This window comes from Python bivittatus, unplaced genomic scaffold (assembly GCF_059951505.1).
Source record: "Python bivittatus isolate LINGU-HERP-01145 unplaced genomic scaffold, Pbiv_v1 ctg000050_np1212, whole genome shotgun sequence".
Lineage (NCBI taxonomy): Eukaryota > Metazoa > Chordata > Lepidosauria > Squamata > Pythonidae > Python > Python bivittatus.
In genome coordinates this window covers 2,093,025-2,237,203 of record NW_028277033.1, presented here as the reverse complement: position 1 = coordinate 2,237,203, position 144,179 = coordinate 2,093,025, and the positions used below count along the sequence as shown (strand labels likewise).

The 144,179-nt window shown below is 40.7% G+C and overlaps 2 protein-coding genes and 2 long non-coding RNA genes across 7 annotated transcripts; 2 read left to right on the top strand and 2 right to left on the bottom strand.

Moving 5' to 3' along the window:
* Nucleotides 1–78,036: 78,036 nt before the first annotated feature.
* LOC148216913 (uncharacterized) lies at nt 78,037–96,870 on the top strand. The gene is made up of 3 exons (XR_015793546.1): nt 78,037–78,566; nt 80,167–80,571; nt 94,001–96,870. It is a non-coding gene; the product is annotated as an uncharacterized LOC148216913 (long non-coding RNA).
* On the bottom strand, nt 80,858–110,413 carry LOC148216912 (uncharacterized). Its single transcript, XR_015793545.1, has 2 exons — nt 108,620–110,413; nt 80,858–82,178 (listed from the first exon to the last, which is right to left on the bottom strand). It is a non-coding gene; the product is annotated as an uncharacterized LOC148216912 (long non-coding RNA).
* Nucleotides 97,816–119,226, top strand: COMTD1 (catechol-O-methyltransferase domain containing 1). Of its 3 annotated transcripts, XM_088128905.1 has the most exons (8): nt 97,819–98,149; nt 99,161–99,300; nt 102,729–102,834; nt 104,840–104,958; nt 106,723–106,777; nt 110,410–110,543; nt 112,198–112,303; nt 114,591–119,226. In XM_088128905.1, exons 1-8 carry the CDS (start codon nt 98,065–98,067, stop codon nt 114,827–114,829), a joined length of 984 nt encoding a protein of 327 aa, XP_087985031.1. In that variant the 5' UTR covers nt 97,819–98,064; the 3' UTR covers nt 114,830–119,226. The 3 variants fall into 3 exon arrangements, with proteins under 3 accessions (XP_087985048.1, XP_087985031.1, XP_087985039.1); XM_088128922.1 differs by lacking the exon at nt 112,198–112,303 and having other exon boundaries at nt 97,816–98,149; XM_088128913.1 differs by lacking the exon at nt 114,591–119,226 and having other exon boundaries at nt 97,831–98,149; nt 112,198–112,353.
* Nucleotides 119,227–121,595: 2,369 nt separating this feature from the next.
* VDAC2 (voltage dependent anion channel 2) lies at nt 121,596–137,645 on the bottom strand. Of its 2 annotated transcripts, XM_007439925.4 has the most exons (10): nt 137,488–137,622; nt 136,214–136,275; nt 133,800–133,871; nt 131,635–131,684; nt 130,320–130,472; nt 130,187–130,239; nt 129,101–129,328; nt 127,270–127,420; nt 124,418–124,475; nt 121,596–122,150 (listed from the first exon to the last, which is right to left on the bottom strand). In XM_007439925.4, exons 2-10 carry the CDS (start codon nt 136,248–136,250, stop codon nt 122,059–122,061), a joined length of 894 nt encoding a protein of 297 aa, XP_007439987.1. In that variant the 5' UTR covers nt 136,251–136,275; nt 137,488–137,622; the 3' UTR covers nt 121,596–122,058. The 2 variants fall into 2 exon arrangements, with proteins under 2 accessions (XP_007439987.1, XP_087985058.1); XM_088128932.1 differs by lacking the exon at nt 136,214–136,275 and having other exon boundaries at nt 137,488–137,645.
* Between the last annotated feature and the right edge of the window lie 6,534 nt (nt 137,646–144,179).

Genomic DNA, 144,179 nt, shown 5'->3' with positions numbered 1-144,179 from the left:
TCACAACACATGTAAAAAAGGGGGGCAGGGTTTCAATCACATGGTTGTGACTGCCATCTTGATTTTTTTGACCCAGCCTCTGCAGATGCTTCTGCTGAAAGTACCATAACATTTAACTTACCTTGAAGCATTCTGCATCAGTGTCAAGGGCTTGGCTTGATTCCTTCCCAGTCTAAGATTTTTGCAAGGTCTCTAGAAGATAAAAATGGACACCGTAGATGAAATGCATTGCTCTAATTCATTGTTGGCTTGTTTAAAACTTCAAGCAGTCTTACCTTGGATTTAGGCATCCGTCACTTTGTTTTTGCTAATGATTGATGAGGTTCCCAGATCAAAACCTTCAAGTGAGTCACCCAAGCAGAACGCTCAAGTCTTCAGAAAATACATTAAAAGCCAAGCCAGTGGAAATGGGACTGAGATTCCCCATTAACTGTCTTTTTTTCAGACCTGGGAGGGAAACAGACTAAACACCAAGACTTTTCTAGCAAATAAACATATTTCGGGGGGGGGGGTGTTTAAGGCAACAAAGATAAATGAGAATAGCAGCACTACGAGAGTTAAACACAGCAAAGAACAAAAGAGAAGCAAATAAATTTGATGTCCTTCGATGGAGGGGGGGCATTTGATGGAGAAAATACAGCGCATCGGGCACCAAAGATTGGGGAGGTGTGAGATCTGTCTTCTGTTGGTGCTGGAATGGCCCTTTCAGGAAAGATCCTTGCAAATGCTACTATACAAACAAGGCCCCCAGTCTAGGGCCATTTGCTGCATTAAGTCCCAAGAGGTGGATCCAAAGGGAAGATCTCCTGCTCAAGTTCCAGTTAAATAACCCTGGAGCTCATTTAAACAAGCCTGACCTGGAAACCTTTATCTAACGCTGCTCTGCTTTAGAGCCTGTCGGTATAAAGATGGGCCCTTTCACTTTTTATCCCACGGTGTGCACAGGCTGATTGCTGGCTGCCACTCCTAGAACAGTGAGTTCAGGACTCGGAGGAGGCATCACGCCTGGACTAGCTGGAGTCTCACTCAAGTCTTCCTCTTTCTTAGCATAAGGCCTTCATTTCTCTAGGCCAATTGCTGCCTCCCAGGGTGTCGGGACAATAGGTAAAACAAAGTCAAGGTGGCCGCGATGGAAAGACCCCCTGCTTCATATGTGCTATCCTGTGGACGTGCTCCTGCTACCCTCCTCTCCTTATCATCCACTTGCTGGAATTAGATCAGTGCACTTGAGAAAGAGGGGAAGATGCATACCAGTCATTAGACAGTGATAGAGGAAGGGGGATGTTCATGGTGCAGATTTGCTTGCTGGCCCATTCTCAGCAACAATGGCAGAGGCCTTCCAGGGACCCCCTCTTTACCCCCTGCTGGTTCACCTCCACTTTCTACTTCGTACATTTCTGCTGCAGAGTCCCCTGCTCTTTCTTCTCCCTCCCATCCTAAACTGGGATGCTGCCCAGCTGATCACCTTGCCGTTAAACTCTCTTTCGGACATCTTCCCTGCTCAGATTTTTGTTGCTGCCACTCAACATTAAGTTGCACATCAAGATATTGGTTTTGTAGGAACCAGCCTTTAATTTTAGATAAATATTAATCCATTGCCATGCCTCAGGGACTGGGGAGAATGGATTGGGCAGAAGGTGGTTGGTGCGATATCTTGAAAAAAACTCAGCTGAATGACAACCCACCAGTAACTCAAGCGCTGCAGGATTGAATCACCCTTCCAAGAGCAATTCCTGGCTTTGGTGAAGCTGGATATTAAGAATAACAAAATAGATCCTTCTACGGTTTATGTGACAAAAAGTGCACAGTGATCCATCTTTGGATCTCAATAGCACACTGTGAATGTGTTTCTGTGGGGCTGACTGACGTATTTGGGGAAGTTCAATGTGGGAGTCTGAAGATAAAGGTGATACAGTTGAAAAAAAATGATAATATTTTTCAACACTCTAATGCACAAAAGTTTGTTCAGAAAATGCAAGAATAAAATGTTCGAGGGTTCTTGTAAATTGGGATAATGTTTTCCCTGGGAAATGTGAGATGTTGTTTTTAAAAAATGAGGCTCATCAAACATATTTCACATCCATAATCGCTAGATTTGGCCCAATAAGCAAGTCAGCTTAACAGGCCCATCAGATACGAAGAATGAAGTTTCTATCTACTCCTCTCAACACAGCAAAGCATATTCATCTTTTGAAAAGTAAAGGCTCCCTTGAGCCAGGCTCCATTCCTGTTGCCTTCATGGAGACATTCACGTAGTTTTCTCAGGAGCAACACGGAACTGCTACGCCTTTGCTTTCTTCCAGGATATTTTTTAACTTCCCAGTCTAGCTGTAACCTTAGAAGGGAATTCTGGGTGGTCTCCCACCCACTTCTAACCAGATTTTACCTTGCTTAGCTTTTATAGGGGAATCAGTCAAGGATACTGCTCATATGGAAAACTGGCTTATGGAGTTAAAGTGCTTTTTTCACATCCCTACCTTATTCTTATCATTAAATCCATCAAAAGCATTTTAAATTAACATATTGGAGTAAGAACCAGACATATCTAGGGTGCTGGGAGTTCCCAACTACTCTATCCTGATATAGCTCAATGATTTCCTCTGGAGTACATGGTAAGTTTGTACCATGCTTGGTAGTTAAATATACCAAATCATAATTTTTGTTCTTCTGTAACTATATTTGCTCTAGACCAATTTTTATAGTAGCCCATTTCTAGCTCTGGTTAGCTCTTTAAAATTCAAATGTAGGCCTGTTGAAAAAGTGGGTCCAGCTACCAAGTTAAGTAAGGTGATCCATAGGGCACCATGATGGGCATGACTCTATAAGCACAATATCTGTAGGAGCAGTAATGTAAATAAAAATTAATTTTCAATATCTTTGAAATGGCTGGAATCTTGCAGGCTTGGCAAGGCTCATAAGATTTCAGTGTTGTTGCCAGAAATCAGAGACCAGACAAAAATGTCCAAATCCTGTGAGATTTAGCATCTGTGCAAGATACGAGCCACTTCTATTTTTCTGTTGCTACTTGCGTCATCCCACTGCATGACGATGCCATTTAATGCCTGAAAAGATTGATGACTTTTACAATAACATCTGACTTCAGTTAGAACATTTATATTAGAATGAGTTTGTTAAATAGAACAAACCGGTTGGTTTTTTTATTTGGGATTCTTTCTATCACTGTTGCTTTCCCTCGAACTTCCATTTTCCCAAATATACTGCTTTTAATCACCGAACATTTGTCTTACCGTGGACTTTCCATTTAAAATCCTCTCCTTGTGCAGGACTCCGGGTTGATGAGTTTCCCCTTCTATGAAAGTGCTTGCACAATTGTGCATTTCTGGTCTGTGGCAAGAATCTTTGTAGAGAGTAAAAGGGATGACCTTGCCGAAGAGAGAAGAGATCCAGCCACAAGCAACCAGAAACAAAACATGGCTTCAGTCCAAAATAAGAAGGAGCGCATAAACATCTCAGACAAACACCCCCTAAGTCACATGAGTATAAGAAAGGGAGGAGATAAAGCATAATCAGAGGTCCAAGATTCCTTTCAACAGTTCATTTTAATAAAAGTAGTTTTTGACTTCTGTGGAGTTTGTTTCTGATTTGGTCTCCATCGTGGGGCTGACATCGTTCTCTGAATCCATTTTTTTTTTTTAACCAGGTTGTCAGTCCCAGCCCAAGAACGACAACGATGCAGTCCAGTCCAGTATAGTTCCTTTATTAGCTTGCACCTAATGGACAGAATCTCGCCAGACTAAACCTATGCTAAAGCAACTAGTGGCTATACCCTGTGAGACTCTAGGGAGGGGCCAGCCTCATCCTCTTCGTCTTCCCACAGCCCTGCTGCGGGCTGAGGAAGTGCTTGCTCAGGAATGCTCCCCCTCCCTCCTGACAACCTCGATCCTCCATTCCAGTATCCTCCTCGCACATGCCTTCCTCTACACAAGTAGGTTTATCAAAACACTCAGGAACTCTTCAATTCTGGTTAAAGCAGGGGCAACTCGGTAGTCTCTTCAGGTATAACTAGCTTGCGGTAATACCCTAGGAGTAATCCTAGGGGTAGGAAAAAAGAGGTCTTCCACTACTTGTAACAGTCATTCAAGTTACTCCACACACAGTTTGGTAATCATTTCCTTCAGACTTATACAGGGGTATCTGCAGGGTATACTGTAGTCAAAAAAGTGAAGATATATAATGAATATATATATAGTGAAGATATATAATATCTCGCCCTAATCTATCTAACTAGGATGATTACATATCTTAATCATATTGCTGAGTTTGACTTAAGTATTATTTGCATATCCACAATATATTTAGGAACAAAAGGAGGAAAAAAATGCTTTTTAAATGGGTCAGGAATGTTTTGGAGACCTCCTTTAGGAACTCTTCATACTTCTAGCTCTGCTTAACTAAGTCTGAAACTCCTCTCCCCCCACTGATCCCTGAATCGAAAATGTTGCTCTCATTGCATTTCCTAAAATGCTGTTGGAAAAATGACTCACAGCCACTAGATTGTGGCAAGTGGCTTGCAATCCAGCTATTGCCCTACTGTTTTTTTAAAAAATGTCTTAAGGATACTTTGCAAGTAAGCAAAATTATTGCTAGAGAGAAGAAGGTGATGAAAACCATGTTCTGCACACACAGAGAAGCGGGGTGGGTGGGGTGAGACAGATATGAACAACACAAGCAATTAAGCCTAGATCACATATTACACATTTGAGTTAACAATGTTTTCTGGGCCTCTAAAGGTTGGAAGCTCTGTTGGTATTTGACCCATAGTCACCACAATAATTCAATCATTCTCTTATGAATTTATTAGGAGTAGCTTTAATACGCCCCTTTCTTCCCAAGTGGATTCAGTGAAGGCAGAAACTCCTGGCAGTTTAAGATTATTGCTTTTGAATGCCAGGTGCTTCCTGTTTCTTCCTAATAGAAAAACTCCTGGTTGGCTTTTCTCTTCTTTCCTTCCCCCCATTCACATGTAGTTTATTCAAGGATGAGTAACCTTCTCCCACATTTAAACCACTTGGCAAAATGGAAGAGATGTATACCTTTCAGCCATCTGTGCTCCTGACAACAATACCCTGGTGTCTCTTCTCTGGATTGATAGTATCCTGAGGGCAAAAGAAAATAATGTTTATGATATAAGCAGGCAAAGAGCCTTTTGAAGTGGCTGCTTAGAAACGGCTTGGAGGTAGAAGATAAAAGTTGAGGAAGTCCTCGGTGTTATTTACGAACATGGATGGGAAGGAGGAAAACCCAGACCATGAGTGAGATGGGTTTGGACCCACGTTGCATCAGCTACCACAGAAAGCACCACGATAGACAGTTTTGATTGCACTTGCTTTCCTTATATGCTTCTAAATCCAGTATCCCCAAATTATTTCAGGTGAATCATTTACATCCAAACCTGCGACAACAGCTGCAACTGAGAGGCTCTCCAATTTGGGGGGGGGCATTCTTTGCACCATGCAGCGGTTCTGTCTCTTTCACTTTAGTTATTACTATGGTTATTGGTTTTATTCATTTATTTACTTAAATTTATTGGCCGCCCAACTCCACGTTTGTTCCATGTTAAGGTGAATGGAACCAAAAAAAGCATTGGCAAATCATACAAAGTTAACTTATGGAAAAGACTGCTCTTCCCTTGCAACACCTGAACCAATTCCATAAATGACCATTTCCATGAAGGACGTTGCATCCAGAAGGAGGAATTCCATGAATGAAATTGTGGAATTCCATGAAACAAGGAGGTCAATCGTGCAATGAAAGTCTCATCTAGAAGCACCTAAGAGTCATGATGGAGAAGCTGATTCAAATAGGAATGTCCTCTAATTTCTTATATGTGCAGACTTCTAGAGGATTCATGGTTTTTCTGAGCTCTTTAACTGAAACTGTTGTAAGGGGTTAGTTATGGATGTGCCTCAAAGGAGACATCTTAATAAAATTAATTTGAACAGCAGACTCCTTACAGCAAGGAAACTAATATAATTAACATTGCTGAATTTATTAAAGAATGTTAACACTTTTGAAAAGTAACATTTGGAACAACAACAAAAATCCTCAAGGGTTTACTCTAATGTTCTAATGTCTTAATTTTCATTGACCAGAACACAAGAAGGCCAGACCAGTTTTATTTCTTAATGTTCAGAAATGTTTAGATTTAAACTTTCTCCTTTATATTGGAATATCCCTCTTGCTGTTTTAGTTGCAGAGATTGGCAGCCTGGTATCATCTTAAGTTTTGGGATTCCAGCTACTCCACACCGTTGTAATGTGCTACGAAGGCTGTGTTTATGGGAGTTCCAAAAATCTGAAGTTGCCTGTTCTTGTCTCCTTGTTTGGGAACAGCACGTTATGACAGTAGTGGAAGTTTCACTTGCAACCTGGCTGAAAAAAGAAAGAAGGAAAGAAATAAAAATGACTAACATATTTTCAGCAAAGGGAGGGAGATCTAATTGTTTGGGTAACAATACACACTTGACTTCCACAGATGCTTACAAAGGATTTCCCAATGAGAGAAAGGGTAAATTACGCAAACTGTTGCAAAGAGAATTATCCTCTTCTATACAATCAGGAATCCTTTGTGTAGAGGAAACTCAATGAACACCATCCAACAATTCCAAGAGATTACTGGTAGATATTGAAAACTTTATTTTAGCAACATAGGCATCTCACACTATTTCTGTCAATCACTCAGATCTTACTTAAGATACTTAAGACCCTCCTTGTTACTGGACAGATGACAAAAGGCAAAGGGAATCCCTTGAGCAGTCTTTGAGATGAACCTTGATGGAACAGAAAATGGGACTTCAGACTTTTCTTCCCTCCAATTCTCTTTTATGAGCCATGCTGGATTACCTCAGTTTGCTTGCTTGCTTACCCCAACATCATAAATTATGTCATGATTATTCATTGAAGTCTGGTAGCCATCCATCTGATGAAGATGTTCTCTTCCATGGTGGTTCCATGACCAGAATTTTATCAGAAAGAATGTTCTCAGGAATTCTCTATCCCTTTGTAATTGGCTTGGAACCTCATATCTTGATATAGTCTTGCACAGGCATACTTTTCAGGTTATTTCTCCGGCACAATTTTTTAACCCTTTATTTCTGACAATTCACTTATAACAAGACCCTCTCATGAAAGGTATCACTTGACTTTGCTACTGGCCCTTCTTGGAGTTCACTTGCTATAGAAAGGACATTCCCTCTCACCCACTATGCATTTCATGAATGTGTGCAGGGTTTGGGGAACTATACAGTTGAGCACCGCTGTATTTGTTTGAGAAGTATTTATCCAGTGAGAGAGATGGATCTGCAGAGAGCACAATAGGGCAGCATCTGTCATCAAATGTGGGTGTTCTCAATGTATAAAACTTTTTCACAAACATCCACCAAACCATTAGGAATACTAGTGGTTCTGCACAAAGCTAATCCTGTCTGTTTATTCCTTCAACATGTTGGAATATTCATATCTATTCTCCTCTTGTTGGATATATTTTATATGTCGATGAAGATCCTCAGTCATCCAGGTGGAATTATTTGGAGGTTAAGTCATGGCAACTGGACTTCTTTTCTTTTGGACAAGCAGCAAAACGTATCAAACCAAAAGAAAAGAAGTCCAGTTGCCATGACTCAACCTGCAGGTATATTTTATAGCATGTTGTCAGCAACATGGCTGGCATGGTGGCTCAATTACTTGAATGTTGTAAGTTGTAGTAGAAGATCCCCAGATTCTCTGTCATGTGTAGGATTTCCATGACAGTCATGTAAAGCTTCCTTGGCTGACCCATTTATATGTAAGCATGCCTCAAATGTTTAAAGTTCAGAAGACACCGATCCAATCACAGCTGCTAAATACCTAGACTTCCATGAATGGCCACAATGATGGAGAAATGATGAAGTGCACTCTACTTTTTTGTATTTGCTTCCCAACATTGGACACAAGGATATAAAAAAAGAGGTGGGTGTCATGACATCACAAAATATGTTTTGTCACTTGTCTCCCCTGAAGATGCCTATGTTTATGTAACACATATAAGACTTCACAATTTGTTATGTTGGACCCAGTAACAAACGTAAAACATAAATCCTGTTTTACACACAAAATTAATATTTACAGGCACCTGTAGTGTATGTATGTGTGTGGTAGATATTTACTCACATAATTTTGGCCTATAAACTCTACCAGCTGCATTGGTTTTTGCTGTCCCTGGATCAGGTTGAAGCTTTGAGTGGTCCACCTTCGCTCCTTCTTCTTGCCTTGGTAGGACTCTGTGACTGATCAATCTTTGAAAGGCTGTGCCACATAGGAAAGTGAGGCACACATGGTTCCTTTAGAAGTTCCTCCTACATACGTTCATGCATAGCCACACTGCACGGCTGTTTCTTCACCACTGCATTTCTTTGTAGGAAGAAGTGTAGGTACAAGCCTTGCTACATTCTGAAGATGAGATGTTTCAAAGCAGCTGCTGGTGGCATCTTTGCTATTGTCTTTGAGACAGGTAGGAAGTGAACTCTTCCTTGGCCTTGCCCCAATCCTTCATTGTACCCTGGTTTTGAAACACTCATCAACAGAGCCCTCTGGTTTACATTGGAGAGTCTATATGGGGAATATCAGTGATCTAACAATGGGAGAAGATGTGAGTCTAATTTTCCTTTCACCATGGGAGAACCATATCCTATACATGGAGAATATCAGTTGCCTTTATAAGAAGAGAAGGTGGGTCTAGTTATATTGCAGTGGGAGATCAATCTGTTGTGGGTAAGAAAATAACTTAATTTTATAGAGACGGAAAGGGTAAGGTTTAAATTTTTTTTTTAAGTGGAATTAACTTATTTTAGTGAATGGATCTTGATTGGACTCTGATTTTCCACAACTCTTTTTTGACAGGCATTTGACGAATAGCTATGTCTCCATGGCATCCCTTTTACCATGAAGTCCTTGATGCTTCTTCAGAATTCCAGACATGTCCTTGGACTCCAAAGGGTTGCCCACCCTTCTCTTGCTCCTCCCAGGTAACATTTGATTTTCTTTTTCTCTGCCTGTCTCAGGGGGCAGGTCTCTTCTGGGCACATTCAACCGATGGCCATTTCATCAATCTTCTTCCTGTTGCTGGAAGCATGATAGTTTTGCAGCCACTCAAGAGCAATGTGGCCTGATACCCTCAAAGAGGGCTAATAAAATGGTAAACATGGTCAAGAGGAAAGAAGGAGTGTAAAGGAAGTTTGTGCTAAGTAGCAGTGCAATTAGTGCTATTTGATTTGGGTTGCCTTGTTTATTTGTGCTGAAGAAGACTGCAATCCTATTATCCTCTTAACTGGAATAAGCTTCATTGAACTCACTGGGTTTTAAATTTGAATGTATGGGTTGCACTGGGCAAATAGCAATTTATTAAAACACTCTGTATGGAAATGATGCTTCCACAGATGGTTTTACATTGCCCTCTAAAAAAAGAGGGTGTCCTTTGGAAGAATCCACTTATATCTTACATGCATGGTGCTGTAGACAGCTGAGCTGCTTGCTTAATTCTCCATAATTTGATAGAAATCAGTCACATTGAATCCAGCGGGTGTCACTTCTGAATGGGGATGCAGACAAGCAGTTTTTTCAATGGATGCCTCCACTTAGGCACTTGGGTGCAATGAGCATGACCACCCAAGCCCTATATTTGTGGTGGACATGCCTTAAGTCCTTGGCGCTGTAACTGTGCCCCATCAAAACTGGAATATGGCTTCTGAAATGTTTTCTATAATTGGCTGAAAAAGGTTCTTTAACCCCACTGTAAATTCATTATTTTGATCACTCTCAAGACTTTTTTTTCAGAGCTGAAGAGAGAAAACAGCTGTCCTGAAGGAGGGAATAACCCCCACCCCACCCCCCAAAAAGCTGCAGTCTGCCAATATGTGGCACATGGAATCAAGCATGTCTCTACTTCTGATTCTGAAATGCTGGCGATGTGATACTGTCCATCCAGCTAGGTTAATTCTGGGAATCTAAGCAGGGTTGGACTTGAAGAGTACTTGGATGAGGCGACATTAGGAAATCTCACAGCTATAGACCAGACTGGGAAATAGGGAGAAAAATCCCCAAAAAAGTCAGTGGGAAGACACTTTGGTATGGTTACCAAGAAAACTACATGGATGTGTCCATTAAACCATCAGGAATCAAGGTCACCTTCATGGAGATATGACCTACCTTACACATCTCCCCCTCCCTAGCTATGTTGATAAAGTCAACATACCTAACTATGGTTAAGTAAAGAGTCTCCAGTGCTGCTCAGAAGCAATCATTTTTGTACAGAAACAGGACTCCCTCCATTTTGCCTTCTGACTGTTGTAGCAATTCTAGAGGAGGGAAAGTCTTGTGTGCTATGGCAAATACAATATCATATAAAATCAATCTGTCAGGCTCCAGGAGACTATTAAGTAGCATTATTTTATAGCCTGTAGATAGCTGGCCTTCTGTTAATAAATCTGACAGGTGTTTGAATGTTTTGCATGAAGGCTCAACGGTGTGATCTTTTTTCAGTCTCAAGACCCAGATTGGACCTTGTGGATTGAGATGTGGCTGAAATGTTCGTATTGATCTGTTTAGGGACGCTTTGTCAGGTCTTCTCAAACGCTGTTACTGTTGTGGAGAAAAGTATGTGTGGATAGATGGAAGGGAGCAGACTGCTTTTATCTGTATTTGCATGCCTCTTCATTAAGAGCTGTGTGCAACTCAGAAGGATAAGGCAGAAAGAGGAAGAAGGCCACCAAAGATGGAATCAGTGCTTGTGTGGATTTCAGGCTTAGTACCTGGATAGGAGCACCCTCAGAGTTAGCAATGGAGTCCATGGAATTCAGTAAAAAAAAGTCAAAATGGCTACAATGGCACGTTCAAAGGTCTGCATGTACATGAAAAACAGGTGAAGCTTCAGTCACACCATTGCAGCCACCACACCAATGCATGACTTTTTCGATGACAGCCTGCAGGCAGCCCTGCAGTTTAGATCCCCCAGCCGATTGAGAAGGTGGGGGAAGGTTTCACTGTTAGGCATGCTGGCACTGCTAGTCAGGCCCTTGTGGGAAGGAAGCGGAGGCATCTGCAGGGGAGGTCGGAAAGTCAAGAAGGCAATGAAACATATGTAAAAAGGGGGCAGGACTTTGACTGCACAGTCGCAGCTACCATCTTGACTTTTTGGACCCCCCTGGATAGATGCCCCTGGAAGGAAGCTTTGCCCATCTACTAGAAAGATGGGGACATATTTGCCACATATTCTTGAACATTTTCACTTCCTATAAAATAAACTTTGAGAAAGATTTTGTTTTTTTCAGGATGGGAGAGAGACGGGGAGGGCATGTTTGAGACCACAAACCAAGGAGAGTAGTTCTTGCAAGACACACACACACCCCACTTATATCTCTGGACTAACTCTTTGCAGCTTTTACTGGGCCTATTTTTTAGCTGTGTTAATATGAATGCTATATAGATGGTGCCATTTTTATTATATTTAAAATAATGAGGTTGTGCATTTATGAGAAAAACTCAAAGGGCAACAACTGTAGTGCTGGGTTTTTCAGTGTGTGCTCCTGAATGTATTTTGGGGACCCTTGGTAGCTTTATAAAAAACATCACTCACACATATAATTAGCTGTCAATGTCTTGTTCTTAATCTCTGGACAGTTTGGAAGAGGAGAATGCTTCTGAGACCGTACAGAGTTCCTTTTCCTTGCAACTGAATTTTTTTTAACCTCAAGAAGGAAACAGTACTGCATTTCTAATGTTGGTACCCGTTATAAATGTCTATACCACTCAGCAACACTGCTGACCAGCTGGTCTTCCTAAGTCTTACACAAACCTTACTCTCTGTCTTTTCTGGTGCATTTTTCACTTCTCTAACTTTAGTTCGATTTCATTTTACTGAGATCGGCCCAGATCCCACCCCTGATTTGTTTCTTCCAACCGGGTTTTAATTACCTGGACCAGTTGAGGAGACCACATCTCTGCCCTGGCCTTATGTAATTCATGGGAAATGAAAGGCTGGAGGGAAGTCAGCCCAACCTTTGGTTCAGGTGTTTGAAAACATCTCCAGAATCAGCAAGCAAAGCATGAAAACAAAAATACGAAGCCCAAAATAGCAGGTCTGTCGTGTTGTACCAGCTGCACTTCCGACAGGAGGGCCATTTTAATCTGGTCCTTCTTCCTGTGTGACAAGATCTTTGTTCTTTTTATAGCTTCATTAACCTCCTCCAAACAGTTGCTATTGAACTCCTCTTCCATGCTTGCCAAGATCCTGGGAAAAATTAGCTTCACCCACCAGTTGATTTGTTTATGTATATAAGAGACCATCTTCCTTTTCTGTTGTTGGATCCTGTTCTCTTTCTTTGATTTTCAATTTGTAAGCGCACCCCCCCCCCAATCATCGAGAAATTGGGCCACTTTAGAAATATGAATTGTAATTAAACAAAAATACATACGCACTCAAAATGCATGGATGGATTTAATATCAGAACCCATTTGGCCCTCAAAAAATGCACCTTGGGGGCCCAGGTGCACTTCTCTTTCCTTTCTTTTCCAGGCTGCACATGTCTCTTCGTCTCAAAATATTTGCTGCCTCCTCTCCTCTCCCACCTTGCACAGGAAAAAAAAAAAAACCGGAGTTTCTTCCACCCCTAAGAAGTCATACACATCTGCCATGTTACCCAGATAGCCTAACAGCAATTTTTAATTGCAAATGTGATATGATCCAACATATTTAAATTGTGATATTTTTAAAAATGATAACCTTTCAAGAATGTACAAAACAATGCCCCATGGATGATCTTTTTAATCCAGACTCATTTTCAAACAACTTTTTAAAAGTATCTGGTTTTAACAACAAAAAGAGTTCAACCCACCCTTACCCATTTTGTGTCATCCAGCAAGCAAGCTAAGAATTTGAAATACTTTATTTCTGACTGAAGAATTGTTCAAAGTCACCTACAGATTTTACATGGAAAAGGAAAACTTATTCTTTTGTTCTGTACAGCTTGATGGGAGAGAACCATTTTACACCTTTGCCTTTTAGTAGAAATTATCAAGACTATAAAATGCTTCGTGCATTTTTTTTTTCCAGAAGGAAGCGTGCCAGATCCGATACATTTGCTGGCATCAGTCTTACTGTGTTGCTGCCCTGATATTTTATGTGAATGTGGGTGTGTCTGTGTGTGTTTGTGTGTGTAAAGTCCATATTTCCTTACCATCTGTGAGAAGCTTTGCTCACATATAACTGGGAATAGGGCACTGGGGAGGGACTATCTAATGTATAGATCTGTATAAACCTTCTGGATTCTAGTATTATGTGAAAAAAAAGTTTCAGATAAATATGGCTGTACGTAAAGTCTAGTCACTGTTGGTGAAAGCTTTTGGAAAGAGTGAGAAGTGTTTCTTTTAATGATTTATCAAGGAATGTTTCAAAAAAAAGGCAAAAAAAATTTCCCATTAGAATGTGAGCACTTTGATGTAAGAAGCATTATTCTTGGTTAATGATTTCGTTACAGATCCTCTTCTGTGAGGTTCCGTAGCACAATAAGATTGCCATTCGAGCTACCTGATCCTGAGCAGGGGGGGGGGAAACAAGGGTGGGGGCTTAAAGAAATCAAGATGGTGCCCTTCTTTGTGTGCATCTCACATGACACACACAAAAGAAGGGGCGGAGCTTCAGCTGGGCATTTGCGGCTGTCATCTTGACCTTTCTGCCCACTCATCCTCTGTGGACAGCTGCGTGCCTCAAATCGCTGTGCTGGGAAGAAGACCATCCAGAGCAGAATGAAAGAAGAATGAAATAAGCCAAAGAATGAGGCAAAATGGGAGGTTTTGGAGAACCCTTAAGCCCATCGAAAGCATTGCTTTTGCGCAAAAGATTAAAATAGCGAAAAGTTTGGTAAAGCCCAAAGAAATATTCTCCCCACACATTTTGTCTAATTTCTAAACTGATGCAGGGATAGCCACTGAAATCAGCAAGCTTTGGGAAATGTTAGAATATCCATAAATGTTGGCTCTGACATTCCTTAGCCCCCTCCATTGCATTTCTCTTTGGGCTCAGTGAATATTCAATTGGAGGATCTGATTCCAAGGTGATTCTATTAAAGCTCCAAACACTAATTCAAACTGTCAGTGTCCTCGAACTGATTTGGATTATTTGGGACGTTTATGCGAGAGAGAAATGGCTTTTTCCTAATCCAAATCAAATTGACCCAAATCAATGATTCAATTCAAACATCCAAATCAAATCAGTTCAACTTTCCATATCAATTCAAAGTATCCAATCAAATTGGATTGTTTTATCCAAAGCAAAGCAATGATCTGAGCCAGATTTTGCATGACATGCCCAGACTTAAATTCTATATCCTGCTAAGAAAACTTGCAGATCCTTTCCAGTCCCTCAGGTATTCAGATCCAGGCCCCCTGCTAATGGCCTCACTTGCAGCCACTACTGAAAAAATACCAGAAGTGACTGCAGTGAATGAAAAATATCTATTTGCAACCAGGATTTGCTGTTCTGCTGTTCTCCCACACAGTTTTTTCCCTAGTTCAACCAGGGTGCCTTTCTCATTCACTACCACACAATGAACTTAGTGTGACTCTGCCTCTCCTGCACTTATGGGTATTGTTGTTGTGTTATCTGCTGCTGAGACTCCTGGCGAAACCTCTTGACTTCCAGCCCTGCCCAGGGAGAGGCGCCACCATGATTATCTCACCTGGCTTGGGATTGTGGGAGTGAATGCATTTCACAGGTCTTGCTGATTGGGTGGGCACTTGGCAGCTAGGTGAAAGAAAGATTTAGGGGCTGGCCTGCTTAAAAGAAAAGATAATCTTCCCTTGCACCCAGTCTCAGAGGTGACCACTGCCAAACATGTACTTCACACTCACTTGGTGTGCATCAAGCAGCAGAAAAGGAGGTTGGGCTTATTCTGTGCCATGAACACCGTAATTCCCAGTGAAATGGGTTATGCTGTGGTGCAGCTCGTTATCTGAGCCCCAAATCAGGTATTACAAGGCAAAATTGCAATAAGGACATAGATCCACCCAGCCAGTCCAATTTAGGAATGTGAAGATAAATAGGAGGGCAAAGTAAAGGGCCCTTGATTTGAAGGAACACCCATGGGAGGAGCACCCTTGTTGTCTCTCTGTCTTTCACTCACAGCTTCTTTGCTCCTTCGGTCATGTTGCTACTCCGGTACCAGGAGACACAGGTTCAACAAACTTAGCAACGGAGACTGATGCCCCCCCTCCACCATATTCAGTAGGAGGGCAGTCCTTAGACAACAACTGTCAGCAAAATACCAATGAAAAGGGAAGGTTTTTATAAGGAGGTGAAGCGGTGTGAGAACATTGGTTGATCCTTCTTGAAAACTGCTGAATGTTGCCTTGGTGGTACTCCACATGCACTTATGGCTGGAATAGGAGGACACAAAACATCATCTCTTTTACCAAAGTGAACTGGCATGAATACATCAGTTGAGGTCCATGGGAACCTGGCCTAGGCATAATAATTTGGAATAGAGAGGACATATATTTTAACATATGGCAAAATTGCAGCTTTCCCTTTTCTCTCTTCCTGGCCACATGCTATCAAGATGTGATCAAGGTACCTTCTGGTCAGCAGTCTCCAAACAAATTATAGCTTGAGGTTTTGAGGTTCCTGCTCGTTGCTGACATGTTACTCCATCAATCACTTCATTTTTGGCCCAAATTGTCAGAGTGCCCAGAGACTTTATGGTTCACTGTCTTTTACAAATCCCTTGCAAGTATTTTCTTAAATTTCTGTGGCCAAATTGTACCCCCAAAAGTGTTTAATCAATATTGATTTGAAGCATGTAAGAAGTCAAATGAAGTTTTCCATCAAACTGACATTGTGTTCTGTAATTATTTCTGATAATAATTTTTGCTTTGGAGGCTGTCTCCAGCTGTGCTAATTTTATGGACAGCCTTGGTTTATGAGTCTCCACTAGAGATCTGCCTTGGCATACATGAGCAGGAATTCCAGAGCTATCCTACACATTTCTTTGGCTTCCTCCTCTTCTCCTGTCCCCTCCCTTTTTTTTGAAAGGCTATTATTAAACCTTTGGTTTTGTGGCTGTGAACCATCATTTGATTTAGAGGATTAAAATTACAAGAGGAATGTTGAGAATAACAATTGGATCATACAGCTGTGATGCAACCTGGTAGTTTATGAGTATCAGTTTCCCTGGTCACACACTGGCCAATGCTGCCAACGTGATTGATGTTGCCACCACCCAGTTAGAGAGGTAGGAAATACTAGGAAGTGAGCACATGCAGAAATATATCCTAGCAAACATCCTCGGTTGATTGGGGGAATGCAGAAAGAGGTTCTCTTGGATGACCTGACTTCCAGAGAAGGAGAAGAATGGCTTGTCTTTAAAAACCCAACATCTTACAAAGGAAGAATAAAGATAGCTCGAAGAAGAAAGCCAAAACTTGCAAGCCATCAGGATAAGGAGTGCTGAAAGAAAGACTGTTAGGATGCAAAGGAAAGAAAGAAAGAAAGTGAAAAAAATAGAGGAAGCTTTGCAACAGATATATAAGGCAATAGAATGCTCAGAAGAACAAGAATGAGAGCAAAAAGTCACTTGGTTAAACCAAACTAGGTAAAACCCACAGTAACTGACAAAGCATGATTCACTCATCCAAGCCGCTTTCTTTCATTGGTCTCATGTGGTTTGTAAAGGAAGATTCCCCTCGCATTTCAAAAACTGGATGCCTACTTAGTAGGTTAGAGGTGCAAGTCCAATGGCGCTGCCTCTTCAGCACCTCATGATCTCCTGACCGCAAAAGAGCAGTTGTGTGTAGATAGGGAGTTAAGGGTTTCATCTGTGCCTGCTCTTTTTCCATCTTTTGGGCTGTTCTTTGCTTTATGAGACTTCTAATCTGAGGCCGCTTTGTTTGGCTTTCTTCTCAGGCCCACGTGCAGAGAGCACAAGCTTTTGAACCTGAAGATAGGTGCATGGCTTTTCCTATCCCTATCATAAATTTCCTGTAACAAAATCTCCTCTCTCTTAGTCATAAACCCAGCTTCACTAACCCTTCCTCAGATTAGACACCCACTTCAATATCCAGCAGGCAATAGGCATGAAAGCTATTGGCATAGGGGGCAATTCTGTATAAAAACCCTTCTTCCAGTCAGTCTGCCCTGGGCGGAGGCAAGTAAAAGGAGTTCAGGAGTTCAGGTTAGCATGGAAAACTCACTGGTTTAGGGGAGTATCAGGGAAGAATTAATGAGGAGGGGTTGTGGGTAGAAGAAATCCAATGAGAGCAACTGTATAAATGCTTAGCAGATACAGAAGATCTATGCATGCTGTGAATGTTACAAATAAATCTTTACTCCAAGCCAGACCTCTGGCATCTGTCTTCATAGCTGAACACTGCAATGCCCCCTGAATTCAATACACCTTGTAAAACTTTAGACCTCTACCACAACGCACATTCTTCCCCCACCCTTGGGGATGCATGCTAAGAACTTGGGGGGGAAAAAGAAAGGAAAGGAAAGGAAATATCCACACCTTGGATGATGTCTCTTCTACATGAATGTAGGGCTAGCATTTGAAAACAAGCTGCAGGTTGAACACAGAGATCCAAAATACTTTCAGTGAGGATGTTATTAAAGGAAGCTTGGAAGGGAAGGGAAGAAGCATGACTTTCCTTTTCCTTTGCATCTCACCAACTGATCCTGTTCTACTCTCTTTGCTTTCTCTTTCCCACTGCAAACATCAAAACAAGCATTTCTGAAAATGGAACTGATGTCTGATGAGTCAAAGCCCTTACAGATGGAGGGGAGGCCAGCTGGGCAGCAAGGCATGGACGTGCCACAGGTACTGTCAAGGTTTTGTTCAGTGCAACGACTTTGTGCGTTTGGGCCTTTCTTAGGTAATTTTCTACATCTGGGATTTGGAGAGTTGAAGCAGCTTACTTCAAACCAGAGCAAAGCTGGCTTTTCTCTTAGCAACTCTGCAGCTCCACCAAAGTTACAAGTGAGTGGTTTTCCCGCTAGCAAACATTCTTCCCACCAAAGAGCACTCTCTTGGCTCTTTATCCTAGTAACCATTAGTCTTCACCTTCACCTCCACCCCCACCCCCAGCTGAGCTTCTGTGTCCTTTTCCTGGTATCTGTAAAAAGCGTCTCGTTCTCCCCTGCCCCAGACTCTGTAGCCGTATGCGAGCCTGGTTACAGCTGTTGAGAAAAAGACATCCTGACATCAGAGCTTGCAAGAGGCTTTTCAAGGCAACAGTGGAATGGGGCTTTTGCTCCCAGGAAGTGTCCTCTCATAACAACCAACTATGGTGTAGCCCCTCTGTTAGATCCCCCTCCCTTAGCTTTTTTCCCCTTAAGCTGTAAAAATCCACCCATTCCTAATAAGGGTGTTGCTCCAATGACTTTACTGAGTCCGTAAGAAATAGAATTTTAGCCTAATGAGTATGTATTCATGTAAAAGAAGAGTGGACACAAATGGAGCAGTTTGACTACAAAAGTAAAACTTTTTGAATTCTCAGAAGTTGGTTTCCTTCCTTCCTTCTCATACAACAATCAGAAAGGATACATATAGGAGGTCAGAAGAAGGTCATGTTACCAAGAAAAAATACTACTCAACTCAGAATGAATTAAAGTAAGCAAACAATGCTAAAAATAACAAGTTGATGGAGGGGAGATATGGGACTACTTTTTAAATCCCTGATAGCCCTTCTATGTCTCAACATGAGATGGTCAACAACTCTAGCATCCCAGATGGCAGGGCATAGTGTGATGGTTGTTAAAACACAAGAAGGGAGATGCCACTTGAACAGTAGAGAAAACTTTCTAGGTGTAACAGCAATTTAACAGTGGAACCCGTAATCCAGAGGCTGGTAGTCTCTCCTTGATTGGATGTGTTCAAGCAGAGCTGGACAGCTATTTATCTGGAAGGCTTTAATTTAGATTCCTGCCGTGAGCAGAAGGTTGGATTTGAGGGACCTTTCAGTGCTAACAGGATTTTCATATATATCCTTTATTATCAAGAAATATTGGAAGAAGATTCTGAAAAAAAATCAATGATTATGAAATGCCGTAAGTTTTAGTGTTGGTTCTTTTGATAGAATCCTAGGTTTGGAAGGTATATTAGAGGACTTCTAGTCCAATCCTCACCCAGAGCAAGGACCCTCTGACCATCCCAGACAAATGGTTGTCCAAACTTTTCATGAGAACTTCCACTGATGGAGCACCCACAACTTTAGGAGGCAGGCTATTCCATTGCTTAGTGGCCCTCACAGTCAAGAAATTACTCCTTATTTCAAGTTTAGATCTCTTAGTATAAAGTTTCCATTCACTGGTTCTTGTCTTACCTTTGGGTGCTCTGGAGAATAAATCCACAACCTCTTCCCTGTGACATCCCTTCATGTATTGGAAGACTGCTATCATGTTTCCCCTTAGACTTCTCCTCTTTAGGCTACACATACCCAGTTCTTTTAACCATTCCCACAAGCCCCTCACAGTATGTGTTGCTCCTTATGCACTCTTTCCAGTTCCTCAACATCCTTTCTATATTCTATCAACCAAAGCTATTCCAGCACAGCATAGAGCAGAACTTCCCATGGACTCAGCATTATGCCTCTGTGATGCAGACCAAGAATGGCTTTGCTCTCTTGGCAGTTGCATCACGCTGCTGCCTCATGCTTCAGTTGTAGTCTACCAGGACACCCAGATCCTCACAAGTACTGCTACTGAGCCAGGTACTGCTTATCTTGTACCTGGGTAGCTGGTTTTTCTACACAAGTACAGAAACTTACATGCCTCGCCATTATACTGCATGTTGTTGGATAGGGCCCAAACTTCAAGTCCACCAAGGTCCTTTGAATCTTGAGCTTGTCTTCAGAGGTATTAGCAATCCCCCCACAGCTTTGTGTCATCTGCAAATTCGATAACCATCCTTTCTACCCCCTCATCTTAGTCATTTATAAAAATGTGGAAGAGCACTAGTCTCAGAACAAAACCCCAAGGTACCCCACTGCATATTTCCCTCCATGTAGACATAGATCCATTAAGGACCACATATTGGGTATGGTTATTCAGCTAACTGCAAATCCATCTGGTAATGTGGCCATCCATTTCACACTGTTTCATTTTATCAAGAAGGCAGCAACAATGAACTTTATCAATGCTGTACTGAAGCCTAGGTATTCCACATCTATAGCATTCCTTCATCTACTAATCTTTGTCAAATAAAGCAATATGATTTGTCTGACATGACCTATTTTTAAGAAATCCATGCTGGTTTCTAGTAATCACCTTGTTCCTTTCTAAGTGCTTGCAAATCATACTTGATTATCTCTTCTAGGATTTTCCAGGGGACTAAAAGATATGCTGGAGTTAGAATGTTATTTTCTTCCTATTATTTGGTTACAAATAAGCATTTGATGCTTATTTATTTTATTTATGCTTATCTTTCCATTATTTAAGGCATGCATCGATAAATAAAAAATAAACTAATTAAATCAGAATAAAAATTTAATCCAAAAAACAAAACCACCCAACTTAGCAACAACCTGTGCATCCATCAGAGCCCTGTCTTATTTATACAAAGCCTGTCTCCAGCTAATAGATGGTTAATAGGGAGGCAACTGGGTTGACTTCCCTAGGCAGGGAATTTCAGAACTACCATTGTGGACTTCTGCTATGTTCCCATCGATATTGCCTCAAGTGGGAAACAGAGAAATGTGATCTTTCATAAAGTGGTATCAGAATCTCCCAAATTTCTCAGAATTCTGGTGTGTTTGCAATGAAGAATATGATCTTTGAGATGCTCCTGTTCCAAGCTATGTGTGTTTTCTAGGTTATAATCCAGAAAAAACATTGGTAGCCTAGTGACAGCTGAAGTGTTTAAATGCTTCACAGAAGCAGCCCCACCTAGAACATGTAATAGTACAGTATGTGGACCTCCAGTTCTGAGGTCATGGGAACGTCCTCCAATGCCAGGTCTGAATCTGATCACTTCTGCAGCAATTGAGAAGTCCCTGTGACATCCAGGCAAACAATTTACAACAAAGGTAGGGTCAAAAGTATGATGACAGACTGAATGTAAAACTACTCTCATTTGATAGTTTCTGGAATGAACAAGATAGTATTAATGTCAAGCCTTGATTCTGTTTTCATTGTTCAAATAGATTTATCATTTGGCTTTGCTTTCTTTTGACAAGCGGCGGTTTTGCAGTTTCTTATTTAGTTTATACAATTATCATTTTACAGCTGTAAGTAAGATTTAGAGTTGCCTGATACAATTTGTGATCATTTTGAGTTATCTGTATCTTCTTACCAGCAGTATCCTCTAGATATACTCACTGTATGCTTAAGTGTATGTTTATGTTAATGGATTTCTATCAAAGAAAGGTTTAAGTATACTTAAATCCATTGATTTTAATGGGCTTAAATGGAACAAACTCTATTTGATGGTAACCATTAAGTATGTAATTCTATTAAACAGGAATCTAAAGAGGGACATCCATTTATTCTGTTTGGATTCTGTTGTTTTGTTTAAGGGGAGAAAACACAGCATTCGGTGCCATTACTCTTCTCAGATTTTCAGTCATGCTGTAAAAGATCACCCTCTGCTGGATACTAGGAAGAATACTGTGTGCCTCAAAATGTCTCAATATTTCCCCAAATGCTGCAGAAATAAAGTATGTCTGATCCAAGCAAGGGAATCAAGATTACTGTTTAAACCGCCTTCACTTAATTTGCTCAAGAGGATATTTATAAAAGCGTTGCCTTTGTAACATAAACACTGGACTGGTTTCTGTAAAATGTTAGGACTTAGCACCTTCTTATACTTTCACTATATTTGTGTCTACCAATTTTTGTAAAACAAAACAAAAACCTTTAAAACAAAGGCTATCGCAAGAGAACAACTTCAGAGGGACATTATTCACTGATAGTGCTTTTCACCAATTGCTACTTTTAAAACACAATTTTAGGTGTATTTATGTAGAAACAAGCTTTCCTGAGTTTAATGGAACTTATTCGCTAATAAAATATATTTATGAGAGCAACAGTAACCCCATGTGATGTTTAAGAGCCCACAAACTGCTGGGTGATTTATCAAGGATTTTGTTTCTAACGGCATCCATTGATTCTCTTCCGCTTGTCTTGAATCCTGTTGTCCAGCATAGACTCTCCAAGCACAGAGGTCCACTGGATATTATAGATTATAGAACTATTTTCCATGAATTTGTCTGGTCAATTTAAGGCATTCTAACCCAAGATCCGTCCACACATCCTGTAGCAATGAACATTCTGTTAATTCTTCTCACACAAAAGGCAGAAAAGGCAAAAATGCTCACAGCCTTAGGCGTTGTTCTTGTGTATTTCTAAGCTGCATAGTATGAGAGCCACAATGGATCATCTATACAGTCAAGCCATCCCAAGTGCTGCAAGTCATTGCATGTTTGGGTCCATAATAAAGCATCTCTCTCCACTCGTGCCCCTGGGGGATTCCTCTGGCTGCAACAGTCAAGTAGCAGTCATCACAACTTCTGAAGACGAGGACTGCCACCCCTGTCCAGAGGTTGGCAGGAGAAGCTCTTTAGAAAATGACTCTGCTGCCAGAGGCCTGTCTGCCTGCTATTCTGATTCCACGTTGTGCTTGGTCCCCATTCTCTCCACATTTAGAAAATCAGTGCTTTCCATTATTTTATATTCTGTGCTGTTTTTAAATTGGGTTAACCACCTTGAGTACTCACCAAAGTAGACAGGTGGCATATAAATCGAGTAAACAATTCAGCAGCAAATCTGGTCAGAGTTGTCCTCCACTGAGCTAATGTGACCACAGGATGTCTTCCCGGCTATAATCTTATAACTATGTTTTCCCAATCTGCCCCAGGCCTCCAGACTGGGAAGATGGGAAGACTCTATGCTGAATTGAACCCAACAATTCCCAAAGCGACCTCTGCTCCACTTGCCTGGCTGCCACACTGTATCAAGACCAGCCAATTGCTTAAGTGATCGAGGCTTTGTAAATGAATCCTACGTGCTCAAATTCAGATTACTAATAAATTAGTAAAGTCCATCTTTGACAGTATATTTAGAGCTAACTGAAACCTGTTTTTTCTTTGTTCTATCACACTTTGAGGATATAAATTCCCTCATCCTTACAAGAGGTATAATGTCTTTTGCCCTGAGAAAATACCAATACATTTGTTGTGCGGAAACACACTGTTTCTCAGAAGAGAAGATGCAGTCTCAGGTATGCTTCTAAAATAAACTTAGAATATAAAATTGTAGCTTTTTGTAGCCTTCAACAGTCCTGCAGTCCTGATCTTGGATTTTGGAAGAATATTCCACACAGGTCTATAAAATAATGAGGGCTGTTACATCTAAAGCAGGAATTATATAACAGAGAGTAAAAAATGTACATGCTAGGAATACAGCTTCACAAGTTTTAACATTGGCACCATAATGAATAAAACAAGGCCTTTGATACTACCCCCCCCCACCCCTTTTTGCAATACCATCAGGAATTCCTCTGGGCTTTCAAGTATTTCAACTATTTTTATATCTTTGGAACAAGAAATGAAAAACAAATGAGTTACAACTATTAGAGAACAGTGTAGTCTTCATTAAAGTTCCAAAACTACATATGGATTGTACAATCTCCAGTTATAAGCCAGAGTCTCATGTGGTTGAATTCCATTAAAAAAATCCTTACCGATAAAGATTGTGGTTCCAAGTAAAAGGATGGCAATGATGATGGCTATCCTTGACCATAACTTAATCGTTTTTTGTGTGCAAGGCTTTTTTTTTTATTATTTTTGGTGTTGAGAAATAGTCATTGGCAAAATGTCCATCTCTGATCTGGGCTGGAACAGCCTGGGAAGAAATTTACTTCTTCAACAAAAACAGGCCTAAAAGGAAGTATTTTTATAAATACTGGCTTTGCAACTTCTTTTAAAGTTGTGTCTTAGAAAAAAATTATTATAGCAAAGTAACGAATGAAAAAGAAGAGATTTAGAAGTATATGGCCATATTTTGAGGCAAATAACTTGTAATCCTCAACTAGGCTTACATACATGTACATCACTGAATTACTCAGTGTTGCCTTCTTTTTACCTGAAAGGGTGAACAGTCATAATTGAAAAATACTGCCTTGAAATGGATATCAGATGGTCCAAAAAGATATATTTACAGTAAGTCATGACTTAATTCTACATTTAATGACCAGTAAATAAGAATTAGACTTCTAATTGAATTTAATGCTGCTCCCACACTTCTAGTTTTAAGGACTGGCTCTAAATAAATCCTGTCTGTCTTTTGGAAAGGCCTTGCTTCCGGGTGCAACTACAGAAGCTAAAAAATGGACTAAAGATTCTGTCTAGTAAGATTCTGTCTCCATCAAAATAGGTTCCTCTTGGTAATGGCTTTTGTTAGCAACTAGCAAACGTTAGCATCGCACAAACATCCTTTTTTCAAAAGATGCCTGATGAGTTCTAAATCTTGCTCAGTTGACAACAAAAGGTGTACTTCAGAAACCAATGGTCTGATGTCTTATTTGTAAGCACTTATGCATCAGAAATATTGAAAGAAAATTTATATATCATTTAGTTCTGAACAGATCATCTTGAAAAACAAATACAAGCCATGTAATGAATTCTTGGCTGCATTAACTTCTGAACAATCATGGGACCTCCTAGCTGCATAAGCTGAGATGCTGAGCTAAATGTGCATGAAGGTGCATATAATTTCAGGGAATCATGGACTCTAAAATCAGACATTTTCTAATTTCCTTTAAAAATGGTCAAAAATACTTATGAAAATGTTTCAATATATCCCCGTTTGTACCAGAACAAGTTTCATAAAAAGCGGAATAGTTCCTTGCTTTCTCTCTGCAGGAATCCTCCAGAACATCTGTTGAACACTCAACCCAAGTGTTTTTCTTTCTTTCTCTTCCTAAGTTAATGGTTGACCTGCTCCCCTCTTCCGGCTTGGGCTGTTCAGCTGTAAAGCTAGCATCGTGACACCCTCATAATTCATCTGTAGACTTTTCAATTCAGCAGTTGGAGGCATAACTAATGTTACTTCTGGGAGGCTGGGAAAACAGGTGTGAGTAGGGCAGCGGCACCCTCTACAGATTGGAGAAGGAGAGATGGGGAAGATGAACCAAGCAAAGCATAAAGGTGATATCTGTCAAAACAAGTAGGGAAGCAATCTTATAAAAACTTATAGCAGGAGAAAACCATTGCTCATCAACCTGCATAGTTCTGCTAGAAAGAGTTTGGCGTGTACCATATACGCTTACTGAGAGGATGATATGCATACTCAAAGTACACTGGCAGAACAACTGGACTGACACATGTCACAGCAACAGAAAAGTCCTATATTCAGGAAGGAAGGAAGGAAGGAAGGAAGGAAGGAAGGAAGGAAGGAAGGAAGGAAGGAAGGAAGGAAGGAAGGAAGGAAGGAAGGAAGGAAGGAAGGAAGGAAGGAAGGAAGGAAGGAAGGAAGTTTGCAACAAGAGTTGTACATACAACTGCAAATTTTAACTTGGTGAGAAGACACAAAATCATGGCAATGTCACACAAGTAATCCATGGGACATACAATAAGCAGTCTTGGGACAGAACACAAAGAAAAGAAAGAAAGAAAGAAAGAAAGAAAGAAAGAAAGAAAGAAAGAAAGAAAGAAAGAAAGAAAGAAAGAAAGGAGCAAGTGAAGACAATGGCACCAGATCAGCAGAAAAAAAGCAGAAACATGAACATAAACCTAAGCGCAAGAGTTTGCTGAGATGCTACTTCCTCCATTGAAAAGCAAACACCAGTACACAGCAAAGTATCAAGTGTGTTGCCGACTCTCCGTGAAAGTTGTTGAGTGTGCAACTTGGTCTGCTAATCTACTGCTTTGCAATCCATCTTCAAATGCCAGCTGGCCCAAGCTTTTGAGAAAAGGCCAACGCATCTGCCTTGGAGCATATCTTGTTTCCAAAACTCATGGCTGCAAGGTACCAAGTAAGACAACTCAACCTGCCACGAAGGAGAAGGAACTGGTCAAGAAGATAATTTATAGCTAATGTAAACCTGCTCGACCGGGTTGCCAGCACACTGATACGCTTGCAAGCATGCCTGAGTGGCATATGATGCTAATGGATGTTAAAAGTAGTCCTCCATGATGAATGAGGATAATTAATTGAAGGATTATGCAACCCATTCAAAGGGCAGGTGATAGGGCATCACAAAGTTCAGATACACCAGCGAGGCATTCAGAACTGGGGCTGTTCATGCGCTCCATATCAAAGGAAAGCTTGTGATGCCCGTGTCTTCACCTTCTTTTTTGTGGACAAGAATAATTATAGCTAGAAGCAAAACATGTTGCTCTTTGGAATTTTATCCATTTAAATACAGTGGGACGCATATGCTCAGTTTCTTTTTCAAAAAGGCCACAGAGGGTGGTGTTTTCCTCCCAGCATGCCAAAAAATCATGCAGTTCATGCTGCACAAAAATGTGCATAGAAGCTGTCCTTCGGGGCATGACACCGCTGCTGTGATGTCGTCAAGGAATAATTAGGGAATAATTATTTTCAATAATTAACCATTACATGGGCCCAATCATGGGGCAAACTGGTTCTCCTATTTATCTCAGGAACAGAAGTGAGTGAAATTATAAGAGTATCTCCTTTTGCCACTTTTACAGATTTTACTCCAGGAAACTGAATGAATCAAATATATCAAACCATAAAGCACTTTTTACACCATGAACCTAATTTAAATATTCAAGAGGAAGAAAAGATGTGATTAAACTTTTAATACATAATGGGGATTGACCTCTGAAAGCCTCACAGTTTCTTCAAATTCTCATTCTCCACAGGAATGCAGGTTCAATCACCTCAAAGCCAGTTTCTAACTTTTAATTTTATTTTTTTGTTTGGCTCTTCTTCCATGAGTTCAGCTGCCATGCCTGGAAATGCTTTAATATCCTCACAGCAACCAGGTAAAATAGGTTTAGGCTGACAAAAAGTGGTGCCTACAGGGGTGATTAAAAAAAACCTCAGGATAGTAGCTGCAGCTGCATGATCAAATCATCACCTCTCTTCTATGTGTATCACGTATGTATTGCACATAACAAGTGAGAAGGGGCTTTGATCATGGCCACCATCTTGACATTTTTGACCATTCCTCATCATGTTTGCCCACAAAAGTGTCTGAATGGAATCTTTCCATTGGGCTTCACAGCTGGAGCTTTAAATGTTGTGAGATCCCAAATGCTATCTGGGGATTAGCTGGCATTTAAAGTGCTACAGCACTTCCAGAGAAACTTCTTTCTATCCCCCAATTCTGCAGATTCCATTTGAAAATGCATCCAGAAGTGTTCAGAACCTCACTGACTCTTGGCAGACCTCAAGATGGTATGAGCACAGCATGTTTCAATATTTGCAAGTCTACAAAGCTTGTAGGAAATAAATCACCCATCAGAACTCGCCCCTCCCGGCCAACTGCGTTGCACAAAGAACTATCAGCCCATCAGTGCTTGCTTGTCAGTCAGTCACACCTCAACACACCCCTTTTGATAAGAGAGTGTGAGAGACTGAATTGCTAGTGCATCTTCATTTCCCACCCAGAGGAATTCCCACTGGTTTCTAAGATCCTGTGGACATGGCTAACTTTCCCACATTCCTAGGAAGAATGATGAGGGGAGCTGAGTGCTGCAATTAAGGAATATGGGAGGATTATTCTCCTCACTGAAAACAAGTGAGGTGTGTTAACCCGATTGCTTCAGAATGTAGGTGAGGCTTCTATCAATAAATATTTCATAAATTAGAGGGCAAGTCAAAGGGTTCTAGAGGAACTTTTTCCCAGACAGTGGAGTCAAAACAGTCAAGGTGGAGGTTGTGGCATCACAATCAAAATCCTGCCCCTTTGTACATATGTGTAACAGAAACACACAATTGTGACAGCATGTTCTAAGCCCTACCTTTTATATGTGTGTCATCTTGACCATTTTCACACACACCACCAGCATAGCTGTCAGAAAAATCTCCTAGAAAATTGTGTGAGTATCTGGCTACCAATGCAAATAGTCCAAACCTGAGGAAAAAATAATGACCTCACTTGCCAGACTCCTGATCCAATTCAATGTCTTGTATTCCCCTTCCACACACTCAGATCAGCCCTGCCCCTGGATTTTGCTTCCTGCTCCACTTCACCTGGTTCCCAAGGTCTACTTAGGCCCTATAACAGACATTCCTAAACAAATATTTCTGATTCTCTCCAATTCCAGATCATCATCAGCAAAACCAAAGAATTTTGTACACAGAAACATGGTATTGTCTATATTTCCAATTTGATATCAGGACAGCTCAAAGCAAGTAATGGAAGCAAAAGTTGGACCTTGAAGAAGCAAGATAAAAAAACTATTAAAGCTTTTGAAAGTTGGTGTTGGAGAAGACTTCTTAGAACACTATGGACAGCCAAAAAAACAAAGGAATCACAGAGCAAATCAACTGAGAGTTCTAACTCGAGGCACAAATAACTCAAATTGTCATATTCTGGACACTTTATATGATGACACAGCTCCCTTGAGAAATTCATATCACTGGAAAAGGAACAAGAAGAAGGGGATGACCATCAGCAATGTGGATAGACTTGATTGTGATGGATGCACTGTTGGAAGATCTGAAGGACCAGGCTGGGGACAGATCATCCTGATGAAGTCTATCTATGTAGCTGCTAAGAGTCAACTCCAGCTTGATGGCCCATAATCAATCAGTCAATCAAAGCAACTACAATCTTTTAAAAAACTAAAACCATTGGAGTTTGATAAATAATTCAAAATGGCAAACATATTTTTCCTCTGGGCCAGATAGGTTCCTTTTATACACTACCAGATGATAGTTCATAAAAATAATAGTTAAATAACAAAATAAAATAATTCCTCACACAATGCATAATTAATACATAAAATTTATAGTCAGAATGGTATCAACTAGGTCAGTACTTCTCAAATTATCTGTGATAGAAGACCAGGTTTTTTAAATTTCCAATCTGTTATGGACCAATACTTTTGTAAAATATAATGAAAATGAAATATTACAAAAATGAAATTTAAAAAAACCAAAGACATACAAAATTCAAGCTCAATTTTTTTACTGTTAGATTCAACAGATATAAAACTACACTGATCGTGCACTTGGATGTTGTGACAGTGTCAAATTGCTATAAAAGTTTTATATCCACTTATTTTCAAATTCTGCATTTATTTTGTTGCAGACCAGTAACAAATAGTGCATTTGCAGACCACACCGTAAGTAGCACTGAACTAGATTAGATAGCTATGTGTTAAGAGATGAGATAATTTCGTGGAATTTAAGTTTAATTAGCAACCATAAACTAAGATAACCTAAGTGGAATGTTAATGTATACAGGGTGCCTCTATGCATGATGTCATGGGAGAACAATCTTCTTCAGGTCTCGTTCAGGAACTCCCTAGAGCAGTTGTTGGACATTGTTAGAAAAAATAATGCAAGACCAGGCAAAAAAATGTTTTAGAGAGACAGAAAATCTATAATAATAACTTGTTTTGAAGGCATTGTGAAGAATTAGTTTCACTTTATTCTATATACAGATGGATGCAGCCCTATGCAGATACATTCTATTATTTATACTACTCCTATTATTTAAAAAATGCTGAATTTGAAAAATTCAAGTTTGTTTGCTTGTTCATTGCTTGGGCTTTTGCTTCTAGCTTTGAAAATGACCACTAATATTTACATGCTACTATGATGAAATTCACAAGCATGATGGGCCTTTGTGCAAAGATGAGATTTGTCAAATTTCAGATGCACAGAATCACAGATTCAGGCTGTTTTCTAGATTGAAGCTTTTTTTTTTCATCACCCTACCCACACTTAAAAAAATCTTGCTTGATAAGATAGATTATGTTCAAATAACAACAAATCAATACTGATACTCATTTTTGGAGCTTATGGCAGTACTACCAAACAGCACCAAAATGATGAGATGTTTAAATTCAGCCCACTTTTTGTCATACAGAAGCTTAATTAACACAAAATCCTGCCACTCTCAATTTCTGAAAAATCGTCTAGTTTATTTGGTGGAATTCTTCAAGGAGATTTGTAGGTTTCTATACAAGAGTTTGGGTCAAAAAAGATGCACGAACTGTTAATCCAACATCTTACCAATTATTTACAGTACTCTAAAACCCAGAAAAGCTAAAGCCACTCTTCCCATATTATACACTGAAACCGTAGCAAAGTGACATTCAATTTTCATGTATACTCTCCAGCACAGTTTTCCGAATAGAAAAGAAAACCTTTAAAAATGTCTACATTTGGGAAGTAAATCTAACATTAAAATTCAAGCATGTTTTACAGCAGTTGTTGGCAGATAAAAATTACCTGCAGACAAGCATACAAAGTAACTCATAAGTAATGCTAACATTTTTAACGCAGAGCCAATATACTTAGAACAAAGCTAGAAGCTTGATTTTTCACAATCAAATGCATCTCTTTTATTAGAGATGATGATGATGAAGAGGAAGAGGAAGAGGAAGAGGATTTATAGCTGGTCAAGAATAGCCTTGTAGGCCTTGAAAGCCCGAGAAATCCTTTGTGGAACTTTTGAGCAGATCTCATTCATTTCAGCAGGGTTTCGATGAGACTGTTTCTATATGTTACAAAGATCATACTCATGAAAGGAAATACTCACTTGATTCCAGATAATTATTGCAAAAACAGAAATACACATTTGCTTGTGCAAAGACCTGCCAAATGCTCCAAGTTATCCCATTCTGCTGCAGTCCTGCCTACTCAAGAGGATCATCTGATTTTTGGAGGTACTGGAGGCTGTAGGGGGAAAAAAGGTGCCAGGAAATCCCCATTGCGCAAGGGAATTACTCTTGTCCAACTCTGGATCCAATCCTCTAATGCTTAATGTTGCTGATTTCTTCAGGCATAACTTTTCACACTTTCTCTGCATTTTAAAAAGGTACCTGAACTCAGTTCAAGTTACACCAGTCACCAAAGGATCTGATCTAGTTACGAGTTGTTTATAGAGTACAATTTAATATGTTGACATTAACCTTTAAGGCTCTAAAGATTTAAGACCTGGAGGGAACCACTTCTCCAGGGGTGTCCATGGGGCAATCAAAGCTCCACCCCTTTTAATGTGTGTCACATGTGCAATGCTGTTACAAAAGAGGCAGGACTTCAATTGCATGGACACCCCTACACCTCTCCCATTAGGAACCCATCTGACCATTAAAATCTGCAGGACAGCTTCTTTGAAGATGTTCTTCCTGTTGGATGTGGAGAAGTGGTCCTTCTCCTACATTGTTCCCAGGCTATGGAACATACTCTCTCCACTTTCTCAATTTTTAGAAAATCTATAAAGATGCTTCTCTTTATCTCCATAGTTAACTGATTTAGTGTTCATTTTATGTTTTCAAATTTTTGCACTGTTTTACAATTTTGTTAGCTGCCTTGAGTATTTCTTTACAGGGTTAGGTATAAATATTGCTATTACAGGAGCATCAAACGCCAGTAGTATTGGGGTGGGTGGAGCACCTCATGGTCTCTGTTTCCAAAGGCAGCCCAACCCATTTCTCATTGTGTCTGTCTGTTCTGCAACTCTCCTTCCACTGCTTCTCTAACAATCTCATTTATGAAGAGGCAACCAAGATACACGTGGAGAGGTTAATATGCAAACACCTTTATTAATGTCGGACTTTATGAAGAATCACGTTTCTCTCTTTCCCAGAACTGGGTAACTGGAGCAGTCCTGATTATTGCCTGTCCTAATATGATTTATTCAGCATTTCTGGCAGGTGAGATATTCTCACTTCTGGCCCACGTTTGGGCTTTGGAACATGAAACTTGCATTGGGATAGCTGGATATGCCCAGAGGTCTTGTGCAAGAGGGGACTGGGTGGGTAATGCAAGCCTGCATCAATTTTTCTCCCACCGTAGGGCCAACTCACAAGCAAAGGAATAGCCAAGGTCACTGAAAACTCTTATGCTGTACCGCCGTGGGGGTGTTTTTTTGGCATCGGTATCTCTCTTCAAAAGGCATAAAAAGCTTTTGAGAAAGGATGGGCAGGAGGTTTCACTCAGCAGAGAGAAGCGTGGCCTGTCACCAGCAAAACCCAGTACCTGGCATTTTGCGCCATCTGAACATGCATAGGGTAGGATCCCAATAGACCCATTTCTGTAATTCACTGAAGTGGAAACGTTCAGGAGCAAATGGAAAGCGGAGATCAATGGCTCCCCATGGCAATGTCACCAATTATGCCTTTTTATGGAATTAGAATGAATTTGCTATTTTGCCTTGGTCATGGTGGTTCTATCATTTAAGGCGATATCAGACATAGATGTACAGGAAATAAATTAATCACACTGGCTTTTGAAATTGAACATGGCAGGTAGATTAGTTCCAGAAATGCCTCCCACGCTGGGCTTTTAAGTAGATAGCGGGCAGCTGCCAGTTGCAAAAAACCTTCTTCAGTGCAGCTCATTTGGCACTCGATTGTGTAATGCCATTCTGCAGCAGCAAGGTCACAACCACACTATTTTTAGGAGAAGTATCTGGAAACAGATGATGAAAGCAGCATGACAGGCACATGTTCCTCTAAGTACACGTATGCATTTCTTCCACCCCATTGTTCTCTCTGGTCAAGAAGGTTTTTGAGGACCTTGGAAATGGAATGTATTTATTTATTTATTTTAAAAGATTTATACAACCACCCATATTGTAATAACAACCCTGGGTGGCATACAAAACCATAAAACAACAAAAACCCGCAAACCAGAACTAAAATCAGTAAAACCTCTATAAAGCTCTATAAAGCTCATAGCATATAGGGCAGCACTCTCCCATGTATGCACCATTGCTGGGGTCCAGCCCCATCCTACCCATGCTTTGGGAAGAGACAGCTCTTCAAGGCCTTCCAGAAGCCAAGAACAGTGGGAACCTGCTGGATCTCAGGAATAAACACCTGCACCACCTGTTGATTAGAGCTGATTACAAAACATGATTTTAGAGCACCAGGAACAATGTTTTTATCATCCTGCCTTCGACATGGAGAAAAATAACCAGGTTTTAACTTTTTTTCAATATCAGTTTTGCAGAAAAAACTCTATTGGTTTCAAGCGTGGGTCAGAAGAATTATGATGGTGGCCACTATCATGCAGTTGCAGCAACCATATTGACTTTTTTTACATCCCCTTCCCACCAGTTGCCCTTGAATGATCTTGTTTCGTAGAAAATACAAAGAGGTTATCCCCTTCCAGCATCATTACTCCTGCTTCTCAGTGCAACAAAGCGCCAAAGATGTTCCCACCCAATCATTTTTTTTTCACAATAAATGTGAATGTCTTCCTCACTTAACCTCACACTCTAGGCATCCCTCAAAGGTCCACTGCTATTTCAATGATACTCACCTTCCGGGCACTTAGAGCACCATCTTTTGTGTGGTGGAAAATGCTCCTCTAAAAGTGAACATTCCTGTCCAAGCAAGATGAAATTAATTTCCTCCCAATAATTCTTCTTGATGCATTTTCAGTATTAATATCTGGAGAATGCTGGATATCAAAATTGCACAAAATGCCAGAATATTTTCATGGAATATTTAATATTTGTATTTGCTAATCTATTTCAATACTAAATATGCAACACAGCTGATTATATTTATTGATGGAGATGGTATTTGCAGTACCCCTCTACATATATTTTATGAAATGAGCCCCACATTGAGCTTTACTCTCAAGAAAACAGGTATAGAAGCATGGACGTCTTACATAGAAGTCTGATGGAATTTGAGGGAGGGAGCATTCCAAATCCTCCCAGAATCACTTTGGGCAAGAAATGGGAATCAGTTCCTTCCCTTCCCTTCCCTTCCCTTCCCTTCCCTTCCCTTCCCTTCCCTTCCCTTCCCTTCCCTTCCCTTCCCTTCCCTTCCCTTCCCTGAATAATGCCTGCTCCCAAGACTGATATATTTTCCTCCATTCTGAAGGCAAGTCTAGAGAATGAGGCTTTTTTTTTTTTAATCCAGTAGCTTCAAAGCAAGATCCACCTGGATACACGACCTCATAATTTTTGTCCTTACTGCCATGGACGAGAACTTCTGCCCCTACTAAATGTCCAACCTCTGTAGTGCCTCCTTTCTACTTGTTGTTGAGTAGGAAGTCCAAAATATTTGATGGCCTCTGAGCTGGATTTGACAGCACAGTATCTGATACACTCGCAGTGAAGTATATTTCACAATCCTCATATAAGTTCATGCTATGTAATAAATAAATTTAAGAAACACCAACAAAGTATTTTAATTTCAGGAAGAATGTAAGGGCAATTTTTACACTTATTATTGGTTAAGGTTTGGATTACGACTAAGGAGACCAAGGTGCAGGTCCACCCTCATCCATGAAAACTCAGTAGATGACTTTGAGCCAGTCAAACTTGGCCCAACCTACCTCACAGGTTTTTTGTGGGGTGGGAAATTTGGAGGAGGGGTGTGATGTACTCTGCCTTGCGCTCCTGGACCCTCACAAACAATGAAACAAACAAAAGTTCAGTGAACTATTTTTATTCCAGTTTTTTTCTAAATTATATTCAAAATTTAGAAGTTAAAATCTGAATAGCAAAATTGGAGCTTATAATAGGCGAATCTGTTCCTTCCAGGCTTAAAAACTTGGGGAGTCACAAAGGATTGTATAAGCTGCTTGCAATTTTGCTAAACCTGCTGACAAGCCACAGTGAGTCCTTAACATCATAGTGGACATCATGATGAAAGTTTGAAATCTTTACTGACTAATGACCTATTTTTTCAAACACTCAGATCGGGAGTACCAATTTTATAAACAGAAGCTGCCTTTAATTTAAAATCTTGTCCGCTTCAACTATGTCAAAGAGCTATAGGATAAGGAGCAGATCTGAAGTTTGGAGAAAGTAGATCTTGGCCAGACATTTGCAATCCATTTTAAGTGGTTACAACTACACATTCTACCTCCATGATTACAGTTTAATGAAATATGGTTTTCTTCCCAAAGTACATATTTGCTGGCTGGTCTTAAGAAACATTAAGACTATACTTTCAGAAATAACATAATGTTATGTAAAGTGGAGTGTGTATTCCTTCAGCTTCACAAATCAGACCATAGATATGTTCTTCAGCAGGATAATGTTACTGTAACTGTGGGTATGGAAACCACCACTTCCAACTGTCTTATAAATCTTTAACAAGAACCATTGATAACTGATACGGAGAGTAATACTAGATACATCCAAAAGATAAAAGAGATTTTTGTCTTTATCAAACCTCACAGATAACATTGTCTTCTTTCCCAATCAATCCAACCATTTCTTTAAGTCTAAGGTAGGACGTATGGGTTGAGGAATGGCAGAGAGGACAACTGATATTATTCGACTTCTATTTTTAACTGGACTTATCACTGAATTTTCTGATTGTAAATAAGGCTCATAAAAATAAATCCCTTACAAACAGTAGATAATATTCTACAAAACCTTGAGGAAATACACTGCTGTGAAGCATTGTTCAGGAAGGAACTTGACTGCAGACCAATGGAATGTAGTTACAAAGTCAGTGTAAAATATAAAGAGCACTTTAAGTGAAAATATGTATTCTAGTTCTTTCCAATGTAGGCTCAACATTTCTGTCTGCTCTTGTTGGAAATGTAGTATCAGAGCTGCACATTTGATTATGTATAAGCAAAGCCTTTCAGTTTGGAGAGATACTTAAAAGATGATTTAGGGAATATCTGGACTGACTCTATTCTTTTCCTCATGTTTCAGTCTAAGCAATTGAACCAACCCTGGGTAAATGAAAGCCAAAATTGAAAGGAAGAAAGTACTGTGCTTTTTCTTGTGGTTGATGGATGGATGGAAAGATGGATGGAATATATTCTAATCTACCCAATATCTAAAGCTCTCTGGACAATTATGAAGTTACTAAACCTGTCTCTGATCATATTTAACAGATCAATTCTGGTTGAAGATGGTAGTCCTGGAGATACCTTGGCACCAAGCTACATAGGATTTTGTAGATCAAAACCAGCACTCCAAATTGCACTTAGAAGCCTATCAGTAGCCAATGGAGGGCCTTAAGCACAGGTGTAACACGCTGCATCCACTGAAGCTAGCAGTGGTCTTCAAAGAAATCTACATGTAGATGGCATTGCATTAGTACAGGCATGTGGTTATGAGAGCACAAGTTCCTGCTGCAAGGTCCTTACACCACAGAAAGAGCCACAATTGGCATAACAACCACACCTGGGCAAAGACCACTGCTTCCACCTGCCCGTCTAACAAAGTCCAGAAGGATCCCTAAGTTGTGGACTTTTTTATATACTATATATAATTTTTATTAAGGATTTTAATTACAATAGTAAAATATAATGAAGAAAGAAAGAAAGAAAGGGAGAGAGAGAGAGAGAGAGAAAGGTGCAAAGGAGAAGGAAAAAACAGAAAATAGAAAGAAAAGAAAAGAAAAGAAAAGAAAAGACTATAGTGAAGAGAGAGAAATGAAATATATAAAGAAGGGACTTCCACCCTTCATCACAACAAGTATAAACAATTTTTGAAACTCTTCACCCCCTCTTAGTTTATAGCCAATTATTTCTTCATCCCATATCCCATCTCTTATCTATAAACAAATCCATAAAGCATCATCATTTCAGTCCTAGTTCAGCAGAAAGTCCATTAAGGGTTACCAGAAATAACAATATATCTTATTTTAACTTTGATCAAACAAACCAACTTTATATTCATTCCTTTTACTTCTAAGAGTCTTAATCCTTAGTCCATTCAAATAAGTTGTAGAATTTGATTTCATTTCTTCTTTGCCCCTTCTCACAAGATTCTTCAAAGCTTTAACAAGCCTCTTTTGTAAATCCAATATAAAAGAATTATCCAGATCACTCTCATGATTTATTATTTGTATTCCTTTTTTGATTTTTAAAACATCAACCTGTTTCATTTCTGTGTCCAGTGACTTATCCTTTTCCCTGTAATTCTCATAGCCTGTCATTTGTAGATCCATTTTCGATGCCATCTCAGTCTTGTCAAATAAAACTTGTCCTTCATCTGCCATTTCTTCCATGACATCTTTCGGACACAGTCTATCCTTAGAAGCAAACATCACTATTGATATTGTTGATACTAACTTCTGATTCCATTTTTCAAAACTGTCCTTCAGTGTTTGCAATGTTAAAATGTTCTGTGCCATGTTATACGTCCCAGTTAATTAGCTGTTAATTAGGCTTGTGTATTTTTCTCCTTTAACTTTAGTTCCGTCTAGTGTCCAATTTTAAAATTGCTTTTCTTTATTTTGTCTTGCAGAAGTCCAAACAAATCTATTTCCCACAAGATGGATTCTTTATAATTAATTCCAAAATTTTATTCCAAGTTTATCTAGACCCTTAATCCATTTATAACTTTCTAGGTTCAGTCTTATTTAGTTCTTTGCTGTTTATTTCATTTTTTTAACATTCTTAAAGTTATGATCAAAATTTTATTTCATTAAGGATTGAAGGAAAACTCACCCAGCATTTTTAGACTTGTCAATCCAAAGGTGTCTAATAGCTTAAAAGTAGTTAAAAAGCAATTTTCAAATGTAATTAGATGTCAGGCCCAGCCCAAGAACAATGGTAAAACAGTCCAGTCAAGTATAGTTCCATTATTTGCTTATACCTTATAGACAGAATCTTGCCAAACTAAATCTATACTGCAGCAACTAGTAGATATACCCTGGAAGATTCTAGGGAGTGGCTATCCTGAACCTCATTCGCTTCCTATGCTCCCCTTGAGGACTACATTGTCTGTTATCTTCTTTCCCCTTCTGGAATGCACCCCCTCCCTCCTGATAGCCTTGATCTCCCACATCACTCTCCTCCTCACTGATACATTCCATCACATTAGAAAAGGAAGTATGTGAACTTAATGTCCTTTAAAAGGCACTGACTGTGGTTGTGAGCAAGATGGCTATTCCTGTCATCTTCCAGTGCTCAAAACCCACTGGGGACCACTGTCCTGAAGTCTCCTCATGAGGAGCAACTGTTTAGAGTTCATGTGGACAATCTCCCACCCTCACCTTGTCCAGAGAGGTTACAAAGAGCCGGTGAGTAGAAGAGCCTCACCGGCTCTTCGTTCTTTGTCACGGTCATTGGTTCTGCTTTTCGTGGAGCTGTCTTCACTCTGCCATTCTTCCTCCGGAAGTCCCCTAAGTTGTGGACTTTCTCAAGGCACTGCTTCCCACTCAAGACACAACACTGAAGGTAACCAAGTTCCTCCAGAGATAAATAGTAACTGTTTTGCTTAGGTTCAATTTCAGCCTATTTCATTCCATCCAGAGCCTAGCAGCCTCCAGACACCAAAACAAGATTTCCATGGCTAGTGGGGCTCATAAACTTGGGTATCTGATACTGATAATACTGATAATCCCCTAACCCCCAGAGGCTTCATGCAGATGTTAAATACAGTAATACAGGAAGAGGACTGAGGTGATTCTCTTCTCTTATAAAATCCTGAGCTGTCCAGGTCTACTCTCAGGACATGGAGACTCAAGTTGCTCAACACCAAAAGGCAAAGGCCCTCCAATACCACCTTAAAGAGCCAGGCTACGAGTTTGGGCAGAGGTTCTCCTGGGCAGCAGAGTGACTAGTACAAAAGTAGGATCCCTAGTTTTTCTCTAAGTCCTAACTTGACACACACACAAGCATCCATATCCTAACACTTAAGAGTAATGCCCCTGGTCCCTGGTCACTACTTGATCTAAGCTTTCTCTGTAGATCAAGACTCCTTGGTCTTGAGGTAAAGCATGCTGTAGGATCCCAAAGAGTGGATCTTTAAGAAGGCAACATCACTGTTTTCACAAGGCTTTGGTAATACATGTTGGGTCCTGCTACTAGATTGTGGATGAACATGGTCTAATTACAATGGCATTAATCATCAGCAACTTAAGGTCAAGATTTTTAAAATATAATTGTCTTGAGATTTAAAAATATCATATTTAACACTCCTTAAAAAACCTAGTTATTAGTTTATAATATTATAAATAACAATATAACTATATTATATAATACAATTCTCCAATACAAATGCCTCCAGGGTTTCAGAGGCTGCTAGGGCACTGGGACCAAACAATGTATTTGACAAGTGTTTTAACTATATATATTGCTGTTCAGCCTTTGTAGGAAAATTGTTTTCATTTTGTAAAAATGTCAGAAGTTTTAAAGGCATTGTTACTCAAGCGTCGATTAAGGGTAAGGACCGCATTATGAGCCCATGTTTTTTTAAAAGAAGAATTATGTTATGAGGCATTTGATTTCTCATGAGAGGAAAAATCCAATTGAAATCTTCTACCCAGAAGGTCCAGATAGGTCTAATCATCTTCACTGCTAGAAAGCTGGAGCCCAAGATGACCAGGATTCAGGACTGGGGCCACTGGGCCAGAAGAGGAGATGGTACCAAATTGCTTACCTCCCTTCCTCTGAAACAGCCTGCCTGATGCCCCCTGCTTTATCGCTCTCAGTGTGTCAAATTGCTTACATCCTCAACCCAGAGAAAGGGACTGGTGTATTCCCTGGGCATCATTTACCCTCCCACCAAACTTCACCAGCCAGTGGAGAAAATATCCACCATCTACTCTCCTTAATGTGGGCTGGGACTGGAATGGAGAGGAGACAAATTTTGACAGATGGCTAGACCAGTGGATGTAGCTACCTTGGGTTGTGCACTTGTGTAAAATCTGTTAACCCAGACCCATGATTGGGGGGGGGGGGGGAGACCTGTTTCTGATTGCTAAAGAGTTGGATTTCCTCTTTCTCCCACCTTCTCCTACCAGGGTGAGGTGGGGAGTGGGGTAGGGGGAAGAACTGCACAGGCCATCCCAGAAACATGTCATTCACCCAAAGCCTGGTCAAAGCTGCTGAAATCTGAGAAGCGGGATTGTCTTCAAATCAAGGGTGCAAAAGGGGCTTGAAGAGCAGTGGGGAGGGGGATACATACACACACAGAGCATCAACTTCTAGTCTTAAAGCATCACAATTAGGGAAATCAATGTCCTTCCACCCTCCTGCAAGAAGGATCAATCACCCAAGTTGTTCAAAACATAGACATCATCTGAAAAAGATCCCTTGCAGAAACCTATCCAGGGCAAGTAAGGTTCTGGACAGAGAAAGGATGATGTGGGTGTGCCTCTAAACAAACTCTGCTGTAAAGAGGTTCCAAGTGGCATAAAAATATATAATTTATTCAACATCTACAGAGATCCTAATTACCAAAATCAATAATCACCAGGGACAATAAAGTCAATGAATGACACACCTTAACAGAAATGGACCTTAATACAGTTTTTGGTTAACTTTTTTTCTATTCCTCTAGAGAATAGATTAGTCTAGGAACAGAGATTTCCTCTGTGTCAGCTTTTTACCTGGAAAAAACATTCTTGCAACTTCCAACTTTAATCAGAGGTTGGATCTCTCTTTCTCCCCCCACCCATCCTTCTTGGCAGCCACTTCCTCCTTTTCTCCTACAACCTTAAAAGGAACAAACGTGCTTCTCCCTGGACCAGGAGGGCTTTCTCTTCAGTCATGCCTTGAGTTGCACTGAGTTTCATTAAGCATCTGAGTGATTAGCCTGAGGGGTAGAAGAAGACTGTCCTTGGGTGCCCCACTGCACTGAGGGGGAAACATGTTTTCCATCCTCAATATTTATTAGCTCAGCCTTGACTGAGGGGAATCCCACAACTGGTTGCACTAGAATTTATGCTGAGAAGTAAAAACAAAAATGAATAAAATGCATTGAATGAAGCTCAGATCCTGGTGAGCTCCTGGACACACCAATGGGCAGTCATGGAATATTTGCTATTGCCTTCTGCATTGCTTTTTCACCTTTCCAGCCTAGAATCTCCTGGTAGTTTCCCATCTACATACTAACCAGAGCTTAACTTCTTCTTTAAAAAAAAAATTATAGGGAGGGAGGGAGGGCAGAAAAAGGAGTGAATAAGGAAGCAAGCAAACAAGTAAGCAGAAGGAGAAAAGGAAAAGAAAAAAAAAGAATACAGAAATTTAGTAATTCTAAGTGGACAAAGGAATTACCAAGATTGTACAGTTAGTGCTCAGTATATCATTGATGAGAAATTAATCATAAAAAATAAAGTATGTCAAATTATTTTAACAATCTGGGTAAGGATTTGAATCTCTGAGTTAAGTGCCAAAATCTTCACTATTTGTTGTTTAAGAATTGAAAAAAGAAGAAAGAGAAATGGGGGAAGAGGAGAAGGAGAAGGAGAAGGAGAAGGAGAAGGAGAAGGAGAAGGAGAAGGAGAAGGAGAAGGAGAAGGAGAAGGAGAAGGAGAAGGAGAAGGAGAAGGAGGAGAGACATTTATATAATGTTTTTAGTAGTTCTGCTTAACTTCTGAGCCTGGACAAGCTCAACTGGGCATTGCCAATCTGTATAAAATGAACACGGAATCAACAATCGCCTTGTACACTTTACAACTGGGATCTCCTCCACTGCCTGGTATGACAGTTTAATGCACAATGAACAGCTTAGGTGATAATCTGAGAAAGATGATCCCAGCCTGATCTCTGTACAAGCAGGACTATGGGAATCTATCTCCCTGTGATGGGCCAGTGAGGGGAAGGGGAAGAAAATCCCTGCATGAAAATGTCAGGAGCTTTTACAAGGTACACACTGAAAGCCATTACACAGCAGGAGTTAATAAATGTATGTAAAGAATAGTCCTGTGTGGCGGGGGGGGCGGGGGGGCTCACTCTGTGTGTGTGATTGCACACAGAGAAGGGATGGGGAAATTACAAAAACCAATTTCCTATTAAACATTTTCTGTCTTGAGTGCCAAGCCTGAGAGTGAGTATTTCTAGAAACACAACTACTAAGACTGCACTTTTCAGTGTCAGTAAATTCATTATTGCATTAACTAGGCCTAAATTATTAAACCTTAATGATGTGGGTTCTTTGAATGTGCTGGGCTTCATTTTCCCACACAGAATCAATGTTAAACATTACAGTATAAATTAAGTAATACTTTACCCAGGCATGCTGCTGCTTTGAATTGAGTTAGCCCAGGAAGATGTATATTTGCGACTTCAGGGTCTCTCCAGCCTTCTAGCAAAGATTGTATAGTTTATTGTAACAAATGAGGCGCAGACCTGTAATGGCTTAAGTAATGCATCCATTTTTGTCAGAGAAAACGTACGAGCGAGGACACTGCACTGCTTACAGCAACGAGGAGCAAACGGAGATCTCGTATTATAAACATAATTTCCATGGGAGCCTGGGGGTCCAGCACCCTTTCCAGACTGTAGAAGCGTGACATGTATCACAAAACGTTGGAGGGCAGTGAAATAAATAGAACTTCCATTCAGACCCAAAATGGAAAAGGGGTAATTTTAACAAGATTTGGCCTTAATCGTCTTTACATTTTAAAGAGTATTCCAAATTGTGAAAAGATGGCCTGAGAGACAAGAGAGTGGCTTCTTCCTTCATCATCTGCATTTACTGTACCAAGCAAAGCCAGTGGTAGTCAAGATGCTCAGTTCTCCACCAAGAAGAGAGACACCAAAACAGTGGGACTCCATCTGGGAATGGGAAGGTGAAGGTTGGTTACTGGAGTCTTGGCTGAACATGCAAGGGACTTGTTTTATTTTTAATAAAACTTAGCCATCCCATTGGTCCATTTCCACTGAATTGTCTATAGTCCTGACTGACCACAGTTCTCAAGGTCATTTCCAATCCTGCTCTTTAAGCTTCTTCACACTGTTGATGGCAAGGGCCTTCTATGTTGTGCTACCACTGAATTCTTGGCTTCTGCAGTAGGAAATAAGAAGTTGGTTTTCCCAGGGCTTCAATACCACTTATTTATTTAGAGAATATTTGCTCACACAGCATTCCCATGTGAATTGCAAGTGTCTTATATCATTTCAATGTTCCACCAATCTGGATGCTATTTATACCTATGGGGTTCCTGGATATGCTTCGATATAATTATATTTGTGTTGGGAAATAAGGTTCATAAGCCAAAGATTTTGACAAGATAGTGTAATAGTATGCATGTTTTCTAAACTATCAAAATTTTGACAAAACTAATTAATTACAACACAGCAGAATCTATGACTTAACCTGAAATGGGGTGAAGGAGACATGCCACATCATATAAGGTAATTTAGTACTTATGTGTGAGCTAGGGAGGAAAAAATATACCACAATAGATGTTCAGGTCCAGAACGTGGCAGCTATAGATTAGGGCCAGGAGTAAATAGGCCTTCCATCCCAACTCAGGGGACTATGCTGACAAGATCTTGGAAACATTGTAGGAGTGGTTTGTCCTTGCCCTTCTGGGATTGGTTTTCAACTTCCTAGTCCAGCGTACATCCATGCAATATTCTGATGGTCCAAATATTAGTCAGGTCTATCCCTATTTAGCTATTTAGATTGGCCAAGGTTGACTAGAGTATGTATGTGTATGCATGTATGTGTTATAACACCTGCCTGTCACTGACTCCCTACGGAGTTCTAGAAGTTTATACAAAGTCAAAACTATGAAACTCTGCATAAATGTATATTAAAAACTATAATAAACAATACACCCGCTTGACATTCCAAACATTTTCTGGACACCATTTTTGACACCATTCTAAAAACCAGCAGGGAAGATGCCACTGGAATTTCTGGGGATCAAATGTTCCATAGGAATGGAGCACATACAGGGAAACGATGTTCCTTAGATCCCCTCTCCAAATGTCACAGGGGGGTATCCTTAACAACCCTACTCAGGAAATGTAGGATAACCCTACATGGAATAGGGGTCCTACAGGTCTGTAACATGTACTATCTGAGTCTAGAATGATTTCATATGTAGCCGATCGTATAATAGGGGCTCACTAACACCAAATGTATAACTGTCAACAGATCTTCCCAGTGGAGACTGAGGCTGCTTGGAATTCCTTGTTGTTGGAGATTTGCCAGTTTTGGAAATGTGACCCATTGAGGCAAACAATTAAAACCTCTCCATCTGGAAGATTTTGAACTGTAATTATATTATTCTAATTACTGTAATTAATTACTCTAGTTTATAAGTTTTACATCTGCTATTGCATCTCTCAAACCTTTTGATAAAAACACAAGGTAACACAATGTATACACATCACAGAAATTGGTTTTCCAGATGCAGAAACAGAGGTTTCTTTGTTTTTTGTTTTAAATCTAAAACACTGTCCTAAAATCATCTCCCAGAGGAAGCGACTTGTGAGGGAAGAGTTGCCCTGAGCCAGCATTTAACTGAGGAAGGAGGCAGGGCATCTGCCGGGGGGTCTGAAAGGTCAAGGTGAGAACCAGGACTGTGCCACTGAAGACCTACCCCATTTTTACATGTACTACATATACAATGCATGTAAAAAGGGTGGGGTTTCGATTGCGACTTCCATCTTTGCCCCCCTCCCCCACAGACACCCCTGGAAACAGTAATTACTTCATCTCCAGGTTCAAACAAGGCAAACATTTAGGGAGGAATTAACACTTCAAATCGGCACCTGCCACCTGGTCTCTTACTGGCTGAAAGGAATTTTGCTAAAGAAGTGCAGGCCTGTATTTCCAAACGCTTCTAGGAGATCATTCTAACCAAGTTTGCATGCCAGTTTAATAAGCTCATAAGCCAATGCCAGTATAACTCACCTCAAGAGCAAATTCCTAAGGAAACTGAATGTCGGAGCACCGTGAAGCAAAATCTAGTTAGCAATACTGCTTATAGTTAGAAAAGCAAACAAGAAATACGAAACTGGATTTCCATTTAAATAGCGTACTTGTTCTGGAATTACTAGTATTTACCTATTTCCTCCTGGGTTTCATTCCTGACTCGAGAGGTCTTAAATCTATAGACCCTTGTGCAACATTATTTTAATACAGCAATTCAGGTACATAGTTTAGCTGAAAGTTCAGAGCGAGCCATTTCCCCAAAGGAATATGATTTCTATTCACACAGCTTTAAGTATACAGAATGTTATTCCCAGTGAGATAATAATAAGCCCCCTTTTTTGACCTACTTGGTTGAGTCTTTTGCTGGCTGAGAGAAAGTGGGACTTCTCATTTCCATAATTCTCAGATAAAGCAATGTATCAAACCGGCTGATGGTCTTCTTTTCTTAAATCTATCAAAAGAAGCCTGACAGGAAGGTGTCCTATGGCAAATCCAAAGAAAAATTTGGAAGATTCGTTCTACCTACTGCCAGCTGAGACATTACTGTGAGCTAAGAAACTAAGCCCAGTGAGGAACCAAGTCACCTCAGGGCAACAATGCAACGAGCAGGAATGGACTTAGGCAGAATTCAAGGTTATGTTTGGAAAAATTATTCAGTGGTTTTGTAAAACAGGAGACAGAAGAACTAGATAGAAATATAGAGGAGTGATCCAATCCCATACCTTTCTTTTTTCTCAAAGTTCTAGAATGCTGCTTCAGAAGATACCCCTCATCGTCATTTACCATTTGGTTGCCCTGTTTGAGATTTATTGGAACCACTAGTTAAGCCATCTGGAAATTGCCTACTCCTGAATGTTCAAACCATAAAACTGAGCATGAGGTACCAGCCATAGTCACTTACCGCCAGCATGAACACTCCCTTGCAGCACTAGTTGAGGATGGAGATCATTCTCTCCCAGTTCACCTTGGGTCCTTCCTCCATACCTGTGACCTATCTGATGAGCTGTTTTTGAACACAGATTTAGAGCTCTTTCAGAAGAGTGCTAGACCCACATTCAGAATAACCTAAATGACTTGTTACAAGTGTGGAGCACCTGTGTGCATGACCCATTAGTTGGCTAAACCAGCCATTCTAAGAACCCATCCACTCTCACACAAAGGACACTAAATTTGCATATTTCCTTTTCTAATCACTTTCAGAAGTTGCTTGTTAACTGCTTTTCAGCTATTAGGAATCTTTGGATCAACAAGTTTACAACACCGGGTGAGTTTTCTTCAATCTTTAGTAAAAGAAGTTTTAACAAAAGTTTAAGAACTTTGTGGGGGGGGGGGGAGAGAGAGAGGAATAAACAGCAAAAGGGTGATTAAAACTTTGATTTTAGAAAGTTACAAATGGACTAAGGATCCAGATAAACTTGAAATAAGATTTTGGGATTAATTATTAAAAATCCTTCCCATGGGAAAATGCTTTTGTTCTGAAACATAATAAGATAAGATTTTAAAAATTGGATACTAGAGGGGACTAAAGATTACAATTAAGGGAGAAGAACACTCAAACTCAATGTACAGAATGAAGCAAAATATTTTAACACTGGAGATATTGAAGGATATTTTTGAACAGTGCACCCAGAAGGTAACTTTAAGAGTGTCTGCCTCTATGGAAAGACTGTGTCTAAAAGATGTTATGGATGAGGAACAAGTTCTACCTGACAAGAGTGAGACCAAGTTGAAAATGGATCTCTACAAGAATAACATGGAAAAAGATGTCACACTGGACTTACAAAAGAAACCGGCTGATGTCTTAATAATTAAAAGGGATATACAAACAACAAACCAAAAGAGTGACCTGGATAGTTTTCCTATACAGTGGTACCTCGGTTTATGAACTTAATTCATTCCGTGACTCTGGTCGCACCCCGAATTGGTCGCAACCCGAAGGAAATTTCCCCATAAGGTTCAATGTAATTACCATTAATCTGTTCTGGCGTGGAGGACAGGGAGGCGGCTATTGCTTGGAGGGAGAGTCCCCCTCCCTACGACCATGTGTCAGGGGCGGAAAATGGCCATGGACCACGTATCAGGGGCAGAAAAATGGCTGCGGACCACGTGTCAGGGCCGGAAAAATGGCCGCGGACCACGTGTCAGGGGCGGAAAAATGGCCGCGGACCATGTGTCAGGGGGGGAAAAATGGCCGCGGACCACGTGTCAGGGGCGGAAAATGGCCATGGACCACATGTCAGGGGCGGAAAAATGGCCACAGGCCGTGTCACGGGAGGGAAAATGGCCGCGGATCCAGTTCGTAACCCGAGGCGGAGTTCGCAAACCGAGGTCAATTTTTGCGGCTGGAGCTGGTCGTAACCCGAAAAGTTCATTAACAGAGGCGTTCGTAACCCGAGGTACCACTGTATTGGATTTACAAAAGAGGCTTCTAAAGCTTTGGAGAATTTTGTGAGGAGGGACAAAGAAAAAATAAAAAGAAATCAAGTTCAATTACATTATTTGAAGGGAGTAAAGATTAAGATTGTTAGAAGTAAAAGGAAGGAATATAAAGTTGGTTTATTTAACCAAGGTTAAAATAGATGTGTTGTTATCTCTGGTAACCCTTAATGCACTTTTGCTGACATCAGGATTGAAATGACAAGGCTTTATTAATTTGTTTATAGATAAGAGATGGGATATGGGAAGAAGATATCATTTGTTGTATTTTAAGAGGAGGTAATAAGTTACTAAGATTGTTTATAATTGTGATGAAAGTGAGAAGTCACGTATATATATATATATTATATTATATAATATATATTATAATATATTATATAGTAAAGAAAAAGGATATATCCTTTTTCTTTACTATATTCTTATTTTTTTTCTATTTCTCTTTCTCTTTTTTACTTTTTTCTTTCTTTTCTGCACCTTCTACTTTCTTTTTATTCTTTTTTTTCAATTTGTATTAGTTTTTACTGTTGTAATTATAATCTTTAATAAAATTACTTTTAAAATGTAAAATTCTAAAATTTAGAAATGTTAGGAGGAACCATCCAAAAGATAGAGATTAGCCATATCACCCAATGATATTTCTTGGGCTGAATTTGGCAACACTGTTAAAGATTTTTTTAACCAAGCTCAACTCCTGGTGATTATATGGACACATTCGTTTTGTTTTCTTGACAACGCTATGGAAGTAACTTCTGTAGTTTCTATCCAATCAATCTTGGACCCTCAGGAATAGAATTCCTCCCCGGCCAAGCAGTATTTCTGAGCATCCAATAGTTCTATCTGCTATCTGGATGAATAATGAATCTCCTTCAATCCAGAGGGAAATTTCTTTGGGGCACCTTCATGGAGTAGCCCTTCATCCTTCTTGCACTGTCTTGGTTGGACGTGTGCCTTTACTGATAGGAAATCCAAGAGAGTCTTGTGGTTCTATACGCAAACTTTTCTCCCTCCTGAGACCCATTTCTTTTATCAGTGAAGCCAAGAAATGGATTTTAAAATGTTATCAGGCCCACATGCTTTCATTTTGCAGTTTTTTTTGGCCAAAAAAAAATCTGCTCTCTTTTTTCATGCTTTTGGAGTTGGAAGGATTTGAGGGACAAATTGGATGCCTTAAGCCTCATGTTCGGAATGCGGTCCTCAATATGCTGTGCAAAGCATGCTGTGGCCCTTAAGTCAAGAGAAGATAGGCACTTCTGGAATAAACTATAGAACTATGAAAAGACAGACAGACTGTACTTTCTGTGCAAATTGAGAAGCAACAGGAGTGAAGAAACAGGTGTTGGCTTTGACCCTCCTCTTAGCTGTTACCAAGTGCAAAGTCTTTGCCCTAGGAGGAACAGAATAATTCCCTAGAGATATTCAACAATGTTCACCAGTCTGTTGACTCTTATTTGACTAGAGAAGAGCCTGATATGTGAGATATTATGAAGAAAGAGCCTCTATAATGCAAAATGTCATAGAAGTAAATGTGGGTTAGTGTACTCATGCTTGCTTGCACAGTGTATCTCTGTTTACTTGGCTCACAATGAAGTTTTTGCACTGTTCATGAAGTCCGTGATGAGCAGATCATTATCAAGCCTAAGGAGTGAATTTTGTTCCTGCTACCATATTGTCCATTTTTATTAACTTTTCTTGATAGAAGTGATTCTTATACCTATCTCCACATGTTGAAGGTAATGATGCAACCATGTGGACTACTCCCTTTGCTGCTATTCTTGCATACTACTCACTTACTCTGATCTCACCAAACCTAGTCCTACAAAGTTATTTTGGTTGCTCATGTTCTTACTGTATCAGTACACAAACAACTATGTCTGTGGTTCTATGAACATATGCTTAGCAATAGCATAGTCTGCTGTCCACATGTTTATTCAACAAACCCTGAACCATACTGTCCAATGTCTATATCTCTGCCTACTGAACAAACTTTCTTTTCTCAAAGAAAATATACTGTGAAATTCTGTTCTTGGCAGACTTCCTCCATGAATTAAAGCACCCATGGACATTCCATGACATCATAGTAGTTCAGCCAATTGATGTGAGAGCTTCAGTGCCACAGCAGTGATAAAATATAGATGCAACATTTTAAATTACCCACCAAAAGCCATTGAAATAAATTATTAATGCCTAAATACATTTTGAGATGAATTTGCTACTGGTGCAGAATCATTTTTCCATCTTCTCTGGCTTATGGTGTTTTTCTATGAAAAGACCTTTCAACTGTATGACATGCAACGTTTATCAGAGAGATTAAATTATACCTAGTAGGTTAAATTGTGTGTTTAGGTTGAACTCACTAATCATTTAATACATTGCAAGTTTTCAAACATACATTAACTCTTCAGACATGAGTGTTCAAAGAAAATAATATAAATGTAAAATATTCACTTCTTTTAAAAAGGGTTGAAAGATTCATTTTCATTCAGAGTTCCTTGGAAAACAGTACTCAATGTTAGTTAGGTATCGTGATTTTTTCCTATATCTTTTCTTCAATCCTCCATTGCTGGCCTGGTCAATTAACCATTAGTTACTTGCAGAGAGTCAATGCACATGAAATGGATCTAGGTTCTGAGTGTACCCTTGGATAGTTCACTGCAACTTGATTTGCAGTCTGGGAGAGCTGTTGTTCTAGTGTTTGTCTAAGATCAACTGAATTTTAAGTAGGTTGGAAGGTCAACAATGCCTCTACTTCACCCCTCCTTCCCGCTGACTCTAAAACCCCTGGTCCTTTCTGATCCTTCAGTTGCTGTGCGGCTGGGAAAGTGCAGAAGCCATGAAAGAATCATCTTCTGAACCACAGCTTTGAGCAGTGGGAGATACTCCTCAACATTGGGAAAGTACAAAGAAAGTGCTGATGACATCTCCTGAATTCTGAGATAAAACAAATACTTTCTCAAGTAAAATCCCATTGGCAAAGCAAGATGGAAGTACAGTACCAATGGTATACAGTCTAGGATAGCCTTCCCCATGTGATACCCCTCATATCTTTTTGTCTACAGCTTCTGTCAGCTCCAGTCAGTATGCCAAAGGTCATAAAAGATGGAATTATAGAAAAGATATATCCCTAAAAGGGATGCAAAGTCAACAGAAATGACTAAACAGGAGTAGCAATTATGGAATAAGGATATTCAGGATAGAGTTTTTGTTACTTTCTTAAGAATTTATCTTCTTAGATGTCTATGATGCCCTATGTCTGACTAAAAGTACAGACCAACATAGATCAAGATATTGGTGCTCGTGATTATAGCTGATGGCAGTCTTAGAGATAGTACAAATCATGGCTTAAAATATTTGCAAAGATGCAGAAACATTTCGCAGAGAAGAAATAATATATTTAGACTCTACGTTGCACCAGAAACATCATGGCTTCCATCCTTCTGATGGAACTCTAAGCCTTGCATTTTTCTTTTCTCTTCTGCATCTGAATATTCAGTCTGAAACTTAGCAAGTAGCAGCAGCAAAATTTCTAGGGATTTCTTTGTAGTTATACCCAGCCTACCAAAATTATCAGCAAGCCTAATTCAAAGATCTTGTTTGGCAGAAATGTAAAGCAGTTTCCATGCATCAATTAGCTTTGCTTTGCTCAAATTGCATTAAATACTTTGTTAATAATTTATCTGATATGGAAAAAATTATACACCATCCTCCATGACTTTGATTTTTAGAAATGTGCTTGATACATGAAATTATTTGATGTATTTGAACACATTTCTGCCTGTGGTTTGTTCATGCATTATTCACTGCAACAACTGAAGAATTTGCTTTATAATTTTCTCCTTTTCCTCTGTACTCATTCCTCACCTAAGTCGTGCAGTATAATTTCCATGCTGCATGAATTCCAACTTCAGATAAAACTGCTTCTCAGATAGAAAGGGAGTTTCTCCTACCTGCAATAAAAATCCTGCCCAGGGGATGTTGGGAATTATGGATGGAGGCTGAAGGGACAATAACACGTTCTCTCCAGGAGACTAATAGAGTGAGTCTTTCTTGCTTTCTTCTTCTTCTTTTTTACATGGCATCCAACAGTTCACCAAATTTAGGAATGGGAAAAAAAATCAGACTATTGTAAATATTGGCCATAATTTTAAGCAGCTGCCTATCATTTTATTGTTTCATTTAAACGGTTTCATTGCATGGCTTCTTGATTTTCACTGCAAGTCCTCAGGTGCTATTGAAGGAAACCAATTGCAGTGGGTGAATATCATTGTGTTTGTTGTTCAGTCATTCATCACTTCCAGCTGTGACCCAGTAGGTATCTTTTCCCCAGGACTGTCTGTCAGTAACAACTTCTTTGAGTTCTTCTAAGCTCCTGCTTGCATCATCAGTGATAATATCTAGTTACCTTGTCATCTGCCAGCCTCTTTTTCAATTGCCTTTGATTTTTCTAAGCATCAGGATCTTCTCCAGTGATTCTTGCCTTAGCATTATATATCCCAAATATCTGAACGTTTGCTTCACTACTAGCTTTTCCAATGAACAATCTGGTTTTACTTCATCTAATACTCAATGATTTGTTCTTCTGATGGACAAAGTTGTTCTCAACCATTTTTCCAGCACCACAATTCAATTTTAATTGAGGATCTTTCTCTAGAATATTTTGTATATGTATATGTATATGTATATGTATATGTATATGTATATGTATATCTATGTATGTAAAAATTGAAGGCAAAAGGAGAAGAGGACGGCAGAGGATGAGATGGTTAGATAGCATCACTGAAGCAATGAGCATGAAACTGAGCAAACTCAGGGAGGCAGTGAAGGACAGGAAGGCCTGGCGCAATATGGTTCATGGGGTCACGAAGAGTCGGACACGACTTAACGACTAAACAACAACACAACAATGTATGTAAAAACTAATACAAAACTAAGAGACCTAAAAACAGAAAGAAAGAAAGAAAGAAAGAAAGAAAGAAAGAAAGAAAGAAAGAAAGAAAGAAAGAAAGAAAGAAAGAAAGATGACTTCCCCCTCCCTCCAAACAAGTATATGCATTTACAGTAATTTAACGCCTTCTCTAATATTACTAAAAAAAAAAAAGCCCTCTTCGTCCCCATTCTCATCCCTAAACAATAGCCAAATTATGAAAAATATTCCACAATCAATCTAATCAGCAAAAGCATTAAGAATGTCAGTAATAATAAATTATATATTTTAAGCTTAAACGAATAGGCCTATTTTGCATTTTAACATCTAGATTTTTTTCTGAAAAATAAAACCTAAAAGATCTGTCTCCTTAAGCATACAAAAGACCAGTTATAATCACATGTGTATTTTAAATTAAACCAAATAAATCACTTTTACAGACATAAATCATCATCTTATAGTCCTGGTTAGAAAAAGAAAATTCAGGACTAACAATCCAAGATCAAAACATAGACATAACCCTGATCTGATAAATCCACTTTGAATTCCTTTCTCTTCTTTTTTTTTTTAATAAAATCTTTTTTATTCTTTACAACAAACACAAAACATACATAAACAAACAAAAACATACAAAGGCATAAAAAAAAACATCTTCCATTTTATACCGTGTGTCAACCAGTTACCAACTCGTTGGTGCCCCTTTCATAGTCTTAAATTCTCATATCATCTATTCAAAATATACTTGTATACTTATCAATTATCAATTATTAATCATTTATAGCTAGTCTATAGAATCATTTATTACAAGAAATTTTAGCTTTCAATAGGATTAGTAATACATTTTTATCCATCGATTATATGTGTATATATATAATAATTAATATCAAATTTCTATTATAAAATTTCCTAATCCATTACATTACTATATTTTCTCATCTAATCATTAATAAAACAAATCCCGTGTCATATAAAATTGCTTATCTTCTTACTCTAATTTCAAATATCAATTTAACTCATCTCTGCACATTCCATAATTTTCAATAACTTCCTCCTGCATAGGTACTTTTTCATTCTTCCAATTCTTAAAAGTTACAGTTCTAACCACTATCAAAACATACTTAATTCTTCACTACATGTTTCAACAAAAATATCTCTAGTTTAAAATCTATATGTTACTATATCCAACCATGTATGAATTTTAGTCTAATCTCTTAAAACATTTACAATCAAATACAATTCTTTACTATATATCTCAGTTTTATACCTTATTCAAACGCTTGCATAGTTTTAAGTTCACCCTTTTCATTCAATATCTGACTGTTTATTCCTTTTTCTATATTATTGGATAAGAGAAAGCAATAATAAATGTCCTTTCAAGCATTCTGCTTTTTGAAGCTTCTGTCAGTTCCATCATTGTTGTATTCCCCTCGTTTTTTCTTTAGGCATCTGGAGTAGTTTCTTTCAATATTGTTTTACTTCTTCTTTTTATGCATTCTCTTAGTACGATTTTCCATTATAATCTTGTATAATCTTTTTCTCACCCTCAGTACCAAGAACAAGTCTGTCCCTCTTCATTTATCAGTTGATTAACCCTTTTGATTCTCATTTATAAGCCTCAAAATAATTCTATTTAGTGTTTCTGATTTCTTGTGCTATTTCTTCCTTTTCCATTGATCCCGTTTTATGTTTAATTAAGTCCATTTTAGCTTTAATATCTTTCTTTTTTTTTTTTTTGCGGGAATTTCTGCAGCTCTTCTTCCAGTTTTTTATAGTCATCCTCGATAGTTTAAAAATCTTTTTCTGCATTGTGTTTCTCGTATAGTCTATTATCTTGTATAAACCTTCATTAAGTCAAAGGATTCTTTATCTTTGTTCTTGCCAAGAGAAAGAGAAAAAAAAAAAAGAAAAAGAAAAAAGAAGAAGAGGAGGGGAAAGGCTAGGTCTCTTTAAAAATCAAACTGGGGGGGGAATAGAGAGCAAAGCAGAGCTTCTAGCAGAAAGAAGAGCTACTGCCACTAATCAAGGCTCTTGTGACTAACTCAAACTTTCCATCTTGAATATTTTCAAAGTCGCTTTCAACTCCTCTTTCTTGTTTATAGTTATTCAGATGGTACCTGTATAAACATGCACATCCCACTATCTTTTTAGAAAGCCCAGGGTCCTTGAGCATACGTCACAATGAAAAAAAAGACACTATATCGAGCCTCTAGATGGCAGTGCAACTTTCTTTCATTTACTTTCTCTTAACTCCACTTTCCCCATTTCCAAATCAAAAAATATAAGTTTCTTATAACAATAGAAAAATCTTAATCAAAAAAGAAGCTTGAGATAAAAGATTATTGAGTATTGAAAAGAAAAAGCCAGTCCAGTTAAGAATATATTTTTTTAAAAGAAAAACATCTTGCCAATTCCACTAAAAAGGGAAAGTTAAAAAGAAAAGATTTTTTTCCCCTTTTTTTTTTAAGGCTCAATCTCGCCGCTTAATCCACTTTTCTTCACTTTTAAAAGTCTCTTTAAGTTACTTAAGGTGTTCTCTAAGAATAGTTGAATAGTAAAGGTCCATCTCACCCGGTTGACACCCCTCTCTTTCTTCTTCCTTTGGAGCTGTCCCGGCTTTCGCAGTCATTAAATGGCTGCCTCTCCCCCGCTGGCTTCAAGAGCTTCTCCTGGGATCAATCTGGGACTTGCGGTGTCCCTGAGATCCACAGGACGCGCCCTTTGCGATCGCCATCTCTACGGGACGGCTTAGGTCCATCGGGACCATCCGGGGGGGGAGATATCGGCTGCGATCCTGGGAGCCCAGGATCGCCCGCCGTATCGCCGCGACGCCAGCTCCGCCCTCCTTTCTCTTCTTTTTGAAAAGCTCAGTCTTCAGTCTCTTCTCCAAATAAAACCCCAAATAGCACTCTCTTATCATTCTCTCCCTATTTATTTTCAGAAAAGGTTTCAGAAACTTGGTGTTTTCTTTCTATGGGTCCAAAATAGGATAATTCTCAAAGTCATTCTTCTGATCCATTATAGCTTCTTTCTCCATATCATTCTCATAATTAAGCAACTTTGAGTCCATCTTCAGATCCACAGCATCTTTTTCCATATCTTCAATGTCTCTTATAATGTGGCATTTCTTTAGAGTCCATTTTAGAATCCTTATCCAAGTTGTCCTCAACTGCTATAATACCCAGTAAAATCTTTTCTTCTTCTACAACCTCTGTTAGTCCCAATTTTAAAAATAGTTCCTGGACACACTGATTCGAAACACCTAAAAATTCTTCATTGAAAGAAGGATACTCCTCCATTGTGTTAAAAGATATATTCCTTTAATTGCTCTCCATTCCCTCTGACCTGGAAAGCTCAGTTGTATCTGGTATTTATTTTCGGAAACAAAACTTTCCCAAGACAGATTTTCTTGCAATTAAATCCAAATTCACTTACTGTATTTTCTTAAACATTTAAAAACAATCCTTAAAAATCTGTTTCAAATCCATCTAGCCTCTTAACTGTCCCCAATCAACATTCTTAATTCCCTTTTGCTGTTTCTAAACATAAAAATATTTCTTCTTGATCTTTAAACTTACTTTAATCTTCTTTCTCCCATGATAGTAGAAAATTCTCCCAGTGTACAGCAACTTGTCTTTCAGGAAGTTTTTAATTGCCAAATAAATCACAAATAGGCAGTTTACGATGTTAATTAAAAGAGGAAGTAAAGCAACTCTAGTGTCCTTTTGAAGACTCTGCACCATGGCTTGGGCTCAATGTTTTTCCCTCGACTCCCAGAGTACTCCACCTACTAGAGATTGCTAGATTGCAATTTCTTTACAGGGATTCTCTGTAAGGAGTACCTGTGGGTGATCATGTCAATCTCCTTTATCTGGAGATGATTCTGAAGAGCTGAACCTATGCCAGCTCCTCTAATTGCTGTGGGCATCGGCTCCACAAAAAATGGAGCCGTGTTCAGTTGGCCATTTCTTCTCCAGAAGCCCATTCTCAAGAATATTCTGAAGCAATTTTTTATGGCATAGACAAATGGACTACAGTTTGAAGTCTGTCATTTTCAAAACTGTCTGGTTATGAAAGCCCCCAAATTTATAGTTCAGAAAGGTCCAGAGTTAAGAGATTCCAAACTTATATGGTGTGCCCAAACTTTAGAAAACCTTTAGTCTAAAACCCTGAAAGCTGTAATAAAAAAGATCCATGATCATGTCTGCTAAGAAGTCGTCAGCCACAGGTTTGATCAGAATGAAAAAACATGCATCGGGACATTCTAATACAAGCTCTGCCCTTATGTTCCCTTTTGTTTGTAATCTTCACTGGACCATCATCCATTACAACCAAAAGATATTGCTAATTATGGTCTTTTAATTAGAACCTATGGGGTAATTTTTCCAGATTTATTGGGCAAATACTCTGGATGGAATTTTACAGCGGATCAAGGCATCATTTTTTTTTCAAATAATTTTTATTAAGAATTATAAATGAAAAGAATAAAAGCCAATACAGGCTACAAAAAAAAAAATACAAACAGAAAAATACAAAAGAAAAGAAAAAGGTGTGAAAAAATAGAAAAATAGAAGAAAGAAGAAGAAAGAAGAAGTAACTTCCCCCTCCATCCCAGCAAGTAAAGACAATCTTAGCTTATCACTACCTCTAAAAACAACATAATCTCTCTTCACCCCATATCTCATCTATTGAGAAACAAAATCCAAATGTTTCATTGGTTGTTCTTTATTAGCAAAAGTCCAGTAAGGGCAACCAGATGTAACTATTTTTCTCCTTTTAGCCCTGGTCAGATAAGCCAACCTTGTATTCCTTCTCTGAGTTTTTAAAAATATCTTTGAACCCTTCAAAAAGACTCCCAGAGATAGTTTTCTGTTCATCTGTGTTTCAAGCCAAAAATCTTTCAGAACGTTAGCAGACCTCTTTTGTATATCCAAAGTTTGTCCTTTTCTTTGTCACTTCTAATAAAGTCCTTCAAAACCTTAACAGAGCTTAACATATATATATATCTCCAAGTCCATTTCCTGGTTCAATATTTGTATATCTCCTTTGGGGAATAAGTCATCCATTGGTTCCATTTGTGTGCCTATATCTTTCTCCATATCTTCCTCACTACTTGTTACATTTAAGTCCCCCTTCAAAGTAATTTCAAAATCAGACATTGCAACTTGTTCTTGTTCTGTAATTTCACTACAGCATGCTCTGTCAATCTTGTCAAGAAATTAATCTATTTCATCAAAAAGCTTGGCAGACAAATATTCCCCAGTTTGTATTAGAGATTTCTGCTCCATTTTCTTTATCCTCTAGCTCCCTCCAGTGTCCAACCTTCAAAGTCCCCTTATCATGAAAAACATGAAAAAACTCAAAACAATCGTCATTTTTCCCATGAGAAAATTTCTTCCAGTTAATTCTAAGATCTTTGTGGGCATTTAAAATTATAATTCCAAGTCTATCTGAGCCCTTAATCTATTGTTAAACTTTTTAAAGTCCATATTCTAAGCTGTTTAATCCAAAAAGTAATATTTTTCAAAAGAGTATAAAAATCACATTTAAAAGTTCTTCCTCTAAGGAGAAGGCAACTCACCTAGTGAATACAATATAACTTACTGTCCGAAGGGACTTTATCCTTTTAAAGCAGCAGAAAAAAAAATCCAACATGATTAAGAAGCAAGGCTCGGTCAAGCTTATTGTCCTTTAAAAAGCTGCATTAACAACTGAGCAAAGATGGTTCCTCCCTGGACTCCCAGCCACTCAGCCCATAGGCAAATCAACTATTCCTGTGGTTTACTCATGAGGAGCAGCTGTGCAGAGTCATGTGGGCTATCTCAAAGCTCTCTCCTTAATCTGGAGAGCATTTCAGTGGCCAGGATCCTACGTCCCACGGCGATCTCCATCATAACACCATCCTGCTGCAAAAAGGCGTGTTTAGCTCAGTGTGGCTCTCAACTAGGAGTCCCAGCATCATTGTTTCTCATATCATATGCCCTGGATATTCTCATCACTTTTCCAACTTTTTTTACTTCCAAAAAAAATCTTAAAGAAGAAAAAAAAATAGAGCAATGCTATTTTGAATGGTAGAAGTAAAAGCTGCTTATCTGGAAGCACTATTGAAATATTTCATAACTTCAGAACTGAAATATAGACTGAAAAACAAGACACATTTATTGGATTGCAAGTCTAAGCTCAGCGATGCTTGCTACTGAATATGGAAGTCTCACTAGCTGACCATCCTTACAGTCCAATTTGCCATTTTGCCTGACAATTTTGTAATAGCAGTTTATTAATATTAAGTTTTTCTTAAGTGTATGTATTGTATCTTAATACTTCCAAAAGTGTCCTATTGGAAGCCTTAAACATGGTATAGAATATTTGCCATTTTTGTTGACTGTTTGGTTCATGTAATGTTACACAGATGATGAACTCTGATATTTTATTTTTCTTTATTTCAATTTGTTAAAGTCACCCATTCCAGCAGAGTCTAGGTGTCTTACAAAATCCAAGGGCAATAAAAACAGTTTAAAACATACAACAACAGATACGGCCTGAGCTAAAACAACCATAACAATAACAAAAAACCACAACAAGGGTCCCACAAACACATTAACCCCAGGCCTAAGACCTTAGGCCTTAAGCCTTTATTCTTAGATGAAGCATTTCATGTGTTCCACTTAACTTTTGAATCTATAGTCATGTCCTGCGATCTGAACTGGTTACTCCAGGAATGTTCTGAATTCAGGTAAGTCCAGAATGTTTCATCATTCTCATGTTTGTTGTCAATATCAAGGGCTGTGCAATTCAAGGGCAAAAAGGTGATTTGGATGTAGGAGTGCTCAATAGCAGCTGTTTGTGGCTGAAGCTGCTTTAAGGAGGTTCAGACAACTGCTACGGGCACAACACCAGGGATTCCAGGTGACTTTTTTGCCTTGAATCCAAAGCTCTGCCCAGCCCAAGCCAGGATGTGATTCTTCCTGGTGAATTTACATTGCACTTCAGAAATTGTAATATCAGTCTTCTTGGCAGCTGCCTAAAACCAAAAGGGATTCTTTTGTCTACTTTAAATCTTTCTGATAACTGTAAATATAAGAAAACCATTGGCAATTATATCCCTCTGCCACTAGTCCTTCTCTTAGTTTTATTTTGTAGTCCCCTTGACAAAATGCTAGTATCTCACGATAAGTTAGCCGTTTGTGTTTTCCTATTATTTCTCATCTGTAAATTACTTCTTGTGCTGAGAGCCACAAAGGTGTTTTTGGGCACAACCTGGGTTTGAATCTATTCCGTATTCTCAATATGGCACATCTAACAGAGTTTATGGTTTTGAACATTGTAAGACTGAGTTTGAAATAGAATTGTGTACAAATGATAAACATATTATTGCTAAAATGTATGAAGTTTTATTGAAATTTGAAACAGAAGAACAAGTGAAAGAACATATGATAAAGTGGACAAAAAAAATTGGCTATAATATACAGATGGAACAATGGGAAAATATGTGGTTGAAAGGATTGAAATTTACACTAAGTTATAATCTTAAAGAGAATTTTTATAAAATGATGTACCATCAGTATATGTCACCAGAGGAATTGTCTAGAATACATACAGGCACTTGAAATTTATGTTGGAAATGTGAACAAGAAGGGACATTTTATCATGCTTGGTGGATATGTAAAAAAGCTACAAAGTTTTAGATTCAAATACATACACTAATTCAGAGGATTTTAACAATTAATATACAATTGAGACCAGAGGTTTTTCTTTTGGGATTGATGGACAAACAGATGGAAAAAAGTTATGGAAGTTTGTTTTTATACATAACTGCAGTGAGATTAGTGTATGCACAAAGATGGAAAGATTCATCATTACCCACAATGGAGGAAAGGTTGGTGAAGATGATGGAACTTGGTGAGATGGCCAAATTGACTTCTTTGAGAAGAGAATAGACAATATCTATGTTTATTGTTGACTGGAATCCCCTTACAGACTTTTTGCATAAAACAGAAAACAAGTGATTTATGGTTTTGATGATTAGACAGGATAAATTATAGAAAGAAGAGAGTCGTATTATAACCTTAGAGTGAGAGGTAAATTTATAATTGTACTTATAACAGCTGTAAAGATCAGAAACCACTTCTTTGTATTTTTTCTTTCTTTTCTATTTTTCTTTTACTTTTTTTCCTTTCTTGTACTTTTAGCTTTCCTTTTGATTTTTCTCTTTCTTTTCTTCTTCTTACTTTATATTAGTTTGTACTCGTTTTTATCTTCCTTTTTAAAACTTTTAATAAAATTGCATTAAAAAAAAACCAAAGGGATTCTTATCCAAGCTAGATTCTCTAGACAGAGTTCTTTTTAGCAAGATTTATTGTGATGAAAGGGATGAAGTTTATAAGAATTCCAGCAATGTCTGAACTGTTTTCCTTTTAGAACTTAGATATCTCCTTGTATGTCTGACTGGAGGCTTTCTGATTTTCTTTCTAATAGCTTTCCTATGATCTGGTGAGGAGGCATGTTTCTTCACTGATAATGGGAAGCTGGCTGTTACATAACAAACTCCAGAACCTCTATCAGCCTGGAAACTTTTACATATTATTTATTACTGTATGTGTGTATGTATGTATGTATGTTCTTAATCAACTTGTTTACCACCTTAATCACAGAGGAACGTTAGGCAGTTTACATATTAGGATTAAAAAGGCCATGGGTTAGGGTAGTAGAGGGCCCTGTTAGATGTGTTTGAGGATGTGAACGTTATTAGTCTGTCACTGGTTCTTGTTCTTTATTCTTTCTTATTCCTTTCTTATAATTAATTTATTGTATTTCCATTCTGTTTGCTTTTATTGTACACTGCCCAGAGTTAGTTTGGAGACAGTGTCTAAATTGAATAATTTAAATTAAATTAAAAACAACACATTGATAATAAAAATAAACAACAAACAAATCATAAATAATATTGTTCAAAAGTTTAGGCTCCTTTGGTTTCCTTAGCTCTGCTATAGTTTGTGGTTAGTCAGGACTGAGGCCTGATCTGGCAAAACATATTGTACAAAAGCAAAGAGTCACTGGTCTGAGATGGGCGGCTATATACATTGGAAAGGAAGGAAGGAAGGAAGGAAGGAAGGAAGGAAGGAAGGAAGGAAGGAAGGAAGGAAGGAAGGAAGGAAGGAAGGAAGGAAGGAAGGAAGGAAGGAAGGAAGGAGAGCCCATCAACTCTCTTATGGGAGGAAAAATCATTAAGGGGAGAGCTATCTTTTAAGGTAAAAGGTTTAGGAACAGAAGGATAGAGAAATATGCAGACATATTAAAACTGCAGCAAAAAATATTAAGATTACACAGCAAGAGGGATTTCCTGATTCTAAGAGCTGTCAGCTGGCGGGACAGGCTGAAGGGGCATGTTCATGAAGTGGCACATTCCCCTTCACTGGAAGTCTTCAAACAGAGTTGGAGAGCCATCTCTCCAGAATGCTTTAGCAGATCCTGCACTGAACAGAGGGTTGGATTACATGACCCCTGAGGTCCCTCCCAAGTCTATGATTCTAGGGGATATTTTACAGAGAAGAGCTTTTGTTGGCTTTCCATACCAGAACCCCATTTTGTTGACCAGATGGTTGGCAAATCAATTGCTGGCTTACCGCAGGTCATAATTTCAAAGGTGCTACCAATAAAAGCCAAGGCCATGCTCATGTTTTACAGAGCATGCAAGTATAATTTGTTTGACCAATGCTTATCAAATTTATGTGGCAGGAAACAACTATTCAGCATCAGCTCGTACTTCCTTTGCATTGCACACTTTCATTGGTTTGCTAATTTAACTACTGTGTCGTAATTGCATAACAGGGCAATAGGGGGTTCATTTAAATTAGTGTTTCTCGATCTCAGAGCCTTCATGACACGTGGACTTCAACTCCCAGAATTCTGAGGCTCTGAGACTGAGAACCATTGATTCAAAAGATGAGATGAATTGGGGTGTGCATGAGATGTTTGCAAACTGCAGGAAAGGCAGGGAAATTTGAATGAAACCCTGTGAAAGATCTAGAACTGTGAAGTGTGAGAAACAGAGGCAACTTTTAAGCTTCCCGCATAGAATTAAGAATCTCAACGCACAGATGAAACCCTTGTCTTTCTTTCACTCTTTAAAGTTGGAATTCAGAGGGCTTCTGTACTTCAGAGCATCTCCATGAAGAAGCTCAAAATCATCTGATCCTGTACACCTTCTTTCCAACCACGTCATACAACACCGAGTGGGTCCACTCTCTGTTTACTGTTTGAAGTGGGAATGATTCTTCCCATTCTTCTGGGTCATCAGTCAGGGCCTTGGTTCTGATATGTCAGTTCAAGAGCAATCGTCTGTACAGGCACAACAGGCATTTATTCACTGACAATTAGATAAAATGAACTGAATTTTTAAGGGACAAAAATGTGCGTGTAGCTACAGTAATGTATTGCAGGAGGGTGGCACTCAGTTACATCCGTTTGTTAGTCAAGACGGCAGAGCTGCAATTTAATAGGCGAGAAATAAGTACAGTAGAGGACGGGGGGAATTAAATTCTGCCTGATCAGCAAGGTTTCGAACACTCGCCAGCCAGCTGAAGTGGGTGCCATATCTATAAGTCATTTTGTTTTATAGGCCATTACGATCTCTTGAGAGAGGCTGCATAGAGACCGCTGCTTTTTGTTGAAATTAAAATGTCAGAGAAAAAGAAATAGAACAAAACAGGGAATCTGCAATTAATTACAAGGCCATAAAAATTCAATAATCAGGAGGCTGTGGTGCTGTAGGCACAGTGGTATCTGATTCGGGCTAACAGGAATGGAATACATTAATCTTTTCAAATTAGTTTTTTAATCTGACAGGGATATATAATGACGTGTTCTTTTACTGTTCAAGCAGGGCTTCTGTCTAATATATAATGCTGAGTGTCTGGAAATAGGGCATCTATAGCCATTTGGTGACTACAACATTTTCACAGCATTTATTCAGCCCTATCTGTACACCTGTCCTACAGCAATCAGGCACAACAGATTCAAGTTCATGTCCTGGGTCCACCATTGGGGTGGGAGACAGGAGGGAAAGAGAAAGAAAGAAATTAAATGCCAAGAACAAAGGCAAATTCCCTACTCCCTAACAAGCTTTCCCAAATCCTTTGAAGAAACAGGCCTGTTCTGTAAGAGAAGAAAGCTTCAGACTGATAGCTCAGGGTTGTCTGATTTTATATCTCTGCAGAATCACCCCATTCTCTAAACTGACCCCAGTAGCATCCTTTTTGTTAACATCTGTGGCAACATGTCTACAACCTCAACCTAATGATCTCCTCAGCCAGCCTAATTTCCTAATCTGAAGTGACTTTCCAAAACAGTAAACAATGTTCCAAGAAATTCATTTGGAATTAAGAGTGAAAACTGCTGAAATTAGGTCTAGAAGAATATTTATAGCACTCTGAGTGCATTAGCCTCTGTCCTACGGCAGCTTGTCTCAGCAGACAGCTGTTGGCTTCCCTTCTGAGGTGACCAGGGAAAGCCACTGTAGAGACCCCAATAGAGGTCCCCTTCTCTCATACTCTTGAACAGCCTAACTCATATATTCTATTCCACAGTGGGGAGCTTTTCTTCAGAAATCTGTGAATAGGACCATACAGTAAAGTTTACTTGCACAATACTTGGCCAAACTCTATGACTTGTCAAAAAAGAATTAATTACCTAAGACAGCCAATGATCCTCTTCAGCAGGAGCTGATTGTTAAAAGGTTACTTTCCAAAAGGGATCCTTTTGGAATGGGAGAAATCAGAGAAGAGACAGAGGGCATAGCTTTACTAAAGATACCCAGATCTGGCCTGCAAAAATCTGAATGATCACTACATGGCAACAAAGAGGTACAGAAAACATTCCTGCTAGCCTGAAAGTTATCAGGAAGTGAGGATGAGCCTATTTTCAGTGGGCAGAAGAGAGAGATGGAGAGATACTGTCAGAACCTGCATCAATCAAGTGTTAATCACAAGAGGACTGATTTAATAGCTATAGTAGTCAATAGGAATTTGCTTGATTTGATTCTGCCATTTGTAACAGGGGGGGGGGGAGAAATAGTAGTTAATAGGTGTGCTTGGGGTAGTGCTTTGAGACTGAGAGTTGCTTACATTGATATGGGAATTTGTAGCAAGACATGAAGGCAGACAAAACTGGTGGTAGCCTGAAGGCCAGGAAGAACAGTGTTATCAAGGGGAGGAATTTACAAGGCCACAATCCTATGAGAAAGAAATCAGGACTTGGCAGATACATTCAGCCAAATACTCACTGCAGTTAGAATTAAGGGAGCACCAAGAGCTTTAAACTCTAGAAAGATTTTTAGTGGGCACTGTCTCTTCTGGGATCTCTGTAAAAGGCTGTAATCTTGGGAAAGGTGGAAGGAAAGAGAAGGGGACAACTAGCAGCAAGGTGGATGGACTCAGTTACAGTGGCGATGAGTGCACTGTTGGGAGATTTGAAAGAACAGGTTAGGGATAGATCATCATAGAGAAAATCTATGTGGTTGCTAGGAATTGAAAATGACTTGATGGCACATAATCAATCAATCAATTAAATCTCTTATGGGAATCTGATGTCTCTCTGGAAACATGGTGCTTAATACCGACCTAAATCTACCTCTGCCCAACTGTGTCTTTCTGAAGCATTAAAGAACACTTTAACTCTAGGAATACCTTCCTCTTAAGAAAATCAAACCAGCTTTAAGGTTGACCCTGAAGTCTCATTGCTTGAGCAAGTATGTTACATTATTATCATAAGTCATGAGTATTTGTCCTATGACTTTGCACTGTCTTTTCATGGAGCCATGTTTGGTAATGTGCTTAATTAGTGAGAACATCCTCAATGTTAAGGACTTCAGGGTTTTAATCAGAAACCTTGTGGTCTGAGGCCATAGCCAGCCTTATGAGTGAGATCTCTGTGTGGGTCTGAGCCCTCTTCTAGCCCTGGAGGGAACTGAGATTTGCAGCACTACATCCATAGTCAAGAAAAACAGAAGGAAGGAGAATGGTGCAGTCCAGAAATAATTAATATGGGGAAGAATATAAGCATAACAGCCTAAGTCCTGATCAGCTGCTGCTTTGGGGGCAGGGGCTAGATTTACAGTATATCCTACCTTCTGTCCAGGAGCTCAAGGTGACTTAATTGGAGACTCCTTTCATTTAACTTCTGTAAAGCAACTCTGAAAGAAAAACAAACTGACTGGCTCGTAGTCATTCCATGAGCTTCCATGACTCGCAGCAGACATCTCCCAGGCCCCCCATGTCCTAGTCCTGAACCACTGCACCCCAGATGACTAAGAAGAAATACAAAGGCCCAGACGGATTAGGAGGAAAATTTTATGTCTGTGTGTCTTCCTCCATTATCCTTTCAATAGAATTCATCACATTTGTTTTGAATTTTTTATTTGATTTTTGTAATGCTTTATATTAAATCAGATAAAATTGGAAAGAATAGGAACCCATTTTGCTCCTGCAGGTTAGGGTGGTGTAGACACCATAGTGCTCAGTCCTGGGTACACTAATACCTTGGATTTTTCCACTGATTTTCTGTGGGCAGCTCACACTTCTGACCTTCAGACATTTAAACATAATTTCTTGGGATACAGCCAGAATATGACTTATTTAGACATTAAGACAGCTCATTCAGTATTTTTTTAAGCCAATGTATTTCTTCTTCCATTCCTTTTCATTTCATTTCAGTGACGAAAGAGAGGAGGAGAAATAAGAACTCTGTGGGTTCTTTTCCTTAGAGATGAAAGAGTATAAAACAGCTCTGCATTGTCACGGTTCTTTCTAAATGTAGTAGATACAAAGGATAAAAGGATGGAGCAAAGGAAGCCGAAGAGATTCTGGCTCGGTGCCATTGGTAGTTTAATTGCCTGATGTTAAACAGGATGAGGGAAATGACCATGTCCTCTGGTCCCCCACAGCTGTATACCTTGAGAAACAACTATGCCACAGATCAATGGAAATAATATTGGCCCATTGATTGGGTGATCTAATCATCGTTTCCCTTTTTATCTGATTCCATGTTAAAATGTCATTGAAATTGCAAATATGGTTATAGATTTGTTCTCAGTCTTGGTCCTCAGTGTGGGTCATCCTCTGTCATTATCTGGGTTTTACAGAAGGCTCTGGGTTGCATGGAATCACTTTTGAAAAGCCTTTTATTTTAAAATTTTGGGACAAGCCTTGATAGAGCTATGACAACGATGACAGAGAACTGAAAAGAGAAAGAAAGAGTGAAGATGCTTTGTGAGAAAAGAAGAGAAAAAGTGAGTTACAAAGCCTCTTGCCTTGTATATTTCAATGGGCTTTTCCCTCTTTTCGTCACAGCATGCGCAACACAACTGTTGATGTCAAAGTACATAAGCCACAGATATTAACTCCAAATATCACTAGTCTAATCCATACTCACATTGGTGTGTAGTTTCCTTCCGAGCACTGAAAGTGAAGTATTTTTTGCAAACAGGCCATACTCTAATTATACAAGTGTCTGTAGGTCCTCAAGAGCTAGGAAAGAAGCATTGCTCATTCCTTTTCTTTTATCCCGTATGGCCTTCAGTCATGGAAGTTGTGATCAGAAGGACCTTCTTCCAGCTTCAACAGAGGTGCCAGTTGTGACCTTACCTTGACCAGGATGGGCTGGCAAGATGACCACCCACTTAGACTACAGTAAGATGTTCTGTGTAAGGCCGCCTTTGGAGATAACCTAGAAGCTGCAACCGGTACAAAATACAACAGTAAGGTTGCTGAGAGGGAAACTTCATCAATGTAGAATAACCCTAGTTCTGAAGTTTTGAACTTTGAAGACCAATTCAAAGAAGTCGTCATTACTTAAGGATTGCTTCTGACTGAATGTCAGGATTGTTGCTTGCTGCTGTATGGATTGGGCACTCTGTAAGTTTTGTTAATAAATAAATGAATGTTGGAAAACTTACTCTTAAAATTTGTTTACATTACGTTAGCCAACCAGAGCTTATGGAAGTGGACAAGATACAAATTTTGCAAGTAAATATAAAATAAAAACAGTAATCTCTAATTAACGTAGAGATTTAATCAGATTAAAACCACCTGACTGCAGGTTTTGGAAGCACTATAAAAAAAAACTGCAAAACTGATTTAACTGAAGAATATAATAGGACAGGGGAATTAACTTATAATAGACAGTATTAGTTCTTCAGTACTGTTCAATGTCCCGCATAAAACACTAAGATATTCTTGTGAATGTTGATAGGCACATAAATATAACAGTTAAGATTCACACATATATCTCTGAAAAATTGGGAAATATATTTCTAGTTTCAATCACTCTCAAAATGCATCTGGGACTGTCAACCATCATATATGGCAGCCAACAGTCACTATATTTCAGATGTTAGCTAGGAGAATGCAAAGGGGGTTGACTGAGAACCAAAATTCAGGAAGAACTGCTAGCTTACAGTGAATAAATAAATCTCCTTGCAGGTTTATAATGATCTCTTCTCCCACTGAAATACAGCCCTTTCTGCAATTTACAGAGGCAGATGTGAAGGGTAGAAAGTTGGCTAATCAGTGAAGAGAATAATCAATTTTAGGAAATTACAAGGAACAGCTGTAAGAGATTTATAAAAGAATACTTCAGAGAAACACACATATACCATCCTTATGATACTGAAAATCTAGGTGTCATCCACATACAAATAAAGATAAATATATCCCCAGATAGTCAACGTTTTGTTGTAGTTAAGGAGTGGCGTCTTCAGTAATGTGAGCTCCAGCTTCTTGGAAATGATTTATCAAGTCAGTGCCCTGATTGAAGGTTTGGGAAGTCTTAATAGAACCCCATTTTGAGAGTTCCTCTTTCCTTTAAAGAAACAGGAGGAAAGAATACATCTTAAGGTTTTTAATTATTTTTAGCATTTTTAAAATAGCTTCTTCCCATAGACATCCTGTCAGTAGTTGACAATAAATCAAACCAGCATTTTAAACCACTAAACACTGCAAGAAATATCCATCTACACCTCCCATCAACATCCACAGAGCAGAGATCACCATGGGCAAGGTGATGGGTATTATGTGGTGACACAAGCCCAGTTCCTTTTCTACTTGTGTGCGATGCTGCCTCTGGCAGAAAAGTATCTAGGAACACAAAGACCAAGGGGGAAAAGAGGCTTCTCTACATCTGAAGGGCAAAGGAATGGAGAATGACCTGGGGAATCTCACCTAAGGAAATCCAGGCATAAAGTGTAAGTCACACGGCATGGAATTCCTGGACAGCAGTGAATGAAATATCGACCTCTGGTTAAAGTTTTGATCTATTATCTGAGGGTGGGAGTAGAACCTAGCGTGAAGGAGAGGATGTGTTGTTTCAGAATTTCCCAAAGAAACCTTAACCCTGCGTTTCAGCTAACCATGACAGACCTAAAGCTACTCAATTCTACTCTTGCTTTCTGGCTGGTTTGAGCCCAAATAAGCAGGGCGCAAGCAACAGAAAGCAGATCTGGAAGCAGAATACAGGTAGTCCTTGTTTCATCACCACAGTTGGGACTGGCAACTCCATCACTGAGCGATGTGGTCATTAAGCAAGACATCACATGACTGCGACAGAGTTACGAGGTCACTTCCCATTTGGTCATTAAGTGAATCACTTGCGGTCTTTAAGTGAGACATTACATTACCACAACTTGCAATTTCACTGCTGGTTTCTCCATTGACTACTTGTTGGAAGCCAGCTGTGAAGTGTGCAAATGGCGATCACATGACTGCGGGATACTGTGACAGTCATAAATGCCCACTGGTTTCAAAGCACCTGAATCTCGATCACATGACCGCAGGGACACTGCAACAGTTGTAAGTGTGAGGACCAGTCATAGTTTCTTTTTCAGTGCTGTTGTAAATTCAAAAGATCACTAAACAAAGCAGTCGTTAAGCAAGGACTACCTGTAGTAGCAACTGATCTTCCAGCCATCCAAAGTCTTAAGGGAGAGGCAAATAATGCCTTTATGCACACACCCACAGGAAGGCAGGACTAGGAAAGACCTGGTGAATCCCTCTACTTTTAAACAAGATTGACCACAGTCCTGTTGAAGTGAACCATGAAGTAAAAGATCTGAGAAGGAAAGCAGAGAAAGGCTGCTAGATGAAGGAACTAGTTCTACAGGTCTCAGGAAAAAGAAGTTCAGGTCTTTCTCAATCTTTCTATAGAGCTTCCTCTTACTTCCTTAGCTGGAGATGTTCAGCGAGCACAGAGGGGGATGAAAGAAAGGAGAGATGCTCCTTTTCCAGTAATTTCTATGATAGCACGTATTGAGCTTCATTTCAGCTGGGGCTAAAACAATAGGCAGCACAGAAAAGCTGGAAATTCTTGAACTGGGTAGTTCAAGACTTCTCCATACTTGTTGCCTTGCAGTGGTCAAACCATTGCAAAATTTTCTCTAACCACGCAGAGAGGATGGATGGGTCTGGGAACAAAAGGTACGGTCTTCTTAAAAGTCATCTGCTTCCTTACAGAACAGTTGAACGGTTTGTGGCCTAGTATTTCCAGTTGGTTCAATCTTCTTCTCACCAGAGAAGCCGGAGGAAGGGGACACCAGTTAAGACTGTGGCATGGCCTTCTTTCATGTGACATGGCTGCAACTCAAGACCTTCCTATCTGGTAAAAAAGGAAGATGCAAAAGAAAGATTTGTACCTTTGGTTCAAGGACCACCTTTTTGCTGGGTGGGTGCCTCACCTGTAATCAGGCTTGGAGTTCTTTTGGGTGAAGCTTCACTTCTTGCCTTGCTCACATTTGAATTAATTAACCCTGTTTATTCAGTAAAGGATTAACATATCAATAAGGAAAAACCCATCCAAGCCAAGGGAAAAGCATATTTTTGTTTCTTTTTGTGATCTTAACACTCCATTTCTTTGGATGAATTATTTAGTATCTGCTGGATAAATGGGTGTCTGCAGAGGGGCAAATGATGGCACATGCATGACAAAGTCATCATGAAAATGCCACAACTTATCTCAGCCATGTCATCATTTTGGCATCATCACCATTTGCTGTAGATGTTGCTGTCTGGATCGCATTCAGCTTGCAACCAATTAAGGCAACTAGTTCCTTTTCATCCTTTGACTGTTGCCTGTGTCTGTACCGAAATGCAAAACCTCACATGGCTGAATTTCACCTTGGGGATTTTGGACCAGCATTCCAGCCTGTCAAGATTTTTATCAATCTTGATTCTTTCTGCTATAGTGTTAACTCTCCCTTCCAGCTTCATGCCATGTACAAGTGTAACAAATTTAACTCTATAATGTCATCCTAGTGACTTATTAAAATGTTGAATAGCATAAAGCCTAAGACAGAAGGATCTGTGAAACTATACTTGCACTTCTCTTCACATTGACATTTGCTGGCATCATTTTCAGCCAGCTGTGAATCCACAGACTAGTAATATTATAATTTTACCACCTTACCCACAGAAATATCAAGGGAGACTTCGATAAATGCATTACTGAGATCAAGTTATTGTCAATAGCATCCCCCAAATCTAGCAAACAAATAGCTCAGTCAAAAGAAAGAGTTGGAATCACTTGAAGAAAACCATGCTGGCTCTGAATAACCAATCATTCTTTTTCAGGTGTCATGAATTGATGACTTAATAACCCATTCTAGAATTTTGCTGGTATCCATTTGGGTTGACCAGTCCATAGTTTCCCAGATCTTTTTTCCTCTTTTCATCTTCTAGATTTCACATTTTCTCTAAGAATAAAGGAATAAATGTGCAGAGTTCCATAATAATGTCAAGAAGCACCTTCAACATTATGGGACTGAATTCATTTAACCCTGGACACTTCAAGTTGAATGGTGGGTTCTGTAATCATTTCTTTAATGGTCCTGGGTGCAAGCTGTTTTTTATGACATTTTTGGTACTTTTGCTGGTTTAATGTGATTTCCCTTATGGGAGAAGGCCAAACAAATAAGAATCTAGTAATTCTGTCTTCTCTAGATCATCTCTGAGTAGCCAACATCCTTCCTTAACCATCTTACTCTGAACTGAAACTGTTTTCCACATCTTTCATAAAGGTCACTTCATTTAGGCCTTTACCATTTCTGACACCATCCTTTCTAGTTTAAAAAGTGGCATATAAGCTAGTGTACGTAATATAAAAGGGGAAAGGCTGGACCGGATAGAAACAAAGAGATGCAGATGCAAATCTTTGGATAGTTATTACAGTGGTCAATTGGAATGGCAGAGATCTCTGAAGAAGGTTTGGGGAGAGGAAGTTACCAAATAGGAGTCTATCCCAGCCAGATCTACTGAGTAATCCTCCTTATTTTTGACTTCTCCTTCAAAAACAGCCACCATAAACCAAAAATCAGCAAACAAAAATGTTTGCTCTAAGCTTTCGTTTTTTTAGCAGAACTGACCAGACCAGCTGCTTGCTCATTTCAAGGCTTGTTATGCTCCATCTCTATTCTTTTCGGCAGCTGAAGAGGATTCCAGGCATATCCTCGTCCAGCAGAAGCACATCAGAAGAATGCCCTAAATCCCTGACAATTTCTGGGGAAACATACTCTTGAAACTAGTTAGCGAATCCTCAGGCTCGTGTTAGTCCATTGCTTAAGACTGGAAGCAAGAGAATGCAGTGGGTTCACAGAGGAAGACCTAAAGAAAGAAACGTTTTCCAGTGCCATCATTTTTACTTTTTTGCTTCCAGGAAAAGCAGTTTTTCTACACTTTTTTTTTCACTTATATATTTTTTTGCAGTAGCTGAATTATTCTGACATAACTTCTGCATGCCAGGTGATTTATACATCCAGAATCTCTTCCAGGTAACATGAGATAAGGCCTCACTTAATTCCAAATAATAGATCTTTTGGTGATGATGCTGTTAAAGGAAGTAAGTTGTAAATGTAGCTGAACTTTGACAGTAAACTTATATTCATTTCAGAAGAACAGAAGTTATGAGATCAGTTACAAGATGAGTTGCAGGGATATAAAAATAGCTTGGGGTGATTGTTGTACTGAAAGATGTCTTGAATTATGAGGAAACGTATGTATTAAGAATTTCAGCAAAACGGGGAATTTTGGTACATCACAGAAAAGCTGCTTCACTGTTTTAAAAGACAATTTCCTCATAATGGTTCTTTCCAAATTCAAGGAAAAATAGAATGGGGAAAACATACATGTGTATTTTGATACTTCCGTAAATTCTATTTATATGGAATATAAATAATTATAGGTTATTGGCCAAAGAGGACTATATATACTTATAGCAAAGAAAGATCTAAATGCTGACTTGTCCATGAAAATAATCTGTTCAAACAGGAGAAATATGGGAGCGCAATTGAGAATTTAGGACTTCAATTCTACCAAATGACTGCACCTGTTTTATTTTTAGGGGAAAAACCTGGCCTGGGGCAGATTGATTCATCTGGCTTGGTATAGTTTAGGAAGTATCTTGACTCAGTTATTCTTATGACCCACAAAATATTGAAGGCAGTTGGGCCTAACCTTAGTTGAGTACATTTGCAAAGCCCTTGAAAATAAACTTTTAAAAGGCGGAACGCCTGCTTGAAACCCGGAATGAAGAGGTGTCAAAAGGGGAAATTAGCCCTGGATTTGGAAAAGATCCAAATGAGCCATTTAAGCAGCAAAGGGAAATACACCGGTCTAAGTCTGCAGGAGGAAAAACCGCACAGATCCCGTACCGTAAGATTACTTCAATGCAACCTAGCGTGTTCCATTTTCCATCTATACCAATAAATAATTATGTGATGATAGTTACCAACACTGCTTGGTTTTTCCTGGGAGTTCAGAATTTGTCTTTCATTCAACAGCAGTTGGTGTAAGTAAAATAACATTAGGCCTGACCTAGCGGCACGGAGGAACATTATCCAAATAAAGTTTGGTCAGTCTGCCAGGCATCAATATTTTTATTCATGAAGCTGACCTAACAGAATGTCGATTTCAATGAAAATCAATGTTAGGGCATGACTTTCTTGAATCAGTTCCAGTCACAATATTTGTGTTGGACAGCACCAACAAAAAAGCAGTCATTTAGATGGATGGGTTTTAGGAAGGGGGCAAAAAACAACATTCTGCTTGGTTGTATGCCATGTCACGTTGAAAGCCAAAAAGCCAGCTAGAAGGGGGGAAACGTTATTTGTCAAGAGCTAGGAAACATTCTGATTTTTTTTAAAAAAGGGGGGGAAACCATAAACATGTTGCTTTATACTGTCCTCGAGTGATGGTTTTCAAACTTTTGACCTTCAGAAACAATTTCCATGTTATCTTCAGTGCCATCAGATCTATGAATTTTGGAGAGGGCTATAATATTCCAAAGTGAGATCCTCTGAGATCCTGCAGATCCTGTAGAACATCATTACAGACAAGGATGGGACAAGTGGGTTCACTGCCTCACAAAGATCCATGCTTTGTCCCATCTAGGATTTATATTTTTGAAAAGAACTGGCTCGTTAATGTGTGATCTAGCATCCAACAGCCTCCATTTAAAGATCAGTGGTTGTTTTCAAGGCAGGAACAATGGCAGTTTTTAAAAACAGTAGAAAGTAGTATAGCAACAATCTTAGGATAAATTGTTCACTACCGCAAGTCGTTAATGGCAAATATCCAGTTCATGAGTTTTTCAGAGTTCATGGAAATTGCCCATCCTTCTGTGAATTTCCAAGCATGGAGCTGAGCATAATTTGAGGCATAATAGAAACATTCCCACTCCCATCAATCTCAGTAACAATCTAAACTGCTTCTGATTTACATAAATATAGCTTTGTATTTGAAAACTTAATCTAGCTTATGAAATGGGACTGTGTGACATAGAAAGTTTCCAAAATGTTCCATAGCACCAGGATGCTTCTCTTTGCATTGGGATACTCAAGTATACAGTCCCCAAGTATTATTTTAATTCTAGGCTTCAGCCAGCCGAAGAGGCAAAATTGTAACTATATCACTAAATGGATATGGGTAGAAATAGTAACATGCACGTGGCACATTGGATGAATGGAACAACAGTGACTAAGAAATAATTCTCACCAAATTTATTTTTCTACATATTGTGATCCCAGGCTCCCTTCTGGAAAAAAATGGCCATGTTAATTGAACTCCATATTAATTCAATAATTAAATTCGTTACTTTAAGCATATATTCCTGATTTCCTAAATTGCTTTAGGAACTGCAGGCAGAATGGACTAACTATATAATAGTATTCATTTGCTGTGAAAGTTTTTTCCATATTACATGCCATGTCTACAAAAGGGGTTACTCAGCCCCTCAGTTATGCAAAGTCATCAGGCACCTTACTTCTGGGAGAAGAGTGTTTTCCAAACAGTGTGCACTACAGCTGAGTCCATTTTCCTATGTGATGCCAAGTGAACATCCACAAAATGTGGTACAACAAGGAGGGCATCTGATGAATGCAGAGGTTGGAGAAACCTACATGGGAAGGTTGTCTCATATACCACTGTATTTTGCACTTGGTGTACCTTCCAGAAGACCCACACAGTGTAACTAGCAGTCCCTGAAACGTGAGGTTACCACTACATGGATCCCCGTGGCTAAGCTACCCTCCCCAATAGCTATCTAAGCTGGCCTCGCAAGTGCTCGAGCCTCCAGTGACATCATTGGCTCTTTCAGCTCTCCTAGATTCCATCAAAGATAATGTGATCAAATCAAGACAAGCCAACAAGACTCGGAAACCACCCACCTGCAAGTTCTCCGTCGTATCAGAATTCAGACCCCTCCCCCTCCCAGCCCATCATTACATCTGAATGGCCTCTTAGGATTCAGATATAACAGAGAAATAGAAGTGATTATCATCAGCATCCTGCATACACATTTTTTCCTACACTAGCACAATTCAGTTCAAACCACAGTGACTTGCACATACCAAGTCAGATGTACATAGCTTAAATGAAAGGAAAGTATATTTGCAATTTAATATACAAAAGCTATCCCTATTTGGCCATAATTAATGTTTGCATTTTCATTATTTGCTACAATTACACCCCAGAGCCAAACAAGCTTTTAAAAATTAATATGCATGCCTTTAATTGCATTGTTTTAAATTTGCTTTTGTCAGTTAATCAACTAAAACCTCAACAGATTGATCTGCCATAAAAAAGGATCTAGGCTCACAGTCCTAACAATAATCAGCTGCCATGAATTTTCATCCTGTTCACACAGTAACAACTGCCAATTCATTACCCTCAGGCTTCCACAGCAATGTCAACTTTGTGACCCTTGGTTCAGACATCTTTGTCCCAAATGATGCCACCCATCTCTCCTGGTACATGGTCTTGTATGACAAGTGTTCCAGGTAGGAGCAAAGAATGCAGTCTTGCAACCAATTAAAATGGTCAGACAGTTGAAGAATTTTGCATAGAATACCAATATTCTAGGTCTTCATTCTACACAGAATGGATAGTTTATGAAAAGAGTTTGTAGGACATGAACTACAGTACAACTCTCTGACAGGAGCCTTGACCACAGAATGCATAGGGGAAGCATATCTCGTTCAAAGGCTTCCTGCTTGTGGAAGCTCTTTCAAAGCTTCTCCATTCCTTCTGCCTCTGTGCAGAAGGTCATTGCATGTCTGACCTGCTGCCACCAAGAATTTGAATCAGTTATAAAAGACAATCAGCCTGATTGGGAGGCATCTTGGAGATCATCAGCTGATTATTCTTAAGTGCTGGAGAACTTGAACCAGGTGTCTAGTGGGCCAGACAAAGGTGTTCCTGAATCTTCTGACTCTTGAGATTTAAGTTCTGGTCTAACTTCCCTTCGTACTCTTTATATGACTCTCTTCCACTTCACTTATTCCACTTCACTTACATGGACTATTTGAGTGCCTTAAAGGCAACTGTTATGGAGAAATCTGCTTTTCCTTCTGCCATCTCAGAAGGAAATATACTGAATCCTCAAGTATGAAGTAGCTGTCACATGATTCTCAGCAGATCATCGTCATCACATTTCACTATTTTCAGTAAACTTTCTATTTTTCTGAGAAATCAGTATACTTTATTAGCATAGTTTTAATGAGCACTAAACTAACATTCCTTGTATAATAATTTACATTAACTCTTCCTGCTAAGTACATATTGTTCCCATCAACCAATAAACAGTTTAACCAAATGTCCAGATAATTTGAACAGCATGCTATGGTTCTGGAATAATGTGACAAAGCAGAGAGACACAGATGAGTGAGCAATATGCCAATAAAATGAAAAGAAATAAATTAGGATCATGGTAACACATGTGTATTCACAATTAATAAATTCCACTCCGTCAGCCCATGATTTAATTATCTATTATGTATAGATGTACCATTAATCATTCATGGATACTGTTAACTGAATGGTGATTTGCAAAGCATGTGATGCATACATTTACATTAAATTCTGAAAGTGGGGGGAAGAAAAACTCTTGGCAATCCTTTTCAGCCTTCTAAATATATAAATATGAGAAATTGTATCATAGTCTAGAAAACAACATTTTCAGCTATAAAAAATTTAAACTTTGTTCCATCACCAAGTAGCTTAGCAAGTTGAACTCCTTGGGCTACTGTGATCCAGAGTCAAGATTTTCAGCAGGTTTTACAGGTGGAGATTCTATCTTCACAACAGATGTAACAATTCCTTTATGTTCTAATTGTCACCCAGGAATCAGGATCAGTTTTGCTCTTGGGAGGTTTTTCCATATCCTGAGAAATCCTTAAGATTTTTCCATGCCTTGTAATTATCCCAAAGTATAAAATCTGTATAAATCAGCATTTTGAAGGAAACTACCTGTTGCTACTGCAGAAACGGCTGTTATGCAGTGGTAGGGAGCCTAAGCTGGATGGCCTGGGGTACAAAATAATTCATGGGTACTTTGATGATTACTTTAAAATAGAGAGAGAGACACAGTACTTAGACATTCTTAACAGGAAAAAAAAACAATCCCAAATGTTCTCTTGACACCTTCTAACTATCCCACTGATTTTGAACATTCTTATTTTCATTTTTAATACTTCTGTCCTGATTAGGTTAATGTTATTTTCATGAAGGATATGTTAAATTTTATACTACCCCAAACTCATTTGAGGCGCTCTCTTAGGGAAGAGAGTTCTGGAGATAAAAGGTGCTTACACAATGAAAATAAGGAATCTCAGGTGGAGCCTATTGACAAGACTGTAGAAGACTCCAGCTAGTCTGTCATAAGGAACCCAAGCAAAACTTGAGTTTGCTACATTCTAGATGAAGGCCTTCTTTTTACACCCAAGAGCAACTTTTCCCAAACTAGTCCCCACCCAGGATTTCCAGGTTTGGGAAGACAATCTTAGACAACTTGACTCAAATATGATTTCATCTGCTGTAGTGATGACCAATCTTCCTGTGATGCATATCAGATTCTCTCAATCATATGCCAAACCAATCAATTAAATTCACCAATCTTTCCATGGGTGATCTTCCTGGGGCTATTTACCACCTAGTACTCTTAGTAGCCCCCTTGCCATTGCCAGAAGAAATATTTATCTGCCCATTTCCCACAACTTGCATCTATTACAGTATCATCCCAGTAAGTAGGATGTGAGAGATAAAGTAAGAGTATGGGAAAACAGTCCTTAGTTGATGGAGATTGATCAGGAGATTAAGAAAATGAGGGGGAGGGGACAGCTTAGAGAGTGTTGGGCTCAGACAAAAGGGGATACTTTATCAGTTAAGATTAAAAATGAACCAGAAGGGGGAAAATAGCCATTTTATAATGTTCAGCCTATATTTAAGGCAAATAATGAAAGCTGGGGGGCGGGGGGAGAGAATAGCACAGAAAAACAACTCCTGGTACAATCTCTATGTCAATGTGCTGGCAAGTTAAGAAAAATCTTTCTGGACCACTAGAAAAAATATTACCAAACTAATCTCTAGAGAAAGTTTCCAGCTCTGATTCCAAGTGTGAGATTGTTGGCTCAACGGGATGCTTTGAAGCTTAAGGGCAACTTGTCTCAACCAATTCACAGAGAGAAAACAGAAGAAAAGCCTTGCCAGTTACTGGCTGGACCCACATCATACACCTTCTGCCAAGTCTGCTGAAAAGGCTACTTGATGTTCCTGAAAGAGTTTAATTTCAGGAAATATTCAATCCAGCCAAGGAGGGAAAGACCACCTTTGAAAGGCTGTTAGGAAAATGACAGGGCATTAAATCCTGCACATTTACTTCCCCGTTACTAGTTCTTTCTCTCTGCGTTTTCAGGAGCCCGTCTTCTCAAAGGTATCTGCCTGATGTACAGAAGAGGAGGCAAAGGCTGGACCCAAGCTTGGATTAGTAACATTTATCAATGACAGCAAATAGCTAAAGTCTCAAAAAGTTGCTAGCTGATCTATCCTGCTGATAAATTGAATCTGCAGAAAGTTAAAGTGAAGGTCCATTGTCAAAACAATCCCAATTTCTCGTGACTGTCTCCAAACCAGCAGGATTCTCTTAAAAACACCATCTTTCGTGAGTATTTGCTGCAGTCATTTACCCACCATTCAGCAAGCATGACGGGAACATTTGAAGATACCTCTTTTTCATCTGCACTGAAACAGAAAATATTAAAAACTTTCAGAAGCATCAGCTCTTGCCTTTCTCCCTACACATGCTAGTGAGAGCTCTAATTTGTCAAAGCATTAAGTCCAAATTCAGACAGAAAAGGTTACTGGATAAAATTCACAATCCACCTCTGCCAAATGCTGATGCCAGAATTCAAATCTAGTACCTAGCTCTGGCTGAAATTACGGAAACTTGAGTTGAAATAGGGAGGCAACTATTACTTCTATGATTTGTTTCTTTGGATTTGTCCTTTTGAGTCTTTGACTCCTGGTCACTACATGAACCAATCCCTGCGGTGTTCTTGGCAACGTTTTTGGAAGTGATTGGCTCAAGGTCAGCTGGCTATTGTGCCTGAGACAGGACTGGAATTCAGGGCTCCAGTTTCTAGCATGATGCCTTTAAGCACTGCACCAAACGGGCTCTCACTTCTACGATTTAAATTATTTAAATCAATTCGCCCTGCCCTCTTCAGGAGGCCCTGACTGTCTTACCCAGCTTGGAAGTTCAACTCAGAAAGAACATTCCTATTTCAGTTTATACATGAACACTTTCCCAGAGACTTAGAATTTGCAGAGACAAAAACAAAGTGCAGACACAGTCACTCTGGAAAGATTCTGAGTGTAGCTTTTTGCTAGTACATAACCATGGAGTTTCACATCCAGGAGGTTTCATGTGCAGTCAACTTTCCCTTACCCTCATCTCTCAAAAGGGCTTTTGGCATACATAATCAAACATGTGGATGGTGAAGCGGGGGGGCTTGTTTCTCTTTTTGTGATGAGGGGACCAAAATCTTCTTCCTTCAAATGAACCAAGGGAGGTTGGACCTGCAGGCAGGCTCAAACAATTTTGGCTATTTGGATCCACTAGGGTGAACACTGATCAGCTGTCAACTTCTGCACATTCTAGATTCAGGAAATATAGATGTGCCCATGATTGTAGTATGATAGATAGATAGATAGATAGATAGATAGATAGATAGATAGATAGATAGATAGATAGATAGATAGATAGTCAGTCAGAGGTCTAGAGAAAGTAATGACAATGAATTCTCAGTTCACTTAATTGTGCATTATAAAGGCCAAGGAAACAGATAGGCTGGAGAGTTGGATGGCACAGGAGGTTGGTGCATCTTGGTGTCTGGAACTTCCCCTTTGCACTGAATCCAAGAGAGGGGATTAGTTCATCTCATTTTCCAAAGCTTCTGCTATCTTCCCATTGACTATAATGGCAAACACTACATACTTAGTAGTACATACTACAACACTTCCCTTATTCTAGTAGAATTCAACATTGTTCTCTAGAACATTTGGTAAGTTGACCCCTCATTCAGAAGCCTAACTAGGACCATGCTGACCTTCCTTTCCTTCATATGTAGATCAGACACAAGCTTTCAACAGCAAAAACCATTAATTCCACTCTAGGAGGAGTAAGCAACCACATGCAGCTCTTGACCTAATTTCAAAACTTCTATAAAGCAAGATTAACTATTGGTCATTTTCTTGTATAGGACAGAAAGAATAAAATGTCTGAAAGAGAATCAAAGGTCAGCCAGTTTGGGTTCTGATTCAATTCCCTGCTCGCTACAGCTGGTCCGCTGTGAAGTTTCCAACAGATTATCTGCGGTCCTTGACAGAAAACTCTTACCTGCTCTTGAAGTATAGGATTATTGAGAAGATTGATTCAGCAGTAGACAATGTTATGACTTCTCACTAAATCCCTGACATCAGAGGAAAACAGTCATGTGAGCTCAAGAAGATTGGCTTCTCCCTTCCCTTTTCTCCCACTCCTTTAAAACTGGGAGCCTGTGGTTCTTCGGAGAGAGAAAGGAATATGGAAGGAGCAATGAAGAACATTCCTTTGGAGTAACACTGAAGAAGGAGGCCACGTTGCACCTTCTCAAATTACACCCCAGGTATGACCTATGACCTACCCAGTCAGATGACATGAAATTATTTAAGACAGAAGGACTCTATGGATTTTATTTTGAATTTCATAGGTGTGATTATTACCTTCTCTCTTCACCACTACCATCGCACTTTTCCCAAATAACCTTTATTTATACACACACACACACACACACAATGTATATATACGTATATATAAATATGCAAAACACCCTCACATGCAGAATGAAACTCCCTTACATACAGAATGTAAAGTCTAGCACTTTTGCATTTGCAGAAAGAGAACCCAAAGGATCTTTCTTTTTTCTTTTTATTTTTTTCTCAGAACAGGCCTCAAGGGAACATCCTCGTGAGAAGGCTTAACACTCTGCAATTGGCAGACCAGAGTATATCAGGAGATTCAGCTGGTTTGGTGGCTCCTCCACTCATTCTTTTCCACAGGGTAACCCTTAGAATCATCCCCCGCATCCAGATCTGTGCAGAAATGCCTCTAACTTTGATATCTGGGGCAGACTGAGACCATTTGCAGACATAAGTTTATCCTCTCTTGAAGCTGGGCTATGAATAGGACCTAGCAAAGTTTCAAAGAGGCATTCTGCTTTGACAGAGATTTGCACTAAACATTCCAACAACCCTGTTTCACAAAGCAGCGTACCTCCAACCTAACCCCATCCTGACCTCTAAAAGCAAAGCAGCCATGTTGTTTTGCCTCAGTCATTCCCAAACTCATCCTATAGCTCCAGTAGGCAGATCAGATTTCTCTGGGGGTGTCAGTCACCTCACCCAAGCTGAGTTACCATTCAGGAAAGGAGACATATCTGCTTCCATTTTTGGCACCCAAAAAGAAAATGCAAATGACATTCCATTTTCTTGTTACTGTGGACCAGAATCGGTGGGGATTTTTCTTCCTCCAGTGCAAGTCCTACATACACAATCAACTATGGAATTTTTCTATGCAAAGCCCCATTGAAATAAAGAGGAACTGCGCATGAGCTCACTTTGTGGTGATAGCAAATTGCATCTCCTGGATTAGGTTTGTCGGCTTTTTCCGCTGTTCAGGTCAGCAGCAATGTATAAATCCTTGATGAGGACTTGAATTATCCCTTTTAGAAATGGAAATAATAATAGCTGCAGCTGAGAAGGGTAATAAAAAGGAACTGCTTATGATTTAAAAGATGAAAAGGGATTTACAATATGGAGTTTGGGCTGTAAACATTATGGCACTCAATACTGGAGGTAACACTTGAAGACCCCTCCTCTTGGTATGTCAGATGGCAGAAGAAAGTTTCTCCAACTTCTGATAGCACACGATGGACACATTCTGCTTCCAAATTACAATCTGCAAGCAGATTCTTCCAATAATTTCCAGCTCTCTTGATGCTGTCCCCTGGGAAGGCAATCATCCCAGAATGGTGAGTCATTCCAAGCACTTTTCTCCACAGGTGAAGACATGCAGACTCCCACCTGGGCTTTTAATGAAGACATCCCAGAGGAGGAGGAGGAGGCTGATGGGTGAGTGGCAAGATCCTAGGCACACAGTTTTCAGCTAACCCTGATTGGGCAGCATCAGGAACCAGACAGACCAAGGATGGATATGCCGAGGGCAATTCTGCACCTAACAGCAAGCAGAAAGATTGTCAAGAGTGATGGGAATGATGGCCAGAGCAAGTAGCTACTATACTCAAAACCACACAAAAACAGTATGCGATTCCTGTATTGGAGGATGCTGGATTCAGAACAACTTTCGTGTTTTGCTCATAGTCCCTGCATTCATCTTTTCTACATTTTTCCTTGTATAGGGGAATAATTGTACACCAGGCACCTTCCAGGTGCAGTTCAAGGTGCTGGTTATTACCTATAAAGCCCTTCATGGCACAGGACCAGGTTATTTGTGGGGCCACCTGTCTTGCCCATCCCACATGCTCCAAGACCCTCTGTGAAACAGCGTCAGTGTTGGGATCTAAGAGATGTGCCTTTTCTGTGGTGGCACCTGCTCTGCTCCCCCCCCCCCGCCTGTTCCGGGGTTGAGCTGGCCCTGACCCTGCGAGTCTTTAGGAAGGCTTTGAAGTCCTGGACGTTAGAGGAGCTCATCCTGAGAGGCATAAGATATGCTGGTGTGCCCCAACTATGTGTTTGTTGTTGATGATTTCTGGTTGTTTTGCTATTGGGGACGTTGTCATTCTATTTTTGTTACTGTATGCCATCCAGGGTCCACTTCTGCAAGTTGGGCGGCCATATAAATCCAATAAATAAATAAATAATGGCATTTTTCCAATGATCACACACACAGAGGCAGCCTTCACAAACATGCTAATTAAGTCGCTGAGTCCATCCAAACGCCAGTCACATCCCTATTTTAACATTTTTCTAGTTAGAGCATGCAACTTTAGAATTTGTCAAAATTCCACAGCATTTATGGCCACTTTTTCATTTTCTTTTTTTCTTGGGCACTTGTTTCAATTCCACTCTGCTATTCTTTGACAACTTTCTATTTGTTTATTTCTCTCTGTATTATATAATATCTTTCTGCACTCAGCTTTGTGGGCAGTAATAGCTCTTTGATGTGCATTTTTCCATCCAGAGCATCATCATTTTATCAAGCTTTTTTTTTTCATGCTTGCAATTCATGTGACTTCTCGGTCTCCTGAGGCATTACATCATGTAATTCTTTCCATGCTGCCCTGAGTTGCTTCCACATCCTATCCCAATGTCTACTTTCCATTCATTATGTTTAGAGGTATGTCTATCCTGCAATAATTTTTCACACAGGATACTTTCATATTTTCTCTTCCTTCACTCACTCTACTTTCATCCTGGCTTCATTTACTTCTTTTCTTCAATGTCCATTTTTCCTAAGATCCCCTCTTGGCAGTATGAAAAAATGGCCTGTCCCACATCCAGAACCTCTTATTTTCCTTGCATCCTTTACTAATTCTCTCAATCTTTCTTTACAAGTAATCAGGATTTTAGATTTATATTCATTTCCTCTGCCCTGTGTACATATGAAACACACAGATCTTTTTCTAAGTAGATATTCCCCAATCACCATTCTCATTCATTCTTGGGTCTCTGAATGGCCCAGTCTCCTTTTCAGTGCTTCTCATTCCCACCCATCCATGCATGACATCTTACTAAATAGATTTCCCCCTGGATCACATTAATTCAAGATGTTGCAGAATATTTCCCCAAACTCATTTCTGGTTCTTCAGTTATCACCATGCCCTGGAACATAATGTTCCCATGTGTGGATTCTGACTTTCATATGCACCCACAGCAACCTAGATGACATTCATGCTTTCTAACAAATATTTTAGCTCTTTCATTCAATAATTAAACTACATCTTTGGTTCCCTCTGTGTGCAGTCTTCAACTCCACTCCACAAGATCAGACACCAGATCTATGACAGCCTTCCAGTTTCTCCTAGTTTCAAAATCATGCAACATACCTATTTTTGTTTCATTCATTTCATGCATTAATCCATGCTGTTTATCATCAGTCCCCGGGTTAAGAACACCCAGGTTACAGATGACCCATAGTTAAGAACGGAGCCTATTGTAGCAAAATTCAAGTTAAACACACAATGATTTGAGTTAATTACACAATACTACTTATACAGTATAATACAATAATACTGTTCCGGTTTACATTCAAATTCAACTTAAGGACAGATCTTGGGAATGGAACTTGTTCTTAAACTGGGGACTCCCTGTACTCTTTTATTCCAAGTTGCCATCTTCCATATGCTATGATATCACCACGTCAGAATTCTCTTGTGGCAACCTGTATTGGAAAGTGTTAATCCAAAGAACAAGTCTCTTAGAACTAGAATTAGTAATACCTATTAGAAAGGAGGGTAAGGTGACAACATTAGAATTCCAGGGAATATTCTGCTAATCAAATGAGAGACCTATATCTAGGCAATTAAGGCAGCAGGTTTCTGGTTCAGTTTAATCACACTTTTTTGGTGTATAAGGGAGGGGGCTTGTTTCTTTTCTGAAGTTGGGGTAGGCTGCACCTGTTGATGTGAGAACCAACTCTTACACCAGATAGGCCTATAGATATTCACCTCTACTGCCCATAATAGCTTTGGCCAATCAAAGCATTCACATAACATTGTTTTTAGTAAGACTTACTAAGGTGTAGACTAGGTTATCAGCCTTAACTGTACATGTGCCACAGACCACAAGGAATGATAAGGACAGTACCAATCAGTTTTGGCGCATAGGGGCCATTACGCTACAGGTGCAACAGGTTACACCCCAAGTAGGCTCACTTTCTTCTACAGGTCTGAAGACCAGAGGTTACTTTGTAAATCAAATCAAATCAAATCAAATCAAATCAAATGTGTCTAATTACGGTCAATGACCAACAAGGACTACCTTGCAAGACACATCCCACCAACTTGGAGGAACCTGCAGGCACGCTCTCAGGCTGCATTAAAAAATTAATAGCACTTCTTTCAAAAAAATCCCTAACTATTATACTCCAATAAATTATTGTGTTGCTGTTAACATGTGTACTGTAACCCACACCCAGTAAATACTTTGGTCTGAACTCTCGAAGTCCTTAACATCCTGAAAGGGTTAACTGGCAAAGACCACCTAGAATCCTTCCTTGTCATTATTTCTTCTATCAAAGAAGCTCTCTTGTTTTAACATGTGAAAAATGGCTGCAATTTAAGAAAATTAGACATTTAGCTTGCATAATGAGCAAGCCTGATTTTTTTTAACAATTTGCAGCTCTATTTTCTGCAATGTGACAAGTTTAAATGGCATTCAAGTAGCTTTTCATGGAAGGTGTCACTCTGTTTTCTTACTAATGCCTGAGCAAGTGCCTTGCCTATTGTCAGGCTGTTAATTCGCTATTATTAAGTACTCAGGAGCTTCTTCCTTGAAAGGGCTGTCAGTTATCCTTCTAGAATGGGTGAGCTTTAGAAACCTGGGGATGTGTCAGGTGTTCTGTAGTCCCTTTCAGCTGGCTGAAAATCCACATTTCAAAAAGCAGGAGGCTTTCTGTAGCTCACTCTTCCTTTGTCAACCTGTAAAACTGCACATGTGGGATGGCTGGGCGGGGGGAGCACAGAGAGCTAAAGAAAAAAGCAAGCATAGCATTTGTTTGCATCCATAATGCGCATTCAGGAAGCATCTTCCAGCATAGCTTAAGGGGCACATTCCCAAAATGCTGGATATGGAGAAGAATGCAGACCCCTGGATTAGGTATATTTTTAGCATTTGCCCCCATTTTGCAGCATCGGTCCAGTTTAAAAAAAAATTGATATTGCTCACTTTTTCTTCCTTCGTACAACTATACTAAAGAAGTAGGACATTACAGTCCCTAAAATTCTTGAACTTCTAGGATTCAGCTATGAAATTCTTCCTTATAACAGATATGCCTTGGAAAGCCACATGCTCAGTATGTATGTGTGTGCACATACCATCAGAAGCAATAGCTGGTTCAATGCAAAACAAAAAACAAAACTGAGTCACTTGACTACACCTAGAACCTGGGAAAACATTCTCTCTTTCTGATTCAAGGTCGGGAACTACATTCCAGGCCCAGTTGCTCCTGGCAGACCTACTTATGGCACGATGTGCTCTTACCTTGGCCTGCTCCTAGATGGGTGCCAAACATCTCCACGTGCGTCCCAGAAACCATTCCTGAAGACCTCCTGTTCATCTCACAGGGACTTTTGCAGGAGAACCGGTTGTAGGTTGTGGGTTGGGTTAATCAATGGAAAGGGACGCCGTTTATTTTTCTTACCGTAAGCGCCAAAATGGCTTAATTGTTTACTGCTGTCCTGTGTGCTTAAACGCATTCTCCTTCTGGCCTCAAGAGAAATAAGGAATGCATCCAGAGTATTGTTTTAATGAAGGCATTATTTCCATTTTAGCTCTTTTTTCTGAAATTTGTATCCTTTACGTACTTATTTTTGTGGAACATCTACATAGCACCATTGTTAGCTCTTTCCACAAAGTATGGGTTAATCGCACTACACCTACTTTAAAATACTGTACAGCTGGAAACCCGTCCTTCTGTAAGGACAAGCGAAGTGCTCTTGCTACTTTCAGCAGCTCCTCTGCCTCTAAATGTAACATTTCTCCCTTATTGCTGAAATCCTCCACATACGTGTGTATGTAAATTTATATATATATTCCCAGGTCTGGTCAAAGAGATAATTAAACCGCTGCAGGAATTGTTCATTGTTGGTGTTGGTAGTTCGGGAATAAATATTTCTGATTCATTAAGGCAGAGAAAAATGAGCTGAACCTCATGCTGAAAACAGACAAGTAATGGGGGAAAGCATTCAGCAAGCATTCCCATTATTCATTGTGACAAGAATGAAAGTTCAGATTAGCAAGTTCCTTTTTACCCTCACACACACAAACACAAAAGGGTATGGAAGCAATTATGCACTTTAAAGAAGATAAAAAAGATTTGGTTAGCACACCAACACTCTCACCCATGTACTGTCACACTAATCCTAAATATTCTAACTACAAGTGGGGGGGGGAAGAGAGGGGGGGGAAACTGCTGTCTGTTTGCTAGTGAAAATGGGAAGCTGAAGGGTTGAATTTAGAGGAGAAAAGATTGCATTTGGGGAAAAAAGATTGACAAAGCTTGTTCTGTCAATGGGGAAATTTGAGAGTTTACTTCCAAGTTCCTCAAGAACCTCTAAGTCTTGGCCAGCATCTAAAGTCTCAGACTTCTAGCTGAAATTATATGTCATCAGCTGCCGTAAGCCAAGAAAATCTAGCACGCTGTTGTTCAGGAACAGCCAAGGAAAGGGTTTCCCAGATCCTGGCTAGGTTCACACAACCAGGCCACCTAACAGCTGCATTTGCACGATATGTTACAATGCATTCACATCCGCCTCGGTTTGGCTGGGTTTTGCAATTTAGTGTGTTGTACAGAATCAGATGGTTTTGACAGTGCGTGGTGTGAACCCAGAAAATGGTTTCATTCAATAATCAGGTTCAGTGTATTGTGTAAACTCAGCCCCTGACCATTTTTCTTTCTCAGATTCATAGGTTTATTGTTTATAAACATGTTTATAAGTATGTTTATTGCTTATAAAAGTGTTTATTGAGAACTTTTTAATCGGAAGAGTCTGATATATATAGGTAATAGGGTACATTCATCAACCCAGTTTGACCATTGTTTAAAGATCCCTTAGCTCTTAGTGGGTGTGTCTGGATTTTGTGCCTATCCAGTAACAAGATTCAAAGTATTGTTTGCAACATAGAGAACTGCTCCTTGAAAATAATCGAGTGATAATGAGTAGAGACTCTTCTCTGTTCTCCCCCAAGGACTAGAGTTATTCCGCAGGTTACTCTGGCCCCTTTCACCTTTCCTTCCATGCCCAGTATGAGTTGCCCCGTACTTACTAAAGGTTGTAACTACTGTACTCACTTCCCAACTACAGTACTTAGATCCTGAAGTTAGCCAAGCCGAGAAGTAAGCTAAACTAGCCTTCCATGGAATTCGCAATTAGAAGATGTGATCGCCAGTATTCCAGCTATTACAACAGCTGAAAATTGCAAGCCCTTTTACTGTATATATTTATTGAGATATACAGTATATGACTATCCAAGACCAAAACCAACCAACATATAAAACCTATAATGGCCAAGGTAAAAATAGACCTAATAAACTAAGAGCGCCCCATGGCCTCCAGCTCACCTCCTAAGATCCAGTTCTTTAAGACTTTTTGAAAGGCTGGCAGGGTTAGCTGCGGGGGTATGGTGTTCCAAAGGGCAGAAAAGGCCCAACCTCTGGGTCCTGCAAGGCGGCGTTCTTTAATTGACAGGACCTGCATCATACCTCTCCTGCTGGATCTAGAAACAACCAGGGAGAGGCCGTCCTGCAAATAACCCAGCCCCACGCCATGAAGGGCTATGGAGGTGATAACTAGCATACTGGGGCGGGGGGCACTGCAGCTCATGGGGCAGAAGTGTGATTTGGACATGCCAAGGCACACCCAAACTGCCAGGGCTGCCACATTCTGAACCAGCTGGAGTTTCTGCATGTTTTTCAAGGGCAATTCCACGTAGAGCACATTGTAGTAATCCATTCAGGACACCCTTCCATGCTTCTGAGTAACCTGGGAGCAGGGAGGTGTTATGCAACACACTAGACTCCTTCGCCTGGGAATCTGTTCTTTTTCAGATATATTTTAACATTATTTTTATTGATTTATATTTCATTCCATAGATTTATAAGGCTGCCCAACTCAAACAAAGTGACTCTGGTCAGCATACAACAAACAAGAAACAAAGAAAAAGAACTAGACAATGCTGAAAAAGAACCACCCACTATATAAAATATAAAATGGTGACCAAAGAGCTAATTAGACAAAGAACAGAGATTCCACTCGACCAGACCAAACACCCAGGGAGAGAGCCAGATCTTCTTGGCTTTCCTAAGGCAAGTAGAGTTGGGGCCTCTCATATGTCAGGGGTGGGGAGGGATCATTCCAAGAAGGGTCAGATGCTTTCTTTTTTGTGCAAAAACAGAGGAAAAAAATAGCAGAAACTAGAAAGAAAAATAAAATTCCATATATTGTATACCAAAAAAAAAAAAAGCCCACCATCTAGTCCAATTTTTAAATAAATCATCAAACCTTGACTACACAAAGTAAAATTCATCTGTCTTTCCATTGTGTTGATAGAGTGTCCAGCCATAAACAAAATGTGTACACCTATCAGGAATCCAACTCTCTCTCCAACTTTGAATAATTATCTTCCACGCATGATATAGCCCTAATCCTTCATAGGATGATAGATTCCAAACTCCTGTCATATAGTTCAAGAGCACATTTGCATCTTTTTAACAACAATGACCTTTGCAACCCCGTGTTGGAAGAGACAGTAGAAGAACGCTTTTATATTTTGTAGATCCATCCAGAGAACCCAGCGCGGAAACCAAGTCCGTGGAAATGAGGGGAGGCTGATGAAGACCAGGGATGTCCTCTTGCATGCTTCTCATTCAATTCATTAAGGCTTTTGCAGAAAACGTGCCCACAAGATTGTGCTTCGTGGCTCTAAAAGCACAGCTGTAATGCACTTAGGAGTGTAAAAGTGACATATGCAGAGCTGATTGAAAGCGAACAGGCTAGTTTTACAGCCTGCGGGGAAAACAACACCTCATATATTCTCCCACTGACAAACAACTGAGAAAATAATTGAGAGCCTCACAGAAACCAATGTTGTTACCTCAGCATTATTGATTTTCATCAGACATCTTAATCTAGCATATGACAAAACTTTGGCCATTGCAGTAAGATATAGCTTTCCAGGAAAAATGGTATTTATAAAAGAAGTTTATGATCCAAGTTATGGATTCTTTTGAAGGCAAGCCCATGCTAGAAGTGAGGAATGGAGGTGGGTTTTTCCATTTATTTTGTTTCTTGGAGAAAACCGAGGGAGGAAGGTTTGGGGACTCAAGTGTCTGGACAGACACTGAAGGGGGGAGGAATCAATTCTCCTAAACTCTTCTGTCCTTTTCAACACAAATTGTTAAATTTTACAAATGCAAACCTTCACACAGGCATAGTCTATGGCTGAAACTAGATTTGTAGAGAGCAGGACTTTTTCAGAGTAAATTCCAAAAACTTATGCTGCTGGACACCCCTGTCCATGAAGAGGGTGTCCAAAAAGATGAAATGTTGGCTGCAACTGCAGAATTAAAGCCCCAACCCTTTTTCACATGCACCACAATGCATGTAAAAATGGGGTGGAGTTTTGATCCCACTTGCTGCTGGGTCTTCCTTTTCCATTCCACCATCTGCTTTTGTTTTCTTCTTCTCTCTCCTCTTCTATTGGCATAAATCTTGCTCTTGGACCTGATGATTTTTTTTTTCCTGAAAAGCCTGGCATACAACAAGATCCTTGGTGTAAACCTTGGTTATTGGTCTGTTTCTGGATGCGTGGGTTAAGTCAGTAACCAAGGAACATTGTTCCCATCTTTTGAGCATATTATTGGCTGAGGAGAGCAACACCCATGTTGTTCAAGCAACAGAATGAAAGATATATTCCCTACCACTGGGGATTCTATTTATGCAAAAAGGAGATCTTCAAAATTCCACCATCAGCCAAAACTGAAGCCTCCTTAGATATTTACCTCAGAGGAAAGAAAAATGGCAGGAGTGGTCACACAACCAGCTCTGCTCTTGCTCCTTCTCCCATTCCACAACCATCCTGAGGCCACCTACTGTTTCCCAAGGCTGAAAAAAAATGGGCCTCTAACCCTGACCAGATAAGGTTCATCTCCCCACACTGAAAACTCCTGAGGAAAATGGCAGCTTCCTGGTCTCCAGAAATGATAAAGCTACTTCCATTGGAAACGCTGTGTTCAAACCAACTGCTCTTTCAGATTTGGATCAAGTAGTATTGCTGCCTGGAACATGTCTGTTTCTTCACCAAGGAGCAAGTCAACTAAGCCTACACCCTCTTGGATACTTGAAAACCTTGTCTGCCAAATGTAGGGTTGATGCAGCACTTGCAGCTGGTGAGGAAGGTGGCCTGCCATTTTGAACAGCAATGGAAGTTTCTTCTCTTTCCTATCCTAGTGGATCTACCTATGTGGACCCTTCCCCACAGTCCCAGGCCTCACCTCCCAGCCCCTCCGCAAGAGCTTCACTCGACTGCCTAGGAAGCTCCATGGCTGGGCTTCCATGGCTTCCAGGGAGCTCACCAGCCGACCAATGCAAGAGAATAAATCAAGGATGGGAGTGCCTGCATTGCATGGCTTCTGGAATTCAGTCCCGTCCCTTCACCAGCAGTGGCCATCAGAGGCATCTATCTATCCATCCATCCATCCACCCATCCATCCATCCATCCATCATCGATCGTAATCTGTATGTCTGTGTGTGAGTTTCTGCTCTCTCTGACTATTGTGCCTGTGTGTTTGCGTGTCCACAAATGTTGAAAAGCACCAGGCAGGCTCCATGCCCTCCACTCTAATTATGTGCCTGGGGGGGGGGGGGGGGGGCTTAGAATGGGGGAGTCAATGACATTCTGAGTCTCTGCCCAAGGGCCTCTCCCATCAGCAGGCACAGCCCCCTTCCAGCTCCAGCCTATCTTTGAACTTGGTCTTTCTTCTGCCAGCTTCTGCCCCCCCCATGCCAAAATAGGTCCCATTCTGTTCAGCTGTGTTTTCCACACAGACAATCCCAACTCCCTTTGCCCAGCGAGCCTTTCCAACACTCGCTGGGTTGGTGAGAAGAAAGGGCAGCTCTACCCACCTCCCTCTGCACTGGCTTTTCCTAGCAAGGACAACAAAAGGGGCTAAAACGCAACTAGCCACTGGGAGGGAGGAGCAAAGCCCCACAGCCCCACGGCTGCAAAAGAAACCTGGGAAATTGTGTGCCCTGTCATTTCCTCTGCAGGAGCAGCAGATCTGAAAGTCAGGTAATTCAGTTTCCCCAATCTCCCAGTGTTACACGGTTGTGGGGTGGGGTGGAGCCCAGTCTCAGATCAGTGCCATCCCTGCACATGAGAGGAGCCCCTGTACCTAGTTTTATTGGGGGGGGGGGCTTCACATAAAGTAACACTAGGGGTAGCAGGAGGAGCTAAATTAGTTCCTCTGACCTTGGCCTTTTGACCCAAAGAAGCTCACCCTTCAGTGATGGGGGGAAGGCTGAAAATATGGGGAAAGTTTCTTCCAATTGAGGAAAAGGTATGGCATCCCCCCCCCTTTTTTTATTCTAAGCAGGTGAGGGACGTGCCTTCTGCCTAAATGCTACAAAACGGGAGGTGCCACTTGGTGGGAGGGAAGAAGCCTGTTCTTCTGTGGCTTGAACAACCAGGGTTGTCAGTCTCTTGTCTGCGCTTGTACATTTTGTGTGTGTGTGTTTTCTCACAAACCAAATAGTTTTATGGATCCATTTTCAGACAGACATATGTAAACAGAAATAAACAAGTTACCACGTACAAAAACAAAAGGATTTTTACCCAACCAGAAAATACATCAAAAGAACAAACAAAAAAACTGTAATTACAACTGATTTTGAGGATTTTTAAAAGGAAAATTAAGCTTTCAGTGCTGACCAAGCCAGTTGAGAAACTTCCTCCACAGGGAGAAAACGTGACATTTTCTGATTAACCAAATATATGATTTTTCTCAAAAACTGCTAAATCACACATCTCTGAAATCCAAAGCTTTATATAATTCTGGAATTATAGGACCTTTCCATTTATTAAGGATTATTTTGCCATTGTTTAGAGCACAAAAAAACATCTTTGATCTGAACACGTTAAATTCCAAGTAGTATTATGTATTTGTGTATGCGTGTGTATACACACACACACATACACGGATTCGCCTCACCTCACAATGTCTTTCTCTCACCCACCCAGCCAAATTCCTTATGAGCTGGCAGTCAAGGAAAAGCAAAAATTGGGGACCCTACAGCCAAACCTGTTTCTTACCCCAAATTGCCCCTTTTCTTACAAAAAAAGAAAAGTTTGACACTGATAACTTGGCTTAGTCGTAAGCAGGCCAGTATTTGCCTAACTCAGTTAACTGCTGATGAAGAGTCCATAAGAAACATATGCCAAAATGAAGCCTTGTCATTTTTCAACATTCTCATAGCATTTACGACTTCCTTTTCACCCATTTTTTTTCTTAGACACTAGCATTTTTTATATTGTTTCCGTTTTACTCTTCAGCAGATCGCAGGCATTTCCATACAAATCTCTAAGCCAGTGTTTCTCAACCCTGGCAACTTTAAGAGATGCTGGCTGGGGAATTCTGGGAGCTGAAGTCCACATATCTTAAAGTTGCCAAGGTTGAGAAACACTGCTCCAAGCATTCCCTCACTTCAGTTTCATCCCAAATCATTTCGTTCCTTTTATTTTTGATTCCATTTATGCTTGCTATTGATTTCTTTGCCATTGTATATATGGATAGACTCATGCTTAACCCCAACCCCAGACCAAAGACTCACCAAATAGTCACAACCTTCAATCGTTTTTGAGTCTCTGAATGGCCCAATCACATTTCTATTCTCACCCATCTCTTTCCCACCCATCCATTCAATATCACCTAACAAAAAAAAATTTTTTTTCCTGCTGGATCCCATTGATTCAAAATATTTCATAGCTCCTCCAAAAACACATATCTGATTATTATCACCATTCACTGGAGCATAGCATGCAACTAACATCCTCTATGAACTCCTAGATTCATTTGCCCCCCAGTTGACATCAATTCTACTTTCAGGGATACAGAATAAAGAATTATGGATCTTTCATTCCTAATTAAGCCTACCTCTACCTTCACTGCTCTGCATGTATTGATTAACTCCAGGCCACGTGAACAGGCCACCTTCTTTCAGATCCATATGTTCTTCCTCATCTTTTTAGTTTCTCAGACACAATAATTTTATTTTTCTTGTGTTCATTTCATTCATAACTTTTACTCCTCTTCCATTCCAGGCTGCAACCTTCTATATGCCACAGTCATCACCAGATGGACCCATGGATATTTGCCACCCAACATGACTCTAGTCAGCTGAGGCTTTCACCTGATATTGTTTAGTAAAATAGAGAAGGTGTAATGTGATCAAAGTTATCAGCCTTGGCCACGCCTGCTAATGGTATGGACAGGACCAGTCAGTTTGGACACATTTCGGCCAAGATGCCAGAAGTGCAAATAAAGCCCCGTTTTATCCAAAACATCCCATAGCCTTCTATGCCATCTAGGATCTCTAATCTAGAGACTTCTTTGAATTGCTGCCTGCATCCCCTCAATACAGTCCTAATACATACTGCCTGACCCAGGACACATTTGCAAGGGGTTTGGAACAAAGATGACATTTAAATTACACCACGCTACACCAGTTCTCCCAGCCTAATATGAAGTACCAGATTTCACAGTGAAATAAGTAGGAAATAATAGTGCTTCTTCATCCTGGCCTTGAGCAGTTCGCTCGAGCCGTTCCAAAGCATGTAACTCTAACGTGCCTGCTTTTTTCGCTGCAGTTACTCAGAGTGGCCACGGGATGGAGCCAGATAGTTGCAAATCTGATTTATGGTGCCCCCATCAACAGAATGCTATTTTTTTGCTCACCAATCTCCCATCTCTTTCCAAACCAGGCCTGGAATGAAATACAACAGAACCTACCAAATATAAACACAGATATTATTGTACCCTAACCCTAAAAATAATATTTTGTATATGATCCTAGGGTTCAGGCTATGAAAACTTCTGAGATTTGTGTGATAGAAACTTCCAATGTGGATTTCTGTAATACTTATCTGAGACTTTCAGAAGTTTCAGAAACTACCCTGGTACCAGATTAAGGGGCTGGCCTTACTCTTCTGGCTGCCAGTTTGATACAAGGCAGAGAGCCTTTGAATCTCAGCTCCTTCCTGTAAGTACTTTGAGGTCTGAGGAAAAGAAACCCTGTTTCCTGGAAATTTCCAACCCTGCTTGAAATAGATTCTGGTCATTTCCCCCCAGTTAGCTCTGGTTTGCTGGAATGTGATTAATCCGATATCTCTTTTCTACTTCGGATATCTTGGCTGTCTGACATTTTAGATGTTCATTTGAGGTTTCCTAATTGTTTAGAATAGGTCAACCGATGTGCAGACCTTGATGATAAAATCATCATCAATTGCCGAGTGGCGCCCCACAGCCCTGTTTCAGGTGACACGAGCCCTCTTGCGAAAGGGGGGTCCGGAGAACCTTTTGCAGGAGCATGCAGAGGAATTTGCTCAGCATCTGTTGGACAAAGTCGGGGAACAACAGGCTTCAGCTGAACCCTGGCAAGACTGAGTAGCTTTGGGTTTTGGGGCCTGCCAGTTCTAGGACTATGCCATCTTTGGCACTGGATGGGTGGCACTGCCCCAGACAGACCTGGTGCACAATCTGAGCATCCTCCTGGGCTCGTGACTCCTGCTCGAAGAGCAGGTGGCAGTTATGGCTGGGAGGGCCTTTGCACAACTTCATGTTGTGCACCAGTTGTGCCCCTTCCTGGTCCGGGAGGCTCTGCTCACAGTCACTCATGCCCTAGACACCTCCAGATTGGACTACTGTAATGCACTTCACATGGGGCTGCCCTTGAAGAGTACCCAGAAGCTTCAACTGGTGCAGAATGCAGTGGCACGGGCAGTTACAGGCACATATTGCACCTGCTCTGTGAGCTGCATTGGCTGCCAGTTTGCTTTCGGGTCCAATTCAAGGTGCTGGTTTTGACCTTTAAAGCCCTTCATGGCACGGGCTGGGTTATCTGAGGGACCGCCTCTCCCCGATTACATCAGCCCATCCCAATAGATCTGGCAGGGAAGGTATGCTACGGGTCCCATCGACCAGGAGTTTGCGTTTGGTGGGCCCCAGGAGGTGGGCCTTCTCTGCCGTGGCTCCCTCCTTGTGGAACATTCTCCCCCCTGAAGGGAGGCTCGCCCCTTCCCTGCTGTCCTTTAGGAGGTCCCTCGAGACCCAGTTGGGCCATCGGGCCTGGGGGCCCCAGGGAACCGGAGACATTCTTAAACGGCTCCACTATGACTGATATTCTGCTCTCTCCCTGGGGTTTGTATGTTCTAATTTTTTTGATGTTTCCATTTTAATTATTACTTTTTATCTTTTTATAATGATTGTTTTTTATGTATTTGCTGTTTTCTTGATTGTTGTACGCTGCCCAGAGTCGCTTTTGGTGAGATGGGTGGCTATATAAATGTGATTAATAAATAAATAAATTGCAGCTTTTATCATCAGAACAGTTGGCTCTTCTGGAAATTACCCTGGGCTGAAAATTAAGAAAAAGAAAACCCTAATAAAACATAAGGTGATTACCAAAATACACGAACGGATGTGTAACAGGAATGCACAGTGGAAGAGCATGAAGTTCTGTTTCCAAAAATAATTTCAATAAGCAGAAACACGAACACAAAAACATTAATCAAAGGCACCCATTAATCAAGGCTGCAAAAACCCGGCTGACCACAAGATGGCAGGAAAAGGTGATAATTGTCTGGGTTTTGACAGCTCAGATCTTCTAGCCCTCATGAATGAAAGCACTTATGAATAATGCTTATTATAATCTAATGGACATGATCCAGCAAAAATCAAGTATTTAACTGCCTCATTAGGTTCACTGAGAGAGAGAGAGAGAGAGAAAGAGAGAGAGAGAGAGAGAGAAGCAAATTCTTAAATATCTCATCCTGAAATGGAGGGGGGCAGGTAAATTGCTTTTTCTAAGCCATATCCATAACATTGAATAAATTACAAGATAATATCTAAAGAAAATTGTTCAACTTAGCCCGATGTCTCAAAAAGGTACATTTTCTTCCACAGAAACTGTAAATTTCGTGCCGTGGCAGTATTCCAATCTCTAATTTTCCATTCATTGATCATTTATAATTCTATGCAAAGTCGTGCAACGACTCACCAGTTAACCAATTTATTATTGTATAAGGATCGGCTTTTGGGAATTAGAGCCACTTCATCCGATGCATAAAGTATTTCCAAATTAGAAAACGGGGGGGGCGGGGCGGCGAGGGGGCCGCAAACAGCGAAAGTAGAGAAAAACGGACAGCAAACGCAGCCGCCCGCAGCACAGCGGCTTAGCGCGACGCGGGCCTGCTGGCGTTGGGGGTCCGATGCCGTCTTCTTCCAAAAACAAGGTTTGTCTCCGTGGACGACACGGGAGACTGAGTTACAGTTCTGTCCTTGGCCGTTCCCTGGTTCGAGGACAGGGTCGCTGCCTCCCTTGTGAATACGGCCACTTCTAGCGGCGGGATGGCGCGCGGTGCTCGGACGCGAAGCGGGCAGAGCTGCCTCCGGGCAGGCGCGCCTGTCAGCTGCCACGGCCGACCCACAGCCCGACCGCCCTCCCACCCGCAGGCCTCAGAAGGCAGGAGGGACGGGCCCAGGCCTCCGTGCCATCGCGCCCTTGATCAAAGCAGGCTGCAGAAACCCTCTGCGGCTGCTTTCGGGACCCTTCCAGTGTTCTCGCTGGTGCCAAACGCAGGGTGGCATCAGGACGTCTGTGCACGTGTCAACCTTCCCCAGGGACCAACAGGAACTCTTGTGCCTTGACTAGCGGCGGGGGGGGGGGTACCACATGTGTCTTCTTGCCCCACCCAAGACACACCGGATTCACTCTTGCGACAGGGCGCCCGTTCCCGAAGAACCACAAAGTATCCCCTCCGCACTCCGGCCCTCGCCACAAACACAAAGTTGCAAACGCGCTCTCGTAAAACCGCGTGCGAAGCGACTGCCGACCCTCCCCGGGCCAGGGAAAGCCTCCAGCTCTCCTCCGAGGGACAGGAGCCCTCCCGGCTGCCCCGAAGGGCTCCTGACAGCCGGGCGCTGCGCAGGGGCCCCGCGGGTTGCCCCGTCCCGCGCTCAGCGCCTCGTGGGGGTGCAGCGGCTGCCTGCAGGGGCCGCTCGCGACCGCCGGCGCGGACTCTGCGCCCCGGACACGTGACTCTCCGGTCTTGCGAAAGCGGCGGGCGCTGCTGCGGCTCCGGTTCCCGCGCGGCCGCCCCTGCTCGGCATGGCTTTCCCCGCTCTCTCCCGAGAAAGCGTCCTGGTCGGGGCGGCGGCAATTGGGGCGGCGCTGGCGGTGGGCTTCCTCGCGGGTAAGGCGACACGTGCTTGCGCCGCGGAGCCCCCCTTGCGGCGGAGGCGAGGGAGTCGGGGGAGTGGGGGAGTGGGGGAGGAAGGCGCCCGCGGGGCGGGGGCGGGGGCGGGCGAGCCTGGCGCCCCGAGTCCTGCGCCGGCAGAGCGCCCGGTGCTGGCAAGGGAGCCCTGCGGCGCCAGCGGGCCGGTGGGTGGGCGGAAGAAGGCCCGCCCGAAGCAAGTTTCCCCGCGCCCGAGGTGAGCCTACCCAAGCCGCGCTGGTGAGCTCCGGGCACCCCTTTGCTGCCCCCCGTGGCCGTCGGGGGGCGCCTTCGGAAGGGGCTGCGCCCGCGGGCCACCTGATGGCAGCAAAAGGAGGCAGGCCATCGTCTGCCCGCTGCCGCCTAGCGGTCCTCGGGGGCGTTGCAGCTCGGAACGGGCCAGCGCTCCAACCGGGGACGCTCCGAACTGGAGAAGGGAAGGGAGAGGACCCTCCGCCTGAACTGGGGAGGGGGGACTAGATTTCAGGGACCCCCAACTTTTTATTCTCCACCCCCAGTTCCAAGATCATCCTAATCCTCTGCAGTCTCCCGAATAGAAAGTTTGAGCTGAAAAGGGCTCCAAGTGCCCAAAAGCTCTACAGCAGCATTTTTCAAACTTTGCAACTTTAAGTTGAGTGGACTTCAGCTCCCAGAATCCCCCAGCTGGTCACTGTTCCTACCTGGCTGGGGAATTCTGAGAATTGAAGGCCACTCAACAAAGTCGCTAAGGTGGAGAAACACTGGCTTATTGTATTGTATGATCCCAACTTATCTGCTCACTTTTGGATGCAAGTAGCAGAAAATGAGTTAATTGATCTTCAGCCACCACCCAGATTCAGCAACCAGGATAAGTATGTGGTGTGAATGAGGATTGTTCCAGAGACCCACTCTTCTTGGCTGACCTCAATTTACCCTTTGTTCTTATCAGGCCTTTCAAAACTATGTACTGTATGTCTTTAGACTGAGGCTGTATTGATTTGCTTTTGAAAGGCAGAAGATACCATTCAGAGCTTCTTGACTTTGGCACGTCCAGCAATTCACGCAGCCTCTTACAAGGGAACAGCCACCTACACAAATATGTATTGGACCACTCCATACGCGAGCACCCTCTTTTAAAGAAGCTGAGATTGGTAAGTCGCTGTTGTAGCGGATCTGACTGACCTCTCTTCAGCCTCTCGTGGCTGTTCCTCAGTGCTCACTCGAGGACTCGCAAACACCCCAAGCTAACTCCCCTCTTCTGTTTAAAGGGGGGCCCTTTCAGTCCCTGAATGTGAGAGAATTAGAATAGACATTCCAAATACCATACAAGGCTTATACCGGCCCATGTTTCCATGACCCATTTAAGTGGGTCATGCAGGGTAGGTATTTGAACAGGAGGATGAGGTCAGTTGACCCCCAGGGGTTAGATCTCACCCCAAACAGCCTGGGTCTGTTTGGATTGAAACTCACCAGCTGCACCATCCACATGGTTGACTGACCTCCTCTCCATCCACGGCAGAGACCATGTTGTAGAAAGGCTGCCTAAAATGGGGGTTCTCCTGGCACTTAAAGGAAGGTGAAAAGGGGGCAGGATTGATGATGGGAGGTGTCCCCACACTTCAGAAATAAATCAGATTGAAACGTGGCAGAAGGGGGCAGTGGCAGACGGGCATTTCAGCCTCGGTTGTGGGGGCTGAGAAGCCTATTGCATAAAAATCATGGCCAGCTGGATGTTGTCATGGTCTGTCTTGCCCTGCCAGCGCACAGAGTTGGTGGCGAAGGTTGTTTCTCCCTCCCTGCTCTTCTCCATCTGAATCAAGACTGCACTTGCCCCTGACTGGGGCAAAGACCTAATTCTTGGATGAAATGTAATTATTTCTCAGACACTTGCTTAGGAGAGCTCCTGGAAGAGGCTATGAAACAAAAAGCATGAAATGTAATTAAAACGAAGCAATAAAAAGAAGCTGCAGTTGGGGGTGGAGAGCATTTCAGTCCAAAACGGAAGGCCTGGGCGTTTAAAAACGTTAGCTGCCTCTCAGAGCCATACGGGCATACAGACATACCTACATAATAGAGGGCACCAGTTACACCTCTCCTGGAGAAAAATTCCAAAGACTTGATGCTATGAGCTGAAACAGAGATTAAGATTAGATTGTTGGTGCTCAGACATGGGCTGGAGGGGAGCTAAGAGACCTCAGATACTTGGCCATGCCCAGAACCACCTCCTCCCCCTCCTCTCTTCCCAACACTTCTGGCCTCTGGGTTATCCAGCCCAAGTCTTCAAGGTAATGGATGCCCTACTGCAGCTGAACCCCTGCCCTTTCTCTAGGCACGTGCACGCATGAACCAAATGAACAGGGCTTCAGTCATGGCACTGTGCCCACCATCTGGCAGATTTTGACCTCCTGCAGATGCCCTCTGCACTAATTTCCACTGATGTTATAAACAGTGGCTGGGCTCTTTCCGTTCAAAAATAATGTTACATTTTAAAAAGAAAGAAAACTTGAGCATATAAAAAATAGATGGTGAACAGAGTTTCCAAGTTAGCTTTCTTACTCATCTGCTATATCTTAAAAAAAAAACTTTGCTATAATGTACAGATAAAGGAAAAAAAAGATACAGCCCCCCCCAAAAATAGAGAAAAGGAAAAATATACATTATGACACATACAGAAAAGAGCTGTTTTTAAATATAACATGAAACCATGACCCCATGGAGTAGTATTGACCAGTCTTTCCATTACATTACCATATCACCAATTCAGAAGCAGAGAGTGAATTTATATCATAAATCCAAGATTATAAATCCGGGGGGTGGGAGGGAGATCTGTCTTTCTGTTGTAAAAGAGTAGTCTCTGTTGCTACATGCTCAGTTCTTCAAATAACAAGTGAGTCCAATTTTCTGTATATCATTCAAAATCACATAGAGATTTTTAAACCATTTTACTCTTCCCAGAACCATATTAATGAACTTCCAGGTATTAAACCATGGCATATATGTAAGTGTCCCCGTCATCATATACACTTCCAGCATAATGATGTCAAACACAGAGGTGTCCAGTAAACCCAAAATCTTCTGTTAAATTAAGATGTCTTAATAAGAAAGATGCTGCCAGGCTTCACCTCACAAGTAGGAGCAGACCGCTTAGGCTGAAGAAATCCGAGAACTTCCATAAAGTAATATTTAGTGAAGAAAGTAAGAAGCCATCACCCAAGAATTTCGACTGCTGCTGTATTTAAGAAACATCCCCTCTCTGTGCAGGAACAGAATTCAAAACTTCTTGTATCTCTTCTCTTTCTCCTCTCTCCTCCTTGGTCCCTCTTTTGAGGCCTGGCCTGTTTCCATCTGCCTTGGTTTGCATAACTGCCAGATTTGCAGTCAAGTTGTTTTTCACTGACTGTGTGAGGAGTACGATTCCATGTATTAATATGCTGTATCTGCAGTGTCAGCCTTTCCCAAGCTGGATGGTCCCCAGGTGAGTGAACCTGAACTCCCAGAATTCTGGCAGAGACCCTGCTGGCTGGGGAACACTGGAAGTTGAAGTTTATCCATATTGAGGAGATCCAGCTTGAGGAAAGCTGAAGATCGGGCTTTCCTCATAAACAAGAGCTCTTTTGTGCCAGTCTCTGCCTGTCTTCTGGAGCAGGATGGCTTCAGCTTAGCTTTTCTGGGAGAAATAAAAACTGTAGAAAACCTCTCTGGGAATCCTATCTGTTGAGAGTATAAACTATGGCTAGACCACCCGGTACCTTCCAGATGTTTTGAAGCACAGTTCTCACTTTTGCTTGCCCTTGGCTAGGCTGAGACGGAGGAGCAGAAGGCAACAAGGGACTGAATTCCTTCTGTAGACTCACTCAGGCTGCCATTCTAGGGCATTGGTACCTCCTAAGGAAGAAGGGCAAGAGAATTGGCCATGCCAGTATCAGCCACAGGGAATGTAAAAAAAGTGGAGATGTGTGGCGCATGTAAAACATAGGCAGAACTGTGGTTACATAGTTGTAGCTGCCATCTTGACTTTTTTTGACCCTTCTGGCAGTCTCTGCCCCTGATCCTGTCCCTACTTAGTCCTGCCTCCACTCTTTCAGTGGAAACATGCACTGGATAAGAATTAAACTCTCCCCTTTCTCCACAGTTGTCCCACAGATCTCTTAGGAAAGATCCCCTGTCCATTTTTTTCAGTCCATCATTTTCAGGGGTCTCTTCAGAGGTAAGCCTGAATGAGTTTAGTGAGTCTTACTCCTAGGCAAAGTTGTTTGGGCTGCAGTCTGTGTGATGGGGACACGGAGAATGGCTAGTTTTCATTGACTTATATTCAGTTAGTTTTCCTTGCAAGAACTAGTTTTCATTGACTTATATTCAGTTAGTTTTCCTTGCAAGAAATCTCCCCCAGCCCTAAGGACTGCATACGTGTATTCTTGGCTTGCACTTAACCCATGACTTGGTCTCCTCTAGACCCTGGGGCACGCATGGATTCTTAGTCTCCAGAGTCCCCCCACCAGCACTATTAGGTAATGTCAGGGGTGATATTTGTGGAACTGCAGAATAGCTTGTAACATACAGACCTGTTCTGGTTTTCCAGGTTGCATCAGCCCTTCCTGACAAACAACTGTGGGTGTCTTGTGATCAGGCCCAATTTGTGGCAAATCTGATCAGGGTTATTGGAGCCAAAAAGGTAATTGAGATAGGTAAGTGAGCCTGTCTATAAAACGGGCTGCTGGAAGATTTCAGATTCAGTCCCACAATAAACTGGGCAGTCTGTAGGTCACATGCTAATCATCTATCCATCTAGAACCCATTTTTCAATTCAGTTCCAGCATCTGTTTATTCACACCTACATTTATCCTTCTTTTCGTGCGTTGAGGTTGGAAAACATATTTTTTAAATATTTTTCTTGCATAACAATATGCCTTGCCTGTGGTTTTAAGCTCTGAGGTTTAGAACTTCTGTGTCAAATGTAGTATTTTTTTTTCCTAACGAGTTTCTTCCCTCAAGACCATATACAATAATCCGAGTTCTTTACTGCCTCTAAAGTGGCTTGAAAGGATGTTTTGGTTCAATAATGCTTTGAACTAACCCCCCCCCCCTTTGAAGTTGCTGTTTGGTCAACTGAAAGCAGATGAAGCATGGTCTCCTTGCACACATCTTCAAGAAGCACGCCAGCGTCAAACAGAAAGCTAGCAATCCAACCACTTTGAGGAATGTATTTGTTTAAAGAAGTGACTCCTAATCCTGCTGTCGCTTATACCAGAGGTATATACGCTTGGCTTTATTGGGCAGGTTGCAATTCTATAGTATCTGCCTGTGGGGAACCACAGAATGCACCCATGATAAGTGGAGCTAAAGCCAAGAAGATTGTTCCCCATTTTTGTCTTGATTACTTGCTGTCTTTCCCCTTCTGACCCGACATGACAGACAGAGTTTTGCTCTCTCTGGCCCTCTACATAGAGTGGGCTAAAGGGACATCTATAGGGGGTGGGTCAGAATCTGCAAGATGACCATGTGACATCAAGATCAAAGCTTCTCCCCTTTTGTACTGCACATGCATACCAAAGGGCGGGGCTTCAAGCATGACTACACGGCCATCTTGCAGATTTTGACTCCTTCTTGCAGATGCCCCTGGCAAGGAACATGTCTACCCTAGTGCAAACAAACAAAAAAGTATTGGGCCAAGGGCCACGGGAAACGATATTGACAGCCACCTGTCGACCTCTGTCCTATGTTAAGGCATTTAGGACAACTACCCAACCATCATGAAGATGTCAGTTTGTGATGAAGCTTCACTGGTAAATAGGAGATCTAATTCCTACGTAGAGTAAGCCAGTCTTTGCTTTTTTTTAAGAGCATCTTTAGTTGATAATCCATACAATGTTAAGCCCTAACGGATGGGCTTATATATCAGGCTAAACAAAAAGACACAAATCACATTCTGGTTTGGCACGATGTGTGAAGAATAGGTAATTGCATTCCAGAGCTTAGTTGCCAAATCTGAGCTCTTTGCAAGCAGGCCCATGGTGGGGCTTAATGAGAGGGAAGCTCGCATGACAAACAGCATAGACCCCAGCCGTGGCCTGGGCGCAGCAGGGATGCCTCTGTGCCAAGCCAGCATCCAGGGGGGTGCACTTCTGCAAACATGCCACTCTGTTTCCCAGGGGAAGATGAACCCCTGACTGACTGTCCTCTTCCCCTCCTGCTAAGAAGGAGTTCTTCTATACTTGCCAGGTACCACTACTTGATAATTTTAGTATTTATTTTATCATTAATTTTAATTTTTAGTTTCCTGCATTTCCATTCTCGTTTTTAAATCTGATTGGTGGCCTTGAGAGCTCATCAGAGTAGAAGGTGTATGTGTGAGAGGTTCTCTTGTTCCTCCCCCATAGCTAGTATTTAAGAGAAGTTCTCTTAATTCCAAAAGCAGGAAACAGACATCAAAACTGTCCTCCTTTATTTTTAAGCCATCTGAATTGGCGACCGAATGTACACTCTAGCAAGACAGGACCAAGAGGCGGTTCCTTTAACCATCCCCTTCCTCTGTAAATGAACAATTGTGGTTCCTCAGAACCTAAGAGCTAGGCTGTTAGAGGAGAAAGCAGGTATTACTTTGCTATTAAGAATGGGGTATGAAACCAACATGCTCTTATTTGTTTGGAAATCAGAACCACATTCAACCATGTTTTTTTAATTGCTCTGTAGGAGTTTCTGCTGGATACAATACTTTAAACATAGCTCTAGTCCTACCAGAAGATGGCAAAATTGTTGCCTGTGACATAAATGAAGATTTGGCCAATACTGGAAAGCCATTGTGGAAAGAGGTACAGTAAATCACTCGGAGAATTGGGGCTAAATCATGCCATGGGAGAGGTATTGTTAGTATTGCCTGACATTTGGTTGATTAGTTGGGTTTCAGGGATCTACAAATCTGATTAGGAGAACAGTACTAATGGAAAATGGTGGTTAACCCTTTCCCCTATGGTTATTCTTAGGGACATCCATAGGCAGTGTCAAAATTGCAAGAGGGTTGGGTGCAGATGGTTGCAGTCAAAGCCAACACTGATCCTTTGTCATTTTGACCACCCCACCCCATGACTCCTCTGCTTTTTCTCTTACCTAAATTTCTCTCCTAGAATTCTTATCATCGAATAAGATAATATTACCTAATGAGATAATATATGATTATCTAATCAGATATATTACATTAATATTAATAACATTATAGCTGCTCCCCCCCAAATATTTTTTATGATGATGGAGTTTTGCCACCATTGGCATCGTATCCAGATTTTCCCATGTCTGAAGAACATTTCCCTCTCTGTTCTGTGAAGCAAAAGGCCTGAAAACAGATCTTTAGGCCACCAAAGTGTTTCTCTATTCTCTTCTCAAAGGAAGCAGAAAGTCTTCCTGCTGCTCCTGGTCGTGTCACAGTTAAAGACATCAAAGCCTCTCTGAATTTATTTGAACACATCAAATGAGGATGTTGACTCCTGCTGTTGAAACAAAGGGGCTTTTAAATGGGGAGGATCATGCCCATTTTTGACCATTTACCCTTTTTCATGCCGTGGTGGTTGGTGCTCATGTTATGGTATGAATGTCTCTCAGCTGCTTCTTGGTTTTATCAAAATTTTGTGTTAATCATTGGAATATTAAATACAAAATTCCTATCTTGCACAACAGCACTCAATGTAGTCATTGGTGTGCTAGCTTTTTTTTTTTTTTTTAAGAAAATCTGTGACACCAAAAGGGACACGTTCTCAATGCTACAGTAACTCTTACATCCCCACATTTATTATTTTTTAATGAGGAAATAAATGACTGGTGATGCTCTGTGCTCTGGGATTTGAGAAATATGCTTCTGGTTTGTGCAAGTCTGTCTGGATGATCATTTCTTAAGCTGAGGGACTACAGAACTTCCATGTCCACATGATGAGGCTAGGAGGACCAGCAGGAGATGTCTTGTGACCTCCAGCTGACAGCAGAGGCATCACAGAGCGGTTGGATTGAGACTTTTGTCCCATATTAATCAGATGTTTTTCCTCAGAGGCAGGGATCGGCAATGCACAAGTAGCATACTACTTTCTAGCACTCCATTTATCACCCCCATCGTCTCAGGGCTGTGCTACCAAGATATGGTGTGTGTGCTTCAAATTGTGAGGCAAGGTAGCCTTCTACTCCCCTCCCTACCTTTAAACACTTCAGAGTTATCATTTGGGGGCAGATGTAGGCCTCTTTTGCATTTAAGAGGGTTTAAAGAGTAGGATCATTCCCACAGGTAGAGGACTTGAGGTACTGCTATTACCCAACCTTAGACGCATGCTGGTTGGAGAATTCTGGGAGTTGAAGTCCACACATCTTAAAGCTACCAAGGTTGAGAAATACTGCCTGGATCCATAAAAAATCTGGAAAAAAGTAGACTAAAAAAGTTCAGTCCCACCCTTACTGGAAATGCCACCACATTAGTGGATGGTCTCCTGACACACACACACACACACACACAAAGATTGGGAGGTTGAGCATCTGGGACCTCAGATGTTGCCGACCCCTTCCTTGAGAAATCTTTGACCTATTTTCTTTTGTTTCAGGCCAGAGTGCTACATAAGATTGATCTAAGGATAAAACCAGCCATTGAAACGTTAGGTAGGTAGAAGCAAAGGATTTGATTGGGAGGGTTGGGGTTTTGGGTGGTATCTGTTCAGGCACTGAAACTCACTAACTTTCTACCAGCTTCCCGCACAGGACTGTTTTTGAGAAGGTAAAATGACCGGAGACATTCACATGTGCTCCTTTACTCTCATAGAGAAAGTTGGCCTACAGATTTAATGAGATGGATTGTTCAGTTAAAAAATCAGAGAATATAAAGTTCGTGTGCATTAACAAGAACAAGGATGCCAAAGGAGCTTCAGTTCCATTGCCCACAATGGAAATAAATGTCTGTCTGTCTTTTTCATGGCCAATGTGAATTGGGTAAAAATGTCCCCTTTCTAAAGGGACACTTGCATGGTATTACTCAACATTAGCGAGAGTGATCAGGGCCTTCTTGCTAATCCCTTTGATATGATCAACTGTTCCTGAATTCTTCAAGGTGCAGTAATTAAGCAGGACACCTCAAGACTAACTTTAGTCCCATTGTTTTGGAGAGCTGCCATTGAGCTGAGATGTAAAGAAAAATGAAAACTACATTTAAAACTCATTACCGTGAGTTTTAAGTAGTGAAATCATAATGTGATTATTTTAAACCTGGTAAAATGCATTGATGTTTCCAGACCTTAATAGGGAAAAAAAAGTAGGTGGTTATTTTGTTCCTAGCTATGTATTTACATTTAGTTTGTTAAAAGATAACCTTGAACACTTCCATACCAAGCAAAGCAGTTTAAACAGGATTAATGTGTTTAGCCTAGACTTCTCTGTTACACCCCAAGTGTCCAAGATACTGTACAAAACACCTTTTATATAATGCAAGAATGGGTGATTTTTTTTAAACCTACGCTTCTGTTGAGAGATTTGACCTCTGAAATGCTGGTCTGTCTTTGGAAATTTAATAATCACTTAACATACTTATTTTCAGTCATCCTCAAGGGGGGAAATGCAAAAGAATCACACTGCCAGAAATTTGATTTGGCCATGAAATGTGATTCTGGAGATCTCTGGGGGCTGCAGCTCTGGAACCACAGCTCTGGTGTGGTGTCTTGGCTATAGTTGTTTTCTTCCCATATCGCTGGAGCCTGAAATCAGTAACCTTTAGTGGGCATAAAAAAGTCATACAGGTAGTCCTAGACTTATGACCACCATAGGGACAGGAAAATTCATCATTAAGCGAGGCATCACATGACCACACCTGATTTTACATTTTTTGCAGTGGTCATTAAGTGAATCGTGGTCATTAAGTGAGTCGTGTCATTAAGTGAATCATGCAGTTACCCATTGATTTTGCTTGTCAGAAGCCAGCTGGGAAGGTTGCAAATTGCGATCACATGATTCTGGGACACTGCAACCGTTGTAAATGCATGCCAGTTGCCAAGCACCCAAACTTTGATCATGTGACTGTGGGGACATTGCAACGGTTGTAAATGTGAGGACTGGTCATAAGTCACTATTTTCAGCACTGTTATAACTTCAAACAGTTGCTAAACAAATGGTCGTAAGACAAGGATTGCCCGTATTATGGTGCTCAATAGAATAAGGTAGAAGCCATCACAATTACAGATACAGTGCATAAGACAAAGAACTACAGGCAAGGGAAGACGCACAGGCTATACAAGAGTTAGAAACACCCTCTCTTCGTCCAAACTGCTGTCCTGTATAAGTTCAACCTAATATGCAGATGTAATGAAATATGTAGGAAAAGTTGATATAATGCATGTAAACCAACAAGATAAATTGCTTGATTGATTGTAAATTGTTTTCTTCTCCTCTTAGTAAAACACTCTAAAGCCACAGATTAATAAAATTTCAAAGGATTGTAGCAGTTGGTTGTATTACCTGTAAATTGGGATCCAGGGAAGAAGTTTCTCCCTAACGATGTTGCATAGGTTCCACAACTGCTTGTACTTAGGCTTAGTAATTTCTTCAGAATTATTCCAGAGACTTCTGGGCAGAATAATCTGGATCAGATGAAGGAGCTATCTGCTCCAGCCTTCTCCAGCTGGGGTACCCTCTGATGTATGGACTGCAATTCCCAGAATTCCCCTGTCAGCATGGAGGGAGTAGAAGTTAGGAAGACTGGTTTGCTCCAACATCTGGATTCCAGAAGTGGGCTGCCAGAGACTTTGTGGAAGGCCACACAAGAGCAGCAGCCCTCCACTTTAAGTTTGCATCGTCTCTGGTAAGGCATCTTTGGCCTCTAAGCCTGAAAGCTTGGCTGACGGCTGATGATAATTCCCTAAGACTGTGAATTTAGGTGATGCGTAAGAAGCCACAAACTGGTTATTCTTGGTCTTTTGTCTATAGAAAAACTAGCCCTGAGTAAATAGTATGAAGGAATCAGAATTTTTCTGTGTTGTTCTATTTCTAGTTTGAATTGTTTTTTTATTAGAGGAATCTATATGCCACCTGATTCACCAGTGAATCTGGAGGACGGTAAGAGTGGAACAGCTTATGTTCCATTATGCAGAATCACACGCTGATCCATTCAGCTCAGTACTGCCCATGGGGGGTGGGGAGGTATCCCAGATAGTATGTTGGGATCTACAAGTTTTCCTCCAGCTGATTTGCAGAAGAGAAGCGAGTATTTCTGACTCAATAAAGGTAAAATCTTCCTTTAAAATCTCCGGGTCCTGTCAATTAAACAGTGTCATCTTGCAGGACCCTGGAAGCACACCTACCCTGTTGCAATTCCAGCCCTCTGGAATGATCCCCCTCCAGAGATTTGTGTGACTCCCACCCTGATTGTCATTTAGGAAATAGATAAAGACCTGGTTGTTCTCCTTTGTCTTGGAGATGGGATGATTGTGAAGCCCCCTTGATTATGGGTGACCTATTGTTGGTGTTCTGTTCTCCTGGTTGGTTGTGTTCATTTTTATACATATTATCTTTTTATTTGTAAGCCACCCAGAGCCATCAAGGAGTTGGGTGACCTTGAAATTTGAAATACATTTGTGCTTACTATTGAGAATCTGCACTTTTTTTTTTCTGCCTTCAAGTCATTGTTGACTCCTGACCAAGGTTGGCAAGGTTTTTGGAAATGGTTTGCCCTTGCCTCCTTCCCAGGGCAGAGAGAGAGGGACTGGCCCAAAGTCACCCAGCCAGCTTCATGCCCAAGGCAGGACTAGAACTCACCGTCTTCTGCTCTCTAGCCAGGTGCCCTTAACCACTACACCAGTTGACTCTCCTACATGTTTTACTAAACGGTTATCACAATTCCATTGGAATTTGTGACAAACTGTATGAGCATTTGTGGTGCCAGCAGGTACAGTGAGTATATTCAGTTTGGATTAAAAGAGCTGCAGGTTCCCATCTGGAAGCCTTCTCAGATGTGATGCTTCACCCACCATCATGGGGAGAGCTGACATGGCGAAGGGACACCAAGGAAAATAGAGAATAGTGTCTCTGCCCCCACACCTGTAGTTTCACAAGTAGAGTCATGTCGAAACAGCAAGGTTGGTTTGGCTTAAGAAGAAACTGGAATTCATGACTCTCATCATTTCTCATCCCCTTCTCTTTGCAGGTTGGACTAGTCGATGCTACCCAGATAGACTGCAACCATGTAGGGAAGGTAGACAGAAGGGAATCTTTTGCATTTTAAAGAACACTATTCTGATTTTTATGTGTAGATGAACTTCTGGCAAACGGTGAAACTGGAACATTTGACCTTGCTTTCATCCATGCGGACGAAGAGAGTTACGACGATTACTACGAGAAATGTTTGCGGCTTGTAAGAAAAGGGAGGATATTAGTTCTTGACAATGTAAGTAGTTCACAAAAAGTGGGAAAAGAGCAGACTTCGGTGGCTTTTTTGAACTAGAACATATTTTATCCACCCTTCTTTTAGGTCACTAGCCACAGGGGAAAAGTGATTGTTCACAAAACATGTTTATAAGAAAAACAGAGTAGAAGGTCCAACCTGAGACCCAAATCCAAAGCAACCCTTTGGAATCTAGTTTTCTTCTCCTTCAGAAGAACCATTTCTTTTCAGAACAGCAAGATCCTCTAATGCTAACAACCTCATGTTAATACTAATTACAACCTTGCTGGCTGGGGAATTCTGGGAGTTGAAGTCCACCCATCTGAAAGCTGCCAAGGTTGAGGAACACTGTACTAGATGATCTAGTCCACCCCCCTGCGTAGTACAAGGATTCATTAAGCCACCCCCAACAACCCTATTTGAAAATCCAGCATGGGATGGGGGAGTCCACTAAGCAAACTGAGTCTTAATCTTAAGAAATTCCTCTTAATGTGCTCTCTGAATCTCCTCTTTTTTTTTTTTTTTAATTTTCAGACCTTTGGGCCTTGCCCTACCCTTTTTAAAAAAATTTGTAATTATTATATTGAGGATATTTTATGTTCATTTATTTTGCCATTATCTTTGCATGTCACTGCAACTCACTTGATTGTGCCAATTTAGAACATGAATGAATCAGTCAGTCATTCTTCCTCTAGCCTACTCTTTGGGAACATGTCTGGTTCCACGTGTGATGGATCTAGGAGGACTAGTCCACATTGGGCTAAACGTGAGCTTAAGCAACCAGCTAAAACCATTAGTGTGATCTTGAGCTGCATTATGAGAAATCCTGTGTCCCAACCTTGCATTGAATCTTGGGCTGGTTGGACTGCATCTAGTTCTGGGCATCACACATCTTAAAGTACCCAAGGTTGAGAAACACTGCTCTATAGTATAAGGGGGAGGGAAGGGGAAACACTCTCAGCTTTCAAGATTCTGCCACTATAGCCTGTTTCAATTAAGGAGAGGTCTAGTTTTGCTGGTGGTGCCTGTTCTCTCACCTGCCCTGCCTCAAAGGGCTGACACAGATGCAGCACTTACTTGTGGCCTGTGATATGATAAAAAAGGGGCAGGCTTTGCTCATTTGGCCAGCGACACTATCTTGACTTTTTTGACCTCTGTGGACGCCCCGATCCATAAGATGAATAAGAAGTAATATTGTTTCTTTGCCTTTGGCAAAACTCAGCTCTTTATTTCTTTCGCCCTAGAAAGGATTAAGGTTGCAGTGCAGTGTGCACTGACTTTGTAATAAGCCTCTCTTGACTGCATGTGACTGAATGTTTGCTTTAGCCTGGGTAGTCCATAAAGCAAAGGTCCAATTGTGAACTTTAGTCAGAAATGCAAGGGCAGGGCAATGTTTTGGGTTTAGTCAGGAAGCAGTGTTTTGGAACAGCCAGGGCTGTTAACAGATTCATATGGCTGCAGCAGAATGTGGCCCATAGCAGCTGCTCACTCCTGGGAAAAGATGTAGCTACTTTAATGAGCCTCAGCCAAGAGCTGCATTTGCACTTCCAGGCATTCTACAGCAGTTCTCCCCAGTTGCACCGTTGTAATACGTGCCATGAATGGGATCATTCCAAGCGTCCTGTGCTGTATGTGGTTTTCTCTCTGTTTCTAACAGGTTTTGTTATCAGGGAGAGTACTTAAACCAGGTAAAAGTGACCACACAGCCGAACACATTCATCAGCTGAATGAAAAAATCTTCCGTGATCCACGTGTGAACATAAGTATGATCCTGATTGGAAATGGGATAACATTAGTATTTAAACTCTAGTAAAGGAGGAGGAGGAAGGTGGGATGCGCTGAGCACTCTTAATGATCAGGGATAATAAGTTAGAAATACAAGAATGTCTATTTTGTCCTTATTTCTTTAAATATGCTTAGGCTTGCATTGTGCATTATACATTTTTTAAAAAAAAATCCTAAAATGTCCTTTTAGTTTTGTATACCACTTTAGTCACCTCGATTGAAGCGGTAAATAAATAAATAAATTTACTATGCTTCTGTCCCATGTTTCCACTATGAAACTCAAGGTAGCACATGTGGGGTCAGTCTTCATTTTTATATCTAGGTTGGGCTATGAGAGAGCGACTGGGTCAAGGTTACCCGGTCACCTCCGTGGTTGAGTAGCGGTATCAGCCTGGCCCTCTCCCAGGCCCACTCCAACAACATTACCGCTATTCCATGCTTTCCCCTTTGTTACAACTTGCGCTAATGAACAGAGGCTACAAGAAAAGTGTTTCGTAGGTTTTCATTGCAAGAATCAAAGTGAGCTCAGAGGTTTAAATGCAGAATCATGCATACCCTACATGAAAAAAGCTTCAAATAACTTTCTAAATTGTTTTACTTAAAATTAGTTATCTCTTCACAGACACACATTCACACATGCATATGCGCACACAAGACACATGGACTGGGGAGATAGATTTGCTAGCGAGGCTAAGTTGAAAGAAATACAATTAGGGCACAATAATGATCTGCCAATGTCTCAGCAGTAGCATTTCAGAGATTGGCCTGAATGTTCCTCCAAATCTTGAAAGCCAGTTCTCAGGGAGAAAGGTTCTGTGCTCCCTTTCTCTCTAACATGTCTGTTTTAAACATACCGGGATTTCTTCTGAAGCTGAGCATTGATGTGACCCTCCTCTTGCCAAGAAAACTAGTCCATTAATTAATTACTTCTTAATGGGCAATAACTTTCCTTGTTGTAAAAGGAATTGTACAATTGTCCCAACTGTACAGTTGGGATTGTAGAAGGCTGGCCTTGCCCTCCCTCTTCTTGTGACCGAAAACCAGAAAGTGTGATTCTTACACTTTGCCTGGGTTGATCTCTCCGCCTTGCCTTCTTGCCATTACACAAGAGCAATCAAAGGGCTGCATGTACAGTCATGTGAAAAAGAAAGTACACCCTCTTTGAGTTCTGTGGTTTTACGAATCGACATAATAGTCATCTGGTCCTTAGCAGTTCTCAAAAGTAGGTAAATACAACCTCAGATGAACAACAACACACGACATATTACACCATGTCATCATTTATTTTACAAAAAGAAAGCCAAAATGGAGAAGCCATGTGTGAAAAACTAAGGGCACCTTGATGTAGAAAATGAACTCTGGAAAAGCCGAGATTAACTATAAAATATAGTTAATCTCGGCTTTTCCAGAGTTCATTTTCTACATCAAGGTGCCCTTAGTTTTTCACACATGGCTTCTCCATTTTGGCTTTCTTTTTTTCTTTCTATATTTTACCCTGAATTGGAACTGAATGTGCTTCTTCCTGGATCACCCAGCCTAAAAACAGCACTTCAAAGGAGGAAAAAAAAGTCCTTAAAGCAGACATAAGAGAGGAATTAATGTTCAAGGCTGAACAAGGTCTTTATCTTTCTTTCCAGAAAGGAGGAGTACATAACTAGTTGCTGTAATATTTATTCCTTTTACTGGAGCAGTTAATATTGCCAGTAACTCACTGGTTTTATCCCCTGCATTACATTTCATAATTCAGAGACTGATTTAAGTTCATGGGGGGGGGAAAAACTTTATTGTTTGCATTTCCCTCCTGAGCTGCAAGCAAATTGTACCTACTTACATTTTATGATTTTTAGATAATTAAAATATTTTACGAAGGCAACTAAAATCCTCCCCAGAGTTAGGAGTGATTGACTAGCACTCCTATACAAGGGAAGAAGGAGGGACCTTTTTAAAGCTTTTCCTGCCATTGACATGTTAAATGTTGTAGCCTCCTACACTGTTCAGGCTCCAGGGAGAAGCTGAATGCTTGCAAACATTTATTGTTATTTATTGTTAATGCCCCATCAGAGTTGAAAGCAGGTCACGTTTATGCCTGTTTGCCAATATGAGATATGAATCAAATGCCAAATGTTGGAAATGTTTATAGTGCCGTTGCATTTAATTACAGTAAAACACAACAGCAAAGGCTTCAATGAGTAAAGGGCCCAAATAAATTCTATGGCTATTTCTCCACTATTGAATTAAAGCTCCATTTGCCCCCTCTTGTTCCAGCACAAAACAGCTCCAGCCCAAAACTGGACGGCCGTGTCACCAGTCCTCGTATCCTTGCACTGTTGCAACTCCCGGCTGAACGACGGTGCCCTGATTTGTGGCTGTGCAAACTGTTACCGACATATGGATTGACTTGGGTGCCAATTAGCCAGCAGAAAAAACATCCGTCAACCAAGGTGTTGCCGTGGGAGTGGATCGGAAGCCTTTGTACAATTTGGGAGCTTTGCCAGGTTTTTTAGGCCAGTTGTCTGCCCCTCTTCCCACACCCCATTTGAGCAACAGATTCTAATGTAGATTGTGGCAGCAGTGGCTTCAGGAGATACAACTCAACATGCAGACACAAGCTGAGGACGCCAGCTGAAGGACTATTTTATTGTATCAATTTACCCTACTCAGCACGTGGTTCCTGTTTGAGTTCCCTGAAACCAACTTAACAAGGAAAGAGGCGGAAGGGGCAGGACCAAACGAAAAAGGAGCTACATACCCCTCACCCCTTTGTAACTGCATGCATGGCAACAAAGCAGTTCATTCTGTTGCCTGCAGAAGACGCCTCTGAGTCTGGCTCTTGTAGGATCCTGGGGGAAGGTTGCATCAGCCTCTCGCCTCACCGCAGGATGGGGTGGGGGGAGCATTCAAGTTTAAGGACTGGTGTCTTCCCCATTACCTATCTGAGGTTAACTCGAGCTGACACCCTGTATGTTTCTGTCCCAAGCGCTTCACAAATGCTGCCCTTGTTCACTGGTAGTCTAAGGCACACCTTTCTTGCAATGTCAGGGCTTCTGCAATGCCCCTTTGTCATCTTTATTTGGGTCCTCTGAGATTGTGCGCCCTGGGGATGAGGACATGTCATTTAAAAAATTGCAGCTTTTAAACTATCAATCCATTGCTCTTCTTTTAGCTAAGTAGAACTGCAGTGCGGATGGGGGGTAGGGGGGACTGGCCTTGATCAGGAGGGCTCAGAGGAGCTATGACTGGCATCTGATAGAAGTCCTCTTGCAATCCAAAGATACTGTTGCCTGAACTGCAGTGCATACAGGTAGTCCTCATTTAGCAACTGCCTCAGACAGTGACTGTTCACAGTTATGAGGATGATGAAAAAGTAACTTTGCGACCAAGCCTCACATTTATGACCTTTGCAGCATCTCCCAGGCATGTGTTCACCATTACAGTCAGTTAGCCCATGCTGTCCTGTGCCTGATCTGCTCCCCCCACTTCCCCCAGCAGAGAGATTGCCTAAACATGCTATCTCTTCCTGAGCTGCCTTTCTCTAAGGAGCAGCAGGTCCCTAAAAAGTCCTAACTGCAAGTTAACAAGCTCAGTTCTGTGACCTTGATTAGTTGATTAGAACCACCCCCGGCTCTAAGCTGCTCTTGACAGATGAGATCCTAATCTTTTCTGCCTTCTAAGCAGTGCACCAGGCAAACAGCCAGCACTAGCATGTTGCTTTCAATGTGTATTCCCCATTGTGTGCCTGCTTACTCTTGTAATCCCTTCCTCTTCAATAAATGTAAATACAAACAACCATTCTCTTCTTGCTAATTATCCCAGCACTGGGGTGAGCATTCCAAAGGACGGGAGTGGGGGAAAAGGACTTTGATATGCCCTTTTACTTGGCTTTCTCCCGAGTCGAGTTCCAAAAACCTTCCCCACCATTTGGGCTCACCCAGCTGTTTGGGGTCATATCCTTCTGATGCTGTAAAGCAAAGGAAAGCTGAAGTAAAATCGTAGCCACAGTCACATGATTTTTCATTTAGCAACTGCTTTGTTTAATGACCAAGTCACCAGTCCCAAATGTGAAATGAGGACTACCTGTATTTCAAAGTAACGCACTTCACGATACCCTTCCCTGGATGTCACCAACTATCAACAAGTTGAGTTAAGGTTCAGGACCAGACCTCTTAGCATTTGAGATACTTCTAGGATTCTTTGCTAGCTACTGATGGGGTAGAGCTGAGGTTCCCGATTCTGCAGTGATCCCACTCTTTACAGGATTAGTCTCCAAGAGGACTCCCCCATCACTTGCAAGGTGTTATTGTCACACTTGATGCTGTTCTGGTCTGGTGGGTGAAGTAACCCAAGGAATTATAGGATAGAGTGTCATTGAATAAACTAAGGTACCCAGCATCACAAGCAAGTGGGATAAAATAAAATGGATAAGCAAGAACTGGGCACTACCTGGACCCCAGAGGACATGGCATTGCTATGTGATTTGGTGCTTTTTCCTGGGCAGCTGAACGCACTTTGGACAAAATCCTTATTCTGTATTTACTCATGCTTGACCATGCTTGCCACCTGGTCCCAATCAGTAACAGCTCGAGTTTTTAAACAACGTAAGGAAATTGTTTCACATCTCTTTCCAGATGTAGCTGTAGGAAACCTCTATAATTTCTTCTGTGCAAAGAAGTAATATATTGCATCTGTGTGGGGGTATGAATGCATTCCCCCCAAGGATTAATTAGGGTGTGCGTACATGCTGTATGAAGAGGGGTGGGGGTTTTGCCCTCCCCTCGTATTGTGTGAACTGGTTGCATACGCTTCACTCTGGCTCACGTGGCCAAGAATCTGGGTAGCTTAGACTGGAAGAGTCAGCAACCTTCTGAGCGGTTGCCCAGTTTCCTCTCCCATCAGGGTCAATGGGGGAGATTTTTCTCCAATGTTTTTCTCTACAGCCCCTGGCTGGATCTGATCCAAACTCAGCCTTTCTACTGCTGGCTTCTCCCCCTACACCAATTTTGGTCCCAGTTGATTGTTTTGGAGGAGTAATCCTGTTGACAAATGGACAGACTTTGAGGCTCCTTTAAACAATTTATCTCCAAGATTCTCTTGGATTGGAAAGAATTAACAGCCAATTCTGACTCGATCAATTACAGCCAATTAGCCTCCTAAATAAGTTGCGTCCTAGATAACTTTATTGCAAACTGCTTGACTAGCTGTCTCAGGGTAAGGTTGTATCTGAGGTCCAAGCAGGATTTAGGCCAAATCAATCCAGTTAACTACTACATAGTCCTGCAGCAGTTGGTGGAAAAATGTCCCAAAAAATCCCTTTATTGGATTAAAAATGGCATTTGAAGTAACTCTTTCTTTGATCACTGTTATTTTTGACCACAAAATTGTAATCCTACTAGGAAAATCAGATATGCTCTTTGCTGGCTAAAAGCCATAGTAAAATTGATCTGACCTGATCTGCCTCTTTGCACCAGTTCCTACTCAAAAAGGAGTGGCTACCCCACCCGAGTTGGCTAATAACCCTTTCCCAATTCTCCTTTATGAAGATGAAGCAGCAGCTCTCTGTAACTCAAGTGGGCCTAAGGCACCTTCATAATATCACATTATCTTGTGGAGGTTTGTCGGCATTTTTGTACCCTGCCAAATTTCACAAGGACGTTAGTGGCCTTCACTGAAAGGCTTGTCAGCTGCAATCATTGCTGAAAAGTAATCACCAGAATCGGACAAGCCAAGGTTGTTAAATATCTAGGAATAACCTTTTAATCCTTTCCTTTTGGAGGGAGTGATCAAAAGCTGTCAATGAACAGCCCCACAGGATTGCCAAGACAACCTGCATTTCACAGGCAGTAGAGGGAGCAACTATACCCCAGTGGCAATTAAGAACTTTAGAAATAGCAATTAGCTTTCTGCTGCATGATCCCAGAATTGCTTTTATAAAGACCTCGGACCCCTTGAAGCAGTTCAATCAAAACATTTGAAGAAGTGTTCTCTGACCACCCTGAAATGTACCTCTTTGTTGTTTGGAAACAGACTTTGCTTCTATAGGGGCTCTTATGGGGTTTTACCATCCTAGATTACTTTGATTTTCACGGAGGGCTCTTTGGCTCCATGACTCTCAGGAATAGCTTTTATTCCACTTGTGAAAAGGATCAAATTCAACTTCTGACAACATGGCCTCTCACTTCAGTATCTGAATGTGCTAGGACTGGAGAGCACCAATCTGATTCAAAAGAATTGTGAACTTCATGGGGTCTGGAAGGGACCTTGGAGGTAATCTCCTCCAATACCCTACCCAGCACACCATCCTCGACAAATGGTCATCCACAGTAGCCTGAGGAAGCCTTGTACCCCGACAAATGAGTAACAGTCCCTGCCCTTCTCACTATTAAGAGAGAGATTATAATACCTGAATCCAAGACTGATTCACTAGGAGATTGGGAGACACTGAATCTATTACCTGTGCTTTATTGTGTGATCCTTTTTATGCAGCTTGGCATATAGACTTAACAATCCCTTGTTAAATTACTTTATTTTGGCCAATGTGTTTTCTGAAACATCCAGGAAGGTAGCTAAGTCTTGTGCAAATGCTATTGCCATTAGAAGGCTAACTATTTGTTATGTCATAATCAAAATATATTGCGTGTCATGGACAAAATTATCAATAGGTGATTTCCTGTTTCATCTGTTTTCCCCTTTTCTATGTTAAGTATATTTCACTTTACCTTTAATTTGATCTTATTAGTTTATGGAGGGGGGGAATGTATAATTCGTTATTTAGTTTCAGAGTGTAAATGGAACTTTTACTACCTGTCATTATTTTCTAGTAACACTACCTATACCCATTTTGGTAAACGCTCCAGTAAAATATTACATTCTGTTATTGTAATGTAAGGAATGTACATTAAATATAAAGACATTACATTAAATTTCTTTAATGTAAATGTGTTTTTTTTAATTAAACCAGGGTGCCTAGTGGGCATCAAGGGACATGACCACAGGCACCCTGGGGCCCTTGAACATATTGCTGATGATCTCACAATGACATGGCATGATGTAACAAGAGTTCAGAAATTGGCTTTGAATGCACAACCATCTTGAAAAGCAAAGCATATTGACTTCTACCACTACTTCTAGCTGGCTTCAGGCCAAGCTTAAATTGCTTTTAAACTTTGTATCCCTCTAGCTGTGTTGACCAAAAGTTCCCAGCCATCATGATCAATGTCAGCTGAGAACTGTGGGAAGTCTAGTGCAATCAAGTTAGGAGGTATCACAACTCACACAGATGTCTGTCCCTAACCACAATGATGCCAAAAGATGAAATGTGCATCATGGCACCACACGTAAGCTCTGCCCTTTCATTCTTGCATTGTGGCACCACACACAAATAGATTTAGAGACAGAGTTGTATTGCAAAGCATGTTTTGTTACTTGCACCTCCCCCTGTCCCCCTGGGGCATGGCTATGACTACTCATCTTGGTTTGAGATCATGGTTTCTTCCTTAAGGACTTTCTCTCAAGAGCCTTCTCCCCTCAGCACAGATTTGGGAGTCTTGTTTCATGCTCATCTCTAAACCAGGGAGAGAGACATGAGATAAAATTTTCTCATTAGAAACATTTCAACTATGGAACTCTTTCCAAGTCAAAGTTTTACAACTTCCTAATTGATGCAACTTCAGAGCAAGTTGAAATAGCACTTTTGCACAGGCCCTGGGGAAAATTAAATGATATTTGTATTATTGCCTACTGCAATTGTGAAGTTGACTTTCTGGTTTTAAAGCTATCCTGTAATGTTTACACATAGTACTAAACTGTCATTTGCTTTCCCTTCAGGTGATGTGCAAATCCAGCCACTGAGTGGTTTATGCCTAAACACTGTTTGAATGAGGATGCTATAGCCTGCTAAACCTCAACTTAGCATGATGTGTCAATGTAGACATCAGAAAAAGAGAAACACGGGTGATAGAAAATATGATTGCCAAAAAACATACATCAGTTCATAAGTTAAAGTCCTTTTAGCATTGACATTAGAAATAAGAAACATGGAAACAAAGTGGCTTTATTTTAAATAGTTATACGCTCTCGAGCATCATAAAGAGGCCCCTAGGTCAAAGCTTGCCTTAACCACATAATATGCCAATTGTGGCAACTGACTATTCTCAGCTCCCCCAGCACGCGCTCCTCCAATAAAGGGATAATGCTTAGCTACTTGTCAATAATATGGCAGTAAGCATTGCACAACGGAATATGAAACACTCTATTTCCCCCATTTAGGCAAATACACAGCAGTCTCCCATACAACAAAGTAATCTGGGAAGAATGCTTTGATGAAAGCAAAGGACTGGTAATTACACAAGAATTCTTCCTAGCATGGCAGAGGACATTAGTATAGAGAGGTCCACTTTAAAATGCACATAAAAGTTTGAAAGATTAATTTAAAAACATGGCAATAGAGGGCAAAGGCAAAAATTCAGATAAGGGTGAACAGAAGTCCCGCTATCAAACAGAATGATTTAAGCAGTGACCAACTTTGGTTTGTGCTCCAACCCTGGTTAACAAAAGGTCAGAGTTAAATTCACATGTAATTAGATCAGTACTCAGCTACTGCTGTCCACAATTAGAGGGAAAATACCATCAGTCATCAAGGCTTAGGAAGACCTGGCCACTTCTGGCCAAGATTGTGCAATGGGCCATAATACCTATGTTCAATTCAGGGGTGGAGTTCATATTCTGTAGCTGTGGGTTAATGTAATGGCTAAAAAATCAAAGAACAAATCAGGTCTTCCTTTTGTCACAAATTCACTGCTCAGGGGTTTTAGCCAAACCACTCTTGGCTTCATCGCTAATACTCAGCTGGGAAATAAGACCACCTGATCTCATAGGCTATCAACCTAGATGATGCATGTGAATCTCTAGGAACTCTACAGAAATACTACTTTTATGTTTATTTTAAAGATTATATTAACTTCAGCAGAATTAACTTACTCCCCTTTGTTGTGTTCTTGAACTGTGTTGAATTGTGCATATCTAATCTAAATCAGAGACTTGCTGCTTCAAAAGATTATAGCAGTGTCACCAAACAATGCCCAGTTACCTCAATAAAAAAAAAAAATCCCCAGAGTGGACACAAATAGCTTAGGCAAACTGTACTTATTAACAGGAAATACCTGAACACCAAAAAGCTAAAATGTACTTAGAATAACAAGCAGCTTTACAAGCAAATCTTAAAGGCTGATTTCAGCTTTACATTTCAATAACTTAACATATCTGGAGGCACAAGCATGTGTGTGTATTTGTTTATTCATAATTCTGAATTGCCTTGGGATACCAAAAGTAGTTCTAATTAAGGTGATTTAACAAAATTGTTGACCTCACTTTTCGGAATATCCATTGATCCATTTTGTTATTTCAATGGCTACCATGTGTTAAAAGAAACATAACATGCACACATTTGTACAGGTTTCATAAAGTCTATTTCATTATTTGTGGGTACCGCATCCAACAGTTAAATACATTTAAATAATGTATTATGTAGTTACTGCACTAATGCAGAATTGAGAACTAGATAGAGAACCAATTTAACTAAAAACCAGCTAACAAGGAACTGCCTAAATATTCTTAATACAGCTCTTGTTCTAGGGCATCCCACTGAGGAGGAAAAAACCCTCCAAGTCATACTGGAATTACATTTTTAAGGCCATATTCTTCCGATATCCCATTTTCTGCAGCAGCTTTCATCACACCTTTAAGCCTCCAATTCCAGGCCAAGCCCAAGTTTATGTCCACCAGCATTGATGTTCTTCCCATCGATTAGGGCAGACAGCATGATCTTCACACCTGCAGATAAAACACAATTAAAAGCAGGTTCCATCACGCCTAACTTTCCCTTAGCTGACGCTTCCGGCTAAACCTGTTGGTCTACTCCCATTCACCCTTTTAGCCTCCTTTCTCTTTGCTGTTTTCTCTCAATGCCTTTCTTCAGCCTAGAAGTTCCACTCAAGGGAATTCCCAGGGGAAAAAAAAAAACTTAGTATCTCTTTGGAGATACACGGAATTGTTTGAAAGAATTCCAGATCTTCAGCTACAGTAAGATGTTTTCTTGCCAGTGTGTTTATTTACCAAGCTTCACACACTACTGACTGAGAACCCTGGCAGCTTACACAAAGGAATTATGACATCAATTCACGAAGGAGGCATCCATGTCCGTGTGCCCAAAATCCAATGTGGAGGCCACTACAATCATACCTACCTCCCCCCACCCTCTTCTGTTCTAGGAGACTTAGTGCATCTAGTTTGTATAAGCCACACACACCTAAAAACTGGGAGGGAGAAGGGCCAAAGATGTTGACCCATCCACTCCTCCAATATCACTGTGTGTCAAGCTTCCTGCAGTCCTTCGTCCAGAGATCAAACTTAAAAGTGTATGGCCTCCAGAGAAAACCTATCTACCCTCACACTAAGGAGAAATATACTGCAGAATTCTGCAAGACCCTTATTCTCACTGGAATAATAAATCTAACTGTAAGTCTGTTATTTCAGAATTCAAGGCTCACAGTTTTTAGAACATTTCCTTTATACAAAAGTGTTTCCCCAACATAGAACACTATTTGTTTCTGGGTGTATAATACTATTTTTGTCAAGATGAGCTATCATGACTTTCCTCCTGCAGTTAGAGGCAGAAGTGCCTCTAGCAGAGCTTATTACAGTGAGAAAAACAGGATTAAATGTTGGTATCAGAAGAAGATACAGAAGAGAGTATAGAGAAGAATGTGATTAAAATGAATCTCCTGTATTTTAGTTGAAATATGTGATTAAATTTTCACACTGTTGCTTACAACAATGCAAGGCCTATATAACTTTTTATATAAACTTCTACAGGGTCTCCATGATCACTCCACATAAGAACACGGGTTCTAGTTTTCATGAATTTTGTATTGAGTAACAATTGTTTAGTTCTCCACACAACTGAACATTGTGGAAATTAACATCAGGTGGGAAAGAGATCTTACAATTCTCTCTGACATGGGACAATCACGGCTTGTAGTAAGTATTATGTACTTGTGGATACTAACATTTTAAATGTTTTTCATAAAACTAAATCCTGAAACATTCCACTGTACCAGCATTACTTTAGCTGGTATTTCTCTAGATGTTTGCAATTCTTATCATCTTTCAGGGATAATAATTAGAATTAGGCATATGCAAGCATTTCAAATTCAAAGTGTGCCGCTTTGAGTGCAAAACAGGTGTTTTGCATTTGAAATGGGCTATTTCCAGTTGTTTTACAAAAGCTTTGAGCATGAAAAAAAGCATTTCAAATTCCCAATGTTTTATGAAGCATTTATGAGAAATGTAAAATTTCTGGAAAACTTTGAAGCAATGGTATTTTTTAATTCTTGAAAAGGAACAGAGACAGAAATATTTGCATATATTTCCTTTAGCCTCCTTCGCAGATATAAATACTGTTGTCAATATCTACCCCAGTTCTGGTGCTCTGGTGCCTACCAGAGAACAGATCCATCTTCCTCTAAGTCAAGAGGAAACAAAGCATTGAGCAAAGGACTGTAAAAAGATTATCTGATGGAAGAAGTGCATTCCTGTCCTTATAGCTGTGGGTTGTCCTGTATGGCAACTTGCACAGAAATGTAATGAACTAGAGCTATAAATAGTTTTCCTACTACATAATTTTTAGAAATAATTTCAGATAGCAAAAGCTAGGTGGCAATATATGACCATTTTTGTTAATTATTTTACGTGTAATTTTTAAACATATGAGGACATTTATAATAGAAAACAACAAAAAGGTCTTAGGAGAAAAAAATGCCCTCTTTCCTGTGCCTTCATACAACTATTTCTGACAACAAACAGCATGTCTTTTCCAATGCAAGAAACACTCTTCAAACAGCTGGATCAGTATCCATTTGTTATCTTTAAACACAAGCTGCAAACCTATTTATAAGTTAACATCTATTACACCTAAATAATGGTTAACATCTATATCCAGCTTTGTCAGAGCTTCTCAAATAGAGAAATTAAAACTGTCATACTTGATCAAAGTAAATCCTTTCTGAAAAGTAACGTCTCACATTTTAGCAAATATTTACCTGGCCTCAGGGACTGGGTGTAGCCAATTCCAATTAGACTAGAGTTGTTCACTTTTGTCTGCAAAGCAATGACAAGCAAAATAAAATTCTTTCAACTCTATAATTTTTAAAGTAACTACAAAATCCAGTAAAAATACAATTGAAGTTTGCCAAATTTGCAATACACACATATAACTCCACCTATTTTTGCTTGTTTTAAATATAAATGAATAAAGAACTGGGTGTTTACATCTCATAATAAGCTTTGAGCCACTGGGAATAGCACTAATATCAAGCAACCAGTTAAATACCATTCTATGTCAATTCCACCCAGTGCTATTCCTGGGGTTGTGAATACAATCCGGATTGGGCCAAAACTTATTCTGGAATGGACACTCGCAGGTCCTCATTCATTTCTATGCATACCTTTGCTCTTGTTAGCATGAGAGTGGCATGCCTCATGATGTCTATCAGTGGAACAGTTCTTGTTGGGTTGAAGAATTCTTCCCATTCTCAAAGTAATATAAGTCACTACATGAAGCTCTTGAAAGTTCTCAAATCGGCTGACTGGTAAGCCATAAACTGTTGCTCCTATATATTCAAAGTTCCCAGGACAGAACTCCCAGGATAGAATTTTCTGCTTTTCTTCTGGACCATGCTGATCCAGTTGTTATGGGAATGGTTTGACGGTTTTCCAAAATAAATTTTCCAGAACGGGAAATAGTTTGTGATATTTAGCTCCAAACGGGCAAACTATTCCATCCCCAAAACACTAAGTTTCACACACAATTAGTAGTCCATACTGAATGCTATCAATGGCACAACCTAAAAATTAGCCACAGATTTAAGAATTATAAACAGTTTTAGAATACCCACAATAAACAATGTAAACAACAGTTAAGTCCACCGTCTGCAACATATACCTGCAAAAAACAGAGCTATACCAGCAGTAAAAGAGTAACAGATGGTTTCACTTCAACATACAGCATAACGTTTCTTTTAAAGTAGATTTCAATCTCTGCTCCTGTACTTACTCTATCTTTCCTTAAGGGCTAACAGCAGCAGGGATGTGATTTATCTTTGCTACTTGATTTAATAACACACAAAGTTTCTGTGGTTAGGAGTTTTTTTTAAAAAGGAGCCAATCACAGGATGCCAGAACATTTGAAACAATGTGGATCAAAATAACCCCATATTGTCCCAAGCTCAGAAAAGTTCAGGGGATCTTGTTCCAGATTCAGGAAGAAAGCCTGAAACATGGCAGGTACTGTTCAGGATGCAGAACTGTTTTGAGCTTCAAAAGTTTTGAGGTCAGAATGTTTTCCACCCTCTTTGTTTTATGTTCAGATCAGCCTCAGAATTGCAGTTGACAAATAACCTGGACACTGCAAACTGCAATACTGCTGCTTCTTATTTCAGTCTAATTATTTCAAGAGAACCCTTATATTTTACAGGAAGTTTAATATTTGCATTATTTTATTTTCTGTCTTTTCTGGACTAACAGTGACAAAACGTTTCAGTATCCTTTTACATTGATCCCTCTCCCGGTGAAGAAAGCATCAAGTGAAAAAGGAACTCGATTGGAGTATCTCACATGTATGTAAGGATGCCAGTACAAGAAGTCAGCCAAACTCTGGTGTATAAAATGATCCTGAAATTCGTCCCCAACATCAGAACTGCAGAGGGAAAGAATAAGCCCCAGATCCTCTCCTGACCAACACCTCCTGTCCAGAGTTTTAGCTCTGGGTTTGCTGCACATACAATCAACTTCTGCTTCTTCCTTTTGGTTCCAAGTTACAGAGGGGGAACAGATACAACTGACTGCCAAAAAGACCAGCGCCACCGCTTCTCCGCAAAGGGAACAGTGGAATTGTATTAGCTTGGTATAAGTGTTCAACAGATGGCTGAACAGGCACACACACACAAGAAAAGCCTGCGGATTTCAACTACCCTCCCGAGCTCTAAGTGGAAGCAGATGGTTGAGATACTGCTTTTGAACTGGCTTCAAACTGCATTTTTAAAATGCATCACTAAATCAGGGATAAGCAGCCATAAGTTTTTGATTGCTAATCATGGCTGCCCAAAAATGTCTGACTTTTACATAAAACAGGAGAAAATTATTGGCACTACTTAGCACTAGCCCAAAATGGAGATGCACGAAAATCAGACTTAAAAAAAAAGTTTATGTTGCTTTAACAGAAAGTAAAACATAGTTTCTTACCTTGTCATTTACAATGGAAGTCAGGTACATTAAATTTATATAAACTAAAAGGATAATGGCATACCTACGGTGAGTCCACACAACTCCAGGGAATCTCAATTCAATGCTGCCAAACACCTGATACTTAACCATTAGATGCCATTTTTATTGGTGACTGAAACTTACCAAATGTTTGAAAGGTACACAGTGCCTTTGACACTCAATGTTCTTAATCAGCATTGCCTTATTATAATCTTCGATAAATTCATGTTACTTCCATATGAGAAATATTATTCAGCAGATTCACAGCAGAGATCAGAGAGTGAAACAAGTAGCTACTTTGTATCACAGAGTAATCCCCAATCACTCTTAGAACCACTCAGAGCAGGTAGCTCCCTACCATCAATAATCAAAAGCCAAGAGGGCCAAGCCCGCAGGAAAAACCACAGCCACTCGCAAAGCCCCAAGGTTTTCAGACATCAAGTCTATGAGTCAGTCCTTGCATCTTAAAACTTTTTATTCGGGTTACTAAACCTACACAGCAAGGCTGGGGTTGGCCAACTTAGAAATCCAAATCAAGCACAAACCTTGGATGAGAAAGGTGCACTAGAGGCTTCACATCGGTACAGGATCTTTTCAATTTAGCACTGGGATTGTAAGAAGTTTTACTTACGGAAATGGATGCAGTAGGATCCAGCTGATACTTTGCTGCAATTCCAAAACGAGTGCTATTGGTGCCAGATACCCAGTTAAGATTTATGGCAGTTTCAAGGTTCTCGCTGACCTTCTGATAAATTGAGCCACCAAATTCTGACCCATCATTGCTGAAAAATATTGTAGCAACAAAAAGACGTGATAAAACAAAACAAATTCAAATTAAAGGATTTTCTTAATTTCCCCCTTACCAAGTTATTCTTAATTTTCTCCACTAACTTGTCAGTTTTAAGTAAAAAAAAAAAAGACTGGCAAAAGCTTTCCTTAGCAGTTTATAAAAACTGTTTTAGAACATAAGTGCAGTAATGCTAGTTTCCCAGAATGTCTATACAGATATGTATCACATACAAGCCAGCTGCCAGAAAATTTTTGCTAGAAAAATTGACAGCACCAAATAACTGTGCACGCAGAAGCAAATACAAACAGGATGGGACAGAGGTACTTTCTATATTCTATAGACATATGTCACGAACAGGCGAGAGCCTGTACAAAGTCTTTTCAAAGAACAGAGAAAGAAGAAACAGAGGTCTGCAAACATTCATTTCATGACTATGTCAAGGGAAGGCCATGGACTTTTCCAAATATGTACAAATCCATATTATGCAGACTTTTAAGTTTCATCCTACACTCATAAATGTACAATCATTGGGAGCAAAGCCAGAAGACTTTTTTTTTCCCTTCCTAGCGTTTTTCCAACAGGTGCAAGGGTCCATTTTTTTTATTATTTTTTTTGGATCAACCAAATGTTGATCCACTGGTTGCAACAGGAATTGACTGACCAGCTTGTCACCCGAGCCTGATATCATGGGCTGAGAGAGAGTGACTGGACCAAAGTCACCCAGCCAGCTTTCATGCCTAAGGCAGGACTCCTGGTTTTTAGCCTGGAGCCTTAACCTCTCCAAAGCCAGAAGACGTATATATACTATAAATTAAATACAACAATATTTTCCTTGTGCAGAAGATTATGAGCTCAACCTGTTAGGCACAGTTTCTTTTAGGTAACAAAAAATTATTTTCTACAGGAACCTATTGCTCTATCGAAGTAACTGAAATTGCCTTGTCTGTGTTTATTCAATTTGCCCAGTTATAAAAGCCTTCAAATCTCCAGGAGTTTTCATGCAGTGTATAAATACATACATCAAGTGAACAAACTCATAAAAATAGGGCCACAGTAACTTAAACATGTGAAGAATTCTAGCTTATCATGAATGAGAATGTGTTGGAATATGCAGGTCAACTGCTTCTTTTAGGCTCCTTCTGCTAATGGTGATGGCAAAACAAACCACTGAAGTTTATTTCATAGTTTGTTTACCATGACATGGAAAACTGCAGCTTGTTACCCAAATAAATTGGAGCTGAAGCCCCAGCTGCAATTCATACCCTATCAATTTAAAAGAATTGTGTACTGCTTCTCAGTTTAAAAAACCCAGAAGCAGTTCACAATAAAACATCAGCTTCAGGTAAAACTAAAGATCCCTGGTAAACAAATCACAGCAGGATTTCCCATGCTTTATTTAGCTGCTCTGACTAACAGGAGGAACCAACCAGCTTCTTCGTGCTTCTGGCTAGCCACATGAGAACAGAGCACGATTGAATTCACTCATCTTAGTAATCATAATGTTGATCACCCTTTCTGATAATTAAGCATTCAGCAATTAAGCCCTACATACTATAGGCATATTCAAGGATATCACAGCTCCAGCAAAGGGACACTATTTCCCAAGACAGACATTTAACTTTCTGGATGTCTTTGTGAACAGCAATATGATTGCGCTTAGTTTAAAACTTACACATTGGTATGCAGTTGGAAGTCCCCGGTCTTGTAACCCACAGAGAAGTTATTTCTTGTCAACTTGGATTTGGCACTATCAAAGGTCATTTGGTAACCAGCAAGCCAGCCCTCATAACCCAAGACAACGGATCCATGGATGGCAGGTCCAGCAAAATCAAAGTCAACGTCACACCCAAGGTTTATGCATTCACGCTTATAAGCAGATTTGATTTTGCCACTTTTCTTTCTGCAAAGAGAAATTCTTCAGTAAGATTTGTTTTTCCTTCTGATGTATAAAACTCACATCTAATCTTTAGCAGAAAAATAAGAAAAGCCCACCTAGCACTCCTGAGTGGTGGACAAAATAAAGCAGAACTGCCATCAGAAAATGATGGCATCAACGTACTTAAGGGACAAGAAGGTCAAAGGATGTTTACTTCACATTCACAAACCAATTATGAAGGGCTTAAGTTACTCAATACCAATCCCTGGCATGTCTAAGATGGGCTATAAGAACAAATTAAAACTGAAGAGAGTTCCATCCAGCTGTCACAACAAATTGAGCTAGCTGGACCAATTAAGTGATTCTGAGAGCCAACCTAGACAAAACTGCACACTGTTTATATAATATAAAAATAAATATGCACCATTATTTCTCTCCATAAACCAGGCAGATACTAAAACCAAAATGTGAACAATATAAAAAGTGATCCTTTATGTTAACCCAGAATGTGGAAAACAAAGCAATTCAATTCAGACAGGCTTCTTCCCTTTTTCTTACTCAAGAAAAATACATCCACTACATTTTATACCTACTGCTATAGAAAGGTAAATATTTCAACTGGATATAGAAGTTTCAAGGGTTAACAATAATGTCAGTTATGCATGACTGGAAATCAATGTCTCTCAACCGGCTTTTGACTTAAATTCTGTTTCTGCCTGAGAAAGCAGAGGCCAAGGCAAATATCCATGTGTCATACGAATATGATTTTAACATCATCATAAATAGTAAGCTACTAACATTCTTTTCAAATCTTCCTTGTTAATCCTTTTCTCACTTTGCCTACCTGGAATGTGCCAAGATAGAGTAACAGAGAAAACTCACCCAGTGTTTGGCGAGAAAGTTGTATCAAATGTTAACTTCAAACCTTTGGCAATCTAGTTTAGGAAAAAAAAAAGTTAGCTAGGAATTATCAGCATCCCCTCTTTAATCTCTCTATAAATACAAACTAAATTACCTGATCTTCAATTGCCATTTCCGTTCCCAGAGTATTATCTGTGTTCCATTTTTCTGTGAAAGTCACACCATACTCAGCCCACTTGTATTTGGTCTCCAAGCTTCCATTCACTTTCCCTGTATCTGTGTTTGATGAACCAGATGTTGCGAATTCCTAGCAAAGCAACAGAGACAGATGTTCTTTGTTTAACAAATGAAAAAGCAGATGCCAAAAGGAGACATAAGAATCAAATATCCATCATTTTACGAATAGTTTGATTCATTTTATTTCAGCATCTTTTATTACAATTTAGTAACAATTTGGAAGAATCAGATACTCCACACACATTTGTTTAGGTTAAAAGTTACCAGTGCATACTTCATAAAAATCTCATACAATGTATACTCCTGTCAAATGCAGAGCACAAAATAGCCAGGATGGGCGCAATGAGACATTACTCTAAAGCACAGTTTGGCAGTCTGAGAATGAGTAAGTAAAATCCTCAGGATCACACCTCCCCCCTACTTTTTTAAGCAATGGTAATTTCTGGTCCATGTTTGTAATAAAACATGATTTATTTCTGCCAACAGAACTGTAGACCAATATCAGAAGTTACTGAGGACATAGGGAACATGCAAGCCTAAAGCCTGTGCAAACCCATAAAGCATTATGTCTGAATAATCACAAAACAAAGGCTGAATCATATAGGGCCCAAGTTAAGATTTATAATAATAAAAACCAATAATAATAAACATCCTGGCTTAAATTAAGACTCTCTCCCAACCATGAGTTGGAAAGCAAGAAAGTAAGTTCCATAACCTATTACTGGATTGCTCTAACTGCAAGTTGCCATAACAACCACATTGTGCTAATAATGATACAGCTCATCGTCCAGATTTGTGAATGTTATTTGAAATTATGGCTAACTTTAACCTGCCCCATTAGGACATCACTTCAACTAAGATTAGCGCAGATCAGGGAAGAATGAGAAGAAATCCGCAAGGGAGGAAAAGGAATGGGCACAGAGCACACATTCTGACATGACCATGGAATGAGAATTAGACAAGGTCAAGAAACCTTCTCTTTCCCTTTCATTTCCATCTACCTGAATTGGCTAATTCTGAAGGAAAATGAGAACAGCTGAGCAATGAATGCCCCAGGGAACCAATTCTTGCCTCTCATGTTCCTAGAGGTTTCTTGAAAACTGCTTCTCATGCTAGGTCCTGCTGCCTGGGGCTCAGACACCTAGGAAAGCTAAAGCACCCCCTCTCTGGATAAAAGATAAATTATCTTACAACCTAGCCATTATTACTTACTATTACACTTAAGTACTTACCACTCCACTTGTGGATTTAGTTTTCACATCCAATTTCACCAGGCCAAAACCTTGACAAAATAAAACTGAAGTTAATATGCCAATCTTTCAAGTAATTAATACCATAGCCAAGTATTAACTTCAGAAATTTCAGAACAGACTCTTTCTGGTTGCACTACTGCTACTGTAACATAGCTTTGATTTTAGAACTATACTGAATATCCTATTTTCTTATCAACTCTGAAACTGCCTCCAATGCAGCTGAGGGAATAAACACTTAACTATTTCTTTTGGACTGGCAGGCACATTTGGAGTTTTGAGAGCATATCGCTGACACTCATAAAACGGCTGCAGAAGCTGTGGCTAGGCACAAACTAATTTACAAGGAACCTGATGGGTTATAAAATACTCCCTACTACTATAGCTTAAATTTGTCTTTTTTTTTTATCGGGGAGGGAGCATACCCAGCATTATTTATTAAGAATGCCTGTGGGTCACATATATTGGCAGCATACGCTTTTCCATTTATGTTTTTAAATTAAATTTTAAAGTAAAATAGATGAAGCAGGGATCCTGGCAATAATTAAGGAATGTTTTCATGGGAATCAGATTACTTATTTCTTCTCTACCTGCTGACAGCTACCCTGTATAGACCTGTTCATGTGCAGATGTAAATGTTTTTAATAGCACAGTGAAGACAGCTGTCTCCATATTGCATCATAAAAAAGATTTCCATTTGACAACATATGTATAGAAGCTCTACCAAAAAAAAAAGAAAGAAAAGAAAAAAAGTTCCTCTAGGACTCAGTGGTCTTAATCTTCCTCTCTCCTACCAGGCTAAACATGTCATTCACAACGAACACGGAGAGATCTTTACAAGATCTCTGAATGTTAGGAATCTTATACCAACATCTGAAGAGAAAAAGATCAGTTTTCCACTTCCCACATACCACTTATAACTTTATATTCAGGCAAATGAATCAGGGGTTGTTGTTTTTCAGTTCCTATTTGTAAATCACTGTGAGATACAGCTGCTATAGAGTGCAATGAACTGAAAAATTCAAGATCAATCAATAAGCTTCTGTCAAATAGTATTCAGGTCTCAAGCGCTAGGCCCTATTCTTTCCTGTAACCAAATAACCGGCATCTTCCTCACACATTACAAGTGCCAAGAAAAACTGACACCGCTTTGACAACTTCCGTTTGGTAGTATGGTTCACCATCTGAACATCAGCAACACTGCACCTCTCCTGCTCAACCAAAACAAAAAGCATTTAAGTTGGGCACAGAACTATCACCATACAGCAATTACCCATATCCACTTTCAGAAACGTATCCCTACACTTCAGGGGGAAGGAGCAACGTTTTGGTGGCCAAGGGCTGTATTTAATATTTTTGAGGAAGCTGAGGGCCACAGTGGGTTGGTTTTTCTCTTTTTCTCTTTGGATGATTTTTTCTCTTTGTTTTGGAGGATCTTTGGAGCAATTTTTATTTTGTAAACTACAAACTGCAAGCCTATTGTAGTGATTAATTTTTATCTGTTTATGCCTCCAAATGGAGAGAAAGCATGATATCTATTTCTAGTAATAGGGATCCAAGCAGGCTCTAGGGGTTACATATGGTCCTGGGGCCTCAGTTTCCCCACCCCAACTATGTGTGAAAATCTAAAGCACTAACACTTGCCGGTGTATGCAAAACCTACTTTTTCAGGAATGAATGTTCCACAGAACTCCAGTATGTTGTTTTCCTCTGGGTTGTGGCAAAACTCCACAAACCACTTCTATAAAATTGCCAGGCTAGTGTGGTCCAAAAGAGAAATACAACATTCCAGTTTTTCAAAACACTAAATTGCTAGAATATTAGGTTTTCCACATCTCTATTGGTTGACTATTAAAATCACAAGTATTTCTATTTCTGTTCTGATCCTGTATAGAACTTTCCTATTATAAGAATGACAAATCTTATTTCAAAGTAAAAAGGCAAAATCCGTCTTTATCCAAACTGGCTTGAGCAGATCTGTTACAAAAATTCAATAGCAATTACATGAAAAAGAAACTAAGTAATATGGATTGGGGTTTATTGGCAAAATAAAGACAGTATTATGACAGGGTCAGTATAAAGAAAATATTACGCTAGGGTCAGGACAATTCCCTATTCAAAAATTTTCCCTATACAAATATTCATACCAAATCCTTTGTTGAAGATGTCTCGGGCAGACTTGCCAAGGTCGCAATAGGCTGGTGGAATAGCCATTGGCGCTATGGAAACACAGTAATGAACATGTTAGTACTGCAAAAAGAGAATAGGTAGAATAATTATTTCTATGCCAACTACACAGAAAATTCATAGACACTATTAGTCTACATATTTTTTAAAAGAGAATTGGTTTCAGATGCAGCAAAATGGCACTGGTAGTCCAGCACTCTGCATTTTTCATTACTAGGAACCACAAATTAAGATGTTCAGACCAACTCCCCAGATAATCAAAGCCATACTTTTCCAAATCAACATGTTTGGGTTTTTTTCCCAACTACAAAGAAATACATGTTTAGTTGGCTGCATCTTTTCCACATCCTGACAACTGCAAATTTATTCACATAACACAAATAAAATCCAATATCCTCTTTATTTACGAAGTTTGTATAGTAAGAGATCTGCTTATTCATTCATGAATCTGGGCTATATACAGAAGCACTGAAGACCATTGAAAATCCATGACATTCAAATCATGGACAAAGAAATTATCTGCAATGTTATTAAACTTGCAGTATAAGTCTGATGTTATATTTAGGATGCATTTGTTTTAATACAGAACATCTGTTCTTCAAATCCTAATATGCAGATATTAAAACATGACTTCCTCTCTCTGCTATGAAAAGATTTGCCTGATTTTACATCATTTTGTTAAGCACAATAGCAAATCAAACCAATCATTTTCTACTCAGCAACAAATCAATGAGATTCTACTCAAATCAACACATTTCCCATTCCACGAGTTTAAAAATCAGTTAATGCTTTGACTGATACAGGTTTGAAAGAATTATCCTCCAACTCCAAAGACATAAAATACAGTTTTAAAAGAAATGTCCTCCAGTTCCAAGGATATAAAACCAACTTAAATTCAAAGGCTTCAGATTCAATCCCAAAGGTGCTTTGCAGCACATGGGGCTGGGAATACAGGTAGTCCTCGACTTACAACCATTCATTTAACAAACATTCAAAGTTACAATGGTGCTGGAAAAAGTGACTTACTACCAGTCCTCGCACTTACACCCGTTGCAGCATCTCCACAGTCACATGATCAAAATGCAGGTACTTGGCAACCGGCACGTATTTATGACAGTTGCAGCGTCCCAGTGTCATGTGATTGCCATTTGCAATCTTCCCAGGGGGCCTCTGACACACTAAGTCAATGGGGGAAGCAGGATTTGCTTAATGACCGCATGATTCACTTAACGACTGCAGCAAAAAAGGTTGTGAAGTCAGGTGTGACTCACTTAACAACCACATCGCTTAGCAATGCAAGTTCCTGTCCCTATTGTGGTCGTAAGTCAAGGACTAGCTGTATAGCTCCTGCCCACAACTCTTTAAAGCAACCATATCTTCTTCAGGAATAATATGTTAATTGTGGATAACAGCCTTGCAATCCCAGAAAAAACACAGGTGTTTTAATGTGTTGCAGACAGGCATAATATTTATGCTCCTGCAGTCTCCAAAGAACCTTTTCTGAACTACTTCCAAATCAACATACAGTCCTACAAATAATTATCCATGACATAAAAAGTCAACCTATACATCCACCTACCAGTATTTATATTTTCCAGGAAGTATCATAAAAACATCTGTATGTTCTATTTCCACATTTAAATGGAATGGCTTCTCATATCCTAATCTTATTTCTTAGGAGATAAAAGACTAAAAAATGGGTCAATTAACTTAGTGTAACTTCTGACCAGGACCTTCCAGACACAAATGAAATTGAACTTTCTTTTCTCCTTCCCTTTCTGTTACCATCCTGAGATGCTTCCAGGTTCAGAGTTGTTACTCACTGGTTTATAAAAATGCATATTTGCAAGCAAAAAGCATGATGTGCCAAATTAAATAATTACAAAGAAATTAGAGAAGCAGCTATACTTCCTAATTTTAGTTATGTATTGACTTCTAGAAACAGAATGTTAAGAAGGGGAAAAATTAATTTGCAAATCCCAAGTCTAAGCTCAAATGCAAGCAAATGTAATTAAATCTTAAATTAGGTAAGTTGCATAATTAAGTTGCACCTTTCCCTGAAGCTCTTCTTTGAGATGTCTCCACAACCTCATCTTAAGCACCCTTAAGGAATTGTTAGAAAACTTTGCAAGTATCTATAACTTCAAATATTAAAATAGATCATAATGAGGAACACGCAGACATTACAGAAATTTCCTTTAAAATACTCATTTAAGATGGTCCTAGATTTGTTTTGAATAACTAATATTGTCAAAGCTACACTAAGAATTATCCCTCTATTAGATATTAGTCTTCCCTCCAAACCTCAATATAGCTTATAAAATTGTTAGTTAAGTTACTTCAACATCCTTACATTAACTCTTTCCCTACTTACGTCTTGGTGGGCGCTGACATGCTGGATTAAAAGTCATAGCTATTTAGTCCAATTTAGAGTATCTACAAAATGGGGAAGGGGGAGATTACATCAAAGTTAAGGTTAGTAACTCTTACAGACCATTTCAACAGTTGCATTCTTTATTTTTTTCATTGTTACATTTGCAGGTAATTGAAAATATTTGTGTGGCTCCTCTTACAAACCAAAGCGCCCCTTTGTTTGGGGAACCTGCTTCCGCCCCAGGCAGAGGCCGAGAGTCTGGCCCTTTCAGCGACAGATTTAAAAAGAAGCCACCCAACTCAAGCCATACGATTACCAAGCGCAACCCTCCACGCGGCCATCTTACAGACAGCCACGATCCTGGCCCTCTTCCTCCTATCTCTGCCTCCAGCATCTACTACACCCGCATGTTAGCGGCACGCCCTCCTCCCTTGCAAGCGCGTGCCTTGCAGGAACGGAATCTGCTGCTCGAATACCAAAAAAAAGGGGGGGGCAGGAAGGGAGAGAAAATAAGGGGGAGCGGTCCCCTCCCACCACTTGGCTGGCAACCTTAAAAAAAAATAAAACCCTTTAAGGCGGGCAGACCATCCAGGCGGCGGCTTCACGGCCAATTCCTCGGAAGTCCCGCTACAGCCCTGGCGACTGCCTGCCCCACAAATAGGGGCGGGAGGCTGACAGGAGCTGCGGAGAACGACCCGACCCCGTCCGACCCCCCGGGAGGAGCCGCGGCGAAGCCCCGCGAGGAAAGGGGGCCGCGGGGAAGGGGCGGCGCGCGCCTCCGCCCCAGGGAACCGCCTGTGCAGGAGCCCCGTTTCCATCAAGGCCCCTTGATCCGAGTTCGATTCATTCCTTGGCGGAGTCGTCCGTCCCCCCAAAGTCCTCCAGGGCTCCCAGGGGAGACCCACAGGGCACGGGGCTGCCTTCTCTCGGCCGCTGGGGAAGGGCAGGGCAGGGCGCTGGACACGCGGGAGGCAGGGAAAAGGCGGCCCGGAGGCGGAAGCCGCGTTCCCACAGGACGCGTCGCGGGTCGGCCGGCCCGGGCCGCGTCCCCGGCGGGCCCAGCCTTGCGTTCCCCTCCGCCCGCTTCCCCCGCCTCCCCACCCACCCCAGAGAGGCCGGAGAGCGGGGCGGCCTGGCCTACTCCGCAAGGCTGTTTCAGGAGGGCCGGAGAGTCTTCGGGGGAGCCGCCGCTCTGTGAAATGTCACGAGCCCCTCAAGGGCCCCCACCGCCGTTACCGTGGCAACGGCGAGCGCCGGCGGCCCTGCTGGCCTACCTGTCCGGGCAGGGAAGGGGCGAGGAGGGAGCCTCTCTCTCAGACAGGCGCGCGCGCACCGCTACCGCTTCTCCGCCTCCTCTCGAAGGCCGCACTGGAGGGCGAAGTGAAGGAGACGACGCGCGCTCGCCGCGGGCCAGGACCCCGCAACGATGGGGGGCTGCCCTGGTCGGCGCCGGAGAGAATCTCCCCCTTTTCCGCCACCGGCTTCCGCTCGGCGCCCCTCCAGAAGACATGAGACGCTGAAATGGAAGAAGTCGAGCCCACCCAGCGAGCAAAAAGGGAGAGGTTGGGGGGCGGAAGCCGCCTACTTCAGTCAGGCACAGATCTAGACAGCCCTTGTGGGAAGCAAGAAGGGGGCGGGGTTCTGGGGAGAAAGCGGGAGGGAGACCCGAGCGCGGAGAGAAAGGGGCCCGGCAAGTGGGGCGCCGACACGCATGCGCTATCAGGGCGAAGGGCTGGGAGGTTAGCGTGACTGCTGAATGCTTCGTGGCGTCTGTTTTTTTTTACTAAGCCTGGGTTTCATTCTCTCAACTGCATGCATAATATATCATTTAATGACTGTGAATATTTGCTCTTGTGTGCAGTTAATGCACAAACGACAGCTATAGTTGAAAGGCAGATTTAAGCAGGCGGCCCTAGCCAGTGCTCAAGCTGCGTGAGATGAGGTTGCAAAAATGCAGGAATGTCCATTCAGTATTGGAAACTGTAAAGTACCCTAGAAGCACGAGAGAGGAATGGAAGAGCATGGCTCTTGCCCTGCAGACTAACTCTCCTATCAGTGCTGTCTGGCATGGGTGTTGGCGAGGGTATCAAAATCCGCAAGAGAGGAGGCATCGCTTTGCAAACAAAGCCCCCCCCCCTTTTTTTGTACATGTATATACAGCTGCTGCCTGTACGAACGGGCTGTGGCTTCAAACAATGCTGCCCGCACATTCCTTTGCAGATTTTGGCACTCCCTGTGGATGCAAGTGCCTCCAGGAAAGATTCACCTTGGAGTTTATGAAAGGCAAGCTAATGAAGGAAGAGCATTGCAGAAAAAAGTGCAGAGCAAGGAGTGGGGAAAAAGATTACTGTACTACATTTGGAAGCCGAAGAACGGAAGAGGTCCTCAAGGCTCGCCAAGGGAAGCTGTGCATCAGCCTGGTTCGTAGGCACCTGGGCCACGAGCCACATGATTAGCAACAAGGGATGCCTCCCAGACGTAGGCGAACATACGAAAGGCAAAATTCTCCCAGCAGATAGAAACCAAGTGTGGAAGGAATTGGACAAGGAATCGTGGGGTGTTCCACCACCTCCAGTGTAAAACACAAGAGCCCCACAAGAGACATCCTACATCTGGCAGGGCTAAAGGGGAGCCTAATTTATGCAAAACACTCAGCCGTAAACGGCTTTAGTCTGTAGTTCTATGGAAATAAATGCATAATCCAGAACAGGAAGAAGAGTCTCATTTAGGAAGTCACAGGAGCACATCTGAACGCACTCTTTAGCGGAATCAACCCACTCATCAGAAGTGCAACCATATGTGATGAAATGATCCCTAAGCCAATAAAGGAACTTGCAAACCAGAACACAGGGGCAGAGCTGGAAATATCCCCTTGTACCATATTGATGAAACACACATGCTGCATCAGGGGAAAGATAACCAGTGCACCACTACAGGTAGTTCTCAGGTTACAACCACTTGTTCACCAACCATTCAAAGTTACGACAGTGCTGAAAAATTTACTTGTGACTGGCTCACATTTACAATGGTTGCAACATCCTGTGGTCACATGATCACCATTTGCAACCATTTGCTGGCTTCCCACAAGCAAACAGTAATTGGGACTAGAGTTTCTGTCCCTAAGTGATGCAATTACATGACATCATGCTTTATGACTACATCACTTAGTAATAGAAATTCCGGTCCCAATTACTGCCATAACCCAAGGACTACCTGTACTGTAAACCAGTTGGAGCCTGCCAATCTGTCTCCTGGAGATGATACACAGCAATATGTATGGTTTTATAAGGACAATGATCCCTGCTGAGACTATTTCATCACCATTATTTATTTATTTATTTATATTTCAAATTTAGATACCGCCCATCTCACGAAAAAGTGGCTCTGGGTGGTTCACAATAAAACAAATATTAATTCAAATACAATAAGAATAGAATAAAACCAAACACATACACAAATAATACTTCCAAGATGTTGATGATCGGTAAGATGTTAACATATGGGAGCATCTTCAAGGTGCTAGCCACCCCCAGGGTGAGTTGCCCCTTTTTTCACCCCATGCCAGTTGGCACAGCCAGGTCTTAACTGCTTTCCTGAAGGGCAAGAGGGTTGGGGCTTGCCTCACCTCTGGGGGGAGAGTATTCCATAGGGTGGGGCCACGGCAGAGGAGCCTCTCTTTTTGGACCCCGCCAGTCAACATTCTTTCATCGATGGGGTCCATAGCATACCCTCTCTGCCTGACCGGGTGGGACGGATGGATATAATGGGGGTGAGATGGTCCCTCAGGTAACCCAGTCCCATGCCATGTAGGGCTTTAAAGGTGATAACCAACACCTTGAACTGGACCCGGAAACTAGGACCCAATGCAGCTCACACAGCAAATGTGTAACATGTGCCATCCTTGGGACACCTAAAATTGCCCATGTGGCTGCATTTTGAACCAGCTGAAGCTTCCAGATACTTTTCAAGGGTAGCCCCATGTAGAGTGCATTGCAGTAGTCTATACAGGAGATGACTAGAGCATGAGTGAGTGACTGGAGGGACTCCAGTCATGAGTCCAGGAGGACCCCCAGTTTACACACCGGGTCTCTCTGGAGCAGTGCGACCCCATCCAGAACCAAAGATGGTAAACTTCCAGATACAGAGGAGCCTCCAACCCACTCCGTCTTACCAGGGTTCAGCTGAAGCTTGCTGTTCCCCATCCAGACTCCTACAGGCTCCAGGCACCGTGAAAAGGTAGTCACATCATCACTCAGATCACCTGGGATGGAGATGTATAACTGGGTATCATCTGCATATTGATGATACCTCATCCCATGGTGGCGGATGTCCTTTGTTGATAATCACAGTAGACATACCAGAACGTATCTCATAATCATAAAAATAAGATGCTGGGCTAATCAAAGATTATGTGGCAGTAGCAACTAATACATTTCAGTGCAAACCTATAGCTCTCTGAACTAATGGTGGAGAAGAGGATATGAGCAAAGAAACGGGCATGCCTGAAAGAATAGGGCCTTGAACAACAAACTACAGAGCCTTATACTCCAGCGTGAGCCCGGGGGGGGGGGGCATAGGAAAAGAATGGTTTACTGGTAGTCATGGTAAGAAGCATCAGATGCCCACCCATCTGACTAATTCTGGGGAAAAGCACTGAGAACAATAATCCACCTACAAAATTAACAGCAAGAAAGGTCATTGCATGAACTATGACATAATGAGCTAACAGTAATCGGCTAACAAGCTTACATACATACATATTCAGTATATATATAGAGAGAGAGAGAAAGACAGGCATAGAAAGCTCAAAGCTTGAGTGAGAGCCACTGAGGGTATGATGATGGGATACAGTGAGAAGAGCCAAAGATACAAAATTCTGAACATGCAAAGTGATCATGAACAACAACGAATGAGGTGGAAGTGGGAACCACGGAACAAAAAATAATTTATTCAGTTTATATGCCACCCAACTCCCAGCAACTCTGAACACATGCCAGTGAATATGTCTGAGATGCAAACTAATACATCCTCAGAAACCTGTCAGCCAAAGAAGAAGCAGAAGACCTGTTCAACCAACCAGCTGGTGTCAAGCCAGCAAGCTGAAAAGGGGAACCTGAAAAGGTCAAGTTGGGCAACCAAGATCATATCAGTGAGAAGATATATTGTTTAGAATACTGGTGGATATTTGAACCAGCCAACTGAAGGGCTAACCACAGATAAGGCCACCAGATGGGGAGAGATTGCACAAGAAGAAGAGAGAATCCCTTCAGAAAAGTGAAACTTGATGTTCTCCTGAGTATTCCAAATCCACAATGCTATCAGATGCAAGTATGTATTTACATATAACTAAGTTGATATGATCACATGATTAATCAGTAAAGCTAATCTGATCTGAGTATGACTCAAAGAAAGAAATCCTAAAGCTATGTAGCCCAAGGATATTCCCCGAAAACCAAGGAAGACTATGATGAGACATTTGCCCCATTTGTTAAGTACACAAGTTAAGTATCAGGAGTTGTACGTGGAACAGCTACCAGAAGGGACAGACCAGGTTGCCTTTTTATGGGCAAAAAAAAAAGGAATTTTTCAGAGAAGTAACCTTTGAAAAAGTAAGGCATATTCATGCTGCTACACTAAGACAAAAAAATGGAAGAACAGTCCATGGCTTAATTTTCATAGACAGTGTGCTAATCTATTATGGCAAGAGGATGATGGAAGTGAAATCATCTGGAAACTCAGTGAGAACGTTGAGATCAAGAGATCTAGGATAAATCACATGCTACTCTGGTTTTCTTTTGGTCTAAAGATCAGACATCATGACAGTGATTGGAATCTCAGAATTAGAAGGGCTGGAAAGGATCTTGCAGAAAGTTGCTGCATCATCTAGAAGTGACTGGTCTACTGTGAAAAGAGTGGTGTGATGCTTCAAAGGGACAATTAACAATGAAGCTGAAACTCTCCAAAGCTGACTCCCTATCTTGATGCAGATGACACCACCAAGACTGGCTGCAAGTCTATAATGGAACACCTTTTCCAGTTAGGTGGTGGGACTGTTAGCTGGGTTAGAAGGAAACAACTTCCTGTGACACTGTTATCTATAGAAGCTGAATATATTGCAGTGAGACATGCAATCCAAGAGGCACTTTTGCTCCCTTAATTGCTGATTGACATTGAGGTGGATGTGAACAAGCCCTCTCCACTCTTGGACTATCCCCAGGGAAGCATATGCTTACCTCAGACCACGCAAGTCAACTTCCAGCACCAAGCACATTTGCACATTGCAAGATGGTGTTGTGGTGGAGAAGCAAGATGGACAGTCAAAATTTGATCAATGCTTGGTTTTCCATCACTTTGCAGAGAAATACATTCCCTGCTTTGGTGCAAATTCTGTTTGCCTTTTTTGATTCAAGGGCAGCTTCCAATCTGATTTCCAGAAACAGGTCTGGAAGAAATTGCCCATAGCTTCTCCTCCATTCAGGATGAAGATCATGACACTTCCCAAGAATAATTCTGTGTAGTTTTTGTGGGATACGTCCTCCTTTTCCACCAACCTGTTTCTTTAATGGTGCTGAACAGAGGAAGAAACAGCTGGTGTCTTATTTTCCATCTCTGTTCTGTTGTTGTGTACATAAAAGGGTTAAAGCTGAATAGCCAAAGGCCACTTCCTTTGAGACTGTCCATGCAAATATCTGGGTGACTTTTTCAAGTTTTGGCTGTTTGGAACAAAAATTAAGGCTGTTTCCTTCCAGTAAAGTATGCTAGGTACAATCCTTTGTTATGCAAGTCATAATGCTAATAATAATATACCAGCTAACAGATTGCAGAGCCTCTGGAAAATGGTATCTGAAGTTGTACTATTATCTGTGGCATGTTCTCTCCGTAATAAATATATATGATAAAGTACAGAACACATTCCAAAGTCTTCCTATATGTCCTACAATTATAATATTCCATATTACTGTACAAGATTTGATTGCACTGTCAAACACTGCACCAAAATCAGACTGTATTCATTCATATGTGACCAAATATTAATAATCACATACACACAAATCAAATCAAATCACAGCAATGGCTCTGAAGCTAGAGAGACTCCAGGGTGGAGTTTAAGTGTTACAGAAAGGAAGGAGATCATCAATCCCTGGCTCAGAAACTACATGTCCAAGTAGTGACCAGGAGTTGAACTTGAAGGACTGTCATCCAAATTCTTAGAGTATATTCCAAACCCAGGATCTACTTTTCAAGTTGATATAACCTCTTTCTGGCCCCATGAACATTAAGATTCTGAACTGTGTTCTTGCTGTTTCATCAGGAACAGTGGGTGACTGACTCCCAACAATGTTTTGATCTTGATCGGACAGTTTTGGACCAAGCCCCAGAAGTCTCTGCTGTCCTAAGGCCCCTGCTGGGAAATGAATAAGGCCATAGTACATGTCCTCCTCATCCTCCAAAGCAATGGTTTCCTCCTTAGCTTTCCAATTCATTTGTTTGTCTTCTGGTAAGGGTGGGAGAGAAAGGAGGAGTGGGAAAGGCTCTGCTACTATACCAGGATGATAGGTTAGCTTCTGGCTGGGTCAAGAGCAGGGGAGAGTCATTAGAATCACAGAATCATACTGGTGAATGGAAAGATTGAAAGGGACTTTGGTGATCACCAGGTTCAATCTCCTGCCCATGTAGGAATCCACTGCTTCAACCTCTCTGATGGATAGCCATCCGGCCTCCATTCAAATGCTTCTAGCAAAGGAAAATCTACCACCTTCCAAAGCATCTGTTCCAGTCCTGAACAGCTGTTACCGCTAGAATTCTTTTCCTGACATCTCTTTTCTTGTAATTATTCTTTCTTGTCCTGCCTCTTGGAACAACTCCAACAATTCTGTCTTGTCTTCTACATGACAGCCATTCAGATATATGAAGACAGATATCAAGTCCCCCGCAGTCATCCCCAAGCTAAACATACCGAACACCA

Coding starts and splice junctions, on each gene's coding strand:
- COMTD1 (XM_088128905.1), top strand. CDS start 98,065: ATGGCTTTCCCCGCTCTCTCCCGAGAAAGCGTCCTGGTCGGGGCGGCG. Junction 110,544..112,197: donor GGATATTAGTTCTTGACAAT/GTAAGTAGTTCA, acceptor TGTTTCTAACAG/GTTTTGTTATCAGGGAGAGT. Junction 112,304..114,590: donor TGATCCACGTGTGAACATAA/GTATGATCCTGA, acceptor CTCTTGTTCCAG/CACAAAACAGCTCCAGCCCA.
- VDAC2 (XM_007439925.4), bottom strand. CDS start 136,250: ATGACTTTTAATCCAGCATGTCAGCGCCCACCAAGAC. Junction 130,473..131,634: donor CTAAATCCACAAGTGGAGTG/GTAAGTACTTAA, acceptor TTGCTTTGCTAG/GAATTCGCAACATCTGGTTC. Junction 122,151..124,417: donor CACCCAGTCCCTGAGGCCAG/GTAAATATTTGC, acceptor TTTTATCTGCAG/GTGTGAAGATCATGCTGTCT.